The sequence below is a fragment of the Cuculus canorus genome, chromosome 5, assembly GCF_017976375.1.
Source record: "Cuculus canorus isolate bCucCan1 chromosome 5, bCucCan1.pri, whole genome shotgun sequence".
NCBI lineage: Eukaryota > Metazoa > Chordata > Aves > Cuculiformes > Cuculidae > Cuculus > Cuculus canorus.
Window position 1 is genome coordinate 27632712 of NC_071405.1, and position 144179 is coordinate 27776890.

The 144179-nt window shown below is 42.4% G+C and overlaps 1 protein-coding gene across 6 annotated transcripts; it reads right to left on the bottom strand.

Moving 5' to 3' along the window:
- Nucleotides 1-19604: 19604 nt before the first annotated feature.
- On the bottom strand, nucleotides 19605-109294 carry BCL11B (BCL11 transcription factor B). Of its 6 annotated transcripts, none has more exons than XM_009559167.2 (4): nucleotides 108369-109294; nucleotides 94651-95016; nucleotides 66995-67210; nucleotides 19605-21632 (listed from the first exon to the last, which is right to left on the bottom strand). In XM_009559167.2, exons 1-4 carry the CDS (start codon nucleotides 108424-108426, stop codon nucleotides 19621-19623), a joined length of 2652 nt encoding a protein of 883 aa, XP_009557462.1. In that variant the 5' UTR covers nucleotides 108427-109294; the 3' UTR covers nucleotides 19605-19620. The 6 variants fall into 6 exon arrangements, with proteins under 6 accessions (XP_009557462.1, XP_009557461.1, XP_053924471.1 ...); XM_009559166.2 differs by having other exon boundaries at nucleotides 94651-95019; XM_054068496.1 differs by lacking the exon at nucleotides 108369-109294 and adding an exon at nucleotides 105854-105963 and having other exon boundaries at nucleotides 94651-95019.
- Nucleotides 109295-144179: the final 34885 nt, after the last annotated feature.

Below are 144179 nucleotides of genomic sequence, written 5' to 3' on the forward strand. Positions count from 1 at the left end.
TGCCCACACACCTGCCTGCGGGAGAAGGAAGCAGCTGAGCAGCTCCACCCGTAGCGCTCACACCTGGGCACAGGCAGGTTCACAATATCCTTACTCCTCTGCACGGACACATAAATCTGCCCCAACAGGTTTCTCTCCCCACCTGCAAAATGACTGAAATATTCTGCAGATGATAGGTCTCTGAGCAAGATAAATGCATTAACAGGCAGGGCCAAACCCTCATCTGTGGAGATTCAGAGTTGCGCTGATTTGATACAGTATGGAGATTTGCTCTTTCCGCCCCCCCCCCCCCATATTTCCCTGCAAACTGAAGCTGTTGTCCAGCAGTAAACTTAGACTAGAGGTTATTGCATTGCTTTAGTCATCCGTCTTTGTATACGATTTAACCAATAGCTTTTAAATAAAAAAAATAATCAGTGCTTACATAAGTTCCAGTGTGCTGTCCTGACTGATGAAAGCCAGCAAATCTCAGAGTAAGACGCACCTGAATAGTGGTGCCAGAAAGGAAGAAATAGAAGACACTTAGCAGAGAGTTGCCAAGAGAGGCTGAGAGATGCTAGATAAAAGCCAGTGATGTATCTGAGGAAACAAGGCAACTGTAGGAGATAAGAAGGCAGATACAGAGATTTAAGCTCAATGAATAAAGAAATTTTCTTGTAAATCAGGACAACTATATAAAAACAAAGATGAGAGACGAAACCAGGAAGAACAATATTGAATTTATCAAGACAACACTGAACAAACAAAACTAAACTTAAAAGTACAGCAGCAGGAAGAAAGCACAAGAGAGAGAAATATAATTTTATTGCAGTGCTGAGAAAAAGACAGAACTCCACAAGTGACAGGGCACAAATCATTAAAAGGACGAGAGTATTCTACAGAGACTGAGAGTCCTGCATTTAGAGCAACTAGCCAAGAAAAGAGGTTTTGCCTTCAAAAAGCACCTCTGAAATCACAAATGAATGAAACGCATGGCCTGACCAAAGCATACAGCAGGTCAAGGCACTGGCAGGCAGTTGCCTTTGATAATCCATGGAACAGCCTGTCAGACAGCAGTGTGCCCTTTCTGATGTCTGTTTGGTGTCAGATATTAAAAGGGCTGTTGGTTCGCCTTGCAGGAGATGTTTGTCTCTCTCACAAAAAACACCAGGGCAGCTGGCACGACCGATTCTCTGAGCAGTGATGCTGAGAGCTGACTGGACATAGATAATTTTTTTTTATAATACAGACCACAGAAACAGAGATATTCTGAATGAACAAACACAGCATCACAGTTTCAAACGTACAAGAGGCCTCCAACTAGGTGGGCCTTTGGAGATTGTTTCAGAAAATTTTAGAAAGGTGCCATGAAATGCATATACCAGCCTGTAACACCAGGCACACAGATTTGACCATCAGCCACTGCATATGACAGTAGCAGCAATGTGTAGGATCAGAACAATTGCCTGCATCTTCTTCCTTCAACAGTGCCTAAAACCAAGCACATATGAAATATTCAAGATCAAGGCAATGCATACAATATTTCTCCAAATAGTCTTCTAGTCTCCAGGTGTTTGTGGCTCAGCAACTTCCTAGACCATAGATGGACTCTGCATATTCAGAAATTTTAGGGGGTTTATCTTCTGCAAGCTTGCAAAGCCTCACCTTTAAAGGCATCTGAATGTTTAGAAACATAAAGCAAGAAGTTCTGCAGCTTACCTGCACATATGGTGGAAAACCACTTCTGCCTTTGCCTAGCCAGCATAATTTCATTCATCCCTACCCATCCACACAATTTTACAGACCTCAGATATCTCTTTCCCAGTCTAAGGAGACCTAGTTTTCTTGATTATCCTCTCTCCATATCTTGGATCTTGCCTTTGGACCTTCTCTGAATAAGAACCATGCACCACATGAAAAAGCGAGCACCACCAAAGGTCTTGGAGCTGATCAGTGGACCAATGGAAGGTAGTTTCATATCAGGATCATTGGGTTTTTTTGCGGACAGAGGGGAGCACAAAGGATATATTATTTCTCTGAGAAAAAAAAAAATAAATAGAAGAGGGAAGGGTTGAGAGTATCTTGAAATAAACTTATTTGGTACAGACACGTGTAGGTATGCAGTGCAGGTCTAATGCAGATATTTCTGTAATACAAGTGGCCTGTACAGCTAGAAGAGTGGAAGAGCCATCCTAGACCTTTTTGAAGCCAAACAGCTATTAAGCAGAAGGGCCAAATAGGCAGAAAGTGCCAAATTTCAGACGAACCCTTCTTCCCTACTCTCTTACAACACTAGTCCAGGCTGCCCCTGCATCAAAAGCCAAAGACCCTTAAGGATGGCAGGAAAATACACTGTCCTCCTAACGAGCAGAAGAGCATTTCTGAGCTACCTGGTCAGCTTCATTCCACACCTTACTCTAACTTTAAATTATTTTCACAGGAGATAATTTTGTACAGCCCTTCTCTTAACCTCCATTAAACCATCTTTAACCCTACAGTGCCCCTTAATTTTAGTGAGATCAACCACAGGGTAAGACACTATTCACTGCAGAAGTAACTCTACCTTCCATTTTTATCTCTAAGATTCAAAGCCTAGGAAAATATTTCACAGCTGATACCTGTTACCTCTCCCTCCCAGATATTTAAGAGGCCAATCTATTTGTTTATTATATTCATTTGTCCTAGCCTAAGCAATCAAGTGCTCTCCTGCCTGGGGAGAATAGCAATGCTGGCAGAACATTAATAGATGAACGCTTACAGAGAAAAACAAGACAAAACACTTGCAAATCCTTAAATCTTTTTTAATATCACTGACAACCCTCTCCCACGAACACCATAGTAATTGCTAATGCTGTGGGTATGGACTCCAATTAGGCAATCTGCAGAGGGTAAACTCTTGGGCCAGATCTTGGAGCTTGTGCTGTTTTTTAGCAGCTACAGATCTGGCCTGGGATCTGCTGTTTCCCAGAGACAAAGGCGAGAAAGAGTATGTCTTATATGTCCTGTTAGCATTTGAGCAAACATCGTGTTTAATATTAGAAGCCGGTATGCATGTGGTTGCTTAGGAATGAGAAACATCCCTTCAATATGCCCTCCGATATGCACGGGGTTGCTGTGGGATGTTTTTGTGCATTCTACTTGAGCAGTTACCAGGGTCTGGAGTCCACGGGAACATGACATTGTAATCTTGGTCATGTTTTATTTATGGGGAGTAGTGCAGCAGATAGGGTGTGTTAACAAACAAAGATGATTGCTTCAGGGGCACTCTCTCGTCCTGAGGTAATTAAGACAAAGTAGTTTCACTGTTTGGGGGATTCATACTGCAGACAACCTTCCCCTTGCTAAAATGATCTGCAGCAACCGGGCCAAAAAGGCTAAATAAGAAGCAACATAGGTAGTGTTTTATCTTTAGTTAAAGGTGCATTATTAAATGGCACTGGCATAAATTATACTTCTTAAAAATCTGTATAACATTATAAACTACTGAGAAGAAAATGTGAGGCTCAGAGTTGTGCAGATTTTCAGCTGGAGAAATATCTGAAGAATTGTTGCTGTGGCCCAGCATTTCTTTCATGAACTGAACTGGAAACAGTGACTGTCACCAAGGCCAGCCTAACCACAAACCCTGCGAGATGCTGGCCTGACAAAACATGTAAACTTGCAGTGAGGCTCAGCTGTCAGAGAACCTCAGCATCACGAGGGAAATCTATTCCACCATCAAAGGTCACAACTCAGGGACTTATGGCTGCTCACATTTGTCGGTTAGTTGCAAACTGTACGGCTGTGATCACAGCCCTGCAGTGCTCGCTCCAGAGGAACTCACAGAAATACATACACGGCACAGTGCAGGTTTCACCAGGAAATACACTAAGACCTTCCTTCATAGAATCAGAATCACAGAATGGTTTGGATTGAAAGGGACCATGAAGGTCATCTAGTCCAATGCCCTGCAGTGAGCAGAGACATCTTCCACTGGACCAGGCTGCTCAGAGCCCCATTCAGCCTGACCTTGGATGTTTCCAGTGACGGGTTGTCTACCACCTCTCTGAGCAATCTGTTCCAGTGTTTCACCACCCTCAGCAAAGAAACTTTCTTCTTAATATCTAGTCTAAACTTTTATTTTAAAACCATTATCCCTTGTCCTATTGCTACAGGCCCTGCTATAAAGTTTTTCCGTATCTTTCTTATAAACCTCCTTTAAGTATTGAAAGGCCACAATAAGGTCTCCTTGGAGTCTTCTGTTCTCCAAGCTGAATAACCCCAACACTCAGCCTCTCTTCATAGGGTAGTTGTTCCAAGCCTTTGATCATTTTAGTATCCTCCTCTGGACCTGCTTTAACAGGCCTATGTCTTTCCTGTGCTGAGAGCTCGAGAGGTGGATGTGGTATTCGAGGTATGGTCTCACCAGAGTAGAGGGGCAGATTCACCTGCCTTGACCTCCTGACAATGCTTCTTTTGATGCAGCCCAGGATACAGTTGGCCTTCCGGGCTGCAAACACACTTTGCCAGCTGATGTCCAGCTTCTCATCCACCAGGACACCCAGGTCCTTCTCCGCAGGGCTGCTCTCGATCAATTCATCCACCACCCTGTATCAATACTGGGGATTGCCCTGACCGAGGAGAAGGACCTTGCACTTCACCTTTTTGAACCTCATGAAATTTTTCACAAGCCCACCTCTCCCACTTGTCAAGGTCCCTCTGGATGGCATCCTGTCCCTCAGGAGTGTAAACCTCACCACTCAGCTTGGTGTCCTCCTTCTTGCCAACTGCCTCTTCTCATTTCTTTTGTCTCTATCCCCAACTCTTCCACTGCAGCAAGTCCAGTAGGAAAACTCATCCGAACCCCTTCTCGCTTGCCATGGCAGGTCAGACTTTGCCAGTGATGAGCAGGTGCATTGGTTGGCTGAGGTCAGGTTGATCTTTTGTGGTCCAACATGGTTGTGCTGCCCTCTCCCGAAAAGCAAGGAGTGACCTATCCCCTTGCAGTTCTTAGCTGACCCATTGAAACCAATGAAACATTTTTCACCTACTTGGACAAGCTCTGGGTGAAGCCTGCATGGAAAAACATCTTTTCTCACACATTCAAATATCACTTTCCATAACATTTCGTTTACTTAAGGATGGATGTTGCTTCGTGACTGAGGAGCAAGATCAAAAATCACCAGAGCTGGACTCAGGGGATCTACACAAAACTTCTGGCTACTTCACAGAATTTTTTGTATGATCTTGAACAAATCACTTCACTGTTCTGTGCTTCAGAGCCTCATTCATAAAGCTACTATAATATTTTTTTCTCTTACTGTTTACATGTGCTACCCAAAGATATCAAGTCTCTCACAATGCCAGAGGTAGCAAGCTTCAGCATTGCTTTTCTGAGACGAAAATATGCATATTATAGGCATATGACATATTTCAGAGGCCCCAACAATAAAGTATTTTATTTTCAGGATTCCCCATCTTTCAGTAATAGGCTACATTTGCTGTATGGGATGCTTACAACAGTGCTGCTTTCTTCTGTCACCATTAACCCAGAGTAGTGGTCTGTTCAAATGAGAGACAGTTTGAAAGGAAAGAATAAATGCACTTAATGAAATTTCACAGATACCTTTCACACTTTTCCAGGGAAAAACATTAATTGCTCCTTGTGCTTTTAACAGTCCTAGATTGATATTTTAAAATAGATCAATATAGTATAAAACCCATATTGTGATTCCCTGAACTGTATGTTTAATTAGGCTAATTTGCATTTTTGTCTGAGTTAAATTAAGGGCTAAATTCACATTGGGTGGAAAAAGGAGGAACTCTTTCAAAGGTTGAGTTGCAGTAACTTATACCAGGTCTGAATCTGGTCCATGGGTCTCTAATTACATTTGAAAAAATCTTGGTGAAGGCAAGTGTTGCCACTGAACATTTAAGATGCCAATCAAGGAATCCATGACCACTGATTTATGAGGAAAGGAAAGATTTGCGAAGGAAAGGGTATGAGAATTGCATAAGGTGAAATTCCTTGTGAAGGTGCAGTCCATATATTACTTCTTCCAGGTACCACAGAGGTATATGAAACCATAGAGAGGGATAACATCTTTAGAACATGTTTTTCCCTACTTGAGAACAGTTATCTGCCTCCTTCACTTTGGCTCCTTCTTCTGCTCTTTTTTTCCAATAAACTTTCCAAATTATTTCAGTATTCCCTCATCAAACATATACTGAAGACTTCAAATAATTTCCTGGTCTCCATTTTTCTTGAATTGTAAGAACTGAACCAACAATAGTATGTCCAAAGTGCTCACAAAAGCAAGGCAGAGTGGACAGAGTACATCATGTTATTTGCAGGTTACTCTTTTATTGATACATCCCTTGGTGGTATTTGCCTTTTTTTTACAACACCATTTTATTGTCTTCCTGTCACTTGTGATCCTTCATGCCCTTTTTTTTTCTGCCCAATGGCCATTTAGTGAACTTTATGAGATATTAAAATCACTTTGAAACAGCACCACCAGTCTTCAACACACTTCTGATTTCTCCCAACTTGGTTTGGTGTGAAAATATAGTAGGTGTTGTCTCCAGCCCAGCTTTTAAGGTTTTAATGAAACATTGCACAGAACTACTCCCAGTACTGACCCTTTAAAACCTGCTCTGTTTTAAAGTGGCTCCTTCAAAATGGCTTTGTTCCCCTCAGGCTGGAATGGCACAACTCTCCATAGACAACTCTCCACAGACAACTCTCCAAGGCGGACAACACTTCGCTGGACAACTCTCCACAGCACAACTCTGCATGGTTGAATCTCCACCAGGACAACTCTACACAGGGAGAGTTAGGGTTAGGATTTGGAGCTCCCCATGTAGAGTTGTTCCCCCAGAGAGTTCGCTGTATAGAGTTGTCCTGTGGAGAGTTGCCCACTGATAGTTCACTGCTTCAGACAGTTGGCCTAGATCCTCCTCAGTCTGTATGTCTCTTTCTGTCCCTGAACAGAAAAGGTACCCTGAAGAGAAAATGAGGACCATATAGGAATTCAAACAAACTGAAATATAGTGTGTGGCTGGTAGACACAGAAGCAAGCCAAACAACACTTTACTGTGTAGGTATGCTGCTTGTTTCAATGTCCTTTGTGATTAGAGGATCTGAACTGGCTTTTGCTTAAGCTCCTATTTTGCCTAAGCAGCTATCACGGGAGAACTGCAGAAGCAGATCGCCAGTCCTCTGAGCCAGGAGTGTTTTGCAGGAACCAAGAAACTTCCCTTGAGGCACAATACAAATAGTTCCCTTGTACAAATAGTTCACTCTAACACTTTAGGGAAGTCAATGTCCAGTCTTGTCCAGCCAGAGAAAGAAGGACCAAAACCTCATCTGCTGGAAAACAGCATGGTGAAGAGAAACATACTAGTTTTAGACTGACCAATCACTCATCATGAGGATTAAATGGTAACATGAAATCATGTCTGAATACACAGCTATCAAAAGAAACAGTCTCTGAGTATGGAAAATCATATGAACTCTGTGGCCAGAGTTTCTGCATATGAAGACAAGTACATGCTTCTGGGAAAAATTTCTTGAGATTAGGTCATTCTGAAAAGACAAAAATGCTACTTAATACTGCTGTCTGATCCACCACATACATTACAGAAGTTCTTTGTGACTTGCACAGTCAACGAGAGCCACTGCTTCCCATTACTCTTCTTGAGGATTGAGTTATTAGGAAGTTACACTCAGTATCACAAACCAATCAAGATAATTTGGTTTAAAATACTTCTTGCTTTAGAAGATTCTTGTTTAGAATCTGAATAACATCTCAGTGGTTTTGAAAACTATATCATATATTAAAAACATTTACCAAGATAAGGTGCACAGTGCAAATTTGAAAATAACTCTCAGGTGACGAGTAAGTAAGCCTAGATACCTCGGCACAACGGAGAAGTGCTGATTTACACTAGGCAATGTCCCATTTTGGTTTGCTCCCCCAAAAGGTATGATTAGAAAATTCATTTCTCTAACTTGCCCCCTAAAGAAAAACAAAACCTGCTTTCAGATTGACATCTGGGAAGAGAATTCATCTTCATGGACATATCTCTATCTCCATTGGTCATTACCCTTGGTACTATGATGGGTTTCTAGACCTAAAATATGAAGAGTTAAGAACTATGTCTCTCTTTAGTAAGATAAAGCTAAGACACAAACTGAGACAGGATGAGTCAGGCATTCCAATTTCTCTATGTTGCAAAATCTTCAGACATTAAAAGTAATAATTTAGGCTTTGGAATATGAGGAGAATATCTATGATGGGAGATTTTTTCCTAAAGTAACTTTGGACCACTGCCTTATTTTCAAAAGTCAATTGGAAATGCAGCGCTTATTAAAAAATCAGTAGGACTTAGAACTCAAGTTACCCCTAGAATGGGATTTAAGCTCCCATTTCGCTTAGGTATTTTGAAATGTCCAACAGGCTTGATTCATCAATGATCTTCCAATGCACTCCTTTTATCTGAACATTATTACCATGTGAAACATGATTTTCTTCCTTGTTTATATCTCTTAATGTCTCCTTCCCTCTCCTCTTCTAATTCTCTAGTTGTATCATTTTGTCCTGTCAGTCAGTTGGGATATTTTTCAGGAATGGTGCTTTTCTCGGTGAAACTACATTGTATTACATCATTGCTAAGAATTCAAACTATACTGTGATTAGTGCCTAGTTTCTGATTAGATTGCTGCAGCCACATCCTGAATAGAAACTACTATTGCTATCAATATCAATTTTCCCTGGTTTTGCTAATGGTTCACATTGGGAATATCTCATATAAAGACTTTATTCCTCTGGCGTCCTTCTTCATTTCAGAAATTCTTCTAATCATCACATCACTGAATCTTAAATGATGAGAGTTTCACAGAATCACAGAATCACCAGGTTGGAAAAGACCTCTAGGATAATCGAGTCCAACCATTCCTATCTGCCACTAAGCCATGTCCCTGAGCACCTCGTCTACCGTCTTTTAAATACCTCCAGGGATGGCGACTGCCCCACCTCCCTGGGCAGCCTCTGCCAATGCCCCATGACCCTTTCTGTGAAAATTTTTTTTCTGATGTCCAGTCTGAACCTCCCCTGGTGCAGCTTGAGGCCATTCCCCCTTGTCCTGACCTCTGTCACTTGGGAGAAGAGAGCAGCTCCCTCCTCTGCAGCCTCCTTTCAGGTAGTTGTAGAGAGCAGTAAGATCTCCCCTCAGCCTCCTCTTCTCCAGGCTAAACAACCCCAGCTCTCTCAGCCGCTCCTCGTAAGACTTGTTCTCCAGCCCCTTCACCAGCTTCATTGCTCTTCTCTGGACACACTCCAGAGCCTCAACATCCTTCTTGTAGCGAGGGACCCAGAACTGAACACAGGATTTGAGGTGCAGCCTCAGCAGTGACGAGCACAGGGGCAGAATAACCTCCCTGGACCTGCTGGTCACGCTGTTTCTGATAGAAGCCAAGATGCCATTGGCCTTCTTGGCCACCTGGGCACATTGCTGGCTCATGTTCAGTTGGCTGTCAATCAACACCCCCAGGTCCTTCTCCTCCAGTTCATTCTTGAGTATTTCCATCTCTACTTGGCTTTTGTAATTTATCTTTATTTCACTCATCTCTTCACATCTCACAGCAGTGGAAAGACCCATACACCATGACGAGTGAAGCTCCATGTTCCCCAAACATACAGGTAGTGATATACAAATTTTCATATAAATTAATAAATATAGTGAGAGAAAGAATTTTAAACATACCTCCTAGTGGTACTTCAATACTGTGGAAACTGTCTACTCACTGAATTTTTCTTTACGATCTATTGGTTTCTAGTAAAAAACAGCATCGTAGGGATTTTACTAGTGCCTACTAGAATGTTACACGGACATGGCCCATGTGCAAGGGCTATTCCAGTTGTGATTCCTAGAGGGAAAGCAAGAGGTATCTGTTTATCACTGTAATATCCATTTTATATCAGCTTTGCCAAAGTAATTGACAGTCCTGAGGATATAATGGTGTGGACCAAAATGAGTTCAGTTACCCTTGTCTGTTAATTAGGAGAAATTCAAATTATATTAAAATTATACTATAGCTTTCTAGAAGCACACTTGAAATTTGAATCTGAATTTAGGTACACAGAGGTGTATACATAGTTTTTGCATACTCACATGCATAAAACTTGTTAGTCACTGAATATCCACTCTTCAAGCTTAAAACATTTTTTAACAAAAATGTGTATTTTTTGCATTATTTGAATTCCTAGCCAGGTTATAGGAATCATTACAACATTATTGTTTTCCTTAACGTTCATTAAATTTGATGTTCTCTGATGATACCTATGACTTCTACCATAATCAGCACTGGCACTTGCCAGCTCTACGTGAAAATACATAAGTGGTCTTCAATTGCACAGGAGCTATTTCACAGGCATCTTGTCAGACTAAGAAATAAATAAAAAGATACATATAAAAGGAAACCTACAACAAAATTCTGTGCAGAAAAAGCAATCGGTAATTCAGTACATTGTCTGTATAATGAAATGGGCTCCTGACTGGTATGCAAAAAAGAAGAATTAGAAATTTTTTTGGAACTTGTCTTGATCTCAAACTACAGTTCAACCAAGCCCTATGATTAAACTCACAGGGAAACGAACAGTGACAAAACTGGCTGAAGAATCTTTGCTTATCAACAAAATTTGTGTTCAATGGCTAGATATAAAGTTATATGTGATTCCATTCTGCATAACATCCTCTATGAGAAATGCACAGAAAGGAATAATCTTGCGTTGGTAGTGGACAGGCAAAAGGATTGAATAGGTCTTTTCTCTCTCTAACATGTGTGATCCCAGAGAACAGTCTGTCAGACAGTGAAATGCATGTTGTCATTGAGAAGTCAAATGTCTGCGTTTAGCTGAGCTAGGAGAATAATCCAGGGCAAATCAACTATTAGGCAAGTGTTGTCTCTTTTTTGCTTACCAGTTGCTTGCAAATAGATCACAATTTTCTCAAATATATTCATTATTCAGAATGATTTCCTGAAGGATTTTGGTATTTAATTATTGGCCCTGTTCACAGGCCTTTTGGGTGCTCCATTTTAAAGCTGTTTTACTTGGACAGACAGATCATATGGCATCTGTCTGTCTTTGATAAAGTAAAAGGAACTCTTTGATTCCACTTTCAGGTGGAAGAATCTCAATTACGGAGGTAGAGCTCAATGGCCACTGCTGTTCTGTTATATGTTCTTATCATTTATGTAAAGCTTTTGTATGTAGAACCACTAAGCCAGATTCGGTCACAGAATCACAGAAACACAGAATCGCAAAATGGTAGGCATCGGAAGGGACCTCTGGAGATGGTCTAATCCAACCCTCTCTCCTACAGCAGGTTCACCTACAGCATGTTGCACAGGAACATGCCCAGGTGGGTTTTGAATATCTCCAGAGAAGGACACTCCACAGCCTCCCTGAGCAGCCTGTTTCAGTGCTCTATCACCCTTACAGCAAGAAGTTTTTCCTTATGTTGAAGTGGAACTTCCTGTGTTCCGGTTTGTACCTGTTGTCCCTTGAGAAGAATGTTGGCGTTGTCCTACAGCTGCCTCTTAGATATTTATACGCACTGATAAGGTTTCCTCCCAGTCTTCTCTTTTCCAGGCTAAACACACCAAGCTCACTCAGCCTTTGTGCATCATAGAGTTGCTCCAGTCCCCTAATCATCTTTGGGCCCCCCCCATTGGAGACTCTCCAGTATTTTCTTGTTTTTCTTGAACTGACAAACCCAGAACTGGACACAATACTTCAGGTGCAATCTCACCAGGACAGAGTAGAAGGGGAGGATAATGTCCCATGACCTGGTTGCTACAGTCTTCTTGATGCACCCCAGGATACCATTGGCCTTCTTGGCCATGAGGGAACATTGCTGGCCCATTATCGACTTGCTGTCTACCAGGACCCCCAAATTCTTCTCTGCAGAACTGCTTTCCAGCCTCTAACCAGTACCTGTGCATGGGATTATTCCTCCCAAGGTGCAAAACCTTACACCTGCCTTTGTTTAACTTCATTACGTTCCTAATGGCAGTACAGACTTCCAGTGTATCAGCCACTCCTCCTAGTTTTGTATCATTAGTATTCTTGCTGAGGATACACTCTGTTCCCTCATCCAGGTCATTGTTGAATATGTCAAACAAGACTGAGCCAAGTACCGACCCCTGGAGAATACCACTGGCCATAAGCCTCTGTCTAGCTGCTGATGACAAACCTCTGAGCTCTGCCATCCATGCAGTTCTAAATTCATCTCACTATCCACTCATCTAACACGTGCTTCCTAATCTTACCTATGAGGATGTTGTGGGAGACAGTGTCAAAAGCCTTGCTGAAGTCGAGGTAGACAACATCCACTGCTCTCCCCTCATGTACCCATCCAGTCATGATGTCACAGGTTATCAGTTTGGTGAGCATGATTTCCACTTGGTGAACATGTTTACAACTCCCGATAATGTTCTTCCAGATGCTTTTGCAGTTGCAAGTATATTTATATAAATCAGGAGTAAATCTATTGAACCCTAAGAAGTAATATGGATTACTGTGATGAATGAGGCCCTTGAGAAATTAAATCATCTTTCTAACACATTTCTTCATTATAATAATTGCAATGCTAACTTAAAATACCTCTAGTCTCATACTCAAGTTTGAACTCTATTGATTTGATTTAGATTTCACAAAGATTTTTATAGGTCCTTTTCCTTTCCCGATTGTAACAGGGATCCTGAATTACACAAGCATGTGTGAAACAGCAGGATCCAACCTGAGGATACTGCAATAAGTTTGGATTTAGTTATTTGCAGACTTTTTTGTGTGATTACCCAAATTTCCTCCGTCAAAAGGGTCTAATCCTGCTTTTACCCTCAGGCCAATGTGTGTGAGTACTCAGGGCTCTGACAGACAAGCTCTAGCAGATACAACAGAAGTAATTTAAGGCACTACTACTCACAGGCAGTCCATGCTTCTCCTTGCCAGGCAGATACCACCTGCCCTAGCACAGGCAGTGGACAGAAGGGTCTCTTCATGCCTTCAAACCCTCCCAGCCACAGGCTAGGATGCACAACAGTGGCTGCTGCCACTAAATTGTCAACCACCACAACAACATCTGCAAGGCCTGCAACACCTTTAAGGCTGACAAAATGACACAGTGGTGTAAAGCTCCACTAGAGTGAAGTCATGTTTATGAGGTGTCAAAAACACCTCATTCAAATACAAACTCTACAAAATGGCATATGGGGAATTACAGCATGAACTATTACACAATATAATTGTCAGCATTGAGTTCTGATTTCATTTTCATTGGTTTTTCGCGAGTGCAACTTTTCAAAGCCTGTAACTTTTAAATCAGCCTTGATCCAGCAAAGCACTTATACACATAACCTAAATTTAGATTGTAGATTCAGGGAGCCTGAGATCAGGAAGGGACTATCTGTAGGAGCTCTTCGGTAGCACAAACCACTTAGCTTCCCCTCCCGACTTCTGAGTTTAGCCAAACACTTTAAAGTCCAGGAGCAGTTCCTTTGAAATGAATTTCAATTACCCACCTGCTTTGAATCACAAGCCTGTTACATGGTTTGTTGGACCAGGGCCTCCAGGAAAACAGAATCTGGTCTCTGACAATCCAAATCTTTCCTGAGCTTTCCAATAATGGTTTGAATAACAATTATCTCATTTAAGATTTCCATGCATTTGCTAACAGGTTGGCTTGATAAAGAGCATCAGGACAGCCTGTAGCTGTCAGCTCTTATCCTTAAACCCCAAGATAATTTTACCTTTAACTGTGCATGTCTTCGTCCCCTGCTGTGGAGGAGCAGGTACTTGGTTGCAGTTACATTTTGGTGCACTTCAATAATATGCAGTCTGTGGTCCAAATTCAGCTCCTGGTTAAACTGGTAAGTGTTGTTTCAATTTATGTTGGCATCCAAGAAGCAAAACACGTTAACAAACTTAGGTGCGTATGACACTCAGTTAAGTTTATGGGGATGGAAAGGAATACAAGGTCTTCTCTCTGTCTTCAGAAAACTGTGCTAATTGCCCCCAATTTTGCATAATTCCATATAAGAAATTTGACTGTTTTCAAGCATTATTCTACCACTTTCTCTCGAGACCCCCTACTCAGGAAATACTTTACATTATTTTTAATTCCAAGGGATGTAAGAAGGACTTGAGCATCCTCTTAACATCATGCAGGTGCTCATATGTCCTCCACAAACAAGAATTCTCTCTTGATTGACTCCCACAAGAACCAACCGACAATACAGCACAAGCTCCATCATCTGTACTGACACTTCAACTCTTCAGTCCCTTCTTTTTTACCCTTCCCACCCCTCAATTTCAAAAAAACAAGACAGACAAGATTTGGAGATCAAGTCAAATGTCCAATTTATTTTTATAACTTGAAACTGGAACAAACGTTGTTTTGAACGAGCGTACAAATGAAATGGTAGACACATGCTGAACTCAACATTGTGACAATAAGGGAAAAAAAAAGAGGCCAAAAATCTTGTACAGAGAATAAAAGGAACAATAAATATTTCACTAAGCCATATTGAAATGACCTCCAGCCATCTCAACATTTTATCCATAATAAAAAAAAAAAAGTGCTCTCGTTTTTTAAACAGAGCACAAATACCAAGCAATAATAAATAGTTCCAAACTTGTAGTAAAAGACAAAACCTCCAAGTAAACAACAAAAGCTCATACAATAAGTAATAGAAAAAGGTAATAAAAATATTTTGCCTTGCCGGTACAAATGCAAACAACTTAAATCAACGTTACCTTGCTTTGCAGTTCTAAAATACAAAGAGCACCATAAAAATGAGTTTGCCTGTGATAAACAAAACCTTGGACTGTCTTTTACATAGGACTGGGATGAAATGCTGATTTTTTTACCCTTTTCTTAAATATTGGTATTTTTCTTTCTAAAACCAGGTTCTCAGAACTATCCTGTTGCCGAGGGAATCAGCTGGAGTTTTGCTCTGGACTTCAAAGGCAGCAGGACTAGACATAATGGAAGTAATAAATTCAACCTTAAAATAATAATTAAAACTGTGAAGAGAACTATGACAACATTCTAGCTATTTTATGTTTATGTTATATTGTGCTTATGGCCTAGTAAACTACAGTTCTTCTACTCAAGAAGAAAAGGAGGGCCATTTCATATCACTACAGTCTGCAGAAACACAACCCTTGTGCTTTTGAGTGACTTATTGTTAGTTTCAGTGATACAAGTCACAAAAGTACACAACTGCTGGTGTTAGCTTCCTGGATAATTAAAAACAACAAGGAGACTGAAGCTCCTAAGCAACTTACGCTAAAATGAAAGGTAAGATTGTTTCTTAAATTAATGAATTGTGGACTGAAGATACGCATTTAACTTCTGATTCTTCATTACATCTATGTATGTCCAAGGGATTCTGTCAGTTCTGTGACATGACTCTAGATTTCTATGAATGCCGGAGATCTGAATTTTCACTAAAAAGTGAAAATTTGCCTTTGAGGGACCACATTCCAGCTTCAGCTACACTGGAGTAATCCAGGACTAAGAGTGATGAATAATTCCTGATTTATAACAGTTTAATTGAGATCCAGAATTTGTCCAGAAGTATTAAGGGTACGTTGTTCAAGTCAGGAAGACATATATCTATCTGTTAGGTAGCTGGTCCAAATTCTCCCTGCTGTCACACCCATGCCTCTCCGTTACGTCCAGCAATTCTGCACCAGAAGCAGCAGAAGAATTTGGCATGGCAGTATTTGTTTTTGTTGTGTTTTAATTTTACTGTCATTTCCTGCAAGACCGGTGAGCGTTTTCTCCTTCTCCCCTTCACTAGAGCATCAGTTCTTCTTCTGCCACCTGTCTTCCCCTTGACCCAAAAGGGAGAGAGCATGAGAGAGAGAGAGAAAGAGCAGCAAAGAAGACAGAAATCAAAAGGCACAGGATTTCATCCCAGTCCCTCAAACATTCAGAAATTTATGGAATGTAAAATTAGGAGTGAACAGTAGCAAAGCAGCTCATAACATGGACTGGCAAGACCTGTACACGGGATAGGTCCTGTTCTGACAGGGAAGAGGAGGGCTGCGCCTGGACCAATTTGACTTCAACCCGGTTACAGCTGTACCAACAGCAGCCCATTTTACTACTGTATCAAAGTGGATGCAACAGCTCTCACCGTTTGCTATAGAATGACTTTCTTCCAGAGGGTGGTGGCAAGGTGCGGGAAACAGTGACTAGGGTTTGGCCAGAAGACGGAAGATGTGTTTGACATCTTCTTTGGAAGGGGGGAAAAAGGTCTCCTCTCTCTCTCTCAAATCTGCAGGGAAGCTATGGGATGTCACCCCCGACACCTTCACAGGAACTGCATTTCATTTCACACAAATAGGCAGTAACTATCCAGCCTGGTTCAACCATACCTGGGTAAAACCTTGATGCAAGGGGTCCAGGCAACTTTGAAGTTATTTAGAGCCCTGTGGGAACAGCACTTTTTAGTAGGACATTTCTGACAAAAAAATATATATACAACTAAAATTATTTGTGAACAACAACAACAACAAAAAATTAAAAATAAAAAAGCAATTATTTTGTTTTGTTTCTTTTACTCAAAGGTCGTCTAACAACCCCCTTTTTTCCTGTACAATAAGGACTTCACATACAAATTTTTTTTTATTTTTGCAATATTTTATCCTGCCAAATTAAAAAAATATATTATGGCAGCCTGTTTGTTTGTTTTTATTTTTATTTCCAAATTCACTAACAAAAAGGTACATTAAATCCCTTTAAAAGGACAAGCGTACAGTTAAAAAATTACAAGCTTCAGTAAAAATACAGCAAGTGCCTACATCATATGAATCAACCAATATCAATATCCATTCCAGAAGGGGAAGGGAAGTGGGGAAGGGGAGAAAAAAAGAGAAAAATAGGTACAGGTCAGAAACGTGATTTTTTTTTTTCTGCAAAGCAATAACAATATTAAGCACTTTTTTCTACATACTTTTTCTACATGGTGTAGCAATCACCTTTTAATCCCCGAATACGAGATTCTATACATTTTTTTGAAATAAAAATTCAACACCCAAGGCAGAAAAAAATTTACTAAAACTCAAGACTTTACAGTTACAGTGACAAGAACAAATTTATAGACCCACCATTTAAATTTTACTGCAACATTTTCAAGGAAAAAAGAAAAGGTTTTTTTTTTTTTTTCTTTCTGGTTTTGTAAAATGCCCAGGCATTCTCCATTATTACAAATACTGGTCCACTTTTACAGTAATCAAGAAATTTTAATATATATAATATATACTAAAACCCCGTCACCAAAAGAAAACAATATACACATGGCCATTATGGCATTTTTTTAATAACCTATTAAGCAAACTTTGAAAAAAAAAAAGATTGCTCAAACACACATACACACAATTTCTTTTTTACCCTTGTATGTATTCAATACTGTAAACGTATTTTAAGACAGAGTGCACTAAATTTAACTTTTAAAAAAATTAGCCGTTGTTCCTGAATTGTTTTTTCTCATTCAATGATAACAACTTGTAATTTGTGTCATTTGAGTTTTAATTCAGCAGTAAATCATTTCCATTCCATTTCCTAAGCAGCGTTGTCCTGAAAAAAAAAAAAAGGCTGAGAATAATTCAGCTAATGGATGTCCGAAGTTGTGCTGGGTATACATCTTCATTTGATTGGGTCTTATGGCATTTTCATGTCCGCTATCTTCAACCAGTAATTTTTTTTAAGTAAATGTGGCTCTTTTTTTCTAAAGAATGTACTTTTCTTGTTTTACTTTTTTTAAAAGTCTTTTCACAAAAACATTTTGCATTTGTCTCAAGAGACTCAAATAGGAAGATCAGTTTTCAAGGCACTCACGTCAAATTGAATGGCAGTAGAAAAACTGTCCAATAAATTATTTTTGTTTATTTTTTCTTTATAGTGCCAGTATTGTGAATGCCATGCTTAGCAACACTGACACTTAATCTCAGCTGTTCCCTTACAGTTTAACCCACCTTTGGGCCAAGTAGAAGAATATGATATAATTTCTTGTTGAGAAGCCATTTTTCTCTTAACCACAAACAAAAGCTTTAAAGTGCGGGTCAACATAATCAAAATCTCTAACCAGAATTGTCCACATTTGTTAATATCAGTCATAAAAGGCTTTAAAAATTTTGGAATTTGAAAGTAGACTAGGTGCATTTTTTCTTTTCATTACTTTTTTTCTGTCAGAATGCTTTTGTCTGAATACAATTCTATTCTCTTCCTAATTAAGTCAAAGGGAAAACTCGTAGCGACTTCAGTAGGAACCAAATCTTGCTAAGACAGGTTAATCAACTAGAACTTATGTTTCCCTTCCTTATAATAACATCCTTGTACATGATATAAGATAATTCTAATATTTCCACTCATAAAACAAATGCCTATGAGTTGAGGCTTTTCATGGAGAAATTCACACTGTCCCATCCTCTAATAAATATTTTAACTACAGCAAATCTGGCCTAAAGTAGATAGATGTCCTGACCTCAGATTTATGATTTTACAGTTCAAAAAAAAAAAAGACGGCATTTGACTGTTCCAGGTTTTGAAAATTAAATATTATAGTACTCAAGATGTACCCTTACTGTCTCTGGGAGGAGTGGCAGGAGGGGAAGAGGGAGGGAAATACACCCCCAAAAGGGGACAAAAATGGCACCATTATGTTGCCATAGCTTTTAAGAACAAGAAACTAACCAATAGTAATGCACAATTAAGAATGTTCCTGGTTTGGGAATGTAGCTGTCTTCTGCACATATGACTTTTTTTGTTGCCATAACTTTAGGGACGAAATCCATCTAGAAAAGGCCCCTATCATCAGCGACATTGTCAGTGCTACATACTCGATCCAATTGCAAAAGAAAGTGCTAATTTTAAAGATTGTTATCCGCTCTATAATTTTGTTTTCCCTAATCTTCGAGGTTATTTAAGAAGAGAAAAGAAGGAAAGAAGAAAAGAAAGAAGGAAAGAAAGAGAAAGAAAGAAAGAAAGAAAGAAAGAAAGAAAGAAAGAAAGAAAGAAAGAAAGAAAGAAAGAAAGAAAGAAAAGGAAAAGAAAAATGAAAGATTTCTGTTCAAACGCTGGCTTCTTCACAAGAAATTACACATGCTTAGCTTAAATTTCAACAAAGCAGCGGCCCAAAAATTATAATTTAAAAAGATATGTTTTACCCCTACAATGCAAGTAATCTCAGGCTACGACTGGGTAAAATTAAAAAGGGATACCCAACAAAATTTTAAAAGAAATTTAAACAGAAAGGATAAAAAAAAAAAGTACCTGCACATGCCAAAAAATTACAAAACCCAATAAATACAGAAATTATTGCACAGTTAAAAGGCTCCACAATTTTTACTGCCTTAATCAACCCTCAGGTTTAATAGAACTTTGTAGACACAGGTTATATTTTAAGTGCCAAAGTCTGGCACCTACCATAGTTATGCTAAGTTATGTTTACGGAGGCAAATTAGGTCATCTTTTCTCAGTTGGCAATACTTAAACTGTACAAATAAAATGTTACGTAGACCCCTGAAATTTAACCTAGCGGGGGGGGGGGGGGGGGGGGGGGGGGGGGGAGGGGGGGGAGCGGCCTTAGCTTCTTTCTGCCTGCTCAATTTTGACGTCATTTGTCAGCAAATGTTCTCCATGCCACTTTTTCATATGTTTCTCCAGGGTGCTGTAAACACTGAAGGGCATCTGGCAAATGTCGCAGCGGTAGACCTCCTTCCCTATCTGGCCATGCGTTTTCATATGGCGCGTCAGCTTACTGCTCTGGGCACATGCATAGTTGCAGAGCTCGCATTTGTAAGGCCGCTCTCCAGTGTGGCTCCGACGGTGCACCGTCAAATTGCTGCAGTTCTTAAAGACTTTGCCACAGTACTCACATGTATCGCTCCTGCGCCCTTCCTTCGAACTGGGTCGCCCTGGACCGGGACCGCTGATGTGGGGGGTGCTGCCTCCGCTTGCCGTGCCACTGCGCCCTGAGAGCCCCCCATCCAGCATGTCCCCCGGTGGGGTGGAGAAACGCAGGCTCCCATTCTCTGATGAATGCTCGGAAGAGGTTGCGAAGGGGGATTGTCGGGAGTCTGTGAATCCGAGGAACGGATCCTTCATGAAGTGCCGCGATGCTGCGTACCCTACCAGCCACTGGGAGTAAACGTTTTCAGAAGGTATTATCGTTGCTGGTGGCAAGTCCAAATCTTTCTCGATCTTTATTCTTTTAGAGGAATTGTTTAAACTGGGGCTCGTGATAGGCGTTGGCTTACGGGGGAACAAGTTTGGGAAGGGTTCACCCGGGCCAAAGTTTCTTCCATTGACCGTCCCTTCATCAGTGCGGTCTAGCTCTCCTACCACTGAGTCTTCATCACCTGGATCTCTCGGACAGAGGTCTCGAGGACACAAGTCTCGCTGGTCAGAAGACCTTTTCATGAAACTACTCCTCTTCTGTTTTTCAGCTAGCATGTCGTTATATTGCTGGATGGCACCTAGACTTACATTCTCGATGACTTTTCCCAGGACAAGGGATTTCTCATCCGGCAGCGACTTAGAGCCATTTTCTCGGTTACGACTCAGCTCCGAGTCCATACTGAAGCTCGACTCTGGCCGGCTCTCATTTTCCAGCTCCTCTTCCTCCTCCTCCTCTTCTTCCTCTTCTTCATTGTCATGGCCCAGGGAAGGATCGCTCTCGTTCCTGAAATCTGCCTCACTGGATTTCAGTCCCTCTCCAGTGAGCTCACTTGTGCCTGGCTCAGGAGAACTAGTGGTGGACAGCCCATCATCTGACCTGCCCGTCATGGAGCCAGCTTTATGCATATGCGTTTTCATGTGGCGTTTTAGCTTGCTGGCTTGGGAGCAAGCATGGTCACAGAGCTGACATTTGTAGGGCTTTTCTCCTGTGTGACTGCGCCGGTGCACGATAAGGTTACTCTGGAACTTGAATGTTTTCCCACAAAATTCACAGGACTTGCTCTTGGCCTGAGGCTGGGGAGGTGTAGTGCTGCTGGGGGGCATGGGAGGCAGTGGCGGGGTGCTCAAAAAAGGTGATTTAGGACTTGGCTGGAAAGGATTCAATAGGCGATGCATAGGGTTGGTACGACTGGGCGAGACTGGCGGAGGGGTGGAACTGTTTCCTGCCAGCTCTCGAAGCCTTCTGGAGAAATCCATCGCTGGGGACTCAATTGCCATGGGGTTTAAACGCATAACTCTGTCAAAGGCACTGGGATGCTGGGCAACTAACCCCATTTCTTCGGCACTAAGGCGATGTGGATCCAGATGATGACGAGGTGGCGGGCTGAACAGTGGAGGCGTGTTTGGGAGCCGACCCTCACCAAAGCCAGGGTGTTCACGCAAGATGGGTCCTGTCATCCGTAAAAGATTGAAAGGGTTGTTGTCTCCAAGGAAATTCATCAGCGGGGACTGTGCAACAGTCTCTGGTCCCAGAGGAGGAGGGATGGTGATGCGTGGAGTAAGGGAACTGTTTGAAGGGCTTGTTTCCAGGTAGATGCGGAATCCATGTGTGTTCTGGGCATGCTGAAGCAAGAACCAAGCACTATTAAAAGGCTGCTTGCATGTTGTGCAAATATAGCTTGAAGGCTCATCTTTACCTATAACAGAAAAACAGAAAGTACACTCAAAAAATAATACAGTGGAGAATATTTAAATACAGTTGGCATGCACCTTATTTTGCTAGCAGATTTCCTCCTTGGCATTTCTGAAAGAAGGACTTAATTGCAATGTATTGACTGATATAAATTGTTGAACAGCACATTTACTCACCACACTTATTCACTTAACATGTATGACAAACATTACACATACATACTGGTGCTATGTGTGTTTATATCCTCTAACTTGCAAATAAAACCTTCATTTATGACATATAGGGATCCAAATCCTTTCATGTGTTTATTTCGCAAAAAGGAATTTGTTTTAAGGGATTTATGACTACAAACAAAACCCAAAGAAAATGCAGTGTGGCAGGTTTTACAAGACACCTGCAAGGAGCTTCAGTATCATATTCACTCTTTCACTCTATATTTTTGTGTACTTCGTGCAGCAGTCCCCTGAGATCTTGCTGAATTTAATTTATACATGCTTCAGTCATGCCAGCACTTCCATTTTTAAAATACTGTGTAGGTATTTAGCTGTACAAGTCCTATTCAAGTCAACAGGCACTTGGAAAATGTGCCCTTGCATAAACCACTTTGACATTCTTTTTGCCAAAACACCAAGAAGCCACTCAAATGAAACATCCGGTAATCAAAGCCGACAGCACACTTGCAATTAACAGTAACAAATGTCGGGCCATGCTTGAACTGGGTCCCGAGAATTTCTGAGCCTGAGCCTGCCCTCCAATGCAAAAACGCTCACTGGAGCCAAAAATATTGTTCTGTTTGCATTTCTAGCCTCTTTGAACAACTGCATAAAGGTGGAAAGCATTCCTTTAACCTTGATTCAGCTTTACATAAAGAACAGGTGTGGACAAGTCTGCACTACAGTCATAATTTTGCTAGCTAGAAAATTCCAGTCCTGGGCACAATATAAACTATGCGCTATCTTCAAAAAGCACTCCCTCCACCTCCTGTTCCTTTTTTATTGCCTCTGCAAGACTGATAAATTCATAAATACATGTCAACTTGGAAAATCATGATCCAGGATTTAGCTGTTTGATTTTTTTTGTTGTTTTGGGTTGGGTTTTTGTTAATGAGGGGGAGGTTTCCGGAAAAACAATTACCCATTTTGGAAAATCTAAAATTAATTTCTTGTTTGCTTGTTTGTTTACAAAAGCACATATTTCTGGCTAGTGATGGCCCTGCTGCACCTAAAGGCACTAAACTTCCCGAAAGTTCAAATCCTGAACAAGGCTTCATGCCTGACCCATATATGCATAATGACCTGTACAAAGGACGACACCAGCCCCTCTGCAGGAGCTCAGATCCAAAGCAGAACTATACAACCCCTTTCTAGACAGGGGGAAATGCAATTCACAAAAGCCTGTTGCTTGAGCTTGAGCTTGAAAACGAAAGTGTTTATAAGGTGAACAGAACCACGTTAACAAAACTACCTCTGTAAGGAAGAATGACGCATAGAAGTCAAAAGAAAAAAAAAAAGAGACAAAAAATTAAACTCTGGCACACCAGACACAGCAGGATTACTGCTGACTGAATTCCCCTCTTCTGGCTGCTTCAGGAATGGTTGCTGCTAACAAAGCCTACAAAACCTTATACAAGGAGGATATAAGATTATCTGCCTACCTATCAGCCTGTCAGTCTATCTTAATCTTATCACCGAATGAACATCCATAAAAGCGTAAAGAAAGGAGCATCTATCAGATCGAGACTTATTTACAAAGGTAGGTCATAAATGCAGTGCAGCTCCTCATGCTCGTATTGATTTATTAGGGTTACCGCTGTGGATAGCAGCTCCAGACCCCGATTTAGGAGAAGCTGGCATATGCAACACAGTGGGCGTTTCTGCCTGGCTAACACAGCCCCTGTGCCCCAGCCCTGCACAATGCGTCACACAGGACAGACCCAGTTGCTTTGATTAATCTCTAACAATCACTATTGGAAAAGAAGTTTGGGAACTGTATTCAGCTTGGACAAATTACCTGCAACTGCTGTTGACATTAATGAAAGCCACATACAAACACAGAAAGTAACTGATACATTATCCCTTAAAAATCTACTCAGCACTGAGGCAGTTAGGGAGTTTTATGTCAGCTGTGCAGCCAAAGCAACAGTAAATGCTTCCATTATTACTTCAAATATTTAAATATCTGTTTCTTCCAGAAATATGATGAAAATGTCCAGACCTTTAAGTTTTCTTGCACGGCAACATGTGTAGTATAAAAAGTGACAGAAATCACTGAAGCAGACTAAACTATATAACATACTCTGTCAAAAGCTTTTTTTAACAATATGTTTTACCTCAGCTCACCCTAGAATAGATTTTAATAAAGCCCCTTCTGAAGTGTGATCTAATAGCAAATGAAGTGCAGCATCCTACAAGGTCATATATCTTCAAATTAAAGAGTGCTCTGCACCCTTCACCTTCATTTTATCCATTCTAATTAATCGATTTATTACCCACAGCTGTTTGATTCTTTCATTTTTAAAGTCACAGCATGCATTCTTTTTTGTTGTGAGTTTTTTTTTCTTTAAGAAAATAAAGTGTTTGAGTGTGCATGCACGCATTCTCCTTGCTTAGCTGAAGAGCTGCTAAGAGGAAGAAAGCAGCTGTGTATTAGATGACAACGAGGACAACAACAGCAACACGTTTACTTCAGCAAAGGCACACATGTAAGGAGAAAAATTCCTGAGCAGGCTGAGGATCAAGGCCAATCTAAAACTGAAATGGCTGATTAAAAAAATTACCCTCAAAATGGCAGCTGGCTGGATGCTTGCTACTACATGTTATACGGAACTGAGATGTTTTGTGAAGTTTTGTTTTGTTTTGTTTCATGTTCCAAAACTTCACCTCTGTGAAATTCAAGTGAGGAAAGTCAATCCCCCTCCTTTTGGGTTTTCTTTCAAACAGAGCAAATTAGTGCTATTAGTGATCTAAGATTTACAAGCTAACAGTCATAAGACAGTTTGCTCTTCCCTTTTGTTTAGTTTAGCTTTTATGCTCCTTAATATTCCTCTTCAGGACACCCCAACACAATGGCAAAATTGACTGCAGGCTACCTGGCTACCAATCTCTGACTGCCTCACAAGTGTTCGTTTTTGCATGCCTGTGTGTGCATATATATATATATAAACTTTCACAACCCTCAAAGACTCTCCTCAGACTCCCCGTTAAAAAAAATGGAAAATAATAAAATAAAATGTTCATTTCCATATTATCACTTCATAGTTATCTTGCCTAGAAGTTGCCCTGAGCAGTGTAGATGCTCACTTTTAAGAACAGAACAATGTCAAAAAGTCTTTGAAGATCCACTCTAAATGTTTTCATATTCGAAAACTTGCTAAATATTTTAAACATGCCCAGAAACAGTCATGTATTGCTCAAAAATGATCCTTATATTTAATAATGCAGTGCATCTACACTATAAAACTCTTTGTTATGAGACTAGTTTTGATATATGGCTATCTTAATCCCTTGCCACCTGCACTGAAGTCTGTCTAAATACCTACTTTATAACAACTAGCTATATAGGCTTTGCCATATGCAGTATTTATCACTTTAGCATGTGCTTGACTTTGAGCATGTGAGTAATCAACATCAGTGAAACTTAAGCATAGGCTGAAGTGCTCTGTTGGATAGTGATGAAATTATTCACGTGCTTAGAGTTAAACACAAGCCAAGACTTCATTAGTACTGTTCAATGAATTACACATGGATTCAACACTACAGTCTGTAACTAGGCAAGATTTTCAAGGGTGATGGCTCAAGTATAATTTTTTCTCTTTACATTAGTTGGTAGATACCATGTATGTACTGAGATGAGACATCCAGGCCACAAGCCCTGAACAGTCAATAGTTGCTTCAAGGTTGCACTAAAGGCAAATAAATATTGCCACTGGAGTTCAGACATGAAACAAGTTTGTGAGGCTGGATCCTACTGAGACACAGGTATATAGGTTCAGAACTATTGATTTGAAGGCTAGGAAGAACCATGAAATTAAAGAATTAGAGGACTGGGATAAACTTTAAGGGTTGCCCTTATTCAATTCCTGACCCAAGAGATGTCTGTATCTATGCATCTATTCATATCTATGGCAGATGTTCCATCGCCCCACTTTGAAGGCCACCCAGATGGAAAGTCTACCTCATTTCTTCTTTACCATCATGAACATTCCCCAAATGCCTTAATCTAAATCCTTCTTCCTGCAATTTAAGACCATAACATTTTGTCCTACCTACAAGAGCATGAAAAACAGAAAAAAATTGTCTGCATCTCACATACAGATATCATACAGCCCAATGATTTGAAGTTGAACTACTTCAAGTCTTTGAGCACCTTTCTCCAAACTTGATGTGAAAATGCCAAGTGAGAGAGAATTCACTATGTATTGGAGTAGTCTGTGGTGGTGGTTAACTATCGTCAGTATTAAAAAAAAAAACTGTCTTGTTTCCAATTCAAATTGTGTTCAACTGCCAACCATTAGACCTTGTTATGTTTTTATCTGGTGGATTAAAAATCTCTCTATCTTCTCCCTAAGCAGGTAATTATAAACTATGGACTTACTGAACACTCTTGCCTTTTCTGCATATTATGACAAAAGATGGTCCTTCCAGAAATATTAAAATGTGTTCTCTCCATTACTGCATGACAGATTATGTTCTGTTCAAAATGTCAAAGCAATAATGAGCGTTTTTTTTCTTTCACGAAGAGCACAAAGCAAAACTAAATTCAGATCCTGCCTCCCAAATTCTGCCCTTACAGTTAGAAAAGACAGGTCAGTTTGCCTAGCCCAGAACATGAGTAGCATTCATCCCACTGCACCAGGCAGCCTGAATCCGCTGACTTATCTGTCCCCTGCAGTCTGACTTGCATCATTTAGTGATACGCAGATCTTCCTTACCCAGTTGGTACATGACTTACTATATACCCTGAATGCTGAGCGCCTTTGCCCTGGAGATAAATTTCCCTCAAAATATCCTGTTATTCTGGATGCCATCAAACAATAATCAGTTTGAGATAAGAACTGTTGAGAATTCATTATTTTTTGCTGGGCTACAGTGACATCCAGTGCCTTATGAATCCTCCCCTCAGCATGCCTGAATAATTCCATTAGCTGTTACAGAGAATGACTTTCACCGCTTTTTAATTACCCACCTATAACCCCTGCCAGGACTGCAGTGAGAACCTGCAGTCAGGTCCAAATAACCACTGCCATTCTTTACTTCCATCAATACTTTCCAGATAGGGTTTCTGATTCCCTTTACAAAGTTACAACAGCAGCAATAAAAATGATAAGGAATTTTAATGCTGCTTTACTGCACCTTTAGGAGTTCAAGAAAAGTAGAAACTTGCAAGCTTTAAAGAAAGGACACCTTTTATTGTAGCACTCAGGAACAGACATGTATCAGGTTCCTACAATCTTTCCACCAATGTTATTCTCTTTGCCACCACTCAATTTTTATGAGCATTTAAACAATTACTCCTTGTTATTATTATGGTTACTCTAATAATACCAATAAAGGTAGCATGGATGCTCCATAAAAAACACACCTTTAATTGAATTATTATTAAATTAAAATACCATAATTGAGAACACTAGTTTAACAAGTCTCCTTGTAAGACCAGCTGACATTAAAGAGAAAGGCATTAAATACTGGAAAGATTTAGTGTTTCACAGTGAAGAAAATATACGGTTATATGTGGTTTGACAGGTCACCTAGACAAGGGCCAAATACTTTCCAGGTGTCTGCAGTGTGCATCTGCAGTGTGAACTGCATCGGTTCATATCCAATGCCTGATTGGTTATGCAAAAATATCTGTAATACAGATTTTTCTGCCAAAGAGGTTTTATAAGCCATATTACTGCTCTAAACTATCCTGCTTAGCAGGAACACTTACTTAGACATATTTATGATTGAATAAACGTATGCTGATATATCAAGAGGTTTACCCTTTCTGCAGTCCCTGGGGTGTTTGTAAGTCTTGCTACGTCCATTTCAGAGAGACTGAGAGTCTCAGTAAAAAAAGAAGTGTGAAGTAGGGTCCAAGACTGGCTGAGGATCACCACAGCCAGTCCAATATTAACCACTAATTTTAAACATCAAATGCAAAGAAACCATTTCTCTTTATACTTCAATTCACTTTAATTGTTTTGATGGCAACATGAGCTGAGGATGTAAAACAAGTACAACTTCTCTATCCATCCCCAGAGCTAACACAGTGCATCCTATCCTAAAATGCCTTGTATGAAGAAATGGTTCAAGAGAGAGTTTAGCAGCATGTCCTGCCGAGGGTGACGGAGACTATCACCAACAATTCATAAAGTAATCATCAACTGGCGACTAAAGTTAGCACTTTACGACTTGGCAACATACCTGCAGTCTCACAACCTAAGCACCTCTCCAATTCTCCACTCAGATAAACAGTCACTCTCTCTTGTAAACCTCAGCCAACCTGAAGTGCACCTCAGTCAAGAAGAGGAGATGAAGGTTTAGATGCAAGAGCCCAAGCATGAGGGGCCACAAAGCCTGTCATCATCTGGAAATGGGGAATCTCAGGATGAGGTTGGTGAAAGAAAAGAATGTGACAGGGAAATAAAAATGAAATGTTTTTAAGATGTGGATGGAAAAATCAGGGTGTCTAAAGAAATTAAGTGTCCCAGAAGTGTTACTTCTCGGTAACAGAATCCTGTTTCTTCCCATACTAGGTCCTGTTCTCTTTTCCTACCTTGCCTCTTGAACAGCCTAACTCCTCCAGTGCCATCTTCAAACAGAAAAGAAATCACGACTTCATGCAATATTCTTCTCCCACACACTGTCTGTGTATTTTACAGCTTTCCCCATCCTGTTTCTACCCTGACTAGTGAGATTGCAAGTTCTCTACAGAGATTATGCAAGATGCATTATGCCAAGAGAACTTACAAAATCCCGCAAGACCCTCTCATTCCCAGCACTGATTTTAATTAGTGATGTGAATATTCTCAAGAGCATTTTCTACCTGTTGAAAAAGAGCTGCAATAGCACTACTTGACACCAATATTGAAATATATTAATACTACACTACTATTAGCAATTTGCTATTAATTTTTTCTTTGCTAAAGCCAACTGCCAAACTCTCTCTTTGGTGGATTAAATGCTGCCCCAGTTTTGGGAGTCTATTTTATTTTCTGCAGACATTTGTGTTTTTCGGCCATGTTCCTTTTCTATTAGGCAAAGCTGTAAATTGTCTGTCTATCATTCATGTAATAACAAATATCTCTTTTGTCAAATGAAATATTTTATCATGAGTGAAAAACCAAACAGGTTAATTACCAATCACATAGTCAGGAAGTCAGCTTGTCATTCTGTCTATCTACAGCCAATCCTTTCATAATTCCAAGAATAAAGAGCATGAATCCTTGAAAGATTTAGAGATATTACCCTGATGCCTTAAAATCATGCTCTTAGCCAAGCCCTGATTTGAATTACACTGCTATGAATTTAAAGTAGCTCAAATGACCACCATTGCAGACTTCGAATTTTTCCACATGATCTATACCAAATTATCACAAACTATCTTAAATAGTGTTATTTGAATATACTGAATTGTCATTATTTTTTTTAATTAAACTTTACTCAGAAGCATTTTTATGTCCTCCCTAGCATTTATACCTACAAAAAAAGAAGGAGACTGCAGGCAGACTACAGCCATGCATAACACAAATAGATGCTTCCTGCTTCTTAATGAACACAGGTGACCTTTGGCTGAAGCTGCAGCTTGTGTTCAATAGTCCTATTTTCTGTGAGACTTAATCATATCTCAGATCTGTACTTCCAAATTCACATAAATTAGCCAAATGTACAGGTCAGTTTAATTTCTTGCAAAATGAGGATATTATATTTTTAGGTATAAAATGTCAATAGTCATTTTGGGCAACTTCCTTCTGGATATCCAATTTCTCATTGTTAAAATAGCTAGTGGCTTACTGGAAGTTAACGTTCAGCCTACAGAAGTAAAAGAAGTGCTTTTACTTAGTGCAGAAAAAGAAAGAAAAATGTATAGCAAAAACCAGAACTCACAACAGGGATTTTGACCCAGAAGCACTATTAAAATGGAAGATAAAAAAACCTGTTTGCCATCTCTGAACACCTTCTTCTAATTGGTGTTAAATTCGAAAATACAAAAGCAATTTATAAAGCAGAGAAAAGGAGAAGTGTGAAAAGTAAGAAGCAAACAGGAAAATCAATATTAAAAGATCAATAGTGAATGAGTTAACTTTTAAATTAGCCCTTTGTGGTACAACAGTTTCAATTGACTCCACCTTTGGCATCTAAACAGCCCTGTGTCTTATAGTTAGTTGCTCTGAACATAACATCAGCTAGACTATAGAAAGGATGCTTTCCAAACCTGCTGTATAAAATACTGAAAACTATCAGTGAAAATGGGTAATGTAATACTGGGGCTAAATGTACCCACTCGTGAGACTGAAAAGACCATAGGACTACCCATGGCTGGTGGTTTAACATGTAGGATCCCATTTACAGCATTAATGAAAAATACTTGTACAGCTCAAGGACACTTTTAGGCCTTTTCTTTGCATAAGGTATTCAAATGCATCTGAAATAATGTCAGTCTTTTCTACAACATATGAAATATGCCAGCAGCTTCCCTTTAAATTGGTTTCCTGCAAGTGGTTTTGTTTGAAAACTGGCAAGTGCTGGGATTTACTTTTCCCACAGACTTTTCTAAGGTGCCATTTTCTCATCTTCCAAGCAAAAATCCTCAGTAATCTGAATAGGAACTTAGAGGAGGACACATAAAGGAAATTGTCCATGTTACATAATGGAAAAATAAAGAGCAAATTAGGAAACAATAAAAAAAAGCCGAAGGGTGAAACCAAGTTTTCCTGTTTTTTCTTCCCAGGAATATTTCAGTCTGTTTTACAAGTATTTCTTAAGGATATTAGGTGCCTATTCATAGTTAGTAAATGAAATAGCATTTTTGTTTTAATTCATTGCTTCTTTAACAAATGCTAACTCCCATCTCTGCTTCTTTAAATCCAGTTCAATCCTAAGAAGTATTATAAAGGCTGTAAATCTTGTTTTAATGGAATGTACATTTAGCTATGAGGAGATAATTGACGTTATGGAGGGCCTAGATGCTGAATTATATAGGTTATCTAATACAAAGGGGACTCATTACCGAAGCACTACAAACAAGTAGTAATATATGTATATTGTTCTGAGTGGCGTTATGGCAAAAGTGTTCGGGTCTGCAGGGATTTATAAAACACAAGAAAACAGCAGACATGCACTTGTAAATTTGTCTCATTTGTGTCTGAAGTTAAAGGTTATTCCCTTGATCTGAATTTGTAATAAAAACACGCTAGACTAAGGTTTGCAGAGAATGTTTGAATATGTAAATTGTATATAATGATAGGCAATTATAGGGTAAAAACCGGACCTTATGAATGTTACAGAATTGCATGGAGCATCAAAGTATTTTCCTTCAGATGAAATATTTATCTTTTATGCATGTTATAAGCACTTTTTCAAAGGTATTCAGCAACCTATTTGAGTGGAGAGTTGACAAAAATCAAACCATTACAATCGCCTAAGACTGTGGTCTTACACACAGGAGAAACCACAGCTTTTTACAAAATATCCATAATAAATCTCTAGAACTAATGGTTGTGGAGATGCATCCTTAAGGACAAGTTCCACTGATTTTCATTCCCTTAGATGAAAGCTGGTCAGATGTTTCTGGATTTTTTTTTAAGAAGATGAGGGGGTGGACGTGTGGGGAGGGAGACTGGGGAGAATAACTAGGTAAAAATGTGAATTTTCTTGAACTGATTCAATGAAGTCCCATTTCCCTTTCAGATCATTGGCTGCTGTTTTCCCGGAATAATAGGAGAAAAAAAAAAAAAAAAGAAAAAAAAAGGATGCTGCATCAAGACAGAAAGGAGTAAAACCAGGAGATGATACTGTCGTTTATGCTGCTGAAGATAAGGTTTTCTCCTTCTCTGAGCACGACAGTCTGTTCAGGTTAACCAACTGCAGTGTTAGAATAACTCCAGCCGACTTGTCACAGAGTACAAAAGTCATCAGCAACTGAATGTTCTTTTCTGCACCGCAATTAAGACGAATCAATACGACGTGCCACAAATGGTATTTTACTCTCAATAAGAACTCGGGCTGAGTTTATTCAGAATATTTTAGCGCTTCCCCAGGGGATTTTGGTCCGACGCAGATGGCAAATAAAGTACTCAGCCTAGGGCTAGAGCACATTATGCTAATTCTAATGTCAGATGTACTTTAATATACAGCTCTATTTAATCACCCCATTATTTCACATTTCCATATGAAAAACCTGCGGCACTTCTGCAGAGCTTTCACTCTGACAATGCCAGCTTCCTTCAACTAGCTCACTGCGAAAGAGAAAAGAAGACTGGTCATTCTCGCCAGTCAAAATGTTACAGTTTCAAAGTTTCAGTATTCCTGCATTTAAAGTGGGTCTTCCAGTGCAATTAGCAAATAGCTTGGCTAGAATGCTGATATGTACAAAATGCTAAGGAGGTGTGATTGGAAGAAAATGAAAATAATAGCCCTCCCTCTCCACCTCATCCGCTCGTGCGCACAGCCATAGGTAGGCACACGTCTCAAATCCACTTGCAGAACAGTAATAATAAAAATAATGAAAATATTTTCACAGTGCAATTCAACCAATATTCTCGATGCTTGTCACCAAAGCACGGCTATTCCTGGCTGCGTGGCTTCCGTTACTCAGAAGAACAGACATGCCTGGCACAGCTGCCAACCTACAGCTGTCTCCAAATAAAACCTTCCTTGTGTATCAATAATTTTTACCTGCAACAAACTACACCTCTAATTAAGTTTAGAAGCCACACACCTTCAGCATGGGCCACTATCTAAATTATCTGCAAATTCAATTTGATGCCTCATCTCTGATGACCAGAGAATTTGAACCTATGAACTTGAAGGTAAAATGGTTCAAACCCAGATTTAAATTTAAAGGAATGAATAAAAAAACTTTGCTGTGAAGCTGTTTTTCAAGCCATGTAGGCTCTTGCTGTGCAGACAGGGAAAGCGGAAACAGTCCTTGGAGCACCTCTTCAGAATCCAATCCTTCGCTTCAGAGTAACTCTGTGAAGGACCCTTAATTCAGCATTCGTGTATAGTCACCTGTGAAATGAGTTTCATGGTCTCAACAAAATCTTCACCCAGTTTGGCATAACTGGGGCTCCATGACAACTAGCACTGCACATCAAGGGGGAGCCAGGTCAGGACTGGATTATGCCGAGCTGCTATTAGAGGAATGCACGAAGCTTAAGTCGATCATTTTTTTTAATCATTGCATTAAACCTACAAGATATTTCACAAAAATAATTAAAAAAATCTGTTTAGGAATAAAGACCTACTTTTTCCTCCTCCAACTACCCATTCTGCATCCTTTAAAAATTGTTCAGCAATGCATGAAGCAAGCAGCACCTGGGGCCAGATCTCACCTGGTTTCACTGCTATGTATCAACATTTAAAGATACAGAACTGTGCTGCTCTGCTTTGACACGGCATATGCCACAACTTCCATGTCCTAATTTGACCATAGCGGATGATTTCCCTCACATTCAAAGCAGAAATGCTTATGTTTTCAAGTTTTCTTTCATTTTTATATAGTTACACCTGGAGGGGAGGGGGGTGTATTTATATATATACATTATTTACTCTCTGTAACACTGTGAACACAGCACTGTACACAAAGGATAAAACGGGGTAAACACAGGGTGAAAGTCCATCCTTTCCCAGGTAAGCCAGCTAGATGTTCAAAGATAGAACCTTAGAACCTTCTCCTGGGAGAAGCAGATGCAACAGTTTCACCCAACTGATGTTTTGTCTCAACGGGAAATAGCAGCACAAGTTAATTTAGTAAACTAGGGCAGCTTCAAGATTTGCCTGAAGTAGAGAGTATCTCACCCTGAAAATGAGTAGTTAAATTCAAAAGAAGGAGAGAAATTGAATGTTTAATATCCCAATACAAACCCCACCAAAGTCAATATGAAACTTCCCACTGACGTTAATAGGCTCTGGATGAGGGTCGTCTTCCACATTGGGATTTGTTAGTCTCAAGACACTGCCTTCAGTGTAGGAATAAATCTGGTTTGTGGTGGTGTAGTTAAAAGAAGAGAACTGAGTTCACAGAAATTATAAGCCTAAAGAACTCAGCTCTAAATATTTTAGAGGAATAAATGGAGGCATATCTACTAAAGCATCATTTGCATCCTTAGTTAAAAGAAAAATAATTGAAATATGAGAAACATAGAAACTGAAATTAATCCTTGAAAATTCTGTTGCTCCTTCTTATGCTGATATTATGTTGGGGTTTGGAATTAAAAAAGGATAACAATTCTCTGTAGATCTATCCTATTTCTTTAGCTTACTTTAGATAAACTGCATTCTTAAACTCTGTTATTAAGAATTCTTTGGAAAAAAATGTAGCCAAGATTAGTAAAACATTTTCTTAATAACATATTTATTGTTGGTAATAAATGAAATTTGTGGAATCCCATTCAATTTCCATCATTACAAAAATTTTTTGAATGCTAGAATGTCTGCAGACACATCTTATACTAAAGGGTTCCTACAGGACTCAAAAGTCCTGTAAAGGAAAACCCCAGACTGGTTGAACAAAGAAGCAAAATGAGTAGAAGCAGTAAAAGTCTAAATGTGAGAGGGAGACAAAGGAAGAAGGAAGGTATAAAATGCGTCAGATGAAAAATAAAACCCATCAGCTACAAAGGAGAGATCTTGGAGGTTGCTCTAGATTAAGCGGTTAAATTGCAGTCTATGACTACAAAGTTGCAAAAGATGAATTTCCAATCATGCTTCCTGAAGTGCCATGATAAAAATACAATTTTTTGCTCCTTAAATAGGTGGTGTTTTATGCCACTATAACACTGTAGAAAATAATGGTCATGTTGGCTTAAAAGAAGATCCTAAAAACTTCCTGTTTTATTTCTATACAATCCAGATTGATCGCCTAAGAGAAGCATAATTAAACAATGCTAAGCATCCCAACCCCTTTGAGAATGCACTGCTGAAAAATATTTTTAGAACAATCACTGTAGTAATTCTTCTTAGTTGTAGAAACACTCCAAATCAGAAAGTCAATTTTTCCTCTATTTGCCGAAGTGTGCTGGTTTTCACTGGAAAGGCGCCTGTGTTTTGTTTGGCTGCTGTTCATATACTGCCTTGGCAGGATTTCCTTGGATTGCTTACAGTGAACATTGCTCTTGAATACAGTAGCACTCCCATTTTAACCGTTCCAGCCACACGTTTTCTAATAACACATGGAGAGCTGCAAAATCCCTATAAGCATAGCTCTTTAAAGCAGCAACAGAAGAGGGTGGGGGGCGGAAGACTTTGGGGGGAGGCTCTGCCCGTTCAAAATCCAGTGCTGCGAACAGAGGATAGTCCTTTTGAAAAACAACCAATGTGAACTGTGTTTAAGGAGCAGCTTTCCAGGAAAAGGAAAAAACATCTCCAAGAAGAGGGCCCTGATTCAGCTGATTCACCGAATCTGATCTGCACTGGCTGGACTCCGATCATCACTGAATTGGGTTCTAAGTGCAATTTATTTTCTTTTTAAAAATTCTTCCTCCCCTTCTGAGGGGTGTGCAGACAACTTAATAACTCCTGGTGTTACCTTGCATGTTTGAAACCCTGCACCTGAGCCTGTGTTCCTTGTGCATCCAAATTTTCTGCTCCATCGGGAGGGGCTGGGGTGCACAGGGAACACAGGGCTCCACTGTGGGAGATGAAAGAGGAGGACATCTATCTCACTGAAATAGTTGCAGGAAACAAATGCAGCATTTCTACCTATGGCTAAGAGAGAGAGAAAGCCAATAACAAAACCGTTATTCAGCTTCGTGCTCTTTACAAATAGGACTGACTTGTTAGTGGACAGCTGCGGCTCAGCCCCCCTCCACACCATTCCAACTTGCTGCCTTTGCCACCCTGCTTTTGGAGATCGACAGCAATTTGCATCTCCATGCATCTCATTTCTCGTTAAGTAAGTTGATTAATTTGGGCGAGGGAAGTTGTCATTCAAAAAAACAAAAATTTCCACTGGCATTATTTCTGCCTTTCAAAATTCGCCAACCTTCCCCCCCACTGGTCCAGCCCCCACTTCACGCCTCTCTTTCTCGCTGTCCCTCTCCCCCCTCTCCCCACTTTCTCCTTCCCTCTTCCTCTTTCTCCCTGTTGTTTACAAAGGTTTCATTATGTTTTCAACTAATCAGAAAGGCCTACTAATACACAATTAACATGTGACTATAAAAAAAATAGCTTCCAGAAGAAGGAAAAGTAATTAAGTAGAGAATGCTCTTCAGTAAGTGCTCGCTTTAACCCATCGTCAGAGAACAGAGTCTAGGTTAGTCCACAATGGATGGAACAGATGCCAAGGGCGCAATGTTAAAAGCAAATAAAAAAGGACATTATTTTCTTTGGAATAATAACTATCAACGCCACAAAAACGAACATCAGACTGCGGTTGTTTTTATCTGACCTTCTCCTCTTTCCTCCACTTTTCTAAAGTGCCTTTTCCACGGGTTTCATTAAAATAAATACAAAAATAAAGATATCATTTATTGCACCAATGCTTCCAATGTGACAGGATACTAAGTAATCAGCATCACCATTGAAATGGCACAAATACATAGGTTATTAAAAAGATTTTACTTTAAAATATTTTAGGCCTGAATGTACACATAAATGAAGCTCCCAGGGAAGCCAGTAGGAATTCTGCCCAAGCAATGATGAGAGATGTTGAACCCTCTGTGAGCTGTGCTGTGTTATCACAACATAGAGGAACCAGAGGACATAGTTTTAACGGTTGTAGTGTTTGCAGCACTTCACTTTGGCTCTATCTGCTGACACTGTCCTCAGCCTGGGACCTGTCACACAGGTTGACAGCCTGAGGACACTAGCATACATATAACATACACCACATATGTATGTGTCTGTGTATTGGAGGGGAGCATAAATTAAAATGTTATCTAAATAGATTCAATCTTTTTTTTTTTTTTTAATCCAGGGACTGTCAAAATATGTCCAAATGCTCCCTGTGCTCTTGATACATTCAGCTGACCTGGACAGCAAAAATGGTTCCCTTTGGAAAAATATATATTCCTCTAGATGTCTGTCCTTGGAGTGGAGCATTTGGGATGTTTTTTATTTCTTTTCCTCTCCCTCAACTGAATTCTAAAACAGACACTTAGTTGTGTATTTTAAAAACCAAATTCTGCAAAAGAACTCAGTGTTTTCAGCAAGATGCCAAACATCACTTTTGTCCCACTGCAATCAAGGGGAAAGCTAAGGCTGTTGGGAGGAACAGGGCCTCCAAATTCACAAAGGACCATGCAATAACAGCTCCTTTTCCTTACATCCCCGTCCCTCCCACCTCCCCCCCACCCCACAACGAATTTATATTCCAAACTATGTATCACATACAGAGTATTTTTTACTATCCAAAATCCCATTAGTTTCATTGGCACTTTAGGTAATAAGATTTGCATGGTAAAAATTCCATTTCTATTAGATTGGGTCCATAGGACTCACCAGCCTGATATGATTGTCAGAGGAAAGGGAGGATCTGTGGGTTTGTTACAATATGAGGATTTGTCCACACAGAATTTGGCACCAGTTTAATCAAAAAGACTCACTTTAACCAGTGCAAACCCCAGTGTAGCTTCTAATTTCTGTCAGCTTAAAACTGGCTATATCAGGAAATTTCTCACTGTAAATTTATATAGGTACGCCAAAACAAGTCAGCTAAATGAGAGTGGCAATCAGTTAATACAATCTACACCCTGAAGTATTCTAGATTATCTCCCTGGAAGAATCCTTTAGTCAAACTAGTGGAAGAGGGTGTTCAAGCCAGACCGAAATGTTTGTTGGCTTCACACAAGCCAGAGAAATTATGGCATCCTAGGGTGGAATCTTGAGATATCTTTCAGGACAAAATGAAATAAGCAAGATCCCATCAGCCAAACACTACTGCTCTTGTTCATATTAGAGCATAAAAGTCCTGGGTCATGCCTACAGGCAGGACCCCATTTTAAGCCTTTGCCACCAGCATAAGCTTAGGGAAAGAGCATGTGAATCAAGGCAGAAAAATGTTCACAACTAGACCCTATCCCAGCTCCCAGCTCCTAGCAATCAATGATTTAGAGCCTTTCAGTGCCAGGGGTTGATCCAGACCAGATTAGCAATTTTCTTATTCACTAACCAAATCTTCCTGATTTTGCCTAGTTCTTTCCTGAAGCCATTCACTACTTTTAGATTCTGCGACATCCTGCAGCAATGAGTCCGACGCCTCTGTTCAGCATGAGCGAAATACTACATCGGCTTCAAGTCTGCTGCCTGACTAACAGAACACTTAACAGGGACACTTGCACTGTGAAGTGCAACCTGAGTGTGTCACGGCAGCACACCATCACAAAATACTCCCAGTGACAGGGACAGTAAAATCACACTCTCTGCCTTTACACAATTCTTACGTCAGCCAAATCCTTACAGATTCCACAGGAGACTTACTTCTAACTAACAGCAGATGGAAAACTTCAGGACTGGACACAAGGCAGATATGGCATGTTCCTTCCCAAACCATCCTTCCTTTAATTTGTTTGCTCTTGATCTCTGATCAACTGAATAGTTTCTTGTTCTGTTCCCAGCCTAGGTTTAACATCTCATCTATGTTTAAATGTCTCAAACAAAGGAAATATATTCACCAAATGCTAGGATATGGGTTTATAAGTACCTCACTGAAGCTTGGCATTTTTCCACCTCTTCAGAATACTCTACAACCTGAAAATCAGTCACGGTTTGGAAGTTTTTCCTAATGCTAATTTCACACATAGTTCAGTTTACCTATTATTCGTGGCTGGAGCTCCCATTCTGAAAATGTACCTGATGCATAGCATCAAGTCGATACTGCAGCGCCATTGGCTTCACAGACTTCATAACCTCAATCCAAACCTCCTGGAATTGGAGGGCTGGAGGAGGTGTCACATTACTGAATCATTCTCAGTGTTCCTTGTTACTTGAATCATATTTAACTTGCTCTTATATTTTTAGTTCTTTTTATCATTCCCCTGAAACAACACCGCCAACATTTTAATCACTTTTGTTGTTCGTCTCTGTATTACCTCCAATTTGACAACACCGACCAATTACCAGGGTGCACAGAATTATACACAGTCTTGGGCCATTGTTCTGTGGAAAAATAGTTTTCCATTTAGTCTTGCTGTGGATCAGATTCTGACTTCAAGAACACCCTGGGATAGGGAAACTGAGAAATGAATTTGGCCCATATGCATAACAAAGTCTGAATGAAGTGTACAAAATGAGAAGAGTATTTTCCACAGCTTGTTGTCATTGTCCCTGGATCGAACAGTGATCAAGAGTCTTCTTCTATGACTCCTGAGACCAGTAGGCAGAGCTGGGTGACAGAGAGTTTAACTGACAACCTTCTCTCTGGACTGTTTTGTCTTTATCAATCCTAGGACAGATGCTTAACTCTACTAAGAAGTTATTTTCTAACCAAAACATTATGGTACACCAGATTTAAAAAAAAAAAAAATGCAGTTGAGGGATATGAGATGCTAAGCAGCAAGAAGAGCCCTGGACATGCACAGAGCAGACAGCAATCAGACTGACTTATAGCTGGAGTCTGGTGGGAGGCTCCAGATAAGCATCCAGGAATGTCTGATTGGGAACAGATAGTAAGATGCCGAGGAATTGTTGGGGAATCACATTGGGGTATGACAAGAAGTAATGGGATTTAAGTGGGCCAGTGATGGTGTAGGCCAATTATCAGGAAAAAATTTCCTAAGTTTGAGGCCAGCAAATCCTTAAGAGAAGCCCCAAGCCAGGGGTGTCTCAGACAAGAAAGAGCACTTGAGATTACACAACAAAAATAATGTTGCACTGCTAGAGTCAGGGCAGCATTATGGAACAGGCATTTTCTGCTTTCTAAATTTAAAGCCGTGACTGACAAAAATGAATCGAGTTTCTCAAAGAGCCCCATTTAGATACGCTGGACTCAGCATGAGCTGCACATACACCTTCCAACCTCAACAGAGGCTGTGCTGTATGGGAGCCTCAGTGTACTCTAGAGATGAGTGCTATCAATATCAGTCACCAAGAGATCAGGTCAAAACTGTTAATATCTCATCAGTCATGTGAACTGCACCTCTTTCCCAAAACATACCTACAGATTTATTATTAGGGTACTTCAGCTCTTTTGTATTTTTTAATCAAGCAGATTCACACACTTTAACATTTATTATACAATTAAAAATATGTGATGGTAAAGGTTTTTTCCTAAGTCATTAGAAATACACATGATATATATTTATAAAATACAAATTATCTTTTTACAACTAATGATGTGTGCTTTCTCAGGCATGATGACCTGTTACTCAGATTAATTGACTCTATTTCATATGTACAAGCACAAGGTATTTTTATCTATGCTTGGTCATTTGGCTCTAACCATAAAACATGTTCTTTGGGTTTTGCTGGGAGAGGGGGTAGGAGGAAAACAAGATTGAACACTTGAGTCAATATTTATCCTTTTGTCAAGATGGATGAGGAATGGATGAATCTGGTGTGTATGGTTTGTCTACTGAATTTGGCAACATGGACTCTGCTCAGCAGACCCATCAAACTCAACAAATACTCTCCCAGTTAACTAACACTGAATGCTAGGTACTAGACATACAGAGAAGCCCTGACTGCATAAACCTTGCCTTTCTGAAGACTGAAATGGGCCAGAGGCATGAAAGCTCCCCTACTTCTCTAGCCCTCAAACCATGAAAAGTGGCTTGCATCTTTTTATTCTTCAAATCAAAGAGGACTTGCATCAAAACAGTCACTCCTCCTTCAGCCTACAGGTGTGCCCTTCCTCAGAGATTTGGAGTGACTTGTCACATCTACTGCACAGTGTAAGTTGCTCTGAAAACACAAAGTACTGACCAGCAAAGTCCGGAGACATATTACACATGGCTTCACAACACCAGTACTCCCTCCTCTGGGTACACTGAAGTGTTTGTGTGAGGTTTTGTAGCAGGAGGCTGACCAAACACAGACCAAGTTCCTATGCAGCTCAGCCATGCGCTGCCCCCCTGATGCCCATCGCCACTTCTGCAAGGAGGGAAGGCTGTGGCCATGGCAAACACGATTTCAGTAGGATGGAGCAGGGCTGGGAAGAAGCATGGCAACTATGAAAGATAACCAAAGGTGCTGCCTGCAACAAAGCCACTGGGATCTCATAAGGGAATCCAAATGACAGCGAGGTTGACAACTGAGAGTTGCCCACTGGAACTCCACCCAAGCTCCAGAGAATGAGAGATCCAAATTCCTCCCTTCAGTTCTCACTCTGTGATACACACACTCCATTCCTATATTTTCCTCACTAATTATCCTTCTCTTCTTTCTTTGCCAACTTCCCCTTTGTTTTACCTCCTATCATCAAGCTCTCTTCTAGTGGCTTCTGTCTCATTTTTCCGCTGCTAAAATACAAGTCAGAAACTAAGGAGACTAAATTTTGCCCTATTGTAAATCTACCAGAGCCCTTTACCAGAGATAAATGTGGCCCTGCAGACACAATAGGGTGCAAAGGAGTGGCATACAGAGAGATCTGTTTTACATTACTATAATAATATAGATAGTGTCATTATGTGGTGATTATTATATAATCCACACCTCTACAATGGACAAATAGGAGTCAAACTTGCACACTTAAGTCATAAAGGTTTTATAAATGGGCCTCTTCTACTAATATAAATAGTCTCCATTTTAAGAAGATCCATCTATCATATAGTGAACTGAGCTAACAAGCGATCTTCAGTTGCCACCTCACATATCTACATTGCATAGTATAATTCCTCCTAGATAAATATCTTGAGAGAAGCCGGAAAACAATTAAACATAGAAGGTAATAAACGATGAAGAAGCCTATGAACAGCATGCTGGCCCTCTTCCCAGTCTTCATTCATGCATCAAAAAATCTCTTAGCTCTCAGTCTTTGAGAGGGCAGCTGGGCAGTAGGGATGTCCACAGTAATATAAATGGGAATTAGATATGATCGAACGTGCTCGTTGCATTTTCAACAGCACTTGTCATCTTCTCTCCTCTTCCACCCAGTTCCCCCACCTCTCACCTTGCTAACAGAATAGACAACAAATAGTCCTGTAACCAAGCAACTGGGCAAGTGAAGAGTTTCTGGTACAAGGTAGCTTAGCTATGATCATTTGGGTGATCAGGCTCTGACTGGAGATGCCATTCCTATTTTCTGAGTTAAATATCTTTGCTCTCTCCAAATAGTTTTACCCAGGCAAGTGTTTGCAACTGTTAACAGAGACAGAATTTTGTCCTCAGTTTAGTGGCTCAGCCTATTACTTTTGCTGACTCGATGATCCAGTGGGTCCCTTCCAACATAGTGATTCTACGATTCTATGCAAGAGGATGACAACCAAAGAGGAAATTAAGACGCATCTACTTGGCAGTCACCTGCATGGTAGCAATGGATGCAGCCTAATTGATACCACCTTGGTGAAACTCCATTGGTGATATCCTGATGAGAATTCATCCTCAGCTAGTGAGTGCTCACACAGAGTCCATTGTTAGGTACACTTAGCACAGTTTAATCCACCAACATTATTTGTAATAATATTATTTATAAGAATTAAGTCACTGAAAACATTTTAAAATACCTAATTCATTTTCATGGGCCTATTCCAACTGTAGTTGCCCTTTCTGCTGGGGGATGTACTGTGAGATAATTGATTCTGATGCCACCACGTGCGCCCTTGCTTTAGACTCAGGACACATAACTCATGTGGAGGTCAATTATCTCACAGTACAGTCCCCAGTGGCAGAGTCTGTGGCTTAAGAACATCCTATGCTAGAAAAAGTATACCATTATCACAGGCTGGCATTTATTTCCAAACAAAAATTTAATGGTAAAATTACGTTTACTGTTTATCCACATATATGTGTGGATATGTGTGTGTGTGTGTATAAAACATATATTGACTATAGAAGTATGCTGAATGCATGCCTGTTTGTACAGGTATGCCTGTAACTCTCACAATTATGGTATCTTTGACACAGATGTAGAAAAATACACAATAACAGTTTTTAACTCTTGCATTGCAAAGAGAATGTCTATAGTAAGGACATAGTAGACATGGGCAGACATATAGTTCTACCCATTTGAATAAACAAGGTAAATAAACGTCTTTAAAAGAAATGCAGCCCAGAACCTGCTAACTGTTTTTTAAAATCTGAGCTGTATTAAACCTTCTCAAATCCTTGAGTATTCTGGCAACATTGAGTCAGCAGTCCCATATCATCCATAATTGTTAACTAGCCACCACAGATGAAAACTATTAGTAATAAAATTTGACCCCATTAGATTGACCCAAGATTAAGTTTTCTGGCTGATCATTGAACAGGGATGGTCAGACGTGCATTTATACATCTTCACTTAGCAACAGGGGCCCAGAAGAATGTGGCAGTATTCTAAAAAGAACTAGTCATAGGTAACTAACCCCCCCTCAAAAAGACTTTGACAAGGCACCCTGAGATCATGCTGCCAAATTTCAAAGAAAGGTAAGTGCTTTCCAGTCCCTAGCAAGCATTCAGATTATATTCTTCAGTGAGGTAGAGGTTAAATCAGTATCAGATAAAGAAAACTGGTGCAAACAGTGTCATCTTTACCAGGCTGGCATTCTAGACTGCACAGTAAGAGGTATCTTAAAGGTAAGGGGATATAGCAGGAGAATCAGTCAAGTGAAAAATACCACCTGTGCTTTCGTCAGCCCAGCTCCTTCGTGCCTCTCCATACGCGCATTTCTCCAATATCAGTTTTTAACTTACATCCAATTTCTGACCTGAGGTGAATGTTGACAAAGTTCACACCTCACCACCTACAACTCCATTTGTTTTTTACCACCCTAAAACCACAGAATGGCTTCAGCCATTTGAATACCAAGCCTCAATTTGGTGTCAGACCCAGTGAGAGCTTTGCCAGTGAGACTGAGATATGCCTCAATGTGAAAGCAGTGAAACAAATTAGGGAAACTATCTTGAGAATGTGCATCACTGGGATGCTTTAAAACTAAATGAGACCTATGTTCCTTCTCAAAGTCAGATGGAAAATCAAAGAACTTCAAGTAAAAAAACACACACTTCAGGAAATTAAGAGGTTAATGCAGCTGGAGTTCTTCACTGCTGCTTAGCGTAGGTTTATTGGCCATTTTTAAGTACAGAAAAGAATGTCTAGCAAAGATCATCTTCAGCATCTACAGCTTTGAACATGGTACTATTAAAATCCTCTTCAGGGTGAGTAATTGCAGTCAGTAAATTCACCCTGTACATCCATGTTAGAATTACTGTCGTCATGGATAGTGCAGATATGCTGGAGGGATTTGGGGAGTAACCCTGTCCACTGCACTGCTCTCACCCAACTTACATTTCACTGTTTTGGGCAGTAATTAACAAAACAGAAAGAATTTTAAAAATTATTTGGAAAAAAAAAAAAAAAGACCACAAAACCGAAAGAAAAACCCCAAACCCCTCCAGATCTTGTGAACTACAGGAGCGCATAAGGCCAGGTCCCTGTAGAGTCTGACTGGTTTAATAACACTGGTAAGAAAACTAGAGTAGTAAAAAGAACGATCAGAGTGTTCAACAGCAGCGAACAGAGTATCAATCACAAGTGCCCAAACACTGCCTGTTCTCCTCCTTGCTGAGACATTGACCCTAAACAATTTGCTGCAGCAAAGTAGCAGATTTAATGAAACAACGTGGCTGGAAGGGTTGTGGCGGCAGGACACCCAGCAGACCATGCTGCATGGCACGCAGGCACCAGCGCAGGTCAGCACATGGGCTCCTACCTCCTTGCAGGGTGCTGGTCCCTCACCTGCTCCCTAGCCCCAAGGGACTCCCTGAACAGCCATGCAAAAGGCAGAGACATGAGTCCATCTACTCCTGCTCTCTCCATTCTTTCTCCTCTGGAGGAAACCTTGAGCATGCAGCTTATGTGCTCCAGAGCTAGGCTGGCGTTGGAAATGCTGGTGTGTGCTGAAGCAGGACAGGAATGGAGGACACTGTACTGCTCACACAATGGTTTTAGGAGAGACCTCTCTCTTTACTTACAAAAAAACAGTTAGAAGTCTCCATGGATACTGACTTCAGGGAGACCTATTTGCAAACAAACTGTCTCGTGGCAGAGTGAAAAGACTCAAACCCGAGTTCGGTACAATCAACTTGAAACTTCCAAGTTTCAAGAGTACTCCTAAGTCTGAATACAGCATGTTCTGTGTCTACTATCACAACCCCTGCTCAATATCCAAACTGCTTGGTTTTCCATGGTGTGCCCCACAGCCCCACACACTGAAGGCAGAGCACCACAGCCACATCAATTTAGCGCGACATGAACTCGCACAGTGGAGTGATGCTTTGCACCCAGCTATTGTCCACAAACCATTATTTGTCAAAAAAACTAACAAAAGGAGAACATTGGAGACACTTTTACGTGATACTTCTCTAGTTCCTGAAAATGTGAGATAATGAATAAAAATGTTCATTACAGAATTATTCACTTTTCTCCATGATTCACGTCGCAGTAATTACCGTGACCAGCCTAATAAAAACTGCTACAAAACGAAGGTCAACTAGCAGTTAGAAGTGTTCATTTTCATTTCAATGTATTCATCTCTGGCTCCTAATGGCCTCATTTTCTCCTATGCTCTTTAATAAATACCACTGAATTACAGGTTAAATAGCTAAATTAAATTATTGCAATTACAGCGTGCAGAGCACTGAAACTGGTTTACCTTTCCCAGTTCAATTAGAAGGGAAGTTTCAACAGCCTGAGACTCCTGATTGTTGTCAATATTCTGAATTACTAGGCATCTGCACTGAAGGCCAGGTTATTCGGTTACAGACTGGGTGATTTCTACACCCCTCTTCCCTCCATGACTTGAGCGCTCTCAGCTAAAACAAAATGAGGCAATCAAAGTATTTCAGGGGAAAGTAACCGCAACGCATAATGGATTCTTTTTGACTGAAGAGAAGGAAGCCTTGAAGTGGCTTAGGTTGAGGGAGAGTATAAGAAATGACAACCTTCTTCCTCTTCCTACAAGAGAGGCAAGTACATTTTAATAAATATGAACGCTGAACCTGCCACCAGCCCACAATTATTTTACATATACAAATTAAAGATGTTCTACATTATTTAAATATATTCCAGCATTTGTTGATGTTGCCCCTTCAACGGGCTTAATTATTTAACATCCCTTTATAGGAATGAATATCTTAATAACAAGGAATGTTGGAAGATAAATTTAAAAAAAAAAAAAAAAAAAAAACACGTTTGTTTCCAAAAGATCCCAGAGCATGCAGCGATATTTGTTGTGGAAGAGCTCCCCCTTACTTCTTCATTCTCATGTTTGCAAAAAGCACCAAAAAATGCTATCAACGATGGGAGATTCTTTCCTGCACTGATAACAGGACATGAAACACAGGCACACTCAAATACAATTAGAACGAGACTGAAATATTTTGACTGCTCAGTGCTATTGCTTTCTGGCATCAAGGGGAGAGGGAATCTGTTTGTCTTCCACAAAAATCCACATATTCAAAGCCACATGTGCTGTACTGCACTTAAACTGAGAAATTGTACAGCCACCATGAGAAAAGTGAGGTAGACCATGCAGCTAAATCGCTCACAGGCTTGGATTACTCCTCCTTAGGACACTTAGGGGAAGTAGTGAGAAAGGAAGTTACTTTGTGCCAAGAAGAGAAGCCACATTAAAATGTCTCTATAGCCAAAGTAAAAACATATATACTCATTAAGGCAACTCACAGCATACACAAAATCCTGTTATTATCTCATCTTTAATATGTTTTGCCACTACAAATATTTAATTCCTGGTAATCAGCTAGGTGTAAGCAAGAATAGAATATGGCCAACGCACTGAAACAGGTTTGGGATTAATATGGTCAAGAATGGGACACTAATAGGGACAGAACTGTGAACTAAAATTGACATCCAATCCTTGCCTGTACCACATCAGGGTTGTGGAACATAAACACAATTTTGCCTATTGGATTTTGGGTTGGGATTTTTTTGGATGTGGATCCTGCTGCAAACAGCCTTAATAAGCCACAATATTATACTGGTGTTTGTGCTCAGTGGCTTTAGCAAAACTGTATACCTATCATATTTTCTACAAATTATAAACCACATTTCTCATAAACTTGGGTAGAGAAGCAGATTCCACATGTAAATTACCAGGAGAAGATCAAATCTGCAACAAGGTAAACTACAGTGAGGGGAAGATCCTTAACATGTTTTATAATCATGCAAGAGCTAATTAGCAGCAGTACCTACAGTTCTGGAGGAGAGGAAAGCACTGTATAACACTCTGGGTGACTCAGTAGAGACAGCCAGAAACATAGAGAGAAAGTATGACCAGGATTACTAGTCCTCAGTAAGGAGTACGAAAGGGCTCAGTGCACATGTGAGTAGAGGAAGAGAACGAGGCTTTCTGAAGGTGTGAATTTCTCAGACTCATCCCTCTAAACAAACTAGAAAGATTTTATTCTCCACCTACCCTTCCGCAACCTGAGAGCAGGGTTCAATTCACATACAACCTTGTGAACCAAACCCTGCAGGGTTTGAACAGTTCTAGCCAAAACTGTGGCAATGGAAATGAAATGAGTGTTTTGTGATAGCTGACAAATTAGGTTACACGTCTCCAACTGTAAAGTGCACCACTCTGCAAGGTATGTTTCCGCTGCTTTCCTCCCAGGTCTGAAAGGGCACCTGTAACACCCCAAGGCTAAGTGACCCATGTCTGGACTTTCCAATCCTATTTGGAATCTAGCTGGAATATGCAGGGCATGGAAAAGACAACGGGAAGGCTTTTCTTATGTCTATCACATTAGAAAAGCTCTTGGAAGACAAATGTACCAGCCAAGCAATATAATCAATGAATGAAGCCCATTTGTTTTCACGATACACTACAGATCCTCTCTTACAGATGTGATTTAGATGGTTAAAGTTAAAAAAAAAAAGTTTGAATACTGTGGACTAGAGCTGCTCAGAACACTTTCACCAAAGGTTCTTGGCAGCTAAGACGACCTATGTTAAGAGCTGAGTTTCAGTGAAGTTTCACTAGAAAGACTGTGTAAGAGAGAGATGGAGTTGTCTAGTGGTCAGGGACCTGTCCTGGTCATAATAAAAAACATATTTAACTTCTGTCAGAGTGCAAATGATATTGGAGAAAGATGCTGAAAGAACCTTGATACTGACCAAGAAGCCCTCAGGTTTGAACCACAATACCACGGCTTTGGCTAAAAAAACTGAACACACAATTCAATTTCTTAGAAATCTTTAAGTTTGGGTTTCCTTTCAGTAGGAAAAAAAACCACAATTTGAAGCTTTAATAATTGATACAAAGTGAATATTTGCTATTATCCTCAATTCTTAGGACACAAATCCATATGAGAAACCTGACAGAAGTTACCACAAAGTTTCTATGGGGTTGAAACTGTGGGACCATAGTTTCACACTTAGATCATGGGGGGGCAGGTTTCAGAACACCAGTGCCAGAAACTGAAAAAGTGAAGGAAGTTGAATTTTTCTGGCCAGTTTCAAGCTTTTATATTACTATGAAGTTCAAATTTCCTCAGTTATGCCAGACAGGAAGGAATACTAGTGCATTAGTAACAGACAATAAAAGGAAACATAAAAAAAAAATTCCTTGAATTACAGACACCAATCAAAGCTCAGACAATTTGGAAACATGAGCCAATGCTAACCTCTTTTTGATTCTTTGTTTTACTTTGTGAAGCATAGTTTGTACCCTCTAGGATGAAGCCTTTATTATACTCCCGAGGGAAGAACTATCATCTTGCTAAAGTCACTCCTTCTCTTCTGGCTGAATTGCCACTCCCTTCTTCAAGGTGAAGAGAGAGGGCAATATCACCATAATGCACTATCAAGATCTCAAGAATTTCAGGAGATTCCAAACCAGCTTCTCAGGGCTGGTGGCAAACTGCACTGCCTTGAGGGAGGGTAGCAATAAAGTCTAGAGACTTCTCTAGGGTTGACAACTGTATCACAGCAGTCAGATTTGATTATGGACTGGAGCAGCCAGCAGGAAAGGGGACTGACAGTGACCAAGAGAGTGGAAATGCCTGGGAGAAAGCAGACCAAACATTAGTAATACGAAGTCAATGCCTAGCTTGCTAAATCCATGCATTACACAAAGGACCTCCTTTGGCAACCGTTACTCAAGATGACTAACGTTTGCTCATGCTGACTTCAATGAAAATTAAGTGCCTGAGAAACTGCTACCTAGGGTGAGGAAGGGTATGTCTACATGGTATCTGGCAGGCTGACAAAGGCTCACCCTGCCTGCTCTCCAGCCTGGCCAGACACAAGCCAGCACCAATGCAGAGGACACATAGCTGTGGTTAGTACAACCCCAAACCCGAGCTAGCAAGCCCTGCAGAGAAACAGGGCTGGGGCTCAGCATCCTCACTCACACAGTTGTACGGTTTCCGGTGCAGGGCTGGCTTGTGCCCAGTTGTCTTGAAGCATGGGTGGAACTAGCTCATGTCTGCTTGCAAAATACCATGCACACCTACCTTCACACAGCTCTGACTTTCGCCCAAGAGGCTGAAGAAATCCCACATAAAGCAACCATTCTGGATCCTTGGCTTCTTCAAAACCTGGAGATTCATGCTGTGGAGCCAACCTTGGTTTGATTTCCCAGCTGGCTTCAGGTATCAACTACTTAATCTCAATAAGATAAAATTAGTTGTATTTAAATCTTTCAGGTCACCTCGTTCCTTAATTCGTTTTGTGTGTCCTCAGTTATGATAAAATTTAAAAGCAAAGCAAATCCCTGTTTGATCAGAAATGCTCCCATACCTCCATGCATAAGTTTTAGCCCTCCCAAGTAGGAATTTTAGCCATAATTTTGTCATGCATTTCAATTCTGACTACCTTGGGCCAAAATACTCTTATCTTCTGCAAGATAATTTAATAACTGCTGACCTGGATTAATCCAGGCCTAATCCAAACCCAAAGAAAACCACTGTCAACCATACATTCATGTTATGCCTGTTGTTCATGTAGCAACATGATCAGAAACTTACTAAGAAGATCTGTGCCCAAGCCCTTTTTTTTTCCTGCCTGTAAAATTGTCATACTCACCTGTGAGAGCTGACCAGGAGAAACCACAAAGATGAACTATGCCATGCAATCTCAGGCAAGTTGCAGCATTTTTAAGGATTCTAAACTCCATTTCTAAACCACAAAAAGACTACACTTCAGAGAGCAGAGGAGTCAAGAAACACTACACTCTCTGACCCTTATACAGCTTAAATTCCTAAGAATCCACATGCCAACATGATGGTCACTATTCATAAGTAATAAACCTGGCCACTGTACCCTGGTGCTTTCCAATCAAACCAGATGGCTACACACATTGCCAAAAATAATGACTAATGAAATGACTAAGAGGGATGGGTAACTGAAAAGTAGAGGCTGCATGAGTGACACAATACTCTGAAGTATTAATTCTGTCAGAGAGCCTGGCACTGTTTGAGTATTTCATATTCTTTTCTCTTTGGGAACAAAATGCTCAACCTAGTCTGATCATTTTATTACATAGGAGAGGGGAATTCCTCCTTGCAGCAGGAACCTCATTGCTGCGAAGGAAAAAGTAAAGTCATCCAGAGGAACAAAATCTTAAATCAAGAATGTTTATTACAGCTTAAAGTTGGATTCAGAAAAGCAGCAAATGACAACTGAAACAGAATCTTCTCCTGCTACTTACAGTACACAGACATAAGAAGAGAGAAGTGAAACAGGAAGATGGCATGGCATAAACAAGTGGACTGTGCCAAACTCTCTCTTACTGCCCTTGCCAAAATGCCCTGTTGTCTCCTGAAATACAACTTAATGGCAGTTAGGGAGCAAGAAGCCTGATCTAATGCTCACTGAATCAATAACAATTGATTTTTCTGATAACTCCCATGGACTTCGTCTATGTCTTGCCCTGAAAGAGTTCATTTGTTTCCTTGCTATTTGATCGTGTTTCTTCCTAGAGCAGCTCTCCAAGGGTTGAATTTCTCTGAACATACAAGTCCATTCACAATAATCTTGTTTAGGTTCCTGCACTCCTTACTTTATCTGCATAATTTTAAGCCTGAGATTAAGCCGCACATGTTACTAGCCCTTCCACATCCGAACTACAGAGACACACTGAGGGGAAAAGGACTTGGCCAGGTTCACAGAGGGACTGTATGGTGGAGGCAGCAGCAAGAAACCAGCAGTTCCACTGGCTTCCCAGTCTGGCATTTGAGCTGCAAAAATAAGCTTGCTGTATGTAATGACTTGTATTTTATTGTTTATTGTTTGCTCACTCTTCAAATTAGAAGTGTTCTGAGCTCCTTGGGATGAAAGGTTCTCACTAAGTACATATTGTTGTTGCTGTTGTTGTTGTTGTTATCATTAAGATTATTCACACAGAGAAGTGTCAAGGTATATTCAGAACAAGTTCTGCTGTTCGCATGCATCTTCCAGGCATGTATCCTACCCAGATCTATTACGGGAAAGCTATGTACCCAGTCAGCGTTGCATTTAAGTGGCCTGCCAATTCTAGCTAATCACCAAGTTATTTACTTCCAGTTTATTAGGCCGAAACTGCCACTAGCTGTTGGCAGCCTCTAATATTTACACCTTACTTTCCTGGGGTCTCTTCAAGCACTGCTGTAATAAAAAAAGCCATTTCTTCCAGGTTCAGATGCAAGAATTAACACACAGAGCACCACACAAGGCCAAGCCAAATTCTGATCTCAGTTACAAATGTGCAACCCCATTGACTTCCAATGGCTTAATTTGCAATGGTCTTGAGCTGCTGTACCTGAGAGCACAATTTGATCCACTGTTTTCACAGAGAGGAGTAACAGGAGTACCTCTCATACACTTGTGAGTACTTTAAACACAGTAACAGTTGGAGAAACATCAATCGCTATCAATGTCCCTCAAGTCTCATTTCCATCACATTCAATAAAATGCAGGACAAGCAATTCCTCAAAAATTAGCCTACTTTTTTTCTTACTAATTTTATATACTTCTGTACCTTTCTATTATTTTACTATCTGAGCACCTCACAAACTTTTACACTTTTATCCTCAGCAAAAAAGCTGGGAGCTTTTTCTTCTCCCAGCTGTAAAGACAGCCTGTTGGTCTCCAAAACTGCCATTTCCAAATAATACTCCCTGTGTGGTGTTCTCCTTTGATTTTAGATACAATTAAAACTTACAGCCATACCCTCAGCCGTGTTAGGCCCACAGATTATCTCCCTGTGCAGAGCAAACATGAGATTCCTGATGCTGAGCCTCTGATGTGCATTGAGGTACGTGCTCCATATAAAGTTCCTAACCCTTTATGCATTGCCGTTGCCAACACAAGGGAGTTCCACAATTTGCTCAGGGCCAGGCACACCTTTGTTCATATGAAAACCTGCTAAGAAGCAGCCAGAGCAAACTAATACTGACTCACAGCACATGTGTGCTTGCTCAAGTGACCACTTCCAGAAACAATAAAATACTGCAAACAAGTCCTGTCCTGCAAAAATTACACATTTGTAGCACATTCGGCAGGCTGGGTTCATTGCCATGTGTAAAGCCACTGTGTTACAAAGGATAGCTTTCTACATGTATTCTCAAGGATGTTTTCTCTTCCTCCATGTAACGACGTAGGAATAAACACTCAGGAGATTACACGAACAGAGACTGCAACACATTTTGCTAACTGCACTGTAAACTGTGCCTCATCTCTTGACTTTAGTCCTGGGTCTCTTCTGCAGAAATGAAGTTTACCACAGACTACAGGCTGACCAGTAACAGTATCAGCACATGAGTATCTCACCAGCTCAACTTAGGACATTTTTTCCCTACAAGAAAAGAAAGTTAGGAAGAGAGTGGAGAATGAAAGAGAAATAAAGAACAACCAAAATCAAGTTTTTGATTTTCAACAGCTTGAAAGTACAGTATGATAGAGTGAAGACTATCATTTATTTTATTTTGGTCCACTTCCATATTTCCAGTCGCTTTGTGAGGTTTATCAGTTGGCAACTGTTACCTTTGGGCACCTATTTTTACCATGGTCAGGTAGATACAGGTGGAAAAATATGATCAGAAACAATCTAAAATGCCAGGTTTTAGCCCAGTAAAGTTTAGTTATTTTAAGTGAAAAAGTCTCACTGCTCAGTTCAGTACCACCCATGAAACAATACCCAAGGATTTTAAGAAATAATTATATTTTTAATTAATGTCGTTACAGTTAACTTCCCAAATGGAAAAGCCAGTTAAATGTAAAACCAGTCTCTCCTCTATTCTCACCTGCTTGCTGTATGTAAAGTCCTAGTCAAGTACCAGGGGAACAGAAGGTCCCACTGGAAGCACTCTATTTGCTGTAGTTCTTACATGACTATATTTCCAAAGACGACACAGCCAGAGCTCTGGGACGCCAGTACCTATCCTTCTCCATGACGAAGTCCTTTCTCTGTCCCTTTTACCCTCCATCTCCCTTCTCTCTCTTCCCCTCTTTCTCTTCCCTCTCTCTCCTGCCATACACGCACCCCAAGTTACACCAATTTATAGACAGGAAGGAAGATTTGTGTTGGTCTTTATGTCACCCTCTGTCCACCTGTGGAATAGCTTTCTAGACACAGGCATTACCTGAATAGCGATTTAACAAAAAATACAGAAGTGACTAAATCTGTTAAGCTAACCATTCTTTCTCTTTTCTTCAGAATAATACTGACAAACATTTTAAAAGTGCAGGAAAGATTTTTAAAAGAGGCTTTAAAAAGCAAGCTCGCTCTGTTTTTTAGAAACACTGACAATCCTACTGCCATTATCAGAAATGCCTGCCATCCGCCAAAACCTCTCCTCCTCCACTCTGACATGCACTGGCTGCTAACATGCTGTTACACACTAGCTGGGAAGGCGTGCTCCGATGGCCAAGAGAGCACCATTTGTGAAAGGACTGTAAAGCATCGGGCATTGCTGAACTAGAGAGTCCGTGTGAAAAGATCATTTGTACCTGCTTTTACCTAAAAAGTTGTTGCACTTATTGTATGCAGGTGCATGTCAAAGTTGACTGGACACTACAAAACCTGATCTTGTGCCCTGGCAATTCAGTCTTTTGTTCCTTTTACTGTCTGCTCTCCACAGATCTGCATGAACTCAGGCTAGTAAACTCTGAAAAACATTTGGTCTGGCTTGCCAGAAAAGCTTCAGCACCTACCCAGTCCACAAATAGAAAAAAGAACAGAATCAGCTTCACATGTTTTTTTTTTTTTCTAAAGGGTTGGTTGAATTAACTTCAGAATCAGTATTGTGCAAGCAATAGCACTGGAAACTGAACTTACCTGCCCTCAGACAACATACCAACACTACTCTCTGAGTAAAAGCTCAGATGCAAAGTCCTGGTTGTAATCAGTTCACGGTGCATTCTCCTGAACTGGAGTTTGTCAAGTATTTCTGACAATTTGAGAATAACACTGTCTTCTGTATAGATATTTCACAAGCAGAGAAAAAAACTGCCTGGGATACATTATTTGTTAACTGTTCACTCAGCTCATGATAGGTGTGTGACTCTGAACTGTATTTGGCATCTAACATCTCTCTTTTGATAGATAGTGATATATCAGCAGCTTGCTCTCTGAGCCAGTGCACACAAGGAATGGGCAGCACACGTTCATCAAACTAACATCTGCTTTCAATTCTCATTTAGAGATGTGGAATCCTTTCAACTGGACATTAATCATTCTCTACAGCAGCAATTAGATACTTGAGACAGATCAGAACAAATCAAATTAGCTTTATTTATCAAACTAAAAAAATCCTAAGGAGTAAATAAAAAAGACACCAGAACATCCTATGTGCAGCAACATAAAAAGAAAATTAATATACTGACATACAGGGGCCTAAGAGCTTTCAGGTGCTATTTTCAAAGTCTCAACTGTAACCAAATAGCAGAGGGCTCTACTCCAAAATGCTTCATGGATTATTTTAGCAATAAGGTATTATTGAAAGGATTATCATGAATGTAATGTTTCCCTTACAAAAATTCCATGAATGCAAAAATGACTCACATCTGCACTGTGCAACTAATGTTTATAATGCTGGAACTTCATTTTCACTCACGAGGAATTCAAGCTCAGGGAAATGTTACCACAGAAATCCTCATCCAATTGACAAAGGAAAATCTCTCCCCCTTTTGCTGCAGTTAAACAAAGCCTGAGAATCGTCTTTGGAGAGTCTGGCTTGATTCAGCTTCAGTCAGTGGTCATCCAAGGAGAGATACTGCTTTCCCTGAAGGATCAAGCAGATCACCCTGAGAAGCTCCAGTTCTCCAGATTGGCTCAAACCAATCAGAGCAGCTTCCTCTTACAGGGTTTCACTGGCTTAACGTGGCAGATAGCTTTCAGCAAGGTGAGGGACACTGTCACATTTGTGTGTAAATCAGCAGCAAAACATCTGTAGATCACAAGACAAGTGTGGACTCATCATGGGAAAGTGTGCAGCTATCCACCAAATACGCAATACTCTCCCTGTCTTTCCTTCAATTGCTTTTTCTGAAAATTGCTTTTATTTTTTGATGGGGAAACAATATAACATGTCTGTTACAGAAAACTGATCATGCCTAAGAGAAGAGCACCATCTACGCTACATGTACCAGCAGCATTTCAGCTGGTTTTTATAAGAGGAGGCTAAGGTTAAGCAGATGAGAAGTTTCATGAAAGAATATGTCTGGGAGCCGCAAGCAGAGTTTGCCCATCTACACACAAAATGATCCTTGTCTGCTTGTCCCATAGATCATGAAGCTGATCACATGCTCCCATCCAGAAAGCCCCATCCTGCGCCAGGCTGCCTTTGTGGCTGGAAAGCACCAGGATGGGAGGAGCAGGTCCATAGGAAATGTGGTTCTGCCACGTGCCATGAAAAAAATGTGCTGCTTTATCACCTCTCCTCTCAACACCTATTCATGGTGTCCATGGGTGGGATGGAGGCTTGCATAGGAAGGAGGAAGACTTTTTCCAGTGAACCCATCAGACCTCTCCTCCTCTTCCTTTGATATCCAAAACTTCCCTTGCTAATCCTTCCCTTTCCCTTCCCCAGCCCCTGCATACACCTGACTGTAATAGGAGAAGAAATGCCATCTGGGGTTAGCTCATTACAGGTTTATTACTCCTTTGTTTGTTTCTTCATAGATGCAAACTGTTGTTACTTGTGCAAGCCCATGCACCTAGCCCAATTCTGGTGAGCCTTAAAAGCCCCAAACTGAAAATAGCCTAGAGATGTCAAGAATCACAGCCAGCATCACAGCCCAAAAGGCAGCCAGAGAGCTGAGGTATGGAGAGAGAACCATTGCAACATGCAGCATGCAGGGATGGTTTTATATTTAAGATTCCCTGGCTCGGAGGTACTGCATTAGCTAGTTAGATGTGGTTATAAATAGAAGCGCCTGCTGACATTAATCACAATAATTTGGCAATGTGGCTACCAATGCGAAATTATGAAAGGGATAGGTACATTGCAAAGCTAAGCCAAATTTATCCTTGGCCAGATTGTTTATCAGCCAGGGAAAATAACCATTCCTCCATGTTCTGTGATCTCATGCAAACGGAAATTTTAGCAAAAGAGTGAGGAAGAGGCCTTGGCTTTTTATTTGATTTGATTTTTCATTTGGTTCAATGTAACTTTAAGAAATATTAATCTGCTCCTTCATTTAATTTCATCTGTACCACTAGCCAAGAGAAATGCACTAATTTATAAGTTGAAGCAAGCCTTGAGATAATGTCACCCACCATTCATCCAAATTTGTCACTAGCATCCCATTAAAGCTGTAATTATTTTTTAATTAAAACTAAGGAAGCTGGCATGCATGTGCCTACTTTATACATCTGTTATGGGTTAAAATAGCTTTTAAAAAATGTTTTTTTAGACCGCAGTCTTTTGTGGCCATGGCCTATGCCAAAGAAAACGCAAACTTGCTTATTTTCTCCATGGGGCGCAACACTGCCTATGTGTGCCTGAACAGATTCGACTGGCCGTGAAAAGAATCCTAAATAAAACACAAACATGGAATTTGGCAACGCCACAGAAGCGAGCTTAAGACTAATTCCAGCATGCGGATGGCTCTCACACAGCAAGTCTGGCTCCACTATAAATGAAACCAGGCTCTGTAAAATCGCCAGTAAAGTTTGAGTTAGGATTTAAAGAGACAGCACTCTTACTCCAAGGTTTAAGGGGAAAAAGCACATACACGCGTGCGCGCGCACAGTCACATACCCCAGCTTATTAAGGAAAATTCATGCTGGCCCAATAAGTCTGTACGTTGCAAGCTGTGTTTACTTTCAGCAGTCATTTCCATTTAAAAAAAAATGTGAAGTTAAAAAAAAAAACCACAAAGAACAGCAAATTCACTTTGGACTTGATTTTTAGAAAAAAATGCTGTAATTATTAGTGCAGGGATGACCGGCAGAGAGAGCAATGAATGAAGGACCTACCTGATGGCAAAGTTAAAAGAAAGAAGTATGAATGTTTGAGGCAGAGCAGGTGAAGGTAAAGGTGCAGAAGGGGAGAAGCTCCACAGCCAGGGTGGCCATGGACAGAGCAGCCTGCTCCCATCAGACAGCCCAGCAAGCAGGATGGCAACTCACTGGGACTTGCTGGGAGGGAGCTATATGCAATAAAGCCCTATGCTGCCATGGAGAGAGGCAAACCTAACCCTAGGGCAATGCAACTCTCAGGGTGATACCTCCCCAGCAGTCCCAGGCAGTCACAGAGAGCAAAGGTATCTGTGAAGAAAGAGTGACGAGAAAGTGAGAAATAGCATTCACTCATCTTTACCTATTAAGGAGAAAACAAATTTAAGAAATCCCAGCTTATAATCACAAGACACGGCCAGGAAACTTAACAGGAAAGGGCAAGGAGCAAATTACCTAATGCCAGTGACGGTACTGTCTTACACACACACACACACACACACTCTCCCTTACAGCTCTGGAAGATATCAGGCCACAGAATTAAAATTAAACCTCAAGTGCCCACTTTAGACTCTGACTATCAGGTTTTTCCTCAGAACAGAGAGAGCAGAAGGGAAGTTTTGTTGGCTAGAGGGCTCTAAATACGGGAAGAGCTCAGACATTCGTGAGTGTGCTCAGCTGCACTAACGAATGTTGACAGTGGTGGTGGAGGCAGGGGGTAGCACCACTGCAGCTTTCACACCGCTCCTCATGGAAAATGTGCAGAGAAAGTACAAAGGAAATCAGGAGGGAGTTTACAGCAATTTCACAAGATAATTTCACAACTATTCTATGTATGTATTGGTAATGATAATGAAGAGTTTGCCTTCAGTGGGCTACAGAGTTTTTGATTCTACCTTGACTTTAACAGTGGAGGTAGTAGTTCAGTTTAAGGAGAAACCAGAAAAAATAGAGAAAGAATGTCTTTTTTTTATGACCGTACCTTATAAGGTTTTGCAAAATGTAAAGTTATTCACTAGCTTGTCCTCACTGTAGGCAAAACCACAATGATCCTATTCCCAGTTTAATCGACAGTTCACACATTTTTATAAAGGATTTGGATTAATCAATCCATAAACACTCAAACCTGATTTTTGGACACACTTTGCATTATAAGCCTGTCTGTGCCATAACAAATGAACTTGCTCTCTCCCTATGTAACCAGAGGAGAGGACAAAATAACCCAAATCTGTTAAAAGATGCAAACTAAAGAAAATAGTTCCCCAAAGGCAAAGGGTGTTGCTGCCACATTGAGCTCTTACTGTGTTCCATGAATTTTTGGTTTTCACCTTGAATGTCATGGGCGGTTTTAAATGGAAAGTATTTCCCAACAATACCCTGATTCTTACTCAAATCTCTGTGCATGCCTGAATTCCACAGACCATGTTCACAGCTGGCATAACTGTACAACACCACTGAAGTCAGAAAACAACTCATAGGAAGATGTTCCGCTAAACATCTCTAGGCGGTCCCTAACCCATCCCTCAGTGGACTGCTGGCATAGTACAGTATGCCCTGGAAGCAACATGCTTGTCACGCAGACATGGAAGAGATGTTAAGATCAGGCTTAGATCTAAGCCTCACGTGAACTAATCTAGGTCAATACAGGACATGTAAGGAGACAGTCTGACACACAGAAAGGACAGGATGCTTCCCTCACATTGCCAGAGGATGAACTGAAAAGAATACATTTGCAATTGGCTCCAATAGCCAAGTGACATTTTAAACAAGCATAAAACCTGCAAGTATGTTGTGCAAACTGGCCTCTCTCTAACCAGAGATTTCTTGTGTTAACAGAAAAGACAATTTAGCAATTTAGAAAGCACTCTTTTATGGTGTGATTCCAGTGCCTATGTCTCCCTACTGCTTTCCTTAGTGCCTGCATTAACCTCATTCCAGAAGTCCCAGGACCTCTGAATCTTACAGCTGAATTCATTAAAAATGTAAGCTCCTCTATGTGGGATTTTTGCCTGCTTCCAGCACATTTTACTGACTCATTGAACCTGGCCTCCCCACCTCGTGCTACAGCAGGTTGCTGGAAGAAGAACCCATAGAAATGGTTTGATTAAGACATAAACAAGAGGGAAATAAATATCAGATTTCTGTAAGTACTGCAAAAATGCCTGGAAAAAGCCTGTCCAAAAGAAAGCAAACAGCATAAAAACGTATGCTACTAACAGTTGCTCAGCTGTTTACTGCTCACCAGAAAGAAGGACCAACATGCAACACACAGGAGCCCAGTGGGGCACATACGAGGTGCATCAGCATGGCTTCTTTGAGTCAAATCTCCTTCTGAACATAAAGCATCCCATCTGAACACTGAATTCTTCCTTTCATCTATTTTTATGAAGCACACAGAAAGGAAAAAAGAATCCAGGTCCTCTGAATTAGGCAGCTCTGGAAGGACATGAGGTAATTTTTTTGCAGTTCTTTGGCCTCAACCTGAGCCACCCCAGGAATATGCGATCCAATTCCTTTAAAAAATAAAATAAAATGAAGCTATTTCACTACAAAATGCATGGTGCATCACTGTTGCTTCCACCTTTCCTACTCTGGCTTGTGAACTAAAAGGCGGTTCTCACCACAACTACCTACACCATACCCTATGGCTCACCCTACTTTCTTTGACACTTAGTGTTGTGTTTGTGCACAAGAGATTTATCTCTGTTCTCACAAACTGAACAGCCCAATTCACTTCCTGGCTCAGGGAGGTATACACATCCGTATGTATCTGACAGAAAGCGAGGAGAAAAACGATGACAAAAATCTGCTGCTGAAGGGGCAGGAGAAAACTTGATCCTGAATGTGCCAGGTGAGGCTGTACAAGTGAACTGTTTAGCATATGCTATGTACAAATGAATGGCAATTTTCTGAAAGAAAGAAAAAATAATTGCAAACATTTATGCCTTGTGCATGTGTGTAAAAAAAAAAATAAATCAGCTCTTATAAAGCTGGTGCATTGCCCAATCAAAAGGCAAAGCACCTGACAAACACTACCCCTAATTTTGTTGCTTTGTAGGTGATTGCTTCCTTCCTTCTCTTCCTGCAGTTGATTTCTTCTCTTTTTTGGAAGCATTCACCAAGAGGCATTCAGCGCTCTGAAGAGGTGGGAAGGAGGTGGCAGCAGGAGAGGCTGCCTGCCTGCAAACCAGTAACCTGTCGTTACTCTGCTGCAGAAATATGAAAGCCTGTCCCTTTGTTGAATATGAACACGCAACATACTACAACTTCAAAAACAGGTCTTCTCCTTCAGACAATCAAGGTGTTGCTGGCTGTATCAGCTGCCAAAAGCTATGGCGGTGCCCAAACCTTGCCTACTGTGCCCCATTAAAGCAGTCTTTATTTATGCTGGTGTCTCCTGGAAAGTACTGCACAAATGCCAAGAAAAGAGAAGACTCTGTGATTTGTTTGGGTCTTCTGTCAGAGCAGCAGGCAACTTGCCATCAGTGGTGCCTCATTCTAATCAAGCTACTCTCTCCCTTCCAGACTACTGATGCTCCCAAATATTTACTGAATCACGGGGAAAAAAATGGGGCTTATTACTAATGGGAACAACAAGGCACAAGAAAGAAGCCCTGTAAAAGAAACTGCTTGATGAGATAGAACAGAAATGTCCTTCTTTTCCTTTTCCACAACCTCCTCTTTTGCCACATCTCCCACCTGAGCCATCAAAGCCTTTTCGTGCTTTAACAAAGATGCATCAGTGGTTGTGCGGTTCCTTGATGCTCACCTATACTCTGAAGTTACCTGCTCCTGACCCAGCCATCGCTCAGCAAACTCTAAAAGGAAATACATTCATTCATTCCAATATGCAAATTATAAAATAACCTTCATCCATCTTGTTCCTATATTTTTAAATTTGATTGTGGCCAGAGAATTGATGGCTGGGAATTACCCTTCCCCCACTCACACATACATCCTTTAAAAATGCAAAATCTAGCCCTCTATTTCAATATTTCTGATGTCAGTGACCGGTGTCAGCTCTCCCCATACAGTAACTGCTTTAAAGCGCTGCATACAGCACTGCATTAAAAATTAATTACACATGCTATTTTATTGATAGTGCATAATGTAATGAGCACCAGCTGTGCTAAACATCCAAACTCCTTTTTAAGACAGCTATAAAAAAAGAAAGAAACTGCACTTCCAAATGCTTCTCCTGTCAGAGGAGAAAAACAGCAACATCTTGGATGGATTTGAAACTGGATTCTTTGATTTAGCTCTCCATTTGGAGCGTTTGAAGAGTTCAGACTCTCAGGCTCAGCATAGTGGTATGCGATTGAGTTAACCCTCTCAATGTTGGAGCCATTGTCTTTATTGCAGGCAATGTTGCCTTGAACCCTTTTGTCCCGAGACTACCAGATTCAGTTCCACCCATTAATATTGCAATTAAGGGCTTTTCTTTTTTCCTGCGACGTCTGGAAATGGCAGGCATCCACTTTAAAGCACCTTTAAATATCGCTATTGCTCCTGCTGGTTCTTAACTTGACATAATTAGGACTTATGAAGTTACAGTGATCAGGTACCTGTCTAGAACAAAGCCTCAGCTACACTCAAATCGCCAGTGCTGCTGCCCCATGCAGCACCCTGATTTTAGCCACTTCTTTCCTGTCTTAAGATCTCTTTACTGCCTCTTGACAAACAAAGTATTCAGTCAAAAAATCAGTTTGTGATTAGATTCATCTATTTTGAGTTTGGATCTGATTTTAATATCTGGTGAGACAGAGAGCTGTGTAGACAGACAGGTCACATATGATTTTAATACTTTGATAGATGGATGAACACATAGATTGATAGATAGATGAAAAGACGGATGCATACGCTCAGACTGATGCATTACCATTTTTAGTGCATGCATCTCTCACACATTCCTGCACTCCAAACTACTATCCACAAAGTCAATTCTAGTATAGCATGCATTAAATATTTCACTAAAATAAATAAATACATGTATTCATGACTAATAGGAACATTTCTCCTGAATGTTAGTCAGGGGTTTACACAAACCTCTTCTTTATGCAGCAAAATGAAAAGACACATTTACAAAGAGTCTTGGGGAAACTATAGGTGTTTCTCTGCCCTCAGGCACATATACCAAATTCCTCTTTCTCCTCCTGAAAAAGCACCCAGTCAGTGCTGATGAGAAATCAAGTTTTAGTAGATTTTTTTTTTCTTTTTTTGAGATTCTGCTCAACAAAAGATGAAAAGTAGCATATCAGGCATCATCCTGGGACTCGATAAGTTAGGAGGCTTTTGCTGGATAAATTTGCATTCTCCACTCTGATTACTGTTTTGTTTTCCATTGATCCTTCTGTGTTAATAAAACCTAGTCCAGAGTGAACAAAGCTTGCTTCTTGTTCTAGTAAGAAATGTGCCGAATGCATACTATATCATTAACATGAAAGTTTTTTAAATAATACTGCTTTCTAGACAGACTGTATTAATTGCATCAAGCTTTTTACAGCAGGGTGGTCTAATCTATCTCTTCTTATTGGCTGACTCCAGTTATAAACTCAACACAAAATGAATACAGTGACATAATTGAAGGAGGGAAAAGTATTCTCTTAAAACCTGTTATTTACTTTATGGTACTGCTTTTATCTTTACTGTTACCTTAACCTTTACCAAGAAAACACCAGACTAGTCAAATGACGCAGTAAGTAGAATTTCAGCAGCCAAGTAAATTGATATTAACCTTACAAGATGACTGTGTGATTGTCAGAACGTTCTAATGACTAATACAGCTGATTCCTTGAATTAATAGGAGCTTGTTCCACTCTTCTGAGCGATGGCCCCATGCCTTCCTCTATTTTAGACCTTAAACTTCACAGCCATGTCCATTAATCACTGCTGTCCATGCCCACTTGCTGTTTTTATATATGCAACTAAGTATGGTAATTGCTTTCCACCTCCTTCCATCAGCCTACATGTGGGAAGGGAACAGTTTCACTGGTCAGCCAAATATGTGCATTGGACAGATTTAATTATCTTTACAGAGACATACAAATCCCTCACTCATGGGCCCAGGTGCAAACATTTTGGATCAGGTGTATATCTGAATGCGAGCATAAGAGATAAATTATTTTCTGTGCTATTACAATCCACTTAAGCCAATTATAATCCCATTTCTGGGGCTTTTGCACTGTAGGATCTTCAGGGCAGGGACTTTTTCTTTGGAGATGACACAGTAAAGGGCCATGCATTTCTGCACTGAGATTTTCAAAGCTCATTTCTCGTTAACTTTAATGGGAAATGGGCATCCAAATCTCTTAGGTAGCCTTGACAATTTAAGCCTTAATGTACAATATTAATAAATCAGCATCATAAAAAGAGCCTTATGAAGATGTATTGTGAAAAAAATAACCCCACAAAATGCACTGCAGTGTATGTGTGCATGCATACAGGCATATACTTTTCTTTACATAATTATGTCTCTCAACAATCATTTACATGTCTCATGCAAAAAAAACCTCTGTGTGTTTTACAGTTACACTGAGCAGTTGCAATTCATTGAAATGAAATAAAAGTAGGCTCAAAAAGCACCCTAATCTGGCAAGTGGCAAAGCAAAATGAATGCTTTGCCCATTTATATTTCAGATCCAAGCTACACAACCCTGTGAATTTCATGACTCTATTCCAACTTCTAATTAAATAGACACTAAAAACATTTAAACAGGAGAACTCAATTCAACAGACAGAAGCCTCTGAGGAAAAAATAAATAAATAAATAAACTGAGAGAGAGATTGTTCCAGTGTTAGATTTTTTAAAATCGCATGGAGAAACGTAGACCTTTACTCACAAATTTCTCATCCTGAGGTGCCCTGAACACAAAGCATCAGACAAAGACAGAGGGGACCAGTGGACGCCTAAATGGACTTTCCAGCAGCATTTACTGTGACTGAAATTCTTATCATCAGCATGTTTTCTAAACATCACAAACAGCTCTGGAAAAGGCACTTCCCCTGTGCGTGATTGAATGCTACTCAGCATTCCAGATGATAGCTCTTATCTAGGTTGGAGATTTCCAAATGCACTTTTCACATGTGTGTACCCCAAATCCCACTGGCAGACAGAAGTTTAGATTCTCCAGCACAAAACTCCTGCGATCCTTGAGGGCCTGATTTGTGAGTGCCTAGCAGAGATTTGGGAGTACCTGTAACTTCAAGCCGAGTCACAGCTTGCTTGATAACTGCATGGAAAAACTCCAGATCCTGAATTATATGAATGCTGAAAAACAGGAAAGGTAAGAAATGATGAAGGAGGAAGAGGCAGGAACAGTAGATGGGTTCTGTTCAAAGAAGGAAGCAGCTCCTCAGAAGCAAGAACAAGGCTGACAGAATAAAGGGCTAATCAAGTCAGAGAGACAAGCAGATCTCTAAAGCTGTAGCAAGTGACTGTTGTAAATGTCTATATTAAAAAAGAGGGCATAATGCAGAGACTGTCACTAGATTATTAGTCAACACAAAGAACTCACTTTTCTTTCATTTCAACAAAACATTTCAGAGGCTAGAAAGGTCCCATAACCCTTGCCACAGGGTTTAAACCATGCCCAGGCTCATATACAGTGAATACTACAGAAGCTACGGAAGGGTTAAGTAGACATAATCTCCTTTTTCAAGGGAAGAAAATGTTTCTTTCAAGCAGAACTTGACCAAGTACTGTCATAAACATGTAGCATGCACTTTGATATAACCTGTTCTCTAAGTGCTGCAGACTGCAGCAGTAATTACAGGAAGCCATGATAACAGGTCTCTCTCTCCACAGAGCTGGCATCGCTCTCCCAGCAAACAGGCAATTCTGAAAACTCACAGCACACAACTCCAAAGTGAGAACTCAAAGTACACAAAGTACAAAAGCCTCGCCTTCCCACGTTCTTTAATAAGTTATTCCTTCCTTCCTTTTCTATTTTTAGTTGTACTTGCTTCCCTCCCCACCAGCTGCTGGCATCAGAAGCAACAGGGAACCAGGGCATCCAGTTCACTGTTACAACTACCTGCCTACCAAAGGCACCTGCGTGCATACCGTACCAGTGAAGAGAGAGAACAGGAAAACCTGAGAACAATTCCAATTGAGTTTACTGATTACAGGGAGAAGGGAAGGGTGGAGGCAGGGGAGCTACCTGACTTTCAGATCCAGACCTCACCAGTCATAAAAGCCCATCTCTACTCCCGTCTCAGGCCAGCTGGGTCACTTTGCTGAGGTCGATAAAGCAGAGCCAGATTAAAACAGCATCCCCTCCACACTGCATGCAGCAACTTGGAGAGGAAGTCTGACCAAATCCCCTGGATGTGCTGACTGCACTGCACCATGCCGTGCATTGCTGCCAACCCAGTGCCTGCACCCCAGCTAAGCCTCTCCCAAGAGGCACAGAAGCCTTCCTCACACACCCTGAGCTTCACACAGGGTTGAAACAGGACCCTGCAGCATGCTCTCAGCCTCCTCCAAAGAATATTGTATCACTCAAGACCAAGAGTTTCCAAGATACACATTTAAATTTCTTGCAAAACTTTTTGTCTCGCTTTATTACAACAATGAAAGATGTACAGGGACATTCTCATGAGAGATAGCACACTGCAGCCAGGTGGTACCACTGCTTGTGGAGAGAAAAAGCTGAGCACAGCAAAGTTTTGCCAGCTTCAGAGGAACGTGAGAAGACATTTTCCAAAGGCTTTACCCATGACAATTGCTACTGTCTTTCTAAATACCGTGGCCCTGCCAGATCATTCTGGGAACTCCCTATTAGTACTTCACACAGGTTAGCATGAATGATGGCTGAGGGGTTTGGCCCACCACAGCGAGACTCCATAAATGCTTGCGAATTTTGCCACAGTTGTGTTTTCTTTTAAGCCCTCCCAGTTTTCACCTCTCCAGTCCACAGTTCATCATAGACCCAATCTTGCAATGGAGCCATGCTCAGAAACACCCACTGATTTCAAAGAGATTTCTGTGTCTGAAATGATGGGTTCTGGTGACAATATGTCCATGTGCTCTTTGGCTAGCTTGGTGCACCCTCATTTCCACATCACTTTCCTCTCCTCATAGTGACAAAAGTCAGGCATACAAAAGGAATAAAGGAAAAGAAAAGCTGACAGGGGAGAGGTGAGCAATGCATGGCAAGTTACCAAGGAGCATTTTCTCAAAGAAAGGGAGAAAATGGCATTGAGCACATACATCCTGCGTGCACATGGACACAGAGGAGAGCCTTTACTATGCATGATTTGGGGGGAGGCAAAAAAAAAAAAGGACAGGAAAAAAAGACCTCGGATGTTAAATCTTATCCAATTAAGCTTAAAATAAACAGCTCAGAGAGATGAAATCTTGATACCAGGGTGTTACATTCTGTAAGAAGTCTCAGACATTTGTTCACAATGTGGAACAAATGGCCTGGCAGTAGCCACTGGTGACAGCTGAAGGTGGGCAGGCAGGCAGGGAGAGATAGGGAAATGGAGGGAGTTGCACACCCTTCCCCACTCCCCATCCTGTGCCAGAGTGGAGGGGGAAGGAGGAAGGGGAGGGAGGCAGCTAAGGGCATTTTCTCTGCATTTCCCACACGACCCAGTGAAGGCAGCTCTCCCACAGCAAAGTTGACATCACTTGGCATCACTACTGACCTTCAGATAGCAACAAAAAAAAATGTTTCTATTACCTGACAACTGACAATGACATCCAAATGTGCCTGACGTCTCAGTCTGAATCTCAGTCTGAGTCCCGCCAACTGAGACTGCACGTGTACCACAGCAGGGCAGGCTAAGGCAGGGCGGGAGGGAGGCCAGTGCGCGGAGAGGTGACGTGATCACGGATGTGTGAGGGTGGGAGGAGGCAGCTATGGGAGCCCCCGGCAGGTTTGCAGGCCTGGACGGCCCTGGAGAAAAAACAATAGAAAAAACTGTCAGTCGGATCTAAGTTTGAAGGGACGGGGAGGCAACATCAGGGGCAACAGATGAGGCAGGGGCTGGCTGCCTAACGCACAACATGCTTGGTCTAAACCCCTCTCTGGGTCCAGCTGAGGCTGCTGGGCTCACACTGGGCAGGGGAAGAGCAAGAAGAGACCTAGACGACCTGCAAACCTGGGCTGGGGCCCTGCTGGGGGGTATGGAGAGGGGCGAAGTGGAGTGGGACAGCCGGCACTGGCATGGAGCAGAGCCAGAGGTGGCAGATATTGCCACTGGCACTTGCTCAGGGACTGAATCAAAAGGGGGATTATTGTTTTACGGCTGTGTTAATGCATTGAGCTGACACAAAACTGGGCAGGCTTTCTGCCGAGCCACTGCTGAAGCAGGCTCCACACACCAGCCTGGACAAAGTGCTGTGACTTAGAGCTCAAATGGCTTCAGAGAGGTGCCAGGAGCCGAACTCCCAGAAGGAAGCACTGGCAGCTGCTGTGCTGCCTTCCTGCTTGAGCTGCAGCCAGTTGTGCATTTTGCATGCCCTGATTATGCAGGCTGCTTCCCTATTGAGCCTGTGAAGAAGGGAGCAACCTTTTTCCCGGTACCTAAAAGATGATACTGTAACCTCCAACCATATTATTTATTTTTAACCCCTCTAGGAATCACCTGCCATTTAAAGGCTGTATTTAACAGTTTTCTCCTGCTCCACTGGAAATGCTTGCTTCTCCTGGCACTAGTCCAAACTGAGCTCCACAGCTTGCAAAAACTAAGATACAAGTCTTAAATATCAATGTACACCTGCACAAATACAGACATGCACAAACATACACACATACACAGGAGCCACATTTTTGGCTGGCACAAAGTAGCAGAGTTTAAAGAGAAGTTGAGTGAATGGCACCACTTTACATCCACTGAGAATCCCACCTCTTTTATCTAAAACTATGTCTGCCACGTAATTATTAAATAAAGGGTAGCTACTAATCAAGTGAAGTTGCTAAATGAAAATCTGTGGTGGAGGGGTAGCCATTAAAAAAATGACATTTGCCAGTACTTACCACACAGTGGCAGATCAGAAACCACAGTTTCCCCCTGTATTTACATCAGGAAAAATGTGTTTTAATTGCGGGGCAACTTCTGGCAAATGCTTTTCTTTTTAACACTGGCAATTCTCTCTGTGCATGTGTGTGTGCACTGCAGATACATGCAAACACCGTGGCAGGAAGGAGGAATATTTATCCCTGCTCCCTCCTGTCCTAGAAAACCAACATGTTCTAAGGGAGTCTACACCACTGCAGCAAGGAGAAATATTTATCCCTGCTCTCTCCAACACTAAAAAAATCAACGTTCTAAGGAAGACTCTCCACCTCAAGAGTCCCAATTCAGAAATTAGGCCTGCATATTGATCTGACAGCTCCACATGTGAGGCAAACGGGCAAACAGGGATACTTCATTCTTGGAACTGCATCCAGTGCTCCCTTCTGCAAGGACTGTATTTGATTTTGTCCTTTATCTTAAATGGCTAAGAGAACACCAGTGCAAAACATTTGTGTGAAGCTTTTGCCAAAACCACAAGTGAAGAGTCTAAATTCCCTGTGTAAATACTTCAGCTTCAAGCATCAAGGATAAAATTTATGCTCTTTTGTGAGGACTAGTTTTAAATAGAAGGCATCTCTGTGGCTTGTGGGACAAGGAAGGATTTTATGTTTTGGAGGCTCAGTTGCTTCACTGCCGTAACTGTTTGATCTCCCTGGAAGTACTACACAAGCAGGTAATGATAGCTAGTACCCAGATCATACCTACCTCGCATTTTGGGCAGAACTGTGTGCCAGGCATGTGGAAACCGATATAACACATGGATTTCTATGTGTATATGAATGACTACTGCCACTGTAACATATACAAACAACAAGTTTGCTTTTTTCATGGAACAAGCAAAAAGTAACAAAGATTCCTTCCAATGACTTAACAAATGTATCTTGCAGCCCTAATACTATGAAAATAACTAGGCTAGAGTAAGCTATATTGATCTGCCTAGGTACTTGGCCTGCTGGGAAAGCTGTGAGCTTGAAATCGGGATTTAGAGTGGGGCCATGGGGCAGCTATATTTCAGGTTACACGGAAACATGTCTGTGGCCCGACCATGACTAAGGGCACAGGCCCTGCAGTCACTCAGCCCTCCGCACATCATGGTGCCACACTACAGGTTTTGAAGCAGCTCGTCACACAGAGGACCTATATGAAGCTCACCAAATGCACAGGATTTCAACGTGGAGGTGCATGGGTCAAGCATGCAACACCACCCTGAGAGCAACAACAACCTCTCCTCTAGTCCTGATGGGTTCCACCTTTCCATTGGCAATGAATTTGACACAATCTGCACAGCACCATGGCTTCTGAGAAGATGTTACAAATTCACTAGAAGGGTACAGGGAGGTCTTCCTTGATCTTATATAACACACATACCCCCAGTACGGAAAGTAAATTAAGGTTTCAAATAGGAGGTTTCTAACCAGTTGGGCAAAGGGATCCTGTAAGAGCCTTCCAACTGGAGGCAGGCCAGCAACCTGCTTCAACAAGGTGCCTAACAAATTTACAGGAAGGACTATATGAACCAGCTGCTAGTGGATGGATAGGACTGAACGTGTCACTCAGGAGGTCTTTTTCTGTCCTTTGATGTGCATATGAGGAAACCTAAAAATTACTAACCAAATGTCATAAAGGAAAGAGTGGGTGAAGGAGAAGAAGAATGGACAAAGAGAGAGACTCTGGTATATGTTCAGGGAGTTCTATCACCACTCCTGAATCCAGCACTAAGAGAAAAAGATTGTGGGAACAGAAGAGCAGGAGATTGAGTCTTCCCCTACAAGCAACACAAAACCAAGTGATGATTCCTCCTCTTTGCTACCATTTTAGGGTTTAGTCCTATGTCACAAAGAACACGACAATTGTATAGAATCAGATCAAGTGGCAAATGGAGAGGGCAATCATATCCACTGGTCTCAAGCAAGGGAGTGATAAAAAGGCGTGCTCCACCATTAGGTATGTGAAAGAATAACAGTGGTGCTCAGAAACACTCAACTTGTGTTTTCTAAGAACATGTTCACATTTTACCTCTCCAGCTCCTCTTCTGCAGGATTTTTCCCCATAAAGGTTCTATTTAAGGCTGAAAATGAAGATGGAGGCTCTACTGTTATGTGTTAGGTGATGAACAAACAAAAAATGAACAAACAGATAAAAAGATAAACAGATAATAGGTAGATAGATAGACAATATCCTAAAGTGGTGCTGAGAATTTTCTGTTCAACCCACACAGCACCAAGCTAGGGATGGCAGCCAGTCTCTGGAATCCTATGGTTGATCAACCACACCATGTTGCACACAGGTTTCAAGAAGAATACATTCCTGTGAGCCCCTGACTGCCATAAGGCTACAATCACAACTGGCATGAAGGGAAAGCAGACCACAAGAATGGCACTGCAACATCCAATCCGGCTGGAGTGAGCAGGCACACATGCAGCTCCATGTGGCTTGGACATAGATGACACGATATATGAGGTTCGATTTTCCTCTTGGGTCAGCATTGAGAAATCACTCACCTGCACTGCAGACCTCAATTATATATTCTGCATTCATTCTGCATAGATGTGAAGGAGAATTTTACATGTAGCATGAGCGTGAAACATGCAGAGGAGCTGTCACTGTTTAAATAAAAGATGTGCATTGCTGATGGGAAAGGAGGATTTCATCCTTAACACTTTAAACAGGCTCAGCATATACTCAGTGCCTGTACATGGCAGTAGCTCACAGGTTATGCTGACTCCCAGGCACTACTAAGAGTAATTTTTGTGCTTTTTGCTATTTTTAAACTTGCAAAGAAAATAAGGTAAATTGGACACGACCCCAGAAGATGGAAATGAGCAGAAGAGCCTAGATGAACATGACAAAAGCCACAATCAAGGCATAAATTGCATCCTTTTGTTGTCCCTCTCCCTGAGCCTAGGCATGACTGGCCATATGATATGGTATATGTAAAACTCCATTCTCCTCTAGCACACCTGCAGAAAAGTCCCTGAACAAAGCACGAAGATGGAGCTGCAAACAGCATTCATAATGTCCCACCTCAGCATGGTTTAGACCAGCGGATCCAATCTTAATTTAAGAGATCTTCCTTTACATCTCATATCGCATGTAAATGCAGCTACATGTAGCTGTGTGGCTGGTGCATCCCTGGGGATGCTGTATGCTTGCCTGGGTGAAAGCCTGGGTGTATAACTGTGCACAGGCAGATATGCAAGCTACTTCACAGGGCACAAACTAAGTTTTTCTCTGTGTGTCCCTCTGCCTGTCTGGTGAAGAAAAATCAATCAATAGCTGGTTAGAGTCTAAAGCTCACCACCATTATTAAAAAATTCTCATTCAATAAAAAGAAAAACATCTGTTCAAACAGTGCACAGATACAAATTCAGAGTGCAGGCTGCAGCCTCGTCCCTGCACTGTGCTCGCCACGTTCAGGGAGAGTACTGCAGATGGGTTTTACATGTACCATTGCAGCAGCTTTGAACAGAAGTGTACAAAAGTGAAAGACATATCTATTCACTAATCTTTATAGCAGATTTTTTCCAAGCTTTTCCTAAAACAAGTTGTCTCATCTGTATTACACCCCCTCATACTGACTGTTCCCATCTGACATTATTATCTTTGCACCGTGTCTTCCTGCACAGACACCAAACGTGATGAAGCAAACGTGCAGATACACAGGTGTGTACGCGCGCGCGCACACACACACACACACAAAGCATACAGAAACACAGATCCATAAACGTTTCCAACAGCAACTAGCAGAGCAATGCTTGCACCCTCTGCAAGTGGCGGACACATGCAGCATCCCCCAGGAAAGGGAGAAGGACTCAGCAATATAGGCAGACACACCATTATACACAATCATGCATGGAGTCCGGCACCCAGCCAGACACACCTGCACACCAGCCTCTTCCTCAACACACACAGAGTGGGTTTGGAGCAGTTCCCCTGTACTGACTCAGGATGCTGAGGCTAAAACTTTGCTTGAGCTGGAAATGGAAAGACAGTACTGTGGAAAGAAGAGGAGGGCAAGGAAGGGATTTCTCGTTAGATTTTGCTCAGGATTTTTTTTTTTTTTGGCAGATAAGGATTCCCTTTGAATTGTTACATTTCTTTCTCCCCAAAATTCTGAATGATAATGCCTAAATAAGTCACAGATCAAGAACAGCGATGTGGTGAGCAAGAAGGAGAAAGAATATGAGTGAGGGGCACTGGCACAGAAATTTGACAGTACCCCAGCTCCCCCCCTTCCTCCCCCCATGCCAAGACATTAATTCTCACAAGTCGGAGAAAATTACTATGCATGAATGCAAAAAGCATGATCAGGAGTAATTAACATGGCTTCATATGCAAATTTTATTAATGCAGAAGTACAAAGTCATTATGCAAATGAAACTTACGTCAACTCTCTTGACAAATATTCATCTCTAAAGCTCAAGTTTCTCCCTTCTAATTTTTTTTTAATTTTTTGGTGTAAAACCGAAAAAAAAAAGTGAGGAGGACTGTTTGACAAGTTTGCAAAGTTGTTTTTCAACCGGAGAAATTTATTCTTGCATTGTTGATATATTTTTTTGTTGTTGTTGTTGGCAGGTACACGACAGCTCATGGAAGAGAGCGGGAGGATGGGGGACGCAGGCTACCAGCAGCAGGCAGCCAATCAAAACGCCAGCGGCTGTAATGAGCGCGATTGATGACTGTTTGGCTTTACTGCAGGGTAATGAACTAGAATCCAGTCTGAGGAGGAAAAAAATATGAATATTCATGAAGCTGTGCTCCTGCCTTTGATGATTAAAGAAATTTTTAATATTCAAATAAGCGCTTGCCAAGTGATTAACAAAGAACAAGCACGCAGGAATATGGAAATGGAGCTGTGGAAGATTTGGGAGTCACAGTCTGTGCAGAAAAGACAGCACAAAATTTCATAAACAAGATAGGCAGATAACCCAATTCAAATCTCAGTAAATAAAGGGGAAAAAATCCCCTTCTTTTTCATCAGTTTAGGTATTTTATCAGTCACTTTGTTTTAGAGTGGGGAGGAGAATAAAAGCAACTGGTGCAATAAGATGGGGGGGAATAACCCAAACCCTGAGAAACCCAGCCCAGCAATTACAAAGCAAGAATCCTGGGTGAGAAACTGATAGGAAAATGATGGCTAAGTCTACCGTCCGCTGCGGGCTCTTGCTTTTCAAAAGCAAGAGCGTGTCTGATGCTGAGAGCCTACCGGCTACTGAGAACTGCCAGCTTGTTGTATAAAACAGGCAGGAGTCAAAAGTATCCTAAAATTACTGAGATCAGTCCCTGCTATTAAATCCCTTTCCTCAGCTAGAGGGTACACCATGGAGCTTGATCATTGTCTTGGAGATGAGGGAAGGAACACAACAGAAAAAGAAAATATTACTGCCAGGAAATAAAAGGTTAAAAAAAGTTCAAAAGGAGGGTACTAGGAGGTCTCCGCTGCCCACCTTGGTAATCAGGAGGTAAGAAAAATGTTTTTCCTGTCTGAGCCAGAAAGGTCCTCCACTCACCACAGGTTTCTGAACAAGGGTACAAAAATCTAACCACGTTACAAAACATCTGATAAGTTCAGGCTCTCAGAGTTTAATAGCTTCACTAAGGATTCATACTGAAGCACATAACAATATTAGCTGCTAAAATGACTTTACAGTTAAAATACATCTAATTAGCAGCCAGCGACATCCTTTTTTTTCCTTCTTATTTTTTGGAAAAACAATTAACTTCAGGGCTACCTTCTAGAAGGATGAAATGTGGTTGAGCTCTTTCTGTTACTCAAAAGCCAGAGTAAGAATGTTTTCAAACTCTCGGGGCACTGGAAAATCGACTCACCTTCTTTGTTATTAGATCCTGGGGTTTCACAGGCCTGTTCGGCTTCTCTGCAGATCTTTAAAACCTCTGGTTAATTATTTCCTATTTTAAAATCTAAAGAAAGCATTGTCTAGGTACCGTTTAATAATTAGCTGGTGTCTTCACAACGTAACATTTCAACTCTACTTAAAAAAAAATAATAACAGCGCGAGGACAATGCTATAAAACGCACAAAACGGCCATGAACGGAACCTTCAGAGCTGCTGTGAAAATACATCACGGAGCTAACAGGATTTTTCCCCCCATATCTGCTCCACTTTTTGAGACAGAGAAATACCCACTATTGATGTACCACAGGAGAGAAAAGGGCTGAGAAAAGGAGAAGGGAAAGAGAACAAAAAGAAATGCATAAAGATAAGGTTACACACCATGCAGGGGTATTGCTGGGACTATTTCCTCTGAGTAATGCCAAGACCTTTTGAAAATGCTTGTTGTCTCTAGGTGTGCGTGGGTGGGTGAAGTGCAATATTACATAACACACATGGTGCAGTGGCTGTGCACAACCGTTCTGATTTCAATGTCTGACTGTGAAACACAGCTTTCCATTTCCTGGGCTGTTTGTAGCTTGTGTCAGACCCTTGAAAACCATAAACGTCTTTGTCTATGAGATTCCTTGGCTTTATTTTAATCAATGCATTTTTCTTTTTTCACGACAGAGAAGCAACTACCAGCTCATACAGTTGGTTGTTTTGAAGCCCTTCTTAAATGGCAGTTGAGTTCTACCACATAAATGTGAATACTTCATATTTAAGCCATATTTTCTTCCTTTCTTAAAAACATTCATGTATTTCCAGAGAATAATGGTAGTTCAACAGGGCAGGTGAACACATATTTCAGTATATGGAGTCAACGGGAAAAAGTATTAAGAGTCAACATGGTAAAAAACAGCCCCTAAATTTAAGTGGCTTGAATTGAGTGTACAGCTGTGGTTGCCTGTCAGTAGTTAGATGCTGTAATAATAATAATAATAACAATAATAATAACAACAATAATAATAACAATAATAATAACAATAATAATAATATGACTTTCGTTTCTCTAGTGCCTTCCATGCAAAGATTTGGAAGCACTTTACAAAGATAAATAAAGTGAGCTTGGAACACCCCATGTGGTTAATAAATATCCCCATATATCTAAATATCCTGTTTTAAGCATGCAAGTCTTCTCACTGCATAAAAATCCACATGTCAGGCTGTTCACATATTTACACATGACTTTTTGGAGGCTCAGACATCGAGGGCAGGCGATGGAGGTTTTTACTTACCTAAGAGACTACGTGGATTCCCAGAAGTACTCCACACTATGCCTGCAAGATTGCTTATGTAGTGCCAAAACCTGACTTTTAGGAAATGGGGGTGTGGGTTGTCACTGGACTCACTCAGGGGCCAGGGTGGGAAGCCCACAAAAGGTGTCCAGGTGCCACATGCAGCACCAGTAGCATTCCTATGAACGGCTTCCCCCTGAGGAGTTCCTGCAGAATCACCCACCCACACTGCCACCTGATACACACCTAAACCTGCCCCTAGCCCCCTGTCTGTGCTTTGAACATGATGCTAAGGGAAAAACTGAAACATCTTGGCTCACCCCGATTAAATACCTCATCTTCATTCTCATCTTGAGAGGATGGCGTTGTAGACAGGGCTCTGGGCTGTGAAGGGAGACAGGGTGCGCTCCCCAGGGCACGAGCCATTCAGGCTAAAAGGCACATCCCATTCTGGAACTCAGCTTTCCCCTTCCCACTCACTGCCTGTCTGGTCTGTTCAGCTCCAAAACACTTCCAAGCAAAGCCTGGCTCTCACTCCGGGGATGGAGAGTGCCAAATGCAATAGTGTCCTGATCTGAGCTGCAATGTCCACAAGCTGCTGCAATAAACTAACAAATAACAATAATCACCCTGATTTGCAGAGTTTGTTTTCCAAGAGGCATAAAGGGTTGACAATAAACAGTTCATCAGTTTTCCCAAGTTTGTTCCCCAACTCTTGTAATTGAGTCCTGGGGAGTTTCAATGGTTGCAAAAATCCTTCTGGCGATTAAAATTTTTAGTCCTGATTATGCCATGAATATTTTTACATAGCAGCAAATATTCCTGATGTAATTGAAACATATAACCACCAAAACAGACAACTGCTGCAATTTAACAGGCCCTGGAATTAATAAAGGAACTCAGTGGATGGAACGAGCTGTTTCCAAAGGGCAAAATAGTATATACAGGCAGCTACAGAGAGAAACTTCACTACAAATAATCAGTGGACTTGACCACGAGAGCAAGGTCAAGAGCCTAAAATGAAGGAAGTGAACTGGCCAGGGAAAAGCCCTTGATGGGCAGAAGTCAGTAACACCGGTGGACTTCTCTGCCTTGGCCATTTGGGACAGCCCTGCTCACACAATCTGACACTGCACTGCACACATAACAGGTAGAATACATCCTCTGGAAAAGACAACAGCAGGATTTGCTACTCAAGTATCTCTTCCTTGCTCTAAAGTTTGTCTTTTACTAGTATTTTTTACTTTTTTCCCTGTGCAACACTAAAAAAGACGGTGGTGGAAGTAGTCAGGGTGAGGCTTCAGCAACTCTTCAGATGCTTGGTAGCAAAAACAATTCCTGGAAGGGAACAGAACTTGGGGAAAGAGATGCAGATGAAGTCACCCTGCCCCTCTGTGCCTCAGTCTCCCCGTGTGTGAAAATCTTCTAATGACTTCCACCTGATTTCGTTAAATGTCCTGGAAACTAAAAAGACTCTGTAATAGCAATACATTAAGCAGCAACACTATTAACTCTTTCACTGCTGGAAGTGCGAAGGAGGACCATGAGGTGGTGCCGATGTCCCTGCAAAGCACAGACGGACAAACTTAATATATAGACAGAAATAGCACTGGGAGAGAATAACAATTCCTGGTCTTTCGGCTTACCCCTTGACAAAAGCAATAGAAGTGTAGTCACTTTATAAGTGCTGAATTTCAGTGTGAAAAATCGTCTACCTGACTAGTGCAAATGCACACACTACACTTCAAGTAATGTCACAGCGGTTGCAGGTTCTCATTAACATGCACGTTTATAATTTGCAAATTTTCCCTTGTGCACAAAGCACATTCGCATTCAGCAAAGCACTTCACTAACACCAAGCAAATTTAAACATGCAAAGCAGGGCAAGAGATCGCAGCGAGGGACAAAGCATCAGAGATTTTTAAAATGAGGATTCCCTCTGAGTTTTGGACCTCTTAGGGGAAAACCAATCCAGCTGCGTGTGTGCAAGTGGGCCCAAGCTTGATAATTGAATCTGTCAAATTAAATGAGCAGAGCCATCAACTTAAGATGGTAAAACAACCCACCAAAATGAGAGGAAGTTGGAGAGTCTAACTAAAGCTTCAGTCCTCACTTTACTGGATACCAGCACAACTGAGTAAATAACGCTTTCTGAATGGAAAATAGACTAGAAAAGTAACTAGCTTTTAAATAATGAAAGAAAGCAAACAAACAAACCAGTAACCAGGAATCTAGTTCAGACTATAATGCAAGTTAAAAAGGGGAAATAATAAACCATCTCATTTGCACCTGGAAGCATGCTGCAAACCTGTGCCCAATCCTGCTGCTAAATAGCACAATGAAAAGTTTCACCCAAGGACTTGGATACAAGCAGAATTGGGCCTGTTACAAGTGCTAATTTGACAGGATAACTAAACTCTACACCAGAAGAGGTAAAACACAAGTAGGGTAAAAAAATAATCCTTTACTCCTTTCAGTATGACACAAAACTAAAAGAAAAGCCAACTACAAGAAACAAGAATCATTCTGCGCGCATTTTTTCTGATGTATATCTTTTTCTGGACCAGATACCCCCATAACTCCCAATTGACCCATTTATTGGTACAGAATAGCAGCTTTCTCCATAAGATAAAAGATATATAAGACACAAAAGGCTTTTTATTATTAGATCTGCTTGAAATGGAAGCTAAAGTTGGTTACCTAGGAAAGTGTATTTTTGAAAAATAAATAAACAGATTTGAACAAAACAGATATTGTACAAACCAATACAAAACTAAAGAATTCCTTCAAACACCCATGGCCAGGATGAGGAAGTAATACCAAATTCACACCTATCACCCCAGTAAAATAAAGGCTAGTGAGTTTTTGTTTTGTTTCTAATGAAAATGTCGATATAGTCAAATGGCAGCTTATTGCCGTACATCACAGTCTAACCAAATCATTCTATAACCTCTTGCATTACAAGCAAAATCTCTAAAATGTCACCAACTAAAAAAACTGAACTAGCCTGTAATTAGTTTCAAGAAAGTAGTCCTTTTAACCCTAATTTTCTAGATGTAGGTGGCATTTTCAAAGTAAGTGTTACGAACCTTCCTTAAGGACAAGCAGAATCAAATTGAAAAATCATAAGCAGCAATCTAGTAGTTCTTATCCTAAGCAAGCCCCTATTTCCCTATAATAAGTTCAAATCCAGTTTTCAGTCTCCTAATAGGGGATCAGAGAAAATATGCAGGCACACCTAAACTGCTACAACCTACCTTATTTTTTAAATAACAGTTCAATCGCTAATATAATAAAGATTGTTATAACGTGTTAGCACTGGCGTCATTATTTCTTATGATTCAATATTCTAATGGCTGGCTGTAACAGAGTTTTATGTTCTGCCGAGGTTTATACCACTATTTAATGTAATTAAGCAAACTGGCAGCCAATGCCTCTATGGAAATATCATTTCTATCACAAGGGTATTCCCACCAGAAATTCAGAGGAATCATAACACGCAACCTTTGATTCTGTTTATTTTTTCCCCCTGTTCTGAAACTGATCTGACACTTCTTGGACTTAGTATAAGTGAAAGAAGGAATTAATTTGGCTTCTGTAGACATGTTATTATTGACAACGCTAATAACCTATGACAAATGGGCCATTCCCGTTTCTCCCTTTCAGCAGGCATTGCAGCCTGCAACATCACTTTGCAAAACCCCAGAGTTGGACCTTCCCCATGCCAAGAGCCCTGTGCCTGTACCAGCATTGGGGTTTTAAGTAAGCCATTAAAATGCTAATATTCAGCACAGGCCAGATCCCTGTTACCACTGAAAGCAGAACTAAAGCTTCTCTAGAGACAGGATAAGGCCCTTCCAATGTGATCAAAGAGTAAATACATGCAAAGCTCTGATGGGAAAAAGGATCTTTTTTCTAATTTTAAAACCAAACGGGGAGAGTCCACCAGGCTCATAATCCATGTTACAGTCACATCTGGGATCGCTGAGATCTGGGATAACAGCAGCAAGGAAGATGGGTCCAGGCTACAAAAGTTGCCACTTGAGGTCAAAGAGGAGTGCTTAATACCCAGGACTTCATTGAAATGGAGTTAGTTACCTTTCAGGCTGCACTCCCCTCCACTTGACAGAGCAGATGTGCCATATATATGTATATATACCTATAGCTGTGTATGGCTTTCTCATGTCTACATTCAACCCTTTCGGTAGCCCTCACTCAAAGCAAGAGACTGATGGGGCTGCCCGAGAGCGTGCTGTCAGGAGCCAAAACTCTGACAACCAGAGTTCAACCATTGCCTGTAACAACTGAGCTTGCAAGCCAGTTGGTTAAAATAAAGGCTTAGTTACCTCTCCCTCCAAGCTGTAAAGCTCTCTGTAGACAGAAAAAAAAAAATTACACTGAAACAAAACACACACCCATTTGGAGGGGGGGAACAGGACAAGGAATCATAATGAGAAAGGGAAAATATCTGGTTCCTATTATTGCTATCTCCAGTGCTTTCACCTCCACAAACAGCTTAAAGGAGAGCTTCTGGAATAGAAGTTCCACTTTCCTTAATCTTGGCTCTTTAACTGCCAGGATCTGGTTACATTTTCTCCTCCAGATTTTAATACTTTTATTTTATAATTTAATATGGGGGAGGAGGAAGGGAGAGAACCTTAGTGTCACTGTAAGAAAGAAGTCACTGGGTTTTGCAATCCAGCAGCTTCCTTGGCAGAGGGAACTGCTGGTTGGCATAATCCGCTCATTTGACAAAACTACTATTTCTGGGCACAGGCTCAAAAACAGGTAGGAAGCAAATGCTGAGAAATAAGGAAGTAAGAACAGCCAACAGATTTTTCACTACCAAGAACGCCAAGAGTAAACATGATTTATTTAGCTGAGTTTAACATGTCTCTTCTGCACTAGACTGCAGAAATCTGCTTGCATTTAGAGCAGGAGGAGGAGGAGGCGAGGGGGAGGGGATGAAAAGGGAATCCATTACGGCGCTCCACTGGTACTTTCTGAATTGTTCAGTCACACAGTTTTATTGAGTACAAGTATTTTCTAGCCCAAAATATATTCATGTGTCGGAAGAAAGCAGCTCTAATCTGTTGTTAATTAACAAGCTGCTGCTAACAAAAGATGAAGGACCCAATTCATACAAACAATATTTACGTGGGTGTCGCGTGATTTTGTCACAGATCTTTTCTCCCCCTCCTCCATTCCCCCCTGCCTGCTGCTCTTCCTCAGCACACAGTTGTGGAGATGCAGTGCAAAAGGAGCCCAAGCTCCTCTTGGGGCCAGCACCCACAGCAGTGGCAGCAAGGGCACCCAGCCTCATCCCAGCCCAGACAAACTCAGAAAGGCTTTCGCGCAAGGCATCTGGCTCCGAGGCTCCCATCTCCCCTGTGCAGGGAAAAGCCCTATTGCACACTTGCAAGTGAAATTTCCTTAGGTCGCAGAATCATAGAATCATAGAATAGTTAGGGTTGGAGGGGACCTTAAAGATCATCTAGTTCCAACCCTGCTGCCATGGGCAGGGAGATGTCCCACTAGATCAGGCTGCCCAAGGCTCCATCCAACCTGGCCTTGAACACCTCCTTATTCAATTATGGTCCTTATTTAATTACGAGGCAGAAGCCATCTTCTGGCACTGTGCCCTTGGTGGCAACGCTGCTGAGACTCCAGGAAGTGGCATGAAGCCTCTCATCGTCCATCCATTCTCACCAGTGGCATGCACACTGCAAGGGGGGACAGCTGAGGTGTGATTTCACATTTGTTTAATCCAACCATTTTGCTGATTTGTTTAGGAAGGGGAGGAAACTTGCTAACAGCACAGAGATCAGAGGGATATGGGCTAGTTCAGAAATACCAATGCACGCACAAAAGCGCTGGGCTGCAAGCAAGGAACAGACAGCAAGCTCTCTCAGCAATAGCCCCGCTGCCATCACCCACTCCCTGCTGTCATTTTGGGCAGTAGCGCTTGCAGCCTCATCCAGAGGAGTACTGAGTGCGTCAGGCTGCCCTGAGCCCCCATCAGATGAAGCTGGCCGCTTTGGAAAATCAAGCCATTCACATCTTTTCTGCTTCATCTGAGAAACGAGAGTGCCTATCTGCATATCTCCTGTGGGCGGTTTAAAGCTGGTGCTGGCAAAGAGATGGGAGGGTTAAAACTGACAGCAACGAGCACTAAAAATTCCCAGACTTGCTCCCCTCCTGGGAACAAAGGTGGGATTGCAGGGTTCAAGAAAGGGCTGATGGTCTCCTGTCCTCTACCCATCAAACCACATAGGGTTACAGAGTACAGAGGTCTGGGCTCTGATCAGCACTGACATTACACATCCAGGGCTGGGAGAAGTGTAAGGACAGGAGGGTGGGAAACAGAGGTATTCAAGCATGATTTTAGAAGTGCCAGGGTTCTCCTATGATGGCATGCTGGGGTGGTATTTCTGCTAGCACAGTGTTCTGCACACCCCAGTTAGTGTCTCGCCTTAAGGCCACTGTTTCCTCAGTAAGAAACAAACTCCAATGGAGCATACACACATCTGCCCTTCCAGGTGTTCTCTGTGTACCCTTACCCTGTTGCCCAAAACATGCTATTTTCACTGCAAAAGTCACAGCCACTGCCTCAGCACATCCCCTGGATACCATCACCAGCACCCAGCCCCACTTGCTGGCCACAGCTCTCCCTCTGCCACTGGCTGCCCCCAGCTCTGGGCTCTGCCAGGAGCCTCCAAGGGAGACCTGCCCTAAATGTAAACTGGGATCAACTCTTCTCCTCTCTTTGTGCATATCCAGAGTCACCTTCTCCATTTCTAGACCAACATTTTAACAAAGTCCTGACCTGGACTTTTTCAAAGACCTATTTTTTTTTTAATTTTGTTGTTTTAAGGTTGTTGTTGTCGTTGTTAACAGTGATATTTGAAACAGTGACATTTACACTGAAAAACAAAGTGAACACATTTAAACAAGTATCTTAAAACAGCTAATGAAAGAGAAACAGATCCATCTGTATTGCATTCTACACCCACTATCACTCAAAAAATTAAAGCTTTCCAGACAGCAGGGAAGTCTCCCAACAGCAAAGACAATAGGAGTTCCCAAGATTCCCACAGAGGGAGTGAGGACAACCTAGTTGCTGGCGCACCACCCCACCCAGGTAATGCCTGTTGCAAGTTGCCAGTAGCTGGGCACAAATTCCAGCCTGAGCAGCAACACTCCAGTGCTAAGAGAGACCTCATCAATCCAGCTCGTCAATCCTTCCAACACAAGCAGGTGTCTTTGCTAGGGGTCTCTTAGATGCTGCTGCATCCATAACCTCCCTCTGCTTAAACATTCCTAATGAATGTTAATTGACAGATTTGGAGCCGCAAGGATTGCGGAACATCCTCAGAGCACACGCAATAAGGATAAGGCCAGTGCAAGACAATTCACTCTCAAAAGTCCCCTGACCTGAGGGATGGATGCTTCTGGTGGCCAGCAAAGATGTCCTTTGCTCCTGTGTACTAGCACTGTGAACAGAAAAGGACATCACGCATTTCTTTCAAGAAACAGCTCTGATCAGGTATCCTTGATCAACTTCAAAATCTAAAGTAAAGGGCATCATCTTAAATTATGAACTTTGCACAAGGACAACCTCCTTCGGTGGACTTTAAGGGGGATGGAGGGGTGCCTCAGGGTTTTTTTTAGGCAGGGTGGGGGGCTACTGTTTTAACTTCTTTCCACAAAAAAGCCCTGTACCACAGACATTAATCAAACACTATATTCTCCCGTTTAGTCTTGAACAATTATGAGTACAGTTTTGTGATCTTTAGCCATATTTACTGATACTCAAAGGCAGATTCTATCTTGTTAGGCTGTTATAAATGGGACCCCAGGGAATCGGCACACAGGTGGAGGCAGATGTGAGAGCAAGCCTTCTCAGAGCTTGGGTGTGCACCAGTTTTCCACTGCTGAAATTCTGAATGTTTTGGAGAAAAAAAAAAAAGCAACTTTAGATTCCTCTGCCAGATCATTACAAAGAGCTGTCCATAGACTCAAAAAAAAAAGCTCCATTTTGCTGAACTTAAGATTTTTTAAGGTTAACCATTAAATTTCAAAATAGGGTTTACATGTGCTGGCAACTTGTACGCACAAAAGTTTCAGACACAGAAAAGTTCTCCAGTTATATTTCATTAAAGAAAGAAACTCACAATTTATATCTCATGCTCACTTAGTTAAAGATATTATTTCTGCTCCAGACCTGTTTCATAATACCATAAAACACAGCCAAGTTTCCGACACTAGATTTAAGAAGCTGTCACATTAAAGGTAAACTTTTAATCTGCTATAGACAAACAGCACACATTTTTATTTCCTGAGTAACAGCTTTGGAGAAATGTTTAAACAAGAATTTAAAAGCTTTTTGGTAAAAGCACATACAGGGGTCTCAGACAGCTACTGGTTTTCAGCTTCTTTTCTTTGTTGCTGTCCTTTTGTAATTCTTTAAATAACCCACTTAAAGGTAGACTCCTAGAAGAGTAACCAAGATCCACAGTAAAGTATACCTATAGGCTTGCTTTTACTTCTAGTTAATAAAAAAGAAATGTTTAAACTGAAACAGAGACCTGAATTTCTAGCTATTCATCCCCATCTTTTTATTTTCTTGGGACTAGCAATTGAATACTTTTAAGAAGTTAATTGTGTCATAATTAGTAACACATTAGTCCTCCGATATTTTTAATAGCAACCCAGGTTTTTCCCCAAGGCACTTAAAAATGTCAGGCTTGGCTATACTCTCCTTTTTTAAAAACTCCCATGCACTTTCTTCTTTAAAAAACTCCCACATGCATTTCACTTGGTCTGAAAATACCAGCACAGATCTTAATCCTGCCAACACTTACAAGACATGCTTAACTTCTGCACATCAGTAATCCCGCTGACTGTGAGAGGACCGTTGGCGTACCTACAGCTCAGTGTAGGCTAAGGATGAAATCCTGGTGTCACTAAAACCAATGGCAAAACCTCCTTTGACCTCAATAAGCTTATGCTTTGACATCCACTTTGGTGCAGGATTGGGACCATCCTCATTTAAAGGTACTTTCCCCAACTTTTATTGGGTTTTCTTTCTTCTTTTTTTCTTCCTGCTCTTTCCTTCCGTCACCTCCCACACCTACTCTTGTGGGGCCTCATATGGAGACCACTTCAAAAATTCTGCCTTTCAAATCCCTCCACGAAGGAAACCCCCTCGCCAAGACGGGAAATATCCTTTGCAGGTAAAGCTGAAAGAAAGTATTTTGCCCCACTGCATGCATTTGTGTAAACTAATTAAAACCTAGGTTCCAAATGATGCCAAAAAGCAATCGTTAACATGAGCTAAAGTGAAATGGGAAGCTCCAGACATTGAAAATTAGCTGTAGGAAAAAAGAAAAAAAAAAAAAAAAGGATAAATAAAGGCATATGGAAAGGTTATTTTGTAATTTTAATGTAAAGCTGATATGGTGCAGCTTGAATCAGATGGGGTTAAAATGCATTTAGGGGCTTGCTCTACAGTGAAGGGGAGAGCTTCTGAAGAGCAAGGGAAAGGGAAGCAGCGACAGCAGGCTGGGAAGCACTGCAGTACTGTGAAGAGCGGGCAGAAGTGAGCAAACCAGCTGAACCGCTTGCAGAATTAATCAGTAACAAAGAGGCTGGAGCTGTTGGCGGGCTTCAGTCCTTGAACCTGGACTCTGCTCTATAAATTTAAACTTGGAATGGCTCTCTACTTGTTGAAAGACAGGTTGGCTCCAGGCCAAGCCACAGGGGGAGGAAAAAAATAAAAGGCAAAAAAAAAAAAATTCCTTCTTGCTCAGGAAACTTCCCTTCAGTTTCTAACTCTCTTTATGAGCCTGTAATAAGGCACTCTAGAAAACGTGAAACAAAAAGCCTGTATTGAAAGGAAAAAATGAGCCGAGAGTTGGTTTAATAAAGAAAATAAAACAAGTAGGTGCTAAATTCAAATCTCGATTTTGCCTGTGCGCAAGCACATCAGCTGTAATAGAAAGCTTCAGCGCGCCTTACCAATAATTCAAAGGAGACTTTTACAGTTACATTAGCTGGCTACAGGTTTGACTCTGAAAATAATAAATGTCTTAAAAGAAGCAGAGGGCTATTTAATCCCTGTCTGCAGTCTCGTCTTTCTCTCTCCTCCCCCACCCTCTACCTTGTTTGAATGACCATTACAAAAGCTGCGTAGAACATGTAGAACCACCATTTATTCAGCAGTATCTCTTTTCTTTCTTATTTTTCCCCTCTTCAAACACAGACGTGCGAGAGAATCAACACTCTCCTCAGCCTCTGCTTATTGCCCAGGCAGTTTCAGCCACAAATACCTTGCCGCCGCCGTGCTTTCCCAGTGTACACAGATAAGGAATGGGCTGGAGCAAAGCAAGGGGCTGGAGGGTGGAGGGGGGGAGCTGTCAAAGTGGGAAGAAAGAAGGCAAACATCTATTCAGAGGCCAGACGCACTGAGCAAGGTCAGCTGCAGAGACACACAGCCCCTTGCAGCAGATATGCAATTACGTTCAAAGTCTGCACAGCACTGAGAGTCCCACAACCTGCATGCAAGGGCTGGACCAGAGGATCTACGGCAGCTGGAAGAAGGTGCATAATGATTTTAATTGCTCTTCTGAGATGCTAAAGGGTAGATGAGATGCTCTTTAGCTAGAGCAGGGGGCTGATGCTCTATACTGCTTGCAAGAATACGTGCAGAGAAAATACCTTAATGAGAGAGTGGAGAGAAAAATATGGTAAGTGCCAGCCGTGATCAAAAGGTGAAATAAAATATCAAAATAAAATGCAGCCTAATCAGAGCATCGAGGACAGGGATACACAATCTATTCCCTAAAAGTGGCTGTTACGGCAAATTAGATTAATCACTCCTACCTCCCTTCCTCCCCAAACTCCCTTGTTTTTAATGAAGGGGCTTACTCGAGGAAGGCTGAACACCGTCCAAGGCTGCTGGACATCTAAAGCTATATACGTTAACACGCCTGCAACAGACATGCATCCTGTACTTCCACTTTCCAAGAAAACTGGGATCTGGTATATGGTAGGTCTTTTCCATCTGTAGCTTTTATGACCTTGCCAAGGGACTGGCATGCAGTGCCCCCCTTTTCTCACTCAAGAAATTTGCTATCAAATGCCAGAAGAAAGGGTAAGTTTAAGAGCTGTTGGGTTTAGAAGTGGTTTCTGCTGATTGCGCTCAAATCTTTCTGCAAAGGCATACATGCAAAGAGGAAAAAACAACAACCACTCAGTAACCACTTCACATCTGCCATTAAGATTAAACTCCTTACAAGCAGTGTCTACCTCACCTTCCCTGGTATACACAAACATACACACATGCCCAAGCTCTCCAACATGGCAACTAGAAGCCAAGACAGCTCTCCTCTCCCCACTGCAGCAACCACATTCATTCCTGTTAAGGGGTTAACAATTCATTTCGACTACTTCTCTCGAGAAAACCTACAATGAAAACATTGGCTCACGAAAGCGTTCTCACTGCCAGAATGCCACAGCGCGAGTGAAAAGTCCGTTTTGTTTTCATTACATCTCTGGGATTTCCGGCTTAACTCCTGAGCTTAGACACCAAATCCCTAGATACCCCACCCACCCACTTTTTCTTCTTCTTTTTTTTTTCATAACATTTCTACTGCACAGCCCACCAATTACCATTTGGAAGGTGGGAGGGAACAGGGAGAAGGAACCGTGCTGAAAAGGATACTCTCTTCGGAGCGAGTGCGTGTGTCTCCCAAGCTGAGAGCTACCCAGTTTCTCCAGGCTTCCAGGGTTGCAAGCTAAGAAACGCGGTTTTATTTCTATACCTGGCCTCTCTCCTCTATTTCTCACCCTCCAGGCTCCCATCTTCCCATTCAGCCACTGAAGCCAGCACTGAAACTCAGCCCCAAATCTATGCCCTTTGAAGTTATGTGACATGACACAGAAATCCAAGCCTTTCTTGTACAAAAAGTATGATTACTTCACAGGGTTTTTTTTTTTCTCCAGTTATGATAGAAAAATGTTCCAATCTCCAAGAAACCCTAGAAAGGTTCAACCTTTATGTCACAGCCGATTTGGTCACTATGTGTATAGGCAGCACAGTTCAAACATAGGCTGAGAAAGAAAAACAAACTATGGAGAAGACATGAGAGAAGGCAGCCTCATGATATAGCAGCACTTCTGTCCTGCTGAAGCAAAGGAACCATTTCTGTGCCTTTATGTATTTATTCACCATTGGAGATAAGCAGCAACTTTTCCTATCTAGATGGGAACTTCTCTGTTTTATAGTACTACTACACAACCAGCTTTCTTTCAGCCATATCCCAGTGCAAAATTCCCCTGCAAATGCATACAAACTCCTTTCTTGCAGTCAATACTCCACTGAGCACAAGCCTATTGCTATTAGTCACATCCACACAAATGCCAAAGCAGCCTGTCGGATGGCTGGGCACCACTTTTACTTTGCTCCTAACAGTTGCAGAGTTGTCAAGCAAAATGAGTAATGACTGGCTGACCATTGCCTTTTCATCATTTACCATTAGTGTTGTCCAAAAAAATCTACACATCTTCCCATGCTAATAATAATCACAGATATGTATACGGTTTCTAGTCTCCCACACATGGCCTAAGTAATTTCACAAGAGGGCCCAAATAAAGGCAAAAAAACCACTTTGTTGGGTGACATTTTGACTCAGCTCTACCTCCAAGTAAGTCCAGAGGTCTTCCACTGAACTAAAAGAGGGTAACAGCAGTGCCAAGCTGGTATAAACAAGAAAGTTCTGCTCTCAAAGAGTAACTGCTGATACACATCCACCCCAGAGCAAGAAGGCTCTGGCCATGTGTACTGAATGACCTTCTTAAATCCCCTCTCACCAGCCTGCAAAATGGCACTTCTGTCGAAAAGGTTTTACCTAGCATTGTCACGCATAAAACCAAAGGTGACTATAACTAAGGGAGATTAAACAACCAGGAAAAAAAAAAATTCTAACAGCAGCAAGCTTCCATTTCATAGCTCAGCACGCCGTGCATTCGGGGGCAGGTCCCGGTTCCAGGGGAGTTACCGCAGGTGAAGCTGGGGTGGGGTGAGCTGGACCCCTGGACGCTCCTCCAGGTCTCACACCCTCCATCCCGGCCCGTGGGAGTCCAGCTAACTGGGTGCGGGTGCAGAAAATAACTTTGAAAAACAGGATAGTGAGAGGAACAAAACAAAAAGCTGAAGCCGGCAGGGAGAATCGAGGCCGTACTATTCCTCAGCGGGTTGTTTTGTTGGGGTTTTTTTTCCAATCTGCTTTTAAAAGTCGGTGCGATTAATGTCACACTTGACTCCCGGGGATGCCGGGAACCTGTCGGGCCTGGACATCGGAGATGGCGATGGGGACCGAGCCGGTGGCCCCGAGCGGGCTGAGCAGAGGGCGCTGGAGCCCGAGCGAGGGAAGCAGGGACTCCTCACGGGCGGGTTTCGCACCTTTAACCCTGGCCGGGATCAGCAGGGTGCTTACCGCTGCCTCCGGTCCGCCATCCCTCCCTGCCAGCTCCCCCTGGGCACCCTCTACCGCCTCAAAGGAGGGGTCGCGGTCCCTGGAGAGCCCCACGCGGGTCTCCAACTGGCTTCATTGGCAGCCTTAAAACTTTAAGCCGTGGCTATTTCAGCTTGAAGCGAAGGGAGCGCAGCGGCCACCGCGGGACCGTCCCGCGGGCTGGGGCTGCCCCGAGCCCGGCTCCCCCCGGGCACCGGCAGGGCTCGGGCTGAGATCACCCGGCTTGTTTTCCTCCTGGAAACCCAATAGAGGAGCTCGGCCGAGACCCCGGGAGCAGCAGGTTTGCTCGTTAACCCTGCTCTCAGCGGAGCTGCGGCTGAGCCTTCCGTGTGTGCATCGCCCGTGCTGCTCAGCAGCACCAATTAGCAAAACACGTTGCTAAATACCTGGGGAAGCTGCGGAGGAGCAGAGCGAGGAGGCCAGGGAACTCCTCTGCACTCAGGAACCTCCTGGCAGATGCAAGGGAAGGAACAAGCCTGGAAAAGCCTCACGGAAAGGATTTCGGCTGCAACACGAGTTTCTCAGGCTCTGTTACCACATACTTTCTTCCCCGCTTAGTGTTTTTCCTGGCCGTGCTTTGATAAGTCACTCTTGCGAGACCCACCGGGCTGGGGAGGTGCTGGCAGCAGGACCCGCTGCCACGGGAAGGCGATGGCCCTGTGCCCCGTGCTGGCACGACACTGCTCAGAACATCTCTTCCCAACCTGCCCGACATCACTGCCACAGGCCTCGGGTTGTCTCAGCTCGCCTTCTTCTCCCCTCACGTGTGAAGGCATCACGATGGCTGTCTGAGTCCTAGAGTTAATATGGGTGCGCGGGTCCATAATGGTACATTGTAAGTGAATGTCTCAGAGTAGACAGCAATAATAATTAGCTGTCATGATTTGAAAAAAGGATAATCCATGCCATTGAGTTAACAATCACTCACACAACACACATGGATTTAACTAATCTTAATTTGGAGAAAAATAACAATTCTAAATATATCAAATAGCCTATTTCATGGCAACCTGCGGCAGTGTTTATCTCTGGCTTCCAGCACATGCGAGTTATTTAGTTTCTCTCACTGGCAGTTTTACCATTCAAAAGCCTGAAATGAACATTCACAGTGCAGGGGTTGCAGTTAAATCCTGCCTCTGACAGGGAGCCTTTTTTCACGATGTGCATCTAGTTCAAGTACATAATGTATGGAGCCCAGCACTGGCAACTGGGACGGGATGAACAAGGAATTCCAATCAACCCTCTCACCTTTCCTAGCACCATCTTTGCAGAAATTATGCTGTTTTAATGAACCTCTGCTGCTGGTGGGGTTCTCTGCCCATGGGTCTGGTCCAAGTGGTGCCTGCCCCACCAAGGCTATTTCCTCTGCCGGTGTTCTCTAAAAACATCCAGCATTAAAAACAAGCCCACTGATACTTTTTCTTTAATCTAGATTGCTTCAGAAAGCCGTGCTGAAGCACTGCCTGGTGGCTTGTGAGTCCAGAAGGGCCATGAGGAGGACAGGAGATATCATCAATCAAAGAACAGCAGGAGCCACCTCCCTAGGGCTTTCTTCAGCCAGGACAGGTCACCCGGTTACACCCAAGCTCTGATAAATATGAAAGATAAAAAGAGGTATAATATACAATGATGGTATAATTTTTTCCAAAATACCTGCCAGCAGTGAAAGTGAAAGAAGCAGTGAACGATAACTCCTAGCCTACTCATTGGTCTGGCTGTGTTGCGCTGTGCAACAATCTGGTACATCTGTTTGATACTATCGCACCCTCTGTACAAGAGGCAGAACTGCTTTTTAAACAGGTCAGTCGATTTGAAAAAAAAAAAAAAAAACTTTACAGAACAATCTGCTCCTAAGCAAGACACGTCCTCCCAGCGCTAGCTAACATGCTACCACACACCTTACGGACAGCGACAGCTAAGTGAAAGTGCCTTGAACAGTGTGGATATGCAAGTCACCAGTCAGGGGAAGGTGACAGACTTCATTATCAGAAGGTCTTTAAAAGCTGATTGCAAAAATAAAGTTGCTTTTGTCTCTGCTGATATCTAGAAATGTCAGTTGGAGATCTGCATTGCATGCATGTGAATTATTGCAGACTTCAGAGCTCTACCTGCCTCCCTCAAAGCATCGCATGGTCTGTCTGTTACGTGGTCAAGAGGCATCCAGTGACCAGAGTTCTCAAGAAAGAAAAACAGCCAACAAGAAGGAGAGAAGGAAAGATCTCAGGAATCCAAAGAACCGTGCATCAGAGTAAGCACTCAGCAGGGTGCTGCATCCCAGCATCCTCACGTCCAGAGGGAAGAGAGGTGCCATGGCAGAGTCAAGCTCAGTGTATACTTGCTGCACTCAGCCATGGGAAGCTGAAGGGCTTGACAACTTAGTCACACTGCAGAAGGCTGCAGAAATCATTTTGACCAAATAAGAAGGTCTACAAAAATAACACAAGATCAAGGAGAGGAGCTGAAACCTATTTGAGGGTAGCAGCGGTGGCAGTATATTTCAGGGAGTCGGAGTGGCGAGTGGGTGATTTCTGGTTTCCCTCTTCAAATATAAAGACTCAATTATCTTTGAACAGCTTGCTTTACACATGAATTGACACATTTATTTTACAATAAATAACTGAAAGTTATCTATGTTTCCTTTACAGTTAATCTACACAAAGAAATAATAAACAGAGCTTGTCTACAAAAATGCAACTACTGCAGTCCTCAGAATTCAATTAAGCTAAAATAATTAATGCTTCCACCATATTAAATTACTTTATACATTTGAGCCACTGAAGTTTTTTTATTCTTTAATCTTTTTCGCCTTTTTATTTAATAAAAAAAAAAAGTTAGTTTCAAAGTGGGGGGGGTGGCTAGGAGGGGGAAAAAGAGCATGATTTGCTGTTAAAATGTAATGGTCTCCTTTAGCTGACACAGCATGTAGAGTGTTTTGTGCCTTTGATTAAAATAACATTTTAAATGCTTTGAACAAACATATCTCCCCATACTTCTAAGGGATTATTTTACATATTTCTTGGTGGAATAAAGAAATTCATTCTTCCTGTCGCAGTACAGAAAGGCTAAGAATATCTTTCGTCACATATAAAGTAAAAATACTGTAGGCTGTTGCATTATTACCAAAAAAATAAAAAAATAAAGGGAGGGGGTGTGGGGTGGGAGAAAGCTGCCTTAGAGATTAAGTTTCCCTTTTATGAAATCGTATTTAGTCTCTTTTTTTAACAAATCTAACAACAATGCTCTACAGCCGCTCACTGGGAAATACCTTTAATGTTAAATGCAGATTCTGATTTTCTTGGCTAATGCAGAAAGCCTTTCTATTGAAATATAAATAAGGGGTTTGGTATATCCCACTAAAGCCTTTCCAGTGAATGACTTCTGTGGGTTTTTCATGGCTACCCTCCATGGCTGTAATGTGAGGCTTTTATCCTACTATTGAAAACTATCCGCTGCTATTAAAAAAATATGGAAGGACACTGCACCTTTTTATCTCAGAGCTGGGCTCCTAATTGAGAAAGCATTATTACTGCTCTGTTTAGTGGATGTCCCTATCTCCGTGCACTGCTGAGAAAATGCCAATCGAATGATAAATCCTTTTATTTTTCTCAATTCAAAATCTTTCCTACATATTTTCATTTGATATTCAGTTTAGTCAGAAAGAGATTAAGTGCTCCAGATTGGCTTTTAATTTTTTTTTATGCCCTTTCCACATGTGAACTTCCCTTTCACCCCCTCCCCGGCAGATTTTCTGCATTACAAAAATGTTAGTTATGACCCCGAGAAGCTGGGATGGGAATAGCACCCTCTGCACTGGCTATAGCCATGGAGTTGTTTCACTATGGACTGAACTTGGAGACAAATTGGTAAAAGATGGGATCTAGATTGCAACTACAGCACTGGTCTCCTGGACCAACCTTACTAAGCACTGGGCACCCTCTGCAAGGGGCTGAAGTAACATCAACTTGCAGAGATCAACAGCTATTGAGAGTGCTCAGCACCATTCAGGATGCCTTCAGTGGACTGGAGGAGAAGGTCCCGAATACTTCCCTTCGGTTCCCACCAAATGGGAAGGAAATCTAGCCCTCAAAGCTGCTACACTTTGATGAAGTCATCTCTGCCAAGAAGTGCAATCACAACTGCATGGATGGGGAAAATTAGAAAAGGACAGGGAAAAGAACACAGCCAGGTCGTACAGTAGGGACACTTATGACACCTCAGCATAGGCTCCCACTGCTAATGCCCCCAAAGCTACCAGCTGTCCATACTAAGATGGTGACTGCACCCATAAAAGATTCCTAAAAGACAACAGAGAAATCAATGTGTGGCACGTGCCCTCTCCTAAGACGTAAATCATCTAGAGGTCTGAAGACTGCAGCAGTTCAAAGCCCGCATTCTCATGTATATGATGGCTAATCCCATCAAGGATGCTGAGAACAGACTCAGAGGTCTCCAACACTAAAAGTGGGAAACTCTTAAGCTTCACTTGTAAAGACAGGAGATTCTCACAAGTATTCTGAGGATCCCCTCATGGGAACTTCTCTACTACAGGAAGGATCCTAGACTATCGGATCTAATCCCATAGGACAGTGCCTAGAGAAATCAGTATAGTGGCAGCAAAAGCAAATTGCTACTGGTCTTCCCTATTGGATACAGTCGATTTGAACAAAAATGTCCCACTTAATGGGAGATCCTGCTGTGTAACATAAAACCCTCACGCACTAGTAGGGAGCAGAGCCTTTCTTTCACCACTGCAGAGGAACACACTGCTGCAGAAGGGAGAAATGCTGCACAACAGAAGCAGTCCTATGCCTGCTGCTCTGCAGAAACCACTGCACAGCATCTCGCCAGGTAGACACCATCACCTGCCTGCCCACTTCTGAGCAGGGGAGGTCCACAGAGTAACTGTTAACCGCACCATGTACAAGAGTTTTATAAAAACTGCACCACGTACAAGAGTTTTAGAAAAATAAATGCCTGCCAATTTCCTAGCTTGTGCTCGTCTCCTCATTCAAAAGCCCAGTTGGGGCATGCATGGGAATGGAGATGTCACCCACTCAACTCCAGCCATCTGCAGAGACCCAGGAGAGGAAGCACAGGCAGCAATGCAGATCAGGAAGCTGACATCTACACCAGTGGAAGGAACAAGCAAAAACTTAATGAACCTCTGCTTTAGACCTCGCAACCAAATCGTCTTCCCATTGTAGTCAGAGGATTTTTCCACTGACTCCAGTAGGATCAGGATTTGGGCTCTCCCAGTGGATCTGCATGTGTCAAAATGTGTCTGAACTGGACTGAACTGAGTATCTCACCAAATTTTTCTGTCCTTCTACCACTACTAATTGTTTACAGACACTCCTGAAAAGGTTTTTGAACCCAACTTTCTGCTTTTTCCTACATGTACAGCCCATCCTTGACTCTCCCATGGGACTGAGAGGCCCCATCCTGCAGGAGCTGGCCCTCTGCAGATAGGTACACAGAATTAAACGTGGGTGGACATCCCTGCTGAGCCCTACATAGCCGTGAGGATCCTCCAGACAGATTGCTCCTATAAAGACCTGTTACTGAAGCCTCTGTTTCACGGCACTTTCTAGAGGGCTCTCGTTAAAAGATTACCTAGGCAGTTGATTGAGTGTAAAACATGCTGTACCTGCAATGTTCTCCTGCTTGGGGCAAATTCCTTTTGTAGGCGTGAGAAGACGATCTTCTTCATCGGGTGTGACTTGGATCCCGATTTCCACTGGCTCTGACACTTTCCTGAGCTCGGCGCGTGAGGAGGGGGGAGGGCTGCTCTTATCCATGCTCTTTTCATAGCAGGTACCACCAGTGCCATTGCACTGTTTTCTCTTGTGCTCTATAAAAACCAAGATGTCTCCCAGCGGGAAGTTCATCTGACACTGTCCACAGGTTAATAAGTCGGGGTCTGTCCCACCTGCAGCGATGCCGATGCCGCCCGGCTCCGCTATTGCCAGGGTCTCATCCTCGTCGGGGAGTGCCGGTTCCACATGGTCAGCCTCTGCTTTACATGGACAAGGAGAAAGAGGGAGGAAAGGGACGAGAGGAGAAGAAAAAGAGATTGCTTTGAATGTCCACAGACTCTGAAGGATGCATCACGAGAGGCCCGGCCTCCCCCCATCCCCCCGAAGAAGCCAAGCCTGATTAGATCTCTCTTTTATTTTTCAGCTTTTCTACTCTCCCAGAATGATTTCAGTACATTTTACAACGAAGTCTGCCTGAAATAAAATGGAAAGGCTGACCTGGCATAGCTTTCCTGACAGCTCCTTCTCACTGCTGTCAGTGCTGCAAGGATATCAGCAAAGAGCCATTTTGCAAACTTTCAAGCCCCGCGTCACTTTCTGAAATAGTTCTTCTCTTTTTATCCCACTTTCTCATTCCCACTACATCTCCCAGCCATCTGACCAGGGCCCACTCCAGCAAAGCTTCCGCACCCAAACCTCTCCTTCTATTTCAAAGAGGGGGAGAGCAGGGAGTTTTGGAAGTGCTGTGTGCTCCAAACAAGCAGGATCAGGCTCCCTGTGGCATACAAAATTACTAACACCTTTCCCATTACAAAGATACTGAGAAGGTTAAATGACCACCGATTAGCATGAATTACAGCAAACTATTCACACAAATAAGGTAAGCAGGATACAGTCTTATGAGAAGTTAAGGGGTTTCAAAAGGAAAGAGAATGAGGCATTTATTTAACATACTGGAATATTGGCTGAGCCTGAAATCTTCCATTCTATTTTCCTGATGTCAAATAACCCTGCAGTTGCTATATAGGTTAATAAAAGTTTTTTGTTTAAATCTTGCCCATGAACAGACCTGATGGATTTCATACCATTACCCCTCAAGACTGAGAAAGCATTTCTAAGCAATGTGCATCATTTTCTAAGAAATAAGTAACTTCTTCTTTCACAATTAATAAAACACAGTGCATTATTAATGAGTATTTAGAAGATAATTCTTACATTATAAAATAATTATGGATCACAATTCTTTTCTAGGGAAAAACATAGTTTTGGGGTTTTTTTTCCTCTTGTTCTGCCGTGTAACTGCCAAATCATACAAACCTTGGTCTTTACTAGGGCAAGATTTCCACTGACTTTTGCCTAAGGCTGTTTTGCCTCTGCAAGGACTACAGGATTTGGGCTGAACAAAACAGAGGAACTAACAGTATGTAAATCAGCGAGTGAGCTCTCTAATCGAATCAGGATTAAAGGAATAGGAGGAAAAATGTTCTTTATTAGCCCGAGTGGTTTGCTTATGGATTTCCTGGGGAAAGCAAGTCACACAAATACCTCAAAGAAGTGAGACTGAGATAAACAGATGTTATAATCCAGATCTGGATTCTCCTCCTGGCTGAAAACAAAAGTAGTTTTGTCCCACTCTTCACCAAATTTAAGGAAAAAAAAAAACCACATAGGAAATGGATAAGAGGCAGAAGGCAAAATGTATTTATTACCTGGTAACAAAAAGGACTGAGCCTTGAAAAAGGCAGTTCAGAAAAAGAATCGTCCCAATTTTTGCCTTCCAGAATAAATAATTGATCCGTGTATCTACCAGCTGTATTACAAGTTGCATCAGAGCTTTATAACAGCAAAGCAGAGAGCAGCAGCACCAGCAGCAGCAGGAAGAGGACTGGGACCGCAGAGGGGTTCCCGAGCATGGATCATCCTGCTGAAGAAGGTGATGAGCACAGCAAGGCTTCGGTTTCCCTAACTCACACCGTACTTACCAAATACATAGTAAAATGCTCATTCTGAAAACCATTAATTACCTTTATCCCCTTAATCTAAGTTTAAAAGAAGTTTGAAGAGAATACTACATAATTAATTCACCAACTTAAAATGAAAAGATGCCTTAGTGAAAATGTAACCATAACCCTGCTCTGAACAAGGACTGCTGGGAAGGGAGCGGATGCCTGCGAACAGTGTGTCACGAAGCAAAAGGTAATTATTTAGTGCGGTTCCCTTTAATGATCTAACATTGAGCAATATTGTTTATATTGAAGAGAGCTTGCACCTTTAATTACCAATTACATATACATCATTTTAGAGCCAAAAGAAAAGGACTGTGAAAAGGGTCCTTTAGAAATGTGCGTGCTATTTCTAGGAAGAATTCCTATTAAGGGGGAGCACAGTGTCAAAATATTAAAAAAACACCCCACACAGAGACGCACACAGGCACACAGATACACACGCGGGAGATGGGACAAAGAGCTGGAAAAGACAACACAAAAAACGGAACTGAACCAAGGGACGTAAGGAAAAAAGGTGACAGAGGGGGAAAATGCTTGTTACTGGTTTCACCTAACATTCCTGTAAAGCCTTCAGATTAAAGTCTGTCTCTCAAATGACAATGCCTGAATTTTGCCACTTATATTTATATATAACAAATAAAAAGAAAAGCACAGATCTCAACTTTATTATCTTTTGGATATGAGGACTTAAATTTTTTGCCTGCGATTTAAACTGTGCTCTTCAGAAAACTGCTGCATTTGGTAAGTGTCCTGATCAGGCATCTGTGGTAAAGGAGGTTTAAACAGTCGCAAATTATTTCTTTTCAGTTCAACAGTTCATTTGAATATTAGTTAAATCCACATATGTCTGTTCACTTACACTCACTTACTCTCTCTTTCCAAGGACACTGCAATGGCACTTTTTTAAAATAACATCTGGTATTCCTTCATATTTTGGCAGTCATCACATTACCGAAAATCAGCTTTTCGTCTTCTTGGTACACCGAGCCCTCGTGATCAGTAGTAATTTGGTATCAAACTATCAAAAGATTTTTTTTACTTGACTATTTCTGATTTGAGCTTAATAAATCATAAAGCACGAGATCAGCCGTACATCCAACAATGCAGAAGCTATATTACATCCCCTTATTCAGGATGGGGAAAACAGACATAAAAGAATGAGAAACAAAATACTGAACAGATCTTCAAATGCATTTTATCCATGTCAAATTGCATTTTTTTTTTTTACTCAGAATAAAAAAAAAAAAAGAAAGAAAAAGCTTCCTATTGACAGCTCAATTAAGCCATTAAAAACCTACATTCAAGTAACATTACAGGAGAGATTTAAAACCCACAAAGGAAAAGAGAAAAAAGCCTGCAAGTCCAGCCCATAACGCATCGGGTCATGCCTGGTTAATACAACAGCCAAGATCTTAGGCTGTTTAAGGAGTCCTTTAATACCAATGGGGCAATTTAGGCCAGTCTCAATATAAAGTTCTGACTCCCTTTTTGTCTGTGGGTTTCAAATGAGTCGCTTCACATTATTTGAATTTAACACTGTGGTTTTATTTCTGTTTGTTGGTACCTGGGTTTGGGTGGAGGAGGGTGTTTCCTCATGAGTATTTATTTAAAATTAATTATTTTTTTTAAGAAGGAAAAAAATCAAGCCACACAAAAAAGGAGAATGGAAAACATCTCATCTCCCTTATGTGGGAAAAGGAAAAAAATGTAAATTAGCTATTTCCAGTCAGAATTCGTGCCCTGGTTCTTCCAGGTGTGTTAAGGTGTGCCCAGTATTTTGCCTGCACCCAGAGATTCCTCCAGAGAGGATTGCCTTGGCACAGTGAGCCAGAGATGGCCTATCTACGGGGACATGAGTGACACTGCTGTTATCCGATGGCTTCATGAAATTAATGGAGGCAGGCAACCTACATCATTTGCTTTACTTTGAAAAGCATTACACTTACAGGCTGGACTCTAAGCAGCATCTCCAAGCTCTCTGGCTGTCTACCACACAAAAACACGGTGAACAATCTCCTTAATTCTGTAAAGGCACTGTCGCAAAACCACCAGCACTCCTACTTCAGCGTGGTGACATCATTAAAGCATATGTGGCCCATGCAAACAATACTCTCATGCCCGATATTAAAGTGAATGCACATTCTAACTACTTCCTGTCCGTTAGATGTCTCAAAAATCATTCCCATTAATAATGAGAAAGACTGTGTTACCGAAAATCACTTCCAAGGTCTCTAAGGACAAAACTGTGGATGCTTGTTCATGGGGTTTAGCTGAGGCTGGGTCCAGGCAGCAGTAGTTTATTTCCTTGCATTTTTCTATTGTACTGCAGAACCAAGGTAAGAGGGGATCTGAAAGTTGCCAAACTATTCTCTTCCTTCTTTTTCCTGTCCCGTGGTATCAAAGGAAGACAGAGAAAGGGGGAAGAGAGAACAGTTTGGTGCCGGGCCAATGCATTGCATGTGAAACCTCCCCTCTGCGGTCAGCTTCCGCACAAATCAATAACGGGGTGGGGGGGTAAGGCGAGCACTGTCAGTGCCTTCGCTACAGGTGGCGGGTGGGTGCCCTGCCTGCCCCAGCACCACTGCCCACCCCTGTGCCCACCTGGAGGGCCTCACTCATCTCGGGGACAAGCTGGGACTGCCCAGGGTCCACCATGGGTCACAGCTCCTTGTGCCCATCCACGGGAAGCCACCTGCAAGCGTGCCGCAGCACGCTGAGTGCACCATTCTCGGCACAGACACTGCAGTCTTGAAGGCACATCCAGAAAGAGCTCAGCCTCGTTGGGAAGTGAGCACAAAGAAGTGACTCGCTCTTCAGGGTGTTGGCCCAAAGCAGGCCTGAAAATTATGTCCCTTCCATCACCACCCACATGTCACATTTACTGTAACGACAACATGCTTAACAGAAATAGCTCAGATCACACACTCTCTAGCTGGGTTATCGCCGAGATCGGTGTCAGGATCCTCGCTGCATAAAGACTAACGCTGCTCAAAGCAGGCAACACGGCTCCTCGCCGTCAAAGTTTATCTATACCCTGTTTCCAGAGCTTTCTTACAACTCCCTGCAGCAAGATGCAGAGTTGAGCTTATGCCTACATATTGCATCAGCATCACACTCAATGATACTAGGCACTGCTTATCTGCCATCAACTTTTAATTTCTCTGGGGACTGAAAAACAACTGTTTGTAGTGTTTTTTTTAAATAAAAGTCTGAGGCTGAGTTTGCCAAAAGAGGCTACTTGACAAAGAAGCTCCAGAAACACGGGGGTCCGCAGCTCCCCCTCACTTTCCAAGTGACTTTGTGTGAAGTGCACAAAGGTGGACAGAGTAGCAGCGAACCTCTGCCGCACTGCACATGGCCCCGGTGCAGCTGCTAAGCCGCTGCTGTTTGGTCATCCTCCATCGCACGACAACCCGCCGTGTCCCCGCGTGCCGGACGGCAGCATGGCACAGCAGGTGGTGGTGCCCAGCACCAGCTAGCCACCAACACCTGCCTGCTGCGGCAGGATGGAGCCCACTGCCCTGCCACAGTCCGGGTGCCCACAGCAAGGGAAACAGGATCCAGCGGTGGAGGGAGAGTGAGTGAAATAACCTGTTCTGTTCCAATGCCTTAGCAAGTTCCACACACAGCTGTGAGTTAGAGGACTATCCTGCAACACCCACTGTAAGGCACCTTTTGCAGAAGTATCCCGAATCTCTTGGAAAACAGTTTAACTCTCTGTACACACCTGAGAAGGAGCAAACCCAAGCACTGCCACAAAGAACCAGCCAACGCATCAAGGTTTAGGGAAAAGAAGAAGGAAAATGACACAATAACCACACCAGACCCAAACAAAACAAAAGCCAAGAATATCCAAGGATCCATGCAGATGTCCAACACTTGTCAGATCTTATTTCATCAGAAATTATGTACAGCGTTAAAGAAGGGAGTGGCATGTCTCCTCTTAAGTAAGCTGTATGTTCATAAAAAAATATTTACTGCTTTTGAGAGCGGAAGATGCATAGGCTCTTCTGCAGACTGCAGAAGCTGTAAATTTCCGCAGATAAAATGAGGTGTGATGATGTGATATAAAAGCATGCTTTGTTCCCCAATGAATACATTTGTTTTATTTAAAACTAAACAACAACCAAGAAGAGAAAGGAGCGCTCAGTGCCACAAAAGAAGAAAGAGCAGTATTTCAGTACAGGCTTTTAACTGGTGTAGAAAATAATATTGGAAGCACAGATTCTTACACTAGGATTTAAAAGGCACGATCAAAATTAAGCAATTAGTTTTGAACATATATTAAACACACAACAGCTCTGTTCTTTTCTTAAATACCAGGCTCAAAAGAGACTGTTTCTCAATTGTGTATGGCACACTGTTACTCATATACAGTTTTCTTAAGCCTGTTTTTTCTTATTTTCATTGAAGCATTTTCATTATAACATTCAGCGAATTTATGGCTTCTTCCAGTGGCTTAGTAAAAGGGGTCATAAAAAAGTTAAGTAAACCCGTGTGTTTTTTTCCTCTTCCTTAACTTTGGATTCCTTTTTTATACTGTGCTGTCTAGTGCTTAGCCTTTGGAAAGTACCTTGGGTATATCCAGCACACACAGAAATTATCAGCTGCTTCAGGAAAAAAAAAAAAAAAAACAAAAAAAAAACACCAAAAAAAAAAACCCACAGAATTTCTTGCACTGAGGCAACTACACAAAAGACTTGCGTATGTCAAAAATACAGAACTAAGTCCCTGTGAATGCTGTACCATTAATCAAGTCCCCGATCTGGTGTCACTTTTACCAGTAAAATGATGATATTCTTCTAACCCCTTCTACTGGCGCGTGCCTGCAATGCGTGAAGTGTGTCCCTCTGCTTTAATTTGTTTTTGAATAGCCTGCTTTAGGCATTTTTTATATATCCTTTGGAAAAAAAAGAAAAAAAAAAAAAAAAAAGAAGCTGCTACTTAAACCTCCAGCAAGGGTCCACAGCACGGAGCAAGCAACAGCTTTTCAGGAGGGAAGGCAGACAGCGAGCTGCACACACAACTGCCTCTGAGGCTGTAACTGTGGGTGCAGAGGAACGGTGTGCAGCCTGCCCAGATACATTTTAAGAAAGTAAATAAACACGCAAGTGGAAGGTGCTATAGTAAGAGCAGCTGAATGAATCATGCATTTATCAATGCACACAGTTATTGATGTCTTTTCCCTCCCTCTTAAAAAGATAGATATATATATATTATATATATATAAAAATCCATCTACAGACCACGATGATTCTTCACCAAGTACATTTACAGTATCACTAACTTTAAAGCAGGCAGTAACCTGCAGCCCCGATTTATTTTCCATGTGCTTTCTCCGGAGGCTACCGATAGGAGACCAAATTCAACCGACAACTGCAATGCAACCCCGGAGACACTGAACTGCAACCAGAAAGAAGGAAATGCTCTGTCAAGGAGTTAGAGAGCCGTTTTGGGGTAGCAGGTCTCTGTGGGGAGACTTTTCCACCAGGTTGAAACCTGGAGGAGTGGGATGGGTAGGAGACAAAGAAAGAAGCAGGAGGAAGGGGAGCATGGGTGGGTGGGTGGGTGCTGGGCAGGCAGAGGCAATGGATAGGAGGAGAGGGGGATCGTTGTTTCTCTTGGTAAAAGTTAACAGTTGTGCAATGGAAGGAAAGCCACAGTCGGCAAAGTCTGAGGTTTCAGGAAGGGAGAAAGGAAGGTTTTCCTCACGGCTGGGGAACACTGGCATAAGCAGCGGCCCGGGCACTGTGCTCTTCAGCTTACTGGTCTGTCAAACGAGCTGGCTGCTGTCTATATGCTTCTAAATAGCTCAATTCTAACATTAAATGAAGTAGAGAAATCATCAGATAAATTCCTGACCCGCTCTACCCAAGAGTGAAGAGGTTTTGTACAGCTGATAACAGCCCTGATCTTTTGTCTGACCTAATTTACTTCTCTTTCAGGTTAGAATAAAGCACACTTTCCTGTCACTGGATAACCTGCATCCACATATTGCACCCTAAGAGTAAGAAGATGCTAGTGTTAATTTAACAATATCATAGCTTAATTAATCTCTCAGGCTGGGTGAAATAAACATCCACTGATCGGTGTCCTGTGTCTATACCACAAAATTACAAGATTGGGGAAGAAAGAAACCTGCCTAAACTCTGTCCACCACGAGCAAGCCGACTGCAGCAGGGAACAGCACAAGCCCAGCAGCTGTGAGCTGCTCAGCAGCAACTTCTAGATGACAGATGTGATTTTGTGTTTATTTCTCTATGAAAAAATGCTTATTTTCACTTTCAGGAACTGCAGATTTTTTGCTACAAGGACCTGAAGATCAAAGTACAGTAAACTATCTAATATCAAATCCTCACGGCACGGGTACGTGTAGTTTTCTGACATGTACTCAACGCCAAATTATGTACGAGTATTCCCGCTTTATTGCTGTGCACACCGCATCCTAGAACTCCAGGTTCCTCTCTGTTTTTACATCCACTGGAACAAACAAACAGATCTCCGTGGAGTTCTTTCCCCCCCCCCCCCCCTCGTGCACAGGGATCATTCCCCCGGTCGCTATCTGACAACAACAAACTGGGAATTTAAACACCGACTTTTGACGACAAAAGGCACTCTTCAAAACTCATTTTAAACTCTCATCCTCCCGAGTCAATTCATCAGCCGCGATTTAGCTAAGAATAGCTTCGCCCAGCTCTCAGCCCCTCTCAGCTAGCGCTACAGGGCTCTTCGCATGCAAATCCATCCTCCCGACTTCGCACCGAACGCCGTTTCGGCAGGACGGAGCGGCCGCCGCTTGGGAGAGCAGCCGGGCGGGCGCCGGGCATGGAGCGGGCTACGAGCTCCCCCTAGCGCCACAGCCCGCACCTGCACCCGCGGGCGCCGGCCGAGGGGAGGGGAGGAAAACCCAGCCAAGTTTATTTTGGAAGGTATTTTCCATCAACAAACAACGCAGAGCGCGAAGCAATCCAGGTAGGAAATGGGGAAAGAGATGCGAACACCTTGGGCGAGGCGTTTGTTAAGTGGAGATTTGCTAGCAGCAAGTTCAGCCCTGGAAGAGCCGCTGAAGTGTCAGCTGAAGTCCGTAATTGATATCAAGAATTTGTACTACTTCTCCGAGTGCGCACTCCTCTAAGTCGTAATTATTGGCAAATACACCACAAGACAACCCTTTGTTCCACAGAGAAACATAATATTTTGCACAAGACAAGTGCTCCAACCGTTCCTATTAAAAGCAGCCAGTTTGTAAAATTGCAGACTTTTATTTCTCAATATTTAAATAAGCCTGACAAAATACGCTCTGCATCTGCCTACCAGCAAAAAAAAAAAAAATGCAAAATGATTTCTCACCCGCTGTACATCTACTTAACCCGCTGAGCACATCAGCTAAAAAAGGACGGCACAACCTAAGTCTGCAATCTAGTTACTCTGCACCAGTGTTTAAACAATACTTTAAAAGACCAGAAACTATTAAAATGTGCCAGTATTTTTTTTAATCTTGTAAGTCCAATACAAATATATTCAAACTAAAGGCAACCTGGAAGTCAACTGCAAACAACCCTTTTTGTTTTCCTATCCTATTTAAAGCCAATACATGTAACATCTTTTAAAAGCACATTAACCTTTTCTGTGCACAACTATGCAGGTATTATGAAAAAGGCAGCCATCTCCAAAACGGTATTATTTTCCCCTCTAATTCTTCAGTCATTCAGTACATGCTCTTTGTGTTAGAGTTGATTACATTGATGTGGGTCTTTCTCTGTAGGAAAAAGTGCATTAATTGCACTACATCCAAATGCATTTTAAGGGAAGCGCCTTGAAGCAGTCTGCAAAACTTTCACATCCAAAAAATCATAGGATTTTTTTCTTTATTACTATTTTTAATGACTACATACAAATACAAACTGATAATGGATATTATTATTCTTCCTTGGGAACCTGTTGACCAGGTAAGGAAGAGTCTCCTTGGGAAACCTGGCTCTCTACCTGAAGCTGTTTTACTGTGCTTTTCTCCCCCATTCTTTGCTGCTGCTCTACAGAAATGTTCTTGCTTTACTGCCTTCTCCAAAACTGCTGTCAGCGAGCTTTTCACATACTCTTGCCTTTCAAATTTCCTTCAAATGCAGAATGCAGGGCTAGTTTGAAAGCATATTCCTCAAGTTATAAAAAGATCTTAAGCTGGAAAATCAGCAATTTGAATCAAACCAAAATAGCATTTCTTTGCACAGAGCAGCTCAACAGCTCAGGCTCCTCTTCTCTACAGAGTCATCTCTTTTGCTTTGTCCACCCATTTAAGTGAGCTTAGTGACCAAATTTGTTCTGTCCACTGCCACTGAAAAAAGGTCCAAAATAGCTCTCCTCGCTCTCCATGTGTTTCCCTTCTTTTTGTCCCGCACATGCATCCATTACAACCTGCCTGGGTGAGCCTGGCCGGGACAAATAGGCCACTCCGGTTTGTAGTCTTAAAAGACCACCGTGCTAATGAAACGCTGCAACTCTGGAGCACAACTACTTTGCAGCCTCTCTCATTTTTATGTTTGTTTGTCTTACACTCAGGATCTAAACGTTTCTCTGAATACCAAGAGCATGAAACCCAGTAAACTCCAGCTGAGCAGTGTCAGAAAACCCTTCTCTCTCTCTCTCCCCTTCTCTCCCTCTCAGTCTTTCCTTCCTTGCCTGGTACAGACCTCCAATCTATCCTGAAATGCAACTCTCCTGACAGATGCCAAAAAAAGGGGGAGAAAGGGGGGAAGAAGCCCAACCTAAACATGACATAAATGCAAGATTTCAGAAAACAGTATCAATTCATCCTGGCTTTGGGGACTTGACTTGGGGTTGGTATTAATTTCTTGCGTTTCAGTTTCCCATTCCGTTGCCCGCTACTTTCCAAACTCCCCCTTCCAGAGGACAGTCTATAAGTTTTCCCCCACGAATGACGCCTTCCCCAGGAGTGCGAGGACTGCGAACCCTCCTTGCTGCACACCAGCAGCTGAGGCTCAGCGCCTGTGCGCTGAAATGCCTGTGCTTCCTGCTCCCCCAGCCCCAACCCCAGGCCCCCCCAGCTCCCACCCCCTCCTCCCCTAGATACCTTCATTTATTTCTGCCACTGTTCAGTGTGCAGCCTGATTTCTCCACCAGCTTCCTCAGGATGGAGAGATAGATAAATACAAGAGAGGAGGGAAGCTGCGTACCGCTCTGCTCTCCATTCCTCCCCACCCTCCCCGCTAAACCCATTGTACACGCAGCTCTTCGGCACCTTTTAATACTCTCCTGCCTCATTATTTACTTTCAAGTAAAGCGACCAGAAAAGGCGATCAAATTGGAAGAACAAACCTACCTGGCTCTCTCCTCCGACCCACCTCCCCCCTCCCCGCAGCAACAACAGCAAGAAAAGAAATGTTTCACCCCTTTAAACAAATTCAGACTTGCACAACAAAACAGATTTTCCGCACACCCCCTTGCAACACCCCACATCTCACAACTGAGACAGAAAAGAAGTGGGAGAAATTGCACAGGGCGATTTAAAGGAGTTAGGTTGTTGATGCTTTTTCTTAAAGAAGAAAAAAAAAATTTAAAAAAAAAAGGGGTGTTAAATTAAGAACCCACCAACAAAAAGGGAAACGCATTTTCCAAACCTTATGGTTAAAAACAAAAATGCAATTAACGAAGGGGGGGGAGTGGAGGAGGGAAGGAGTCCACCTTTTATGATGATGCAAATCTGGCTCCAAAATAACAAAGAATTAAAAACACCACCCCCCCCCCCAGAAAAAGCTCAATACCAGATGCATCTTCATTTGTGTTCCACCAGCTGATGGGCTGGGGGGGGGGGGGGGGGGGGGGGGGGGGGGGGGGGGGGGAAACACGGGTTAAAAAATAAAGGCGCACACCAAAAAAAAAAAAAAAAAAGAAACTGAAATTTCTGGACTCAAATCGTCCCCACACAACTCTCCCCTACGAAAAGAAAAAATATCTCACAGATCTCACAGGAGGTGGAAAAATTATCTACACATATATAACTCTCTTCCCAAGGAAATCTTACAAACAGAAATTTATCACCGGTAACAAAGAAAGAGAGGAGCTCGCAAGCACCAAATGCTCCTGGCAGATGGCTCCTATTCTTGGCTTTCAGGGGAGGGGAGAGAAGCCGGGGGAATATTTTATTTATTTATTTAAATTCTTTAAAATCTCAACATAAATATTCGGCTCCGCCGCGGCTCAGGCTCAGCCCCGGGCTGGATCCGCCGCCGCCCTCCGCAGCGCAGCAACTTGCGGGCTCGGGTTGGGGTTCATTTTTTTTTGGGGGGAGAGAAGGGGAAGTGGTGTCCACCCGGCCTTCCTGGCGTGATGCGGGACCCCATCCCGGCCTCTGCCCCCCTAAACCTCCCCACAGCGCACCGGGCATCTTCTATCAGCCCCCCTAAACGGGTCCGATGCTGCAGGAACGAAATGGGGACACCCCCCCCCCCCCCCCCCTCCGCGGTGGAGCAGTGGGGAGCGCTGGGGCCCCGAGCCCCGGGAGGTGCCCCCCAACCCCCGCGGGGACGGGAGCAGCGGAGCGCCCCGACTCTGCCTGCAGGCGCTCGACCCTCTCCCGCGGCTTCAGGGCTGGGAACGGGGAGAAGTGGGGATGCTACAGCCCCGAGGCGGGGGGAGGGGGAATGGGGGGTGTCGCCTCCTTCCCTCCGCCTGCTTTATCTTTTCCTTCCCTGTATTTGGGGGGAGGAGGGGGGAAAGAGCGAGAGGGGGGTAGTATGTGTGTGTTTTCATTTCACAATGGGAGCTTCGGCAAAGTGCAGCCTCCGCTCCTGCCCGGGCACCTGAGTCGCATTTCGTGCCCTGCAGCCCCGTCCCCCGCCTCGGCTCCCCCCGCGCGCCCCCGGCCCCGCCGCAGCCCCTGCCCTGCCTCTGGCCCCCACCGAGCTGAGCCTGCCGTCCCCCCCGCTCCTTTGGAGCAGTGCTCTCCCCCGGCCGGCGAACCTGGGCCGGGCAGGGCGCAGCCTCCCCCCGTACCTGCCCCGCGTCCCCGCCGGCCCAGCCCAGCGCCCCCACGCGCTCCCCGTTAATTCCCCTCCCGGTGGTTCCGCGTCTCTCCCCCTCGCTGCCCACCTTGATCCCCCCCTCCCTCCCCCGGTCCGGCTGTCACGCCGAGGCGAGGAGCTCGGCCAACTTTTCCCACCGCTCCGCGCTTCCCCCGGGGAACGAAGTCTGGGGCCGGGGGGGTCGATCGGCCCGGCGTGGCCCCGGGGTCCCGCTCCGCCGCCCCCCGCAAACGCAGCCGCTCCGCGCGCCGCGCTCTCCCCGCCGGCAGCGCCTGCCCCGCTCCACGCCGGCAGCTTCCCCGCCTCACCTCCGCACCGCTGCAAACGCACAGCAAACTTCGGGCTTCTCCCCCCCTCCACCCCCAGCCCATCCCCCCTAGCCACACACCCCCCTCCCCTCTTTAATTCCCTTCTCTCTCTCTCTCTCTCTCTCTCTCAAGTCATTTACCAGCTTCGGTTGCTCCTGGAGTCTTCCCCCCCCCCCCCCAATCTCGAACCGCTTCCTCCCCTTCCCTAATTTTACTCCTCGATTTCGGCTCCGTCTGGTTCCAAGTTCAAACTTACGTGTGATAATCTCTCTTTGTGACAAGTGCTGAGGGTTTCCCTGCTTGCGACGGGACATTGCCCTGGCATTTACACTGGCATCGCCTGGAGAGCTGCACTGGTTCGGGGAGATGTGTTGGGGGGGCGATCCTCCTCCTCTTTTTTTTCCCCCCTTTCTTCTTCTTCTTTATCGAGTTCTTCTTCTTTCAAAAAAAAATAAAAAGGAAAAAAGAAAGCCTCCTTTTTGTTGCTGCTGTGGTGCACTGGATGGGATCCCTTCTCAATTAAAAATCATCATCGTGATGATCAGGAAAAGCTCTTTCTCGCTCTTTTTCTCTTTCACACACTCTGTCTTTTCTTCACTGCTTCTGCCACTTGGACTTCCAGTTCTCTTCTTGAACTTAGGAGGATATGCACCGCCAGTGACACTTTTCTCTTTCCCTCTTTCCAGAGTGCTTGACAAATTGGCAAGTGCGCTTTTCCACCAGGAGGGTAAAAAAAATTAAAAAAAAAAATTAAAAAAAAAAAGAAAAGAAAAAATTAAAGAAAAAAAAAGCAGGAATATTAAAAAAAAAAAAAAGTACTAGAATTGGGATTGCCCGCACACACAAAAATTGCCAAAAAAATGTTTTTCAGGGCTTGACCCTTGCTGGGTATATAGAGAGAATTTTTTTGAAAAGGGGTAGCCAAAACTGTGTCTCCTCTTTCCCAGCTCAAGTGGCACTGCTTTGCCCTGGTGCTTTTGGATTGCCAGTGCTCCTGCACCACTTTGCACTCTTCCCCCCTCGCCTGGCACTGGGACTGGAAGGAAGGAAGCCCCCAGTGCAGCTGGGCTAGTGCTGGCTATTACTATTATATATTGCAATGTGAAGATGGCGGAGTCCTGGTTCTCTGGGAGCGCTCTGTCTCTCTATGGCTGGGGCTGCCTCTGTACAATGGGATAAAATTCAAGTTCAAGTGCGGACGTGACGTTTAATCTGCACTAGAGACAAAAAGACCCAGAGAGTAGGAGCACTGGGGGCGACTAGCGGTGGCTTTTTAACATTGTACCCTGCAAGAGAACAAGAAACGCCACTCGCACACACCGCACACACCCGCACACACACACACACACACACAAACTAAAGCATACGCCGGGCTCGGGAGAGCCGCTCCGGGCTTTGTGCGGCGCTGCTTTCTCGGCGAAGGAAAACGAATAAATCCGCACCCTCCCGCACGGCCGAACTTGACCGAGCGCGGCGCCGGGGGGCGGCCGAGGCGGGGCTGGGGGGCGGCCGGGGGCTGCGGGGCTCTGCCCGCGGGTATTCATCGCGGCGGCCGCTCCCCGCCGTCCAGGATCGGCGCTGGGTCCCCGCCGGCCGTGCCCGGGAGCTGCCGAGCGCTTTCGGGCTGCTCTTCCCTCCGGGCGCTGCCGCAGCTCCTCGGCTGCGACCGCGTTCCCCCTTGCATTTCTTTCGAACAGTTTTACAACAACACAAATATCTGTGTGGGTTGGGGAGATGGGGAGAGGGTTTGTTGGTTTGTTGCGGTATTTTTTCTTCCCTCTCCCTCCTCTCTCTCCCTACCCGAAGCGTGGTGGTAGCGGGACACGCGCGCACACACTCCCGATCCGCACACGCACACTATCTCCGACCTTCTCCCAACCCACCCCCCCTTCCACCCTCCCCCCGCTTCTGTTAAAATCCTGGCAAGTAGGATTTTCCTTAGAGGAATTAAGTCTCAGCCACGAATCGAGAGACGCTAAATTCCCAGGGACCGCATCTCGGTGCACTTTTCCTCCTATTTCACACGCAGGTAAATGCTGACAACTGCGTGTTCTTCTAACTTGGGAGATTCTTGCAAACCAACTTTTTCCTCTCTACCTCCGCTCTCCCAACCCGTCTCCTGTCACGATTTTTTTTTCTCCCCTCTCTCTTTTCCCCCAGACAAGGAAATTGTGTGGTGCAAACAGCTTTTCAGCACCAGGTCTGGACAGGGCGAGGGGAATGGGAGGAGGGGGAGGGCTGGGGGCTTGAAGGCAGATGGAGTAGAAACCCAAGAAACCCAGCCTCCACCCGGAGCAAGCTAGGAGAACCGCTCTACAGTCGTGTCATTTACTTTCCACATTAAATGGCTATTTTTTTTTCTTTTATTAAATCGCATGAGAGTCTTGAGGGGGGACCAGAATTCATCTCGGTGCCCTTAATCAGCTTCGAGTCGAATTTGGCTAAACAGCAACGCTCTCGCCTCCTCCAGCAAATCTGCCTTTTCCTCCTCCCGCCCGCCCGCCCGCTCACTGCTCGCCTTTCGGCGGTGCCAGCCCCCGGCCCCCCGAGGACCGGCCCGACGCCACGAGGAGGGTCAGCCACGCAGCCTCAGCTCCCGGAGCCGGCGATGGGAGCCGGGACACCCTCGCCGTGCCCCGGCTCAGCCCTGCGCCTCTATTAACGCACGGCAAACGAGCCAAAGACATTTAACGGCGTTTAAGCTGTTTAGATTTTTTCGCCGTGCGTGTTTTGGTTCGTTTCGCACGATCCTGCAAATGAAAACTGAGCGTGGGGATGGCAGGGGAGCGACGGGAGCCGCGGCCCTCGGTGTCCCCGGTGGTGCCCGAGCCCGCGGAGGCCGGGGTGCACCGCGGGGAAGGGGTCCGGGCAGGTCAGCGGGGACGGGGGCTGCCCTCACTCCTTTCTCTGCTTTGATCTCTTCTCTCCCGGCGGCTGCCGAGGCCGAGAGGCTTTGTATGGCCGTGTGTGCCGTGCAAAGCGCGGCCGAGCAGCGGGGCCGCCCCGCGAGGCTGCGGTCACGGCGGGAGCGGGAGGCTCTCCCTGTTTTACCACCCTCGAGGGTGCAAAGTTCGGGTCACGGAGGCTGCGGCCGTTTCTCAGCGAGCTGCAGGAAGCTGCACCCCTTCGGAGCGCAGCTTATCGGGAAGTTACTGGGCATCATCTGTTGATTAACCGGTGTCTTCCAGTGGGCACTGAGCGCTGGAGATAAGGACCGGCAATGATTGACCAGGCGGGCGCCCCGGAGCCCCCTCCCGCCCGCACTCCGCGCCGGTAGCGGGGGGTGAGACCCTACCCTGCCCCCTCTTCCTCCTCCTTCGCAGAAAATGCATCCCGATGGAGGGGAGGGGGGGGAAATTCCAAAGTGATTTCTCAGTCTCCTCTTTCCTCCCCTGTCTAGCACTTGTGATCATTAGCACTGAAAGCTGTTAATGTCTTGTCTCACAGCTCCCCCTTTAGTCTCTCTGCTCTCCCTGTCTCGCGTTCAAAGCCAGATCAATAGCAGGCTCTTTCTAACCTTGACCTGTCCCTCGACCCGCCTGCATCTGCAGCCGGACCCGCGTTTATGTGTGTCGTGCCCCCCCCCCCGCCCGTGGCAGCAGCCCCGCAAGAGGTGACGGAGTCCCCGGGGGCTGCCCGGGCGGCTCCCGGCATCGCCCCACTTTGTCTCGGAGCTCCCGGCGGTCGGGAAAAGGGGGCCCGTGGCTCCCGGCTCCGGTTCCACCGTCCCAGGGGAGAGGGCACAGCGCTGGGCTCCTGCTGCCGGCCTGCAAACCTGGAACCGCAGCTCCCCATAACACGAAACAGCCCCCAAATACAACATCAAAAACTCCCCAAAGAAAGAAAAAAAAGCAGGCAAAACGAGAGCATAACCTGCAAGGAAAGAACGAGCTTTTCGGTAGCCTTAAAGGTGCTTGTTTAAATCACTTGTTTTAAATTAGGGGGAGAAAAGCGCTCTCATGCACAGAATTGTCTTAGTAATCTTTTCTGCCTTCATAATATACTAGGGATTTGAGGAGTTTTCATCTAGAAACACGGTCCTTATCATAAAGGGAAATAAGCTAATATGATGTTAACTATTCCATTTTATCCGATATGCAGCAAGGCATGCTCAGTCAAGAACTCTCCTCACACATATATTCAGCTTCTGGGTTTCTTTTTCTTTTCTGTTTTATTTGTTTGTTTGTTTGTTTGTTTGTTTAAAGCATGCAATGTTTTTAACTAAAATTTGGCACAGATATAGATGCATAAATAACAGTGGCTTCAGTGTAAAGAGGAAGTCCCAATATCCTCACGAAGGATAAGCTTGATGTGTCACTTGGACATATTTTGAATGCATTTCCACTTTCTTCCCATTTGCTCAAATAACTTTTCAGTGGAAGAAAAATTGGAGCCGCAGATTCTGTGTGATACGATTTTAGTTTCTTCTCAGTCTTTACCGAAAACGCTCATGCTAAGTTAGAAGTAAATTGTTTTCGATACAGATCTGGGAGTTGGGGGGGTGGGGAGAGAGGGAAGGAAGGAAGGAAGGAAGGAAGGAAGGAAGGAAGGAAGGAAGGAAGGAAGGAAGGAAGGAAGGAAGGAAGGAAGGAAGGAAGGAAGGAAGGAAGGAAGGAAGGAAGGAAAGGAGAGAGGGAGGGAGGGAGGGAGGGAGGGAGGAAGGAGGTTTGAGACAATCTTGACACAAATGAGACTGCTGTCCTCATTCTCTTTGAATCTTTAAATGTTGTTGCTTGGGAAGAAAAGAAAATAGAATAAACACAGGGCATTGATCTGATCAGCTTAGTTAGCCGCTCCACCTTGTGAAAAGGCATAGAAACACAGGATCTAACCAGATCATATTTACATACATATTAATAAAGCTCCCGAGGTGGCAGTTCAGCCTTCACATACAGTGCAAGGATCTGTGCAAGTTCTCATTTTAGACCCATAAAAAAAGATAAAAAGAGGTCTTTTGGGCTTGCCTGAATATTTTTCTGCAGTGGTTTTATATCATTTCTGAAAATTACATAGTTAAGTGGCATCAAATTTCTGGGTGATATAATAACTCAAAATGTGTAATTTTTTGTATCAAATCACTTTGCGGCCATAAACAGAGCTTCAGAACCTCAATCAGAGGAATGATTTGGTGGGGTTTTTCATTTTTGGCAAACAGAAAAATTGTTCTTGTTATCTATTCAAATACATATAAATTGCAACACTTACTCACTTGATTTTCTTTTCCATGACACTGGTATATTTGAGGGTGCAGTGAAATGAAGGCTTAAGAGGATAATGTATAATCTCCTGCCCCATTCCCAAGACTTTTTGGAGAAAGGCAAAAGCAACTCAGGTTTTGCTGTGTTTTCAAGACATTTAGCATTTCAAGACATTTTAGCATTTTTGGTGGCTATCAGTTGCTGATGTTTCCCAGAGTGAATTTAGAAAATGAGATTTCATCAATACTTAATGTTTTAAACCTTCTCTGGAGTTCCTTGCTTAGTCAATAGTCTGTAGAGATTTGGGCACTTTTTTTGTGAGTGTTGGGGTTTGTGGTTTTTTTTCCTCATGTTTCCAACTCTTTCCAAGTGTTAAATGTACTTGGAAATAATAGCTCAAATGCTGGGGACCAGTTTTCTTCTGCACCATTTTTCAATCAAAATAAACAAAATGAAAACATTACATCTCACCTCACCCGCCCCCCAAAATATAAACATGGAACCAGCAAGCAAGAGCGGAAGAAAAACAGTTTTAGTTTGTGTTGATTTATCAGATACAATGCAAGATTGGGCCCTGTTTTCCTTCTTCAGTTTAAAATGTGTGTTCCTAAAGGCAGAATTTGGCTTCTTTAAGCTTCAGACTTTCCAACAGTAGAGATTCAGTTGTGTCCTCACTGAAATCACTTGCAGGACCCTCTGTGAGAACAAGACCTGCCCCTACTTTTGTGACTTGAAGTTCTCTCTAAAAGTGAGATAGCAGTTCTCTCCAGCACCCTTTCTTATCCGGCAACGGACTGTCCACATCTGTGTGCACACTGACAGGCAGACGCAGAGGGAAACATGCTTTATAAATACCTAAAGTAAATAGGAGTCAGTTATCTCATCTTCTGTATCTGCTCTGTCCCAACAAGGATGCCACTCAGGCATCTACGTAACACCTAGGTTAGGATTTTTATTTACAGAAAAAAAAAAAATCTGAAGGAAGATGGGCAAAATCCACTGTTGCTGGGGAGGCTTTTTTAGAAAAAGCTGGCACATCTTCCCTAATGAATTCAATCCAAGGATTGTTTGTGTCTTTGGAAAACAAATGCTATCATTGCTTGGTGCAATAAATTGAGTTTTGTGAACCAGCACTAGTTTTGCTGTAAAGAAAAACAAACCCAAAACTGAAAAACTCCTAGATATTGAGAGATAATTTCATCTGAAGAAGTACTTTTAAAGCTTGCTCCATTATGCAAATACATGACATTGTCCCTTGAGAGAGATTAATGTACAACTCCATTTGTATATGGAGGGCATAAAGAACCCTCCTGTATAGGTGATGTTCAGAACTTGTACAACCTGAAATTTAGGATCCATACAGCTCTCCAGTGGTTTCAAGAGCAAGTTTCAACCAATTTCTTCATTTTTCCTTCTCAGATGATTTTAAGAGGATTTGAAATATCTGGATTGTTTAAAATAACAAAGGCTTCTAAGCTCTCAATGTGGCAATGAAATCTTCAACTTGTATTCATGACAGAAACATTCCAGCCTGTCCTTTGTGAATCATGAAAATCTGAATCTGAACATCAGAACAGCACCTCATTCATTCTTGTTCTTTATCTCTCTGTTTTTCCTACTTTATTTTATTTAACTTGAGTATATCTATAGTAACCTATGATCATTGTCATTGTTATTATTATTACTATGTTTATTATTTTAACTTGGGCAATGGAACTCAAACAGGGAAATTCATCAGATTCTGGATTTAGTGCCAGCCTCTGCAGTTTCATTATTCCTGTTGACAATTACGGTTCGGAGAAGTGTGGATGCCTGGCCTGGGAGTGCCTGTGTATTGCACCCAAATTACACATTCCTGTTCATAAAGAGTGGAGTAAAGTATGAATGTGAACATCATTGCTTGTGTCTCAGGCAACTACTCACATCTTAATTGAAAATGATCAAATAACAGCCTTCCCTTTGACAAACAAATGACAATGTATCGCCACACTCATTGAAGGTGATTGAGCTGAAAAGCCAGGGGTAGCATCTGGTGTTGGCTGTAACACACAGAGAGCACACGTGTGTGCACACATACCACACACCTCAGACATGCACTGTGTTTCTTCCACCTCAGTTCCCTGAAGGATGCTGCTCCTGGCTCCAGGGTAGTGCTTTCCACTTTCCCAGTTTCGACTTCACCTTCCCCCCAGGCACCTCGCATTTGCTTCTGCATGTGAGCTGCAGGTCAGTGCCATGATGATAGATCAGTCGTTCCTCTCACCTCCACTGACACTTTGAAATGTAATTTAGGATGATCAGGTCACCTCAGTTCTGGGTGGACCAGAGGTTTGATAGCATCATAGTCAAAGGCCACAGCGATGCGAAGCATTTACAGAGCAGCAAATTAAGCCTTTTCTGAGCCAACCATTCCACCTGGACCCCACTACAAATTATTGTTTTCAATTACCACCTGTGTACTCCTTCCCATGCAACTTATTGATGTAAAATTACAACAACACTGGTATAAATAAGTTATGCTGCAGTTGTAAAATGGAAGAAATTTTGTTGTAGCAATTATGTTCAGCAAGATGACAAAATAAATTTCCAGTGCTGTGCTTGCAGTAACCTGGGGAATTTAAACCTCATAATTTCCATTCATTTCAGATAATTTGGAGTAATTTCTATATGTAATAACTTTGTAATGAAAAACACAGCGGTACTGAAGTGATTTCAACTCTTTTTTTTTTTTCCTATGGTATACATGGCACAAAATAAATAATAAAAATAATATTTCCTTTTTGTATGTGTTCAGTAATTCTTTCAGCAAAATCATAAACTAATACCAAGACTAAATCTCTGTCCATGAAATGAAAAATAAATTGAGTTAAAGAAAGTGAAAAAGTATGAAAGGCCTTGGATGTTTTATTGTGACTTTATTAAATTGTATCATCTCTATGCTCTATGGCATCCCCAAGGGTTACAGTTCTGGGGAAGGGCAGAGAACTAGATAGGTATGTGTCCCTAGATCAAAAGCAGAGATGGTTAGAGGAAATTCATACAAAATTGTTTAATTCAATCCTTTAATTTTTAAATTGGAAACAGAAAGTAAGAATAAAAAAAAAATAATGAGAGAGGTGTGGGACAGTCCAGGACAAAAGGCACAAGTCACTTTGAGGCACTGGTTTTCGTTAGTGTATTATTTGATAGTAAGTTACTTAGAGACTGTAAACGTGTAATCACAGAATATGTTCCAATACAAGGGAGCAGCATTTAATTAAAGATAAGAAAGAGTGCTGTACATCACTGAAAAACTGTATCTGTGTCCTACTTACCATAACAACACAAAGACTATTATTACACAATAAACAAGAAATCGTGCTCTGCTTTGTGGGATACAGCAATTTCCTTGGGAAAAATGATAATACAATGCCAATAATATTATTTGCATATGTGTCTCACTTGCATCTCTAGGTGATACGTAAAGGTGAGTAATGATTGGGATACTTGTCCTAGCAATGAGCAAAAGGAGATATAAAAGGTGCTCCCATAACCTTGAAAGGTTACCCAGCCACACTGTGGGACAGAAGCAAGACTGCAAGATTACAAAGGCTAAAAGTCACTTCTCTTAACGGCTAAAAATCCATCTCCCAATAGCATCATTATCTCTCTCGTTACTCAGCATTAGGCTACTGAGCTGTACAAGAAGAGGGTCAGCTTGAGTAAGTCCCCTCCAGTATCATATGGGGATGGTACTTGAGGACTGCGCCTGTCCCTGCCTGCCCTTAAATTTGCAGATGTCTGGTGACCGCAGGATCTCACTCCTTTGCTTGCTTCTCTGTGGCCCGTTCTGTAGCCCAGGCTGCTTGAAGACAAGATAAAATGCAAGAGGACTGAAGATTTGTAACAGTCCACAGGAAGCGTTGTCTGGGCATCACGCAACAGCAGCACAGGGATATCCAAAAGCCATGGTCTGCCCAGAGGGGAGGAAAGAACAAAACAGTCTAGAGAGTACTCTGATTTTGAAGGGGAAATATCAAGCCACAGTAAAAATAATGCACAGATTGTCAGTTTGAGGCTTACCTGCTACCAAAATCAGTGGCTTTTAGGTGCCTAAATAATTCTTAAGGCTCCGTTGTGGATTTGATCAAGTCAGGATGTGCCATACAACGGTTTATGTCCCAGGTCACTAGCATACGTAGGTCCAGAGGCCATACTCCAGCAGATACTTGGGACAATTCTGATCTAGTAACACAAGAGGAAATGTAAGGGAGGTAAAAGTCAGCCACAGTACAACAGCACACAGCAGTTGGCATCAAGGTTTTAAAAATACAGATTCCCATCCCCAACCTTCATACTAAAGAAATGGAAATGGAAACAAAGTTCTAAAAGCTAGAAGCAGGTAGAGGTCAACAGCAGCATGTAATGGCAGGGAACTGAAAAACTCTGATCCCTTCATCAAAAGCAGCCTCAAAAGCAGGGACTAAAATAGAACACACTTGTGGTCACAAAGTTGAGGGGCTACATTTGAATAGTGGCTCCCCCATCTCTGTATCTTTGTGTAATGATGTTGCAGCTACTGAGAATAAGGAGCTGTCTGCTGCTGCTCAGAGCCTCCATGGTAAAGCCCAGGGAAGTTTTTTAAATCTATTTTTTAAACATACATATGTATGTGCGTGCGTATATATATATATATATATGTTTGTGTGTGTATATGCTCACTCTACCTTTTGTGAATTTTCTGATCCTCCTTCAAAACTGCAGGTAATTGCACTGCTTTCCACCAAGTAGCTTAAAAATTCAATAGATGCTTTCACAAGTATAATTTTTTTAAGAGATCAAGTTAATGCCTATAAGCAAAGCAAACAATCATCTACTGAAATACGTACCTAAATTCTTTTGAGTCAGGTTAAGATAAATCTTTCCAAATGACAATGCCCTCGCGTGTCAACTGCCATTTGAAGCTTGACCCTTCCTGAGTTGTTCTTGCTAGAGGAGGTATCTTATATTGAGTCTTAGCTGTGACAGGACATTAGTGGATTTTATTTGTTTTACTAGATAGATGCAGATTAGGTTGGCCTCTAAGTTGAGATTAAAGAAAAAAATCACTATGTTTTCTGTATTCAAGTTTTAATTGACATATTGAGCTCAAATTAGCTCTCCAGAAGCAAAAGTAGAATGGGAGAGGGAAGGAAAGAGAGATGAAGACAAAAGCAGGGTGTCATTTTAAGTATATTATTAAGTCCTTTTGCTTTTTAGATTATTCATGTGTTTGCAGAATCAGGGCCTTAGACTGAAGTACACCCAAGGCCATGTTTGCCTATATGCGCAGCAGTGAGCACTACCAGTGTTTGCCATGCAAAGGAGCACATCGAGTAAGAATAAAACAATGCCAACAAAATCCCCCTCACGCCATGTGTAAATTAGATTCATGATGAGCAGGCCTGAGGGAGGGAAGCAGCAGTGGAGGCCTGGCATGCCATGTTAAACTGAATCTCCCTTCTGCCTACTCCTCCACCTCTTTCTTTTCCTCCTCCTCGCCATGTGGCATCCTACTCTCCTGCTGCTTCCCTGCTACGCCTCTGCATCCCCTCCGTGAAGCACAGTACGGGAGCAGTAGCAGCAGCAGGAGCACGCTGCCAGTCCCTGCCTAATCATCCCCCACTATGCAGTCCAGGAAGACCTGCTCACCCCCTCAGCCTCCTGTCCCACCGACCATCACACAACTAATTGGGGGAAGTCAGGCGCTGGCATCATAGCCAGAGTGCTCGCGTGCCTTCTGGACTTGCTGTGGTTGAGGACACAAGCTTTAGGCAGATGAGGGATATTCTCCCCCACATAAAAAGCCCACCAAGGCTGTTATTGCTGTCATGCCTGCAATTTACCGGGCAGTCTGGAAGGGAAACTCAAACAGCCTCCACGACGCACATGGACCTACTATCGCCTGTCCTATGCAGCACCTTCCTGTGATACTGAACTGTTCCGTGCCCTTTTTCCGGATGAAAACTCATAGACATATTTCTCAGGGTGAATTCCACTGTGGTTAACCCCATACCGGTCAGTCATGGTGATAGCTGTTACTTTATCACCCTCTATCACGGCCACACTGCTCAGGCAGTTCCTGGTGGGATAGGTGAACTTCACTGAACTTCTCCACACTTCCCTTTATCTGTGGGGAAAGCTGGAGGAGAAACCGTGGGACTAGGAGGAGGAGAGGTGGGGCACTTCAGATTGCAGGTACAGGCTAGCAACACCAGTGATAATATTTTTACCGCTCTGACAAACCAAGTGACACCTTATCTCTGAACCTAAGTACAGCATATCTGTGTGCTGCAGGCTGGACATTGTTCTGAGATGACTGACCCATGCAAAGCAATTTACAGTTTCAGTGTGATACATCCTGCTGATATTACAGAAGATGTAAGATATGAACACAGTAAAACCATCATGTCTAAAAGCCTCTGAGTAAATCAACTTTCCAGAGACAAAACCCACAAATACTCTCACTCCTGTACACAGGGCTTCCTCATGTTTGCAAAAGGACATTCAAATTCACTGACAAGGGCTGGATGTGCCTGTGGGCTCTGCGCAGGCAACCTCTGCCTGTAGGCAGCCATGGTGGGCAAACACCACTCTTCCCAACACAGGGCTGAACAGTCCTGCTGGAGAGGCAGGGCTTACCAGCTCAGCCACGGACCCTTACAGACACAAACTGCGAAGCTGTGAGACCTTAAAAACTCAGTTGAGCATTGTATGATGCAAACCTGCCCTAGAAGATGTAGCCATAGCCTTGGTATTATTTCCTTGCTGACACCTTCAGATTTTATTAAGATTTGGGCATTTTTTTTTGTGGGAAAAAAAAGTTCATAGTTAAAAAAAGAGCTTTTCCTAACTGCAGAAGGGAAAGAGAAAATTAAATGCGCCAAAAGCTCAAACTGTGCCAACAAAAAGGTTCAGCATTCCAGAGAAAAAAAAGGACATTTTACTAAACACAATAAAAGGAACTAAAACAGCAAATGCTTCTTTAGTCACACGCACAGTGCTCAGGCTTACCTCATGAATCTCAAGTGCCTGTAGCTACCATCTTGCTCTTCTGCATCAGCTCAGGCTTCGTATGCTTTCAAGAGTATGAAGCCATTCCCAGCTGGCCAGAATCCACCAAGACAGAAATCTGCAGAGTCAAAGGCTTTGGCTGACTAGAAACCACCTCATGGGGCGCAGCCTTTAGGAGCACAGTAATGAAAATGCAGTAAAAGCCTGATGGGTCATGTCAGAGGTCAAATTTCAGCCATGCTGCTCTCACCTTGCAGAGTTCAGCGATGAGCTTCAGTGCTGGAAAGCAGATGGGAGGCCTCAGGCTGGCCTGGCACAGCTCAGCTTTGACCTGGCTTTGGCTTCTCCAGCCATCCAACCACTTGCATTGTGCAATGCTGTGCAGAAGTGTCTTCTGCTCCCTGACACAGTATACATGCACTTGTACACTGCTGGATGCTGCTCAGATTTAACCGCTGAGTGCTGCTCAGATTTAACCGTATGTCAACACAGGCATATTCCCATATGCTTGAGGTCTTAATTTTTCTGACGAATGCCGTGAAACATTTGGATTCCCCACGGTGGCTCATTTTATGGGCCATTTGGGGTCTTTGGTATTCAAATCCCATGTCTCTGGGGCATGTGTAGTTCATCTTTTCAAATTTCAGAGATGTGCCCATTGCTCTGGAGTGTTTAGATTAGTTGGTTTGAAGGCTAATGGCCTCTTGCATAATGTAGACAGCAGAGCCTCACCCCAGCTTCACCAAACCCACAGCTCCTTTTTGAATTGTAGAAAGCTACCCTGTCTTGACTTAAGGAAAAGTCCACAGCAACCCATAATGTATTGCTTCTCCTGTAAAAAAAGCCGATGCACCTTATTGTCAACCTGAATCTGTCCAGCTTCAGCTTCCAACCAACCGATCTCACTAACTGATCTGTGCTAGTACAGAAAACTAAATCATTTTCTCAATACCAGTCATTCTCGGTTTCTGGTGTCAAAATTTCTGAACTTTCTCACCAATGAATCTATTATGGTCTTTCAACAAAAGGCCAGAACCCAAATCACCTCCTTACCTCTATTCTAAACTTTTCCCAGCCCTCACAAAATTACACAAGACTTCCTTCCAGTGCTAAAAAGGAACAAAACTGGTGTTCTCACCACATTCACAGAGCCAAAGAAATCAGTCATCAGGAACCAAAATAGCTTTATTGTGCACAACAGACCTAGAGAGCTGCTTGTATTTATTTTAATGGACCAGTGAAGGCAGAACATCTAACATCCATTTTAGAACCAGAGCTGTGCTCTAACCAGTGTGCATCAAAGGCAGATTTACTGAGGATGATAAAAAAGGCTGAAGCCTAGTCCTCCCTAATTAGCTCTAATCAGTGAGAGATATTCCTGCCACAGGCTAAGGGAATTGCCACATCACTGCAGAGTCCCCATGTCCTTATCATTGCTGTCTTGCATCCTGGTGATTTCACTGTATTTACTCTTGTCCTCCCTCTCCTTTGGTTATTATTATCTTCACTTCACTTCAATCCAGAGGACGCTCAGCATTTTTCCATCTCTCTTGAAACAGGTATCAACCAGAAACTTCTGCCCTTTGAAAACTCTACTGAGGTGTTAATTATGTTTTTAAGGGACTTACATACCTTTCAAAATCTTGCTGGGTAGAGCATGAGAGTAGGACTCATGAGGCTAGTGCACTAACAACCACTACTAGCATTTGCATCCAGCTTGAAAAACTCCTCTTTTTTTCCCCCTTATATTCTAGCTTAAATATTACTTAGATTAGAATGAAGTGACTGTCCTCAGTACTCAAGATACTGTGTGAGCACTTTCTGCAAAGGATTGTCTTCTTGGATCTTGTTTGTACCTTACTAGCACAAAAAATCCACTATTCCTCATTGAAGAATATCGTGAAGCATAAATTTTCAAAGAGCATTAAATACTGTATTTTTATCTACAGTTGTTGCACAGATGTCTTATCTCAAGTTGTGCTTCAGAAATTATATTTGCAAAAGAAATACACGTTTAAATATATGTTTTATGCTTTACCTAGTATGTATTAGAATTAAAAAGCAGATGTTCAACAAGGCCATGCTTTAAAGCTAGGTCATATGTGCTTTCATATATCTATTGGAGAGAATGCCCAGCTTAAACTCTCTGCCTATTCCTTTCCATTGTTTCTCAACAATTCTTAACATTCTTTAACACAGGTCATCTGAGCTATTTTGAGAGTGAGAGACAAATTTCACATAGGTAAGGTTTTGTTACTCATTTTCACTAAAAGAAGGGCAGAGCCGATTCCTCTGGATTTCAGCTGTCAGGAAGTGATGATTATTGTGCAAGTTATCTTTCTTTTATTGATAATTCTAACATGTCAGTAACTTTGAAATATATAGATACGTGCATAGGAAGTGTCAGATATTTATACATCCTGATGCCAAACAAAGAAACAGTTGGTCCCACTGTGATTGCACTTGAGCTTGTGTAGATGGAATTGCTTCAGATGTAGGATGGCACCACTGGTTTTAGAATCTGCCCCATAGTCTGCAAGGAGATGTGTGAAAGCACGTGGCCACATGCCAGGCTCTTAGCACAGTAGGCAAATCACAAATTTAGCCATCTCTTAAAAATGCAAGCCGAAGAAATAATTTTTTATGATTATACAAATTAGCAGCATAATACCTGTTCTGCGCTCTATAATGCAGTTTCTGAAACAGGAACATATAAGCTCTGAAGCTGATTCATCTCTGTTTGGTACCTTACATAAGGATTCAGACGTGACCAAAAGCTACCAGGTCAGGATAAAATATTTTATCCTCCTTTTACCCTTTTTACATGATGCACAGGGGCAAGCAGTCAGGAGTTCTGTGATCACAGTGCACACAGTATCTTGGCCACATTCTCTGGGTGATGTTACTTTTACTGATGCAGCACAGGGAACAGAGCTGTGCCCTTTAGTCCCATGTGAATCCTGGACCTGGCCCACAGAGACTGCCTGTCTCCTTACAAGTAGAGGCTACTGAGGGTTTGTACTGTAATCAGAGGAAGGCCGTGCACTGCCCTGGTGCTCTGCCCTGGGTGGTGATTTTGAATGTCAACTGTTATAAACTCTTAGCAATAACAACTCCTGTTCCATGGATTTATTATCAACAGCCTGCATTGCCCATTGACCTCAAGATGGTTTTATTGTACATCACCATGATGTGGTCACATTTCTCCAGGTTAGAATTGCTGCTTATCACTTCTTTCAATGACATCGCAGCTTTGTGACCCAGCTGGCTCTGACTTGGCTGTTGATGTAAGGGCAGTCACAGGTCCCGAAGACTGGGCGTCATGTTCCACTGTATGTTCAAGTGTATGGACCCCCAACGTCCCTCCTACTGCTGAAGCCATACTGCAGGTATCTGAAAGGCATAATGTTTTTTAACCCCAAGGAGTTGCAAGATTGAGGCAAACATTTTGGTTTTCCTCCTTTCTTGCATCTTTGCCCTTGCCAGGCATTTTCCTTTCAGCCTTTCTTGTTATTTCTCTACAGAGCTCCTCCACTGGCTTCTGCTGCCTGCGCTATTGGTAGGCTGTTCCCTCCCGCTCACTGCCTTCCTTTGCTGCATTGATTTGACCTTTTCCTGGGATAGCTAGTGTTTCCCTGCTATCTGGAGGTGTTTCTCTAGGGCTAGATTTCCTCTTTTTACACTTCTCTGTAAGAGGGACTCGTGTCCTACAGATGATCTTGGCTCCATTTAAGGAGTGTTTAACATCTCCAGAGCTATAGATTCTGCAGCTCTGCAAGGAGGGTGTCTATCTCAGTTCCTGCTTCTTGGGGCGGGGTAAAAGATACAATATTTCTCCAGGGTCTCATTCTATCTGCAGGGTCATGATTCTAATCAAACACCTTTATCAGCTATTCCAGTGTTTCAGGCATTATTCCTGGCAACAGCATCTCACTTACTTCTTGTCCTTTAATTCCCAGTGAGACAGTAAAAATCTTTACTTTCATTTTCTCATCTTATCTCTCATAGTCAGCTCTGCATACAGACTTGGTTCTGGCTTCCCTGCTAGTATATAGGAGTCTTTTTTACTCCTTTCACGTTACTTGTTTGCTCTCTTTCTAGCTGCTGCTCTATAAACTCGCTCTTCTTTGCTTGCTTTGGGTTCACTGCCTGGGTTCATTTACCACATGCTGTGTGATCCCATGTGTGGACTGCAATACTTCTAAGTGTAGTTCTCTATTACGACAATTTCTTTGTTTATGCTGATATGCCACAAACACTGGTTTCCTGGTGCCCATAAACTCTTCTGTGCTGCAGCTTGTGTCTCCCTGTCATGCTGCCAGGAGGCAGGTGGAAATGTCCAGCAAGGTATCGTCAGTCACAGAACTCTGAGCTGCTGCCAGTGTGGTGGGGTGAGACGTGTGAGGACAGCGAATCCTTTGATCCTTCATTCTCTGCATGAACATAATAAAGGGTCGAGGTCTTTACCAGACAGCAGGATAAAACTGGCCAGACACGATGGGACTGCCTGGATGCAATGGGCAGAACTTGTACAGTCACACACCCCCACATTTGCAGTGTTTGAACTCTGTCATACATAGAGATAAACAGGCACTTTATGATGCAATTCATCTCCACCTAAAAATGCATCCAAAGAATTATTAAAAAAAAAAAATGCTTTTTTCCCTCCTTCCTTCATCAAAGGAGTGGAGTATCTCCAGAATGGAGACAGCATAAGGTGAGAGTATGTGGGAAAGAAGGTGGCTTAGAGAAAAGACCCAGGGAAGAATATTGATTTTGCTCTGCTTTGCAGGGAGAAGAAGGATAATAATTCCTTGTTCTTTTGTACTTAAAAAAAAAAAAAAAAAAAAAAAAAGAGAAAACTCTGCTGTTTGCTGCAAATATTCAGGGTCCAACTCTGCAATAGCCTTTGATGTAGTTACTATTTTCCTTTACTCAGTGCAGCCATCTCAGTGTAAGACCAACAACAGAATAGAGAACAAGGCCATGTATTTTAAAAAAAAAAAAAAAAATGAAAAAAAAAAGATTAATGAAAAGCTCTGCTCTCCTGGTGTTAATGGAAGACTTCTTTGTGTTTAATACTGTGGAGAAAATTTGTCCAAGAACAACTCAACCAAATGCAAATATTGCCCCCTACTAGTACTGCCAAGATCAATGAGAAGCTGGATTATCTGCCTCATGAGTGCTACCATTTATGTTAGATCAATGCTGAGGCTGGTTACATGTATGCACCTGATTTTCCAGTACTTTTCTTTTATGGTTTTTTTTTTTTTTTTTGTAATTTCCTCTGAGTGAATGCAATGCTGGTGACAGCTCTTGGCTTGAGATCGCTGGAAACTGAAGTCATCTGTTTATCAGCAGAGCAGTCTCAGGTGTGGCACCAGCCTATCTCTGGGATGTTTCCAGGAGACACCCCCAGGTAGCTCCCATTTGATGCCCTCTGGGCTATTGGTCAGTCTGATTAAGGCACTTACATGAGTGCAAACTGCAGGACATGTCCATATCCCATGGTTTCCTCACTCAGGTTAACAAGCTGTGGAGCTCATTTCTCACTGTTCTTGTAAGTTTAAGTCCTTATTGCTATGTTGAGTTGTTTGGTGAACATGATAAAGAAGTGGAAATTCATTTTCATTGCATACTCACACATACTTATTCGTTTTCAACAAACATTTATAGAGGAAGTGTCTTTGTTTCATCTTTCCAAGAGTGTTCCCAGAAAGTGTAAGTTTTCCAGTATCTACCAAGAAAGTTGTAACCTGTTCCAGCGAAGCAGTTAAGCCTGTGCTTAAAATTATAAATTATCCCACTGACTGAAGCACTCTGCCAGAACCAGGGCATCTTTCTCCAGCCATGATTTTTCATTTTGTGATTATAGATTGCCAAAGTAACAGAAGACAAGGCAGTAACATAGGGCAGGCTTACACCACAAGTGCCCAAGTGTCACCCCACACATCCAACCCCAGAAGCAGCTAGATAGGGCCTGGAAAGTCCATCTGTGCTTTACATCACTTCCAGAACCAAACTCTCATGTTCACTTAGCACTGTCCCCTCCAGCCTCCAGCTGGATTCAGTGAGCTTTGCCCAAACACCCCTGAATGGCACAGACATCATGCACATGCCCACAAGCTCCCTACGCACCAGGACTTTCCCTGGGGAGTTCCTACACTAGACCAAAGGGAGATCAGCCCCGATTCTTTGGGAAAATTCCTGTGAGACAGGGCCCCTACAGCTTCAGCATGGCCACACCAACATACTCAAGCAGCTCAGGATGAAGGCAGCTGTGCCAAAGCTTTACAGGAAATCTGCACTGTGTGGAACAAAAATGGTTCAGGACACCCTGAGGAGCTTTAAAACAATATGACATTTTGTCAAATTTAATCCAATTCCACATATTTTACCAGTGCTTTCCAAACTTCGTTGTCCTACGAATTTGGCAACTCTTCCTTGTCTACCCTTACAAAACAGGATCAGCTTTCAAAGAGAAATGTGCACAAGCAAAATCTGCATCTTCCTTGCCAGCAATTATGGGAACATTTTCCATCTCCTTTGCTTTATCTGTAAGAGCTTTCCCCCTGCCATTCAGAATAGCCTTTACAAGACATTCAGTCCTTCATCCTGAGCTCCTCCAGAAGGACTTACTAGCTAAGGAACTTGAAGGACTTACTAGCTAAGGGATTTCTCTTTTGGAAGCTGAAGCTCCTTCAAGAAAAGGAGCACAGATTAGAAAATTATTTTTTACTTATTGTGGAGAAAAAATATCCATCTTCCATAACAGTGATGAAAAGGTGGTACCGCTGATGAGGGTAAAAGAATCAAATAACCCTCATACAGTCCAATAATAACTGAAAGAGCAGTGCACTCTGACAGGTGTATTTGTAACTTGCCTTCGGCTGAACAGAAGCTGAACTGGCAAGTTGTGTTGCCTAAAAGTGCTTAGAATTAAAGGCCATTTTCCTTTGGCTCATGTCATCTGAGTGTTTGTCCTGATAATCTGAGAACTAGGACCACTGTAGTCACAGTATAGCAGCAACTCTGAAGATTCAGTGAGCCAATACGCTTGCAATAGTTTGAAATTTTAGTGCTTTTCCTTGCAGAGGGTTTTTTTTTTTCCCCAAATCCCATTGGTGAAGGGATTAGATAGGGTGAGGGGAGAGAGAACCATCCAAGAAAGTAAGAATATACATCCGTGAGTCACCACTTGTCTTAACAGACCAGTCCTGAGAGCAGAGTGCTATAAAAATGTCTATTTTAGTCCAATAGGAAAAAAAAAGTTTGGAGAAGTGAATATTTCTGCACAGATTGTCACTACTTTGTGAATACTCACTGAAAAAGCCATGAATCTGGTACAGCTCTACAGCAGACAACTTTGGAGGAAAGCTTATTCTCCGGCCGTGAATTATGCACAGATAATTATACTGTTCTTTTTTGGCAGCCCACTCTGTGGTTCCCATCTTGGCACATCATCTTCTGTTCCAATTAGTACACCCATTAGCTCAAGCCTGGAGAGCCCTTCCCCGGGTCACATGCACAACACCCTCCAAAGGAGTGGAACCATGATGACAATTTGTCAGATATGATAACTAACAAATTTAGTGCCTCACGTCGCCGTCAACGTTTGGGGTTTTCTGATACAGTGCATGTGGAGCTATTCATTAGGCATGTTTGACAGAGGGTGGGAGTGGAGAGGTTGTTTTGTCTTCCTTCACTTTTAATTCTGACAATTGCAAATACACTGCAGGCTTCTCAGCTCAAACACTCATTGCACTATCCTGGCTAAATCCTAGTGAGGAGAAGAAATGAGCTCTTTTGGGTGACCACTCCAGTGTGTAGGAGTGAAGCATCCTTTTCATATTCTGTCAGCACTACAGTAAAAGCAAAAATCTTTCAAAACATCCTTCATGTATATATTCAGATTCCTCATACTTTTATTCCACTTCAGGAACATAAGATCATTGGAGACGTCCTAGTTCCAACAAGTATTGTGGAAATACATTGTCAAAGCCTTTTAAAATGTTCCCTTAGATACCTCATCTTAAGAGGCAGCCGAGCTTTCAGCAGCTGTGAGGTGCTGTAGTTTGCTACAACTGCCACGATTTGTTGCAGCTCAGCCTCCTGGAATAATTCCTGTCGATGAATCATTATGGATTAGGCCATACTTAAAAGGTTAATTTATATACAACTGCTGCGGCTTGTATTGACCCTTCTTACACCGGTCTAAGGCGCGGGATGTTTTATTGCCTCTCTGTATAAACAAAAGTTCCAGATAACTGCATATCCTTGACAAGATGTTCTTAACTCTTTCAGCAGTGGGCAGTCTTTCTGAGATGGCTCTGCCCGAGAGGTTGCCAGGAATGGAGCGTTTGGGGACATATCAACACCTCCTGTTCGGTGTTCTTGCTGTGCTTGGAAAGACTATCCCATTACATTACAGCAGTGCTGAACTGGATTTTGTTGGTTTGTATCCCTTTATTATGTAAAAACATAATAAAGGAAAGGTGTGCAGGGAAAGCTAAACTCTTTCATTAGAGGAACTGATGTGATTTTAAGGTATATGCTTATTGTTTGTTGCTTTCGCTTCTGACTGGCGGGAGCAGTTGTGTGCCCGGGACATTGTCCATTTCTAGTAAAAATATGACTTACAAACCTTATGTAACATGATGCACAGTTAGCCACAGTACAGGCAGGTGTTACAGTCTTAATAGTTATTCATTAATAATGTTAACCGTATATCCTGGTCATTTGTCCACACCATAGCCACAAGAAGATAGGTAGTGTTCAGGTACTCAAGGTACACTTTAATCCCCAAACATATATGGTGCTAGCATGGCTTGGGAAAACAGTAAAAATGTACACAGCCATAAAAGCTCAACCGTGGTTTAAATGTCTACAGTTGCTCTGTGCAGTAGAAACTGTGTTTGCAATCCTTCATGGCCCAACCATATGTTATGGGAACACAGGCTGATCTCAGCCATCTCCTCTGTGCGTCAGCTGCTACAGTGCTGCAACCTGATCCTCCCTCCAGAAACAGCTATTTGTACTGCGGCCAGGACCTCCACCATCCTGAAACGATTGTGGCGGAAAAATCAGATGAGAGACTCCCTGGGCTGCATTCACCATCAGCATTTCAAGTTTCCATATGCTACTGGAACCCACAACTCCATCCCAGATGGAGTACCCCTTGTAATGTCTGCCCTATAGGTCTTTGTGCCACATAGATTGGGACTCTTCAGCACATCTTGGGCGTCATGCATCTCACACTCCACCTGATTTCATTCTTTGTATGGTGCCTATCCACCATGGCTCTCACCCATCCATTACCCAGGCATCCTCCTGGCTGCCACTCCTCTTCCCAAGGTTTGCGCAGTAACTCATGTCAAGTTCTTAATACATGGAGGGACCTAGCTCTTCTGGAGCCATTTCAGACCATGTTTGCCAGACATGTTTCCATCATCTCTTCCTTCTGACATGGGCCAAAATCACACGATATACAATTTTTACGCAACGTAGAATGGTTTTGGTGGGAAAAGGCTGTCTCTTCCCGAAGGGACACCAGCCATCACAGTGTCAGGGTACAGTGAATACTGTTGCTACCATAGGTTGTGTGGCTATAGGTGGGTGCTGAGGTCCTCGAACTCCTGTGAAACAGGTATTTCGGAGCTAATCTGAGGAGCTTGTAAGCCAGTCCATATCCATCTCTGCATATCTGGGCAGTACCAGCATGAGCAGCCTGGTTTCCTGGAGAGGTAGGAATTGTGCACACATATAGCTCAGTGCTAAAACCAAAATAACATACAACACTTCGGGCTACTCAGGCTAAACTGAGCTACTTTAGCAGTACTCATAAACCCTACCCTCACATATCTAGCAGTAGTTGTCCCTTCTCCCAAGACAGTAGAGCATTGTTCTCCTTCAGATACGAAGGATTTAAGCAAGACCTCTGTCTCCCCTTCCCATATACCCAGAAAGCACAAGCATACAAGGCCCTGCTATAAAATATAAACACCATCCTTCACACAGAAGTACAAGAGCATGTTCTCTTCTCCGCACAAAAATCCTGAACATCCAGAAAACAAAGAAGCATTTTTCCCGAGTCCCATGCTAACCTTCCTTCATTTATAAGATCACCAGAGGGCCAAAAGCCCTTTTCTGCAAAAGCCATGTGTCAGACCTACACAGCAGTCTCTAGTTCAGCACTGAGTCTCCCTGGACACATTATCAGTACCTCTTTTCTACTGTTTGCTCTCATGTTCCTCCCCTATGTAGAGATCCTGTCTCTCCCCCAGGTACAAGTGAGGCTGAAGTCCAGTGCTGTCCTTCCTGGAGCTATTCACCCATTCAAATAGGAAAATTAGGAAACCAAAGCAACCTCCACAGGTCCTCAGAGGTGGGGATGTGACACACTGTTTTATACCAAAATGTACATTTAATATCAACTGTTCACTGCCGGCCTGGCTTAAAATTAAATGCAATACAAATCTGGACAACAACAAAAACAACTCAGTGTGCCCAGGATGCCCTGTTGTGGGATTTTGCTACTGTCAGACCCCCAGAAGGGCTGGACAAGCTGGGGGTTGGCACAAGCATTTCAGACGTTTTGTCATGGGAGTATGTCTGAGCAAGCACAAAAGTGCCTCTTGATCCTGCTGCTGTTCCTGCATTTCCCACTCTGGATGATGGGGACATGAGATGCCTTTTGGGGTCAGTTTTGTTTAGGGAGATTTCACTTACTGCTCATGACCACATCCATGCCCAGCTCTTGGCTGCCAGGAGTGATTTGTGATGCGCTGGGTTATTTTTTTCTGAAAACAGGTATTTCTGTTAGGAAAAGAAAATTTATCTAACTCCTGCCCCACAAAAGGAGATAAGACTCCATCTCCGTTTGAAATTTGGAGCTGCTTTGGAAGCTTAAAGCAGGTCGGCCTTTTCTCATAAGAACATGTGGAGAGAAGAAAAAAAATCTCATATATGCGCTGAATAAAGATGCAACACAGAAGAGGAGGCTTGCTTTCCCCTTACCATCCTGCCTGAGTTCAAGGCCAGGTTTTCCCTGAGAAGAGATCCAAGCCACTATATACTGTTTTCAGCAGCAAGACATCTCTTGCAGAAGCCCTTCCGCTCATTGTAGATAATAAAATATTTATTTGCCCAGAGACTTGGACCTCTCTCTTCCTTATTTCACATTAGTGTTCTAATCTCTGGCAGCAGAGCAAGTGTGTCTCCCCCCTCACACATGTACAAGTGCTCTCCTTCTCTGGTTCAATGGACATTTATTTCTTGTATAAAGTAGACTAACACTGGAAGACCAGAGCATCTGATTATCTGGGGGCAGAGCATGATGCTGAGGTGGTGTGCAGCAAACAGGCTGAGGGTTTAAAATGTGCTCTTCACTCCCCATTTCAAATGTTGGTGTTGCCTCAGGGTAAAATGGGATACCTGTATGTCTTAGCAGTCCTCTTAGGCCCAAACGCAGTGAGCATCTACATAGTTTCAAATGTAACTGCTCCTCTCATGGGACTGAAGTCACGTTTGTCTAATATCCAATTTTTTTACTTAAAAATGGCAAGGAGCTTAGGGATGATAAAAGCCCAAAGCCACAACCACCTCCTTATCTGTCTTGGCTTAGACAATGCCTCTCTTCAAAACAGAGAAATTTCTGGCATGTTTTTTGTTCTGATATAGACCTCTTTCTGCAGAACTGCAGATTTTCTTGTTTAAGAATTTCTGTCATTGAATTCTTGACTCCAAGATTGGCAAAAAAAATAAGTTCTCAAAGAACTATCTGTAATTGGTCCACATTTTGAACTTGAAAATAAACAGAAATCTCAACTGTATCACAAATGCTGTGTTCACCTTCATACCCAATAATCAGAGAAAGTCTCATGGGACCGCATACATGAATAGAAAATTAAAAATGCAAAATAAGACCACAGTTCATATCCTAAAGAATCTTTCAAACTTTGATAGAGGGCAAGTCCAACCCCTTATCACCCTCCCCAAAGAAATTAGCCACTCTAACTACCTTGAAAGTTGGCTGTACCTATAATGCTACTGAGAGCTTTTTCCAACATTGCAAAAAAAATTGTCATGACAACATATTATTAATAACTAAACCTGCTGCTGTTCTTCCTCTGTGGTACCAAAATGCTAGAAACCACTTAAAGTAGAAAAGATAATAGTCTATTCAATAAACATGTTTGCAGAAGTGTTTCTAAAGCTTTTCTTGTTGAGGTATCCCCTAATCTGTATTAAAAACAAAGGACAGCTGGGGAAATCTAAGAAATTTTGGGAATGGAATTCATTTATTTTTGTCGAACTCTTTTGTCTGAAAATTTGTGAATGGGAGAAAGCATATATTCAAGAATTTTTATTCTTTATTCAAGAATGTTTATTTTTGCAGTATGCCTACAGTATGCTTCTCCCCAAGGTGGACCAGAGTGTTGGCTCCTGGGCTAGATAGTGAAGATGATGTGGCTTGAGTGACAGGATGCTTTGGTGATGAGAATTAGCGATGCTTTTTGCCTAAGTTCCAATACAGCCCTAGTTTGTGACTGCCCACCTCTGCTGGCTGCTCTCAATAAACTGATTGCTATCATCTCAGACAAGATCAACAGTAGAATGGGCTTAAAGCTCCACAAATTGATATGGCTGTAAGGTGCTTCTTTCCAGTGCAGACCAGCAAAGCCATGACTACTGTTAATGACTGACCACCTACACAAATCTCATCTAATCTTAGTCTCTGCACCAGGAAGTGTGTCAGTGGCCACCTGCAGCTGCAGCCTCTAACGTACATAGGACATGAGGGCACTATCTCCTGTGTAAGCATCCTTGTCACTAGCCCTATAGCTGCAGTAGTTAAGCTGGGTCTTATATGTAGAGGGGCTCTTCTACCCACACCAGGTACCCATTCAGAGTAGGACTGAAGCAGGCTGGCAGGGCATGAGACAGCAGTTTGCACAGTTGTCATTCGACCTGCACCGATGTTGTGACTGAATATATGCCATAAGGTCTACAGAGAGCAATACACAGCCTTTCTTTGAAAAATAGGTTATATTGGAAAGCATTTTGTATACTACAAAGCCAGTAACGGGGTGTGTCTGTTGAAACTCTGAGTCATTTCTCAAGTCCACTCCAAAGCCAAGTCATTTGAGTCATAACGGGCAAAGGAGCAGTTAGGCAGTTACTGCAGCACTGCAGTCCACGCTGCTGATAAAAGAGAAGGGCTCTGGCTGTTGTGAAAGCTCAGATGAATGGCCATCCCCACTCTCATTTAAACAACAGGGCTAAGGCTTTAATTCTCACCCTTGTCAATTTTGTTGTAATAGGATGCAAAATAAAATTGGATACAGAATCATTTCAGCCAACTAAAGTTATAATAATTGGTCAAAAGTCACAACACCAGACACATTTATTGTTAGTTATCTCAGTAATCTTTAACCTTCCATGGCAAAAGATCTCCAAAGAGAAACAAAAAACAAACAAAGGTTGGGCATTAAAACATAATGACTCAACTGAACCTAGGCTAGCTTAAGGCAATATTTTCTCTTGTTTTGTTTTAAATGTTCCTCCAAGCTTCTAAAGGAAGCTTTACATCTGTATCAGGACACAAGATGTGTTAGCTTAATAGTGATTTTGCTCATGGAGCATCTGTGAAAGCATTTGGCTAACCAAAACCAAAAGCATCCTCTACTAGTGGGAGGTGTCCCTGCCGATGGGAGAGGGTTTGAATTAGATGACCTTGAAGGTCCCTTCCAACTCAAACCATTCTATGATTCAATTCTATGATGATTCCTCTACTGTGTGATAACTTCATATGCAGCTTAAACATCTGATTTGAACTGAAGATATTCATTAAGTCTGTCTGACTCTGTACATAAGTTCCAGCCTCGTTGTTAGGTGCTGAAAGGGTAGATAACTTCAGATACCGTGCAAAAAGGTCTGAAAAAGTGCATATCACTGTGCTGAATTCATATGCCACTTGATATTATGTGCACCAGAGCACATAAGGTATGTCCAAAGCGAGATCACTCACCTATTCTTTAAATATGCAAACTGAATCATGAAATGTCATTGGCACAAACAGAACTAGACAGCTCTTCTACCGGCAAGGAAGATGAGCTTGAGTTTAAAGCTCTAAGGAGATCTGGGTTCAAACCTTAGCACTGACTTTCTTTTGGACCACATGTCAATGAATCACTCAGATAATCTTTGCAAAGTGATGCGAGATCTTTGAGTGAGGGATGGTTTAAGAGCAAATTGATACAAACTTTTGTTGATCTATGGTGTCTCTAAACACAGTACTGAAAAGAGCTGTGTGAAACTACTATTTTATTTTGCAGAGATTCATTTCACTTTGGTCTGTAAAGGATTTACATACTCATGTTTCACTTTGACTTTTGGGGTTAAAAAAAATCCAGCTTTGGCAGTAACACTATGACAATCAGCAGGATTAATTTCAAAGAAGAAGTTCAAGCCCTTGATGAACCAATTCTGTGGCTCACAAATTTGCAGGAACTGAGACTTTGTTAGCTGGCTGATGGCTTCTTTTTTTTTTTTCTTGAAATGAATCACTTACTTTCACCTGGTTTTGAATTGACACCATGAGAGAGTACTTTTGGCAGATTTTTTAATCCAAACCTGTGTGTCCTCGTAGGTCCTAAACACTGTGGAAATAGTTTTAGAAATTCAGGCAGATTAGAGAGAGAGAGAAAGAAAAGAAGTGCACAAGGGAAAGAGAGAAATTTCTCAAAGGGCTAGCGAATCTCAGTAACCTTTTGACAAACGTGGTCTGAGTTCCAAGTTTGCAAGGAAATTTGAAGCCAGGCAAGTTTCTTGTGATTTGGGGCTCTGCTATGAACATTTTGCACAGCTCTAGCTAAAAGGATCTGTCCTGCTGTGCTGCACTCTGTGCCCTGTGTGCAGTGCATTTGTCGCTGTGCAGAACAGAGGAGGGAAGTACAGATCAAAGGCAGCAGAGAAAGATGGGCTCAGCAGCATTTGAGGATCAAGGTGCCCCTTAAAGTTTTTGTGTTTTTCTGTTTGTTGTTAAATATTTTTATTTGGGGGTGGATAGAGGGAAATGCAGAGAGGAATCTGCAGTGCTCTGGTTCTGTGTTTTGCTGATCATTTCCATACTTCGCACACTGAGCCTTCTCATCAATTAACGCCCTAGCTCCCATATAGCAGTACATTTGTGATCTTTACATACAGAAAACCAACCTGATTCCTTTCTGGATAAACCTTTGTCTCCCAGAATGGGCCAGGTCTAGAAGCGCGTTTGCAAAACAGTGTTTGCAATGCTGCAAAGGAAGGATCTGGATTAATTTCTCTTGCCCTGCTTATGTGCAGAGATCTTCAGGCAATCAGAAACATCACCTGCAAATCTTACTGACAGTACAATTTTGCCTGTAGCTATGAGGTTCAGTCATACACAACACATCTTCCTTCTAGTCTCTTTGCTCTTAGAACAGCGCCGGGCACATTTTCTGTTTGCATTATGCTTAATTCGTAGACTCGGCATTTGGCATTGTTTGTAAGTCTATCATTATCTTTGTTCATATTGACATCAAAAGCCTCCCCTCATGTGTGTGTCTATGAGCTCAGTGGAGCCTCTCTATCAATCAATCAAGCAAGTAGGCAATCAATCAACGTACAAGTATTTGAAGCTGCTAAATACAACAAGAGAGCATGTCAGGCAGATACCTGGCTTCTAATTAGGACTAGGTATTATTCTAATTTCTCTGACTTGTTCTGTACTTCATAGGACCTGGGAAGTACTTTGTCATTAACATGTCAATAAAGCAATACAAATGAGGCTGGAGGGAAATATCAGCTCCCAGCACCACAATGTCAGCCCTGGTCTCTGATGCATTCTTTTGCTGGGGGGTGGAAGGGGGGCAATGCACTTTCAGATGCAGTTGATCAAAGAAATATCATATACAATAGATTTTCTTTTCTTCACTCCAGTGGCTGGGTGGCCCATTGCAATTGATTGAATTTTATGAATTAAGTGAATAAGTGAACACACAATGACAAGGAGGTTGTGTTACAAAAGCTAGGATGCCAGATTCTGCATCCCTTAAGCCAGTGTCAGTTGGGAATAATTCCACTGACAGCAATGGAGTTACACTAGATTTCTTCTGAGGCAGCTTGGAACTGGCCTGCTTTGTTTTTCCATGATGGTAATTTAGTTTAATTATTTATGCTAACCCTTTATGCCATGCTTTAAATGTACTATGATCTATTTTCTCAAGGTAGAGAAAATTTAGTAATATAGGTCTTTACTGCAACATTAACACTATTAAATCCTTGGAGAGAAGAGATATCCCACTGCTGATGGTGTGAAAATGATGAGGCATGTAGATTAGCACAGAGTAAGATAAAAACATTCTACTGTAGAAACAGGGGAAAAACAATTCCTTTTAACAGCTCGTGTTATTTGGAAATATCAAAACCATCTTATGACTTTTTTTCCTTATGTGATATCTGTAAATAAAATAAAAAATAAAAAAGGAAGTTTAGGGATCCTGAAAACATATGCCTGGAATTAAAAATATCCACCTAAAAACTCTTCCCATTACAATGTACTTTTTCCTACCTTCTGAAAATTTATACACTGCAATGATAGCTGCAAAAAGAAAAGAAAGGCAAAAATAATATGATAATTAATAGCTTGATGACTGTAGAATCTGGGTAAGCAAAATTATTTTGCTTAGTAAATTATACATCTTTATTCTGAGATGGTTGCATAACACAAATAACTTTAAGGAAGAGCTGTTCTGTTCATGAAATTTAGGGATTGTTTAATGCATGAATGAACTGCTGCCATCTTCTGACTTTTCTGAGTTCTGCAAATTAAAAAGACAATTTTCTAGTGTAATCAAGTGCCCTGGGGAAAATACTTGCAGTGTTAGAACTTGGAGGCACCAAGGGCTTTTTACATCATTTTTTAAAATGATAAGGTTCTTCAGGTGTCTTTCACACGTATGCAAAGAAAAAATGAATTGAGGTATGGATACATTAGTGGGTTACCATGAACAGAAGCAGATGGAAACACTTGCACCACTGCCTGAAAAAATGTTCCTTATCATGAAGTTCGACCCTAATTTGGTCCTCTATAGCCATACGGACAATCCTGCTAAACCACTGGGCAATGGCCATGCGTACACGTGGTGAAAACATGATTTAATGAGCTGGAGGTGATACTGCGATTAGCATACCATTTGACAATGCAAGCTCTAAGGAAAGACTCTTATCTTACCTTTTTTGGGGTGGATGGGGGGTGGGAGGGGAAGGAAGCAAATGAAGCGTCTGCCTGAGAAAAGCATCAAATTTAAGCAATTCAGTTTCAAATTTTAGATGTGACTCTTCAGCTTTACAAGAAGCCAAACTGGAATCTCAGTTCTAAGCATCCACGGCCTTGGAGGCATTTGAAATGAGGAGCCAAATCCTGGAGTTTGAGCGAGCTCTTTTGAGAGGTCTCTGCACTCAACCTATAGGTCTGGGTATCTGGACACTGATTTTGGTAGCTGACAGGGCTAAGCTGCCGCAGGAAAGGAAGCCCCTGCTATCACACTCAGCCAGCAGAGGCACTCGGCGGCGGCGTGGAGCACGTCCTGCATGTGGTCATCCTCCTTTGGGAAACAGCTGTTTAAAGGCAGTTCCCCTGGAGGAACTGGGGATAATTGAATAAACCCAGAAATTCACTGGGACTGTGCACATAGTTGTAAGGAGAAAATTACGTGTCAAGGATTACAGATACAAACATTACCTGATCAAAGAGCCTTCCTCTATTTCCCTAGGAGATGTACCTCTGCTGTCTTTTAAGTTCTGATCTGCAAAGCAATAAAAAAAAGTCAAAGGACATAACAGAGCTCTTCCTCATGTGCTCATTTTCTCTGTAGCAGTTGCTCAAATCACATATAGATGACATGGCTTTGAGTGAGACTCATACTCACCCTGCCGGATTTTCCCAAGTGAGATGGGATGGAAATGGAAGATTCCCTTTACCAAGTAAATAGGTAAGTAGACTGGACACCAGAGCAGGTACAGGACAGAAGTTATTCAAGGGTACCTCTGTCAGGGCAGGGAGAAATCCCAGGCCAGACAATGCCTCTGAGTACAGAGTATTTTTGTGGTCACAACTACAGGCAGCTCCTTGCTCCAGTGATACATCAAAAGCCCCAAAGCCTCCTGAGATGCATCTCCACTCACAGCAGCATCTGTCCATGTCAGGCCAGACCTGATTCAACACCTCAGTTTCCCACCCTACCCTCTACCCTTCACTTCCGTTAAAAAAAAGAGAAAAACACTCCTCATTGTGCCTTCCTGAGGGTGGCTAAGAGCCCCTCAAGGCACGATGACCTGCTCTCACCCTGGCAGCTTGCACCATCATGCCCACACAGTATTTACAGCTCTTCTGTGCCAGCCCCACTGCCAGCTGTGAGAGTGCCAACATACTTCCTTTCTATTGCCTGTGGAGAGCCACGAGACAAGAAGGTTTCTGCCTGTGTGCTGAACCGCTGTTGGCTTATGAAGCATATTTAACATCCAAAGGCCAGCTGTGCTCCGTTCCATCCCTGAAATCTCGAGTCGGTGAATAAAATGAATGAAATGTAAGCACTGCTTTATTAGCTTCTTTTATGTAGTCACCTCGGGCTGCACAGGTGTGCTAGGAGCTGTTGGGATGTTAGACGCATGCGCTCACTACTTGGTTAAACAATACGGAGGCATTTCATCTTGGAAGCATCCAACGAGGGAGACAAGAGCTCCCTAGGGCTGCAAGTCCATTTGCCTGTTCAGAGAGATCATTGGCCTGGGCCTTTAGGAGGTATAGGGCTGAAATACTGACCATGTGAGTGTCAAAAATAATGTCTCCTTGGCCCTAGCTAAATTCCAGGGCAGGTAAATACATTTTATATATTCATATTCTTTCTACATGTTCTGAAACAATATAGTATCCACTTCTTCCTGTCTTAAATTACTGACCTGAAGTACCTGTACCCTCCCGTCTCAGGAGTGCCTACTGCTTTTCTGTGCAGCTTCACTCTTCAGAAAAACCTTCCAAACACCTTGGCATGTTTCCACATTGTCTTCAGTTAGGAAAGATATTTTTGCCATGTTATAAGTCCTAACCCCAAGAATCATTCTGGAGAATTTTGTGTTATTAAATGATACTGCTAAGGGATGAAAGCAACAACTCTCTCATATGCTGTTTCCCTACCCCCTCGCCCCCCCACCTTGTGCTGTTGAACTGAAGCTCCAACTTTTTGTAATTCTACCCAGGAACATGTACAGCTGCAGTCATCTCCATGGCTTCAGAAACTAGCTTGTTGATGAGGAGAGCTCAGATTCCCTATGACCCCCTTGAAATTTTTTCTCCTCTTGCCCAAGAAATTTACCTTTTGTGGTACAATAAATGCAGGAGGCTGCATTTATTGACTGTGGAAAGAAAGAAGCCGAGATTTTAGAAGCAAAGTACATTAAAAGTTGGTTCTTTTTCCCAAGCTTCATGAGTGTTTACTGCAAAATGCTTCGAATCATGCCCATCGCATAAATATATATTGAGCCTTCCTCAAAACTTCTGGCAAGAGCTTCTGGTAATTTACAGCCTTTGTTTGTAGATGTGCAAACTCTGCCTTGTAAGATAAGGAATATCTGTACAAACTTGCATGTTAGTACGTTCACACTTGTAGCTTCCGCTAGTGACCAAGCTTGGCACACCACCTAATGAATGTAGGCATACAAAGCCAGTGTGGTGCAGAGACCCAGAAGCACAGGGTGGCCACAGGTCTCAACTAGGCCAGTTCAGAAGCAGATTCTGCTGGGGAGAAGGAAATGATTGGCAGTGTCCAAGAATTACAAGTCCCAACTTTGCTTCCCTTGTTCTCATCTCCAAGACTAATTCTGATACCAGGACAAATTCACTCCCCTAGTGAATAAACCAAAATTTAAACAGCTCTCAAGTTGATCTGTTGTGCTTTCCTACTGAACTCCTTTTTCCACTCACCCAGAGAAAAAAAAAAGTTCTACCTTCTATATTAAGAATCGGAAATGATTGGTCTTTAATCTGACAGATTAAAGCAGCGGAGGTAGCTTCTTTCCAAACATAGTAGAGTTACTGCTACATCTATCTGCAAGTTATTTGTCCTGAACTTCAGTGCTCGAGGGTGCTTTGGCTGCTCAGGATCCTGTCCTTGAGGAGCAAGAGTGAGAACCGCGACAAAGCTGCTCTGTTGCACAAACTCTCTGTCTCAGCTCCAGACTGACAGAAGTTGCATAAGGAGAAAGATCTTTGCCCCAATGTGTTTGCAAATAGGGGTGGGAGGTAACACGACAGAGTTTCATTTGCATAGACTTTCAGCGCAGAATTCATTTGGTGACACTTCAGAAATTGCTATGAATAAATGTTAATTCAGAATTGTCAAAGTAGTAAAACTGGAAAATGAGGAGACATTGCGTAGTGCAGCAGGAAATTTTTAAGTGTTCAATTGCTTATTCTGTTCCTTTAGCAAGTCTTTTACTGAAAGGGAGGTTATCTTACATGTGATTGAATAACCCCTGGAGATATATATCTATCTATGTGTATACTATAAATAAATATCTCAAAGATTAATATGTGTTTCTTTTTCCAGAAGATATTCCACAGTTGATATTTTTTTTCACAGATCCCACCTACACGATAGTCATTCATTTATTTACCTCCATTTGGAATTAATATATCTATGGAATATCTTCAAACATAACTTACATAAAAGGCAGAGACCAACTGAAAGTCACGTAATAATTAGGATTTGATGACTGCAACTCAATTAGTATGTAAAAATTCGTGGAAGATGGAAAGGAATTCTACACTCCTAAGCAAAAAATACTTGACTAGAATTAGTTTGGACCTACATGGTACACTGTTGGTGTTAGAAATGTGTTGAGTCAAATCTAATTCTTATCTTCAAAATCTGGTGAAATTCAGGCTTTTACCCACTCTTACTTTCCATGCATGTAAACAGAAGTGCACCAAGATTCTGACTATCATCTCTTATGGGTACTTTGTTCTAGAATAAGCTGAATCCATTGGATTGCTTTTTAACTCAAGGATCTCCTTCTTCATAACACTGCGAAGAGGACAGCAAAGAGGTACATGGTGCCCTGGCAACAGAGGACCATTTTGGCTCTGTCGTCCATGGCTGAGCAAGAGCTCAGCCTCTCCTCACTCCAGTTCCAGTCTTACAACTGCACAAGCCAGGAGGCAAGCCTGAAAGTTGCCAGCCAGCATTTATCTAGGAGGTTGAAATGATAGGCTGGATTTTTTGGGGAGCAATAATTTGAGAAAATAGCTGAGGCTTGACATTTCCCTTGATGTTTATCTAGTAGAAAGCCAAAAATCATGGAGAACTTGGTATATTTTTGTTAATTTGTGCACTGCTGTAGAGTTTCATATCAACTGTATTATCTTGACTGGGCTTTTAACTAAACTCAAGCTGCATATTATAAATTTATTTATCAGAGAACATGGGGGAGTCTGTAAACATCAGGAGTGGTAACCTTGAACTAGCACACACACATGCAGTTCTCTAGCTTTGTCGGGAGTTTCACAGCCCTCTGGAGAGGTGAAGTGATTTGCTTACCAATGACCCCAAACAGATTGTGAAAAGAAACAATAGGACTGAGACGCTTTATGCACACGGGAAATAATTAAGACATTAAAAAATTGTTCTCTACATGTTATGTGAGAATGATTCCTCCCCCTCACTTTCCAGTGCACTGGGGAGATAGTAGCTGTAAGAGAAAGCCAATGGTTTTCTTGTTTGTGTTTGCTTTCTGATTGTAGCCTGAAATGTTTCTTTAATTAAATCTAAAGGAAAGAAGTTGCATTATTGATTTCCCAAGAGATGTTTCACATTGATACAAAAGCTGTACAAGGCTTCCGACCTCTTCAGCAGCTAAATTCGGGCACCTACTGTGTGTTGTCTTCTTATACTGCTGGACATAGGCACAAGTTATGCAGGAGATACCAAAAAGTTGTGGAGCTCTAAGTGTTCTGACAAATAGCAGCATGAACCATTGACTAAAATGAAACTTAAATCCAAGGATTTAAGGTCAGTGTCAGTGCAGTATGGAAAATTTTAGCGCTTTCCTGCCTGTCCTGTCTTCTGCCACCTGTTTTGTGTGTCCCTGAGGGCATCACCAACCCTTGCCTGGTGCTCAAGTCTTGTTAGGTAACTAACTTTTAGTCAGTGTTTTCTGAATGTCTCTCCTGACGCTGACCAGTACTGGAGGGGCAGAGGTGTAAACCAAGTGAGTCTCAGTGCTGGAAAATCACCTGAGAAATGACTGTTCTTACAGAGCTTTTGACAGGATAAAAAGCAGATATTTTCAGATTAATTTTGCAGTCCCTGTTGTTGCTGACCAGAGCTACTTGGACAGCCCACATAGCCATCTGCGTTTCAGAGTGCTTACCTGAATTGAACTGTCATTTTTTAAAAAAAATTATTTCAGGCTTATCATTAGCTTTGAACAGAACTTTGTCAACTTTAGGCAGGGAAGGCAGGAACATAGCTGTTGGCCAAGTCTGTCTCCCACCACCTTCAACAGAAGGGATGAACCTGTCAGAGGCTGGTTTGCCTCAAGGTGTACTCTGGCTGTTATTTGTTAGTCCTGTTACCATTTACCCACTGACAGTGGCTCCAGCTTTTGGTTATGGACATAAAGGAAGTATAAATTAAGTGTTGGAAACCCAGAGACGATTATTTTGCAAAGAGTCAGCTCCTCAAGTATGTGGCTGCACACGTTTGTGATATTGCAGTGAAGGCTTTCTCTGCCAGTCATTCCTACAGATGATGAACCCCAGTTGTCAATGACTCTCTCAAAACTGACCTGAAACTAATCTTTCAGAGACCTGTTCTAGGGCCCTCTGTATTAGAAGGGAATTTACAAATGAATATGATAGAAGATCATACAGTGAGCAATGACTTACTAGGAATCATGCTTTAGAAGCAAAACTATTGTTTACTGGTACCAAAATTCATTCATTCTTGCAAAGCCTTAGATTTTCTTGCTGCAGCACATTCATTGTTAAATGTCAGACTCCATGCACGCAGACCAATTTGGTATTTATATGATGTACACTGCAAACCAGTGCTCCTTAATATAGTTGCAGCCTTGTGATGGGATTATTTCCCTTGTGAAAAAGCAGGATATTAAGTCCATTAAAAGATATGTGAAGTATGGCAGGTGCACAGCAATTCTGCAAAAGTGAGGGAAAAAAATGATACCTTGATATGCTGAGTTGAGGCCTTTTCTAATTTTTGACAGTTTACATTTCAGAGCTATTTGGTAAAAATCCTCTTTGGTTAGCACCACTGGAGCAAATTCAACTCTCAGCAATGTGGGTGTAGATCTGGAATAATTCCATTCTGAACAACAGAGCTACTTCAGACATACTCTAGACCTGCTGTTACACAGGTGACACGATGGTAAAAGATGAAGAGGGGAATTCAGCTCCTGAAATGATGATTGCCAATGGCTTGAACATTGCTTGTGTTTATCCCCAGCGGAATTACAACCAGTGAGGTGAGGGACCAGTCCTCTGGGAGGAAAGTGCCTTATTTCAGACTCACTGTGTAAGAAACAGAGACCTTGCCCAGAGTCGTACAACTTCTTGCACCTAACAGGGGGTTGTGGCACTGGTCCCACTCTGCCTGGTGAGAACTGGGGCACAGAGGCAGAGATTGCTCCAGGGCACTGACAAGCTACAAGCAGAGGGAGGACTAGAGTCCAGTTTGGAGGATTAGTCTGGTGCATTTATTGTACTGGAAGGAAGCACTGAGGTAGAGGTAGATGTG

What these genes read in the sequence shown, in the direction of transcription:
- BCL11B (XM_009559166.2), bottom strand. Translation starts at nt 108,426, where the DNA reads ATGTCCCGTCGCAAGCAGGGAAACCCTCAGCACTTGTCACAAAGAGAG. An exon ending in ACAAAGAGAGATTATCACAC is followed by an intron (nt 95,020 to 108,368) that starts GTAAGTTTGAAC and finishes GTCCATGTAAAG; the next exon opens with CAGAGGCTGACCATGTGGAA. An exon ending in CAAGCAGGAGAACATTGCAG is followed by an intron (nt 67,211 to 94,650) that starts GTACAGCATGTT and finishes TTTTTTCTCCAG; the next exon opens with GGCCGTCCAGGCCTGCAAAC.